Source organism: Rhincodon typus, chromosome 36 (genome assembly GCF_021869965.1).
Source record: "Rhincodon typus isolate 14 chromosome 36, sRhiTyp1.1, whole genome shotgun sequence".
NCBI classification, from domain to species: domain Eukaryota; kingdom Metazoa; phylum Chordata; class Chondrichthyes; order Orectolobiformes; family Rhincodontidae; genus Rhincodon; species Rhincodon typus.
Window position 1 is genome coordinate 4,910,726 of NC_063367.1, and position 144,179 is coordinate 5,054,904.

At 42.8% G+C, this 144,179-nt stretch overlaps 2 protein-coding genes across 9 annotated transcripts in view; one reads left to right on the forward strand and one right to left on the reverse strand.

Moving 5' to 3' along the window:
- The first annotated feature begins 4,372 nt into the window (after window positions 1–4,372).
- LOC109919419 (cytoplasmic polyadenylation element-binding protein 1) lies at window positions 4,373–95,507 on the forward strand. Of its 7 annotated transcripts, none has more exons than XM_048617163.1 (12): window positions 4,373–4,505; window positions 7,645–7,828; window positions 58,950–59,138; window positions 79,953–80,173; window positions 84,847–85,093; window positions 86,330–86,443; window positions 90,402–90,506; window positions 91,172–91,308; window positions 91,808–92,006; window positions 93,487–93,581; window positions 93,667–93,747; window positions 93,862–95,507. In XM_048617163.1, the coding sequence occupies exons 1-12, from the start codon at window positions 4,491–4,493 to the stop codon at window positions 93,970–93,972; spliced, it is 1,698 nt and encodes a 565-aa protein (XP_048473120.1). In that variant the 5' UTR covers window positions 4,373–4,490; the 3' UTR covers window positions 93,973–95,507. The 7 variants fall into 7 exon arrangements, with proteins under 7 accessions (XP_048473120.1, XP_020375008.1, XP_048473119.1 ...); XM_048617162.1 differs by lacking the exon at window positions 4,373–4,505 and adding an exon at window positions 4,645–4,663; XM_020519421.2 differs by lacking the exon at window positions 4,373–4,505 and adding an exon at window positions 4,645–4,663 and having other exon boundaries at window positions 90,402–90,491.
- A 5,053-nt stretch (window positions 95,508–100,560) lies between these two features.
- sv2 (synaptic vesicle glycoprotein 2) overlaps window positions 100,561–144,179 on the reverse strand; it is a 59,003-nt gene continuing 15,384 nt past the window's right edge. The window contains exons 6-13 of one of the 2 annotated variants that reach the window (XM_048617257.1): window positions 118,806–118,886; window positions 118,630–118,668; window positions 112,134–112,223; window positions 109,868–109,956; window positions 109,092–109,231; window positions 105,885–105,980; window positions 104,515–104,674; window positions 100,561–103,425 (exon numbers count right to left, since the gene is read on the reverse strand). In XM_048617257.1, the coding sequence (XP_048473214.1) occupies window positions 103,242–103,425; window positions 104,515–104,674; window positions 105,885–105,980; window positions 109,092–109,231; window positions 109,868–109,956; window positions 112,134–112,223; window positions 118,630–118,668; window positions 118,806–118,886 (879 nt within the window). In that variant the 3' untranslated portion in view covers window positions 100,561–103,241. The remainder of the gene's footprint in view (window positions 103,426–104,514; window positions 104,675–105,884; window positions 105,981–109,091; window positions 109,232–109,867; window positions 109,957–112,133; window positions 112,224–118,629; window positions 118,669–118,805; window positions 118,887–144,179) is intronic. The other variant, XM_048617258.1, reaches the window with a different exon arrangement.

Here is a 144,179-nt window from a genome sequence, read left to right on the forward strand (position 1 = left end):
TTGGCAAAATTAATGAGTTGTGTGCCACAGGAGTCAGTGCTGGGGAACTCACATTTTAAAATTTATATAAATTACTTGGATGAAGGGACCAAAGGTATGGTGCTAAATTTGCTTTTGACACAGAAATAGGTGGGAAAGTAAATTGTGAAGATGACATAAATAAGCTACAAAAAATATAGTTCACAAAAATCTAGCAAGTGGAGTATGATGTGATGTAAAGTGAAATTGTCCATTTTGGCAGGACAAAGTAAAAACAAAGCATATTATCAAAATGGTGAGAGCATTTTATCTAAACACAGAACTCTGTAAGGCAGGGGAATCTGGGTGGCCTCATGGGTTTTGAGTCTTTGGAACTCTCTTCCTTAAAAGACAGTGGGAGAAGAGTCCTTGAATATTTTTAAGGCAGTGTGCTGGAACAGCAAGCAATTAGGAAAGGCAATAGAATGTTTATTTCGAGGACAACCAAATAGAAGTATGGAGGTTATACTTCAGTTGTACAGGAGATTGGTGAGACCATATCTGGAGTAGTGTATATAGTACTAATCTCCAAACTTAATGAGAATGTAAATGCATTGGAAGCAGTTCAGAGAAGATTTACCAGACTAATTGGATTCTCTTGTGAGGTAAGTTTGGACAAAAATATTGAGCTTTAAAGAGTAATGGGTAATTTGATTGAAATGTGCAAAAATCCTGAGGGGTCTTGACAGGGCGGATGTAGCTAAGAAGTTTCCTCTTATGGGATATAGAATTAAGGGTCACTATTTAAAAATAAGGCATTGCCCATTCAAAACAGAAATGAAATGAAATGATTTTCTTTTGGAGGGTTTTGAAACTTTGGAACTCTCTTCCTCAAAAGGCAGTGGAAGCAGAGTCCTTGAATATTTTTAAGGCAGAGGAAAAATGGATGTTTAATAAGCTAAGGAGTGAAAGGTTATCAGGGTTAGGTGCAAATGAGGAATAATCGGGTCAATCGTGATCTTATTGAATAATGGAACAGGCTTAAGGGGCTATATTGAGGCCAATTCCTTCCCTTGCCCTGAATTGAAAGGTTTCCTTGATTTTACTTCCAATTTCTAGCCTCCTCTTGCTTTTGCATAGTCCATCACGGATGGATCTTCTCTTCCTTGCCTCCTTTGTTACCATTTCTATGGTATAGGCTATCAATCAACATTCATTATAAAACTACTGACTCCTCCAAGTACTTCAACAAGATCTGGTCAATATCCTGGTTTGTGCTGACAAGTAGCAAGTCACATTCATGTCACACAAATAGCAGGCAATGACCATCACCAATAAGAGACAATCTGATAATCACCCCTTGACATTAAATGGTCTACCGTCACTCAATCCCCCATTATCAATATCCTTGGGGTTACCATTGACCAGAAATTCAACTGGACCTGCAATATAGACACAGTGGCTACAAGAGCAGGTCAGAGTTTAGAAATACTACAAAGAACAACTCACCTCCTGACACCTCAAAGACTGTCCACAATCTGCAAAGCACAAGTCATGGGTGTGACGGAATACTGTTTATTTGCTTGGATGGGTGTAGCTCCAACAACACTCTCCCAAAACAAAGCAGCCCCCGCTTGATTGGCACCACATCCACAAACATCCACTCTCTCCACCACCGATGCTCAGTAGCAATGGTGTGTACTGTGTACAAGATGCACTGCAGAAATTCACCAAAGATCCTTAGAAAGCACTTTCCAAACTCATGACCAGGCCATCTAGGACAAAGCAGCAGATATTTTGGAGAGGTGATGGCATGGTGGTATTATTGCTGGACTGTTATTCCAGAGATCCAGGTAATGTTCTGGGCACCTGGATTTGAATCCCATTATGGCAGATGGTGGAATCTGAATGCAAAAAAACTCTGGAATTAAGAGTCTAAAGATGACTATGAATCCATTTTCGATTGTTGGGAAAAGCCCATCTGGTTCACTAATGTCCTTTAGGGAAGGAAACTGCCATCCTTACCTGGTCTGGTCTACATGTGACTTCAGACGCACAGCAATGTGGCTGACTCCCAACTGCCCTCTGGGCATCCCCTCTAGGGATGGGCAATAAATGCAGTTCTATTCAGTGACATTCTCGTCCTATAAATGAATTTAAATAAAATACATGGGAACACCACCACCAGCAAGTTCCCTCCAAGCCTCACCGTCCTGACTTGGAAATATATCGCCATTCATTCACTGTCACTGGGTCAAAATCCTGGAATTCCCTCCTTAACAGCATTGTGAGACAACCCATAGCATGTGGACTGCAACGGTTCAAGAAGGCAGCTCACCACCACCTTTCCAAGGATAAACAGGGATGGTCAATAAATGCTGGCCAACCAACAACACCTATGTTGCATGAGTGAATTAATAATAAACTAAGCTTCCTCAAACACTGCTTCTTGTGAGGACTCATTCACTTAGTTCCTCCATCTTTCTTGCATCTATCCAAATGATTCAATCCTCTCAACCAGCGTTTCCAATATGCTTCTAGCATCCAGCCCATGTGGAAATGAAGAGTGCACTTGATGAAATACACACCACTACAAATAGCCTTGAGACCGAATACCCCAGTATTTTCAACCAGGCCAACATCAAGGCTGCGCTACCAACATTCCACCAACATAACTCCTATCCCACCAGAGGCCCAAACACCCTGGACCATTGCCACATAACTGTTAAAGACACCTATCACTCCATTCCCCGTCTGCATTTTGGTAAATCAGACCTTCTCCAGGCTTATAAGCAGTGACTGAAGCATGAGGATCCAGTACAGAAAGTCGTATAGTGCTGGTTTGAGGTAACGGACAAGCTCCTACATGACTGCTTGGAGTCAAGTGACTGGTCCATATTCAAGAAGTCAGCGGCTAAGCTAAATGAGTATGCCACTACCGTCAATTACTTCATCAGTAAATGTGTAGACGAATGCATGCCAAAGAAGTTAATCCGAGTGTTCCCCAACCAGAAACCATGGATGAACCGGGAGATCCACTCCCTACTCTAGTCCAGGTCTGAGGCGTTCAAGTCGAGTGACCCTGACCTATACAGGAAATCTAGGTACAATCGTTGCAAAGCCATCACAGACACCAAGAGACAATACCAGACTAAACTACAGTCCCAGACTAAACACACTAAGACACGGCAAGACTTCCATGAGATAACAGGCTGCAAAGCGAAGTCGAGTAGAAACACTGACAACAATGCATCCCTCCCTGATGAGCTCAATGTATTCTATGCTTGTTTTGAACAGAAGTTCGGTGAAATGATATCACCTGCCCCACCTGCCTTGGGTGGACCTGTACCCACAGTCACCATCCTCAACATCAGATTGGCCTTTTTGACAGTAATCCCAAGAAAAGAGACTTGGCCATGATGGAGTCCCCGGCCATGCACTCAGATCCTGCGCGGACCAGTTAGCAGGAGTTTTCACAGACATCTTTGACCTCTCCTTAATACAGTGAGGTTCCCACCTGCTTCAGTTCTGAGGAAGGGTCACCAGACCTGAAACATTAACTCTAATTTCTCTTCACAGATACTGCCAGATCTGCAGAGCATTTCCAGCAATTTATGTTTTTGTTTCCACAGTTCTTTTGGTTTTTATTTGTTAATGTTATCGTTGAGCCGTTACCTACCCATATCCAGTAGTTCTCATTGCTCCCAAGAAGCCTCTCTCCCTCCCTGTCCATCCCCTCCTCTCTCCACACTGCTCGCCCCTCCTACCATGCCCTTCTTCATCTTTTCCTCTCTCCCTCCCCCTCACCTCCACCCTCCTTGACCCCTCGACTCCTCCTCCTTCTCTCCATTTCTCCCTTGCCACCTTTTCCCATCCTCTCCCTCCTTCTCCCCTTCCACCCTCTCTTTCCCTCCCGCCCATCCACATTCACCTCCCCAATCTTCATCCCTCCTTTCCATCTTCTCCCTCCTCTCCAACTTTCCTGCCCCCATTCCCTCCTTCCATACCCCCTCACCCTCATCCCTTCCCTCCCCTCTTCCTATCCCTTCTCTCCCCTCCCTCACCCCCAGCTCCACATCTCTCCCTCCCTCCTCCCTCCATTCCCCTCCTCCCCCCCTCCCCCCATCCCTCCCCCCACACCTCTCGTCTCATCCCTCCCTACCACCTCTTCCCTTTTCTCCCCTCCCTTCCCCCTTCATTCCTCCCCACCCCCTCAGCCCTCCCCTCCGCCCCAGTGTCTGGGTTGTCTGGTTGAAGGTTGGGGGATGGAGCTGACAGTCTCAGGTGTTGTTAATGAGCATCAAGGGCCCGCGGCCCGGGGACACTCACTGGCCTGGCCCGGCCCGGCCCGCCCGCCCGACACTCCCATAAATACGGGAGGCCGGACATGCGTCCTTGTTGCAAAACGTCTTGATTTAAAAGAAAATTATTTCACACCCCCCCCCCCCCTTTCGTTGTGTTGGAGTTTGATTTTTTTTTGTGTTTCGGTTGTTGTGTTGGTGTCGAGCTGTGTTATCCGGGAAGGTGACTCCATGGCTTTCTCATTGGTAAGGAGCCCATTCCGGAGGGAGCTGTCTCTGACAGGGCAGGGAGGGTGGGGATAGACTGACTGCGCTGGGGGCTACTTCAGAGAAATCCTTGGAAACTGGGGACAGAAAACAAATCCGATTAAACTGCCATGTTTTCTCCTCCAACCCACTGCAGGGTAGTAACTGTGCATTTTGTTCCTTTCCAACTTTTTTTTTGTGGTTTATAATGTCGCATTTGCTTGCATGTTTGTTTTAAAAAAAATTGTTGCTTTTATTGCTTCCTTCTCTGTTCGTGAGTTGCTGTCTCGCGTGGTAGCTGCAGTCTTCGTTTTTTTTTCTGCATGAAGCAAAGCTGGCGATACTAAAATCCTCTTAATGTTTTGATTTAAAAATCGTTTGTTAATGTTTCCATAAACTGGCCTGTTCGCGTAATTTCTGTAGCTTATCTCTTCTGTCACGTAGCGCCTTGTTTTTATTTCCCCAATCTCCTAATGTTTCTTCCTTTATATCTGTGTGAAACTAAAGGACACAGTTTGACCCATGCGTTGTATTTTTTTTAAAGTATTAAGCGAATTCGTGTTATTTTCCACATCAAAATTTGGTACTACTCCCTCCAAACCTCCCCGTTATAAAAAAGGGCTGGGGGGTGAATCACTGCTTGTGCATTTTAAATTTCTTTGCAATGCATCGGACTTAAATGCACTAGTGAAGGGTTTTTGTTTTAACTCGGTATTTTGCTTAAATATCCGCAGGAAAAGAGAGGCGTGGTCGTTCATGGTGAAGAGCGGCTTAGAATTGCTTGTGTGCAACCCTTTTTTGATGCATGCAGTGAAAAGGACCCGTTTTTTCCAGCATTGTGACCGAGAAAGGTTGCAGCACTTAAGACGTTCCTCTATTCGGCTGCACGGTGCATCAGTCTGGCTTGACTTTGCCCGGGACTGCACGTGGAAGGGGTGGGGGGCGGGACGGGGCGGCGCGAGCGGCCGCACATGTGCGTTTGTTTACCAGCCCAGAGCGGACCCGTCCAAATCCCTTGGAGCAGGAGGGGTAACAGCAAGGTGTGGGGGTGGGGGATGGAATGGGAGAACGCACTGTTCTTAATGACAAGAGTTTCATACATCGCGGTATCGCTACCTGATCTCTCTGGAGACATTGCTTCGGACAAACGCGTACGGGGTCTTTTTCAAGCGACCGATGGCCTTGTGCCGACGTCCCTGCATCCGTTTCCCCCCCCTTCTGCGGTGGCTGGAAGAGCCACCCGTGCGGCGGGGGGGGGGGTGGGATCCTGGCGGCGCCGCGTCCCGATTGGCGGCGTTGCTGTGATTGACGGTCGGAGCAGCGAATCGGGCGTTGGCGGGTATTGGAGCGGGTGGGGGAGCGGTGTAGTCCGGCGGGTTCAGTTCAGTCGGGATTTGGGCGGCGGACGCTGAAGTGGGTTGTTGCTTGGAGGTGGTGTGATAGTGGGAGGGACCGTGTTAACGGCACAAGTGGGAGGGGGAAGAAAAGAGAAACAATAACAAAATAACTAGGTGACCTCGGATTGACGGTAACGGGAATGAACGGGGACGCAACAAAAACACGGTGGGGAGGGTATTGGGGGAAAGAGTTGCGAATATTAAGGGCTGATTCGCTCTCGCCCGGACAATGGAATATCAAGAGGGGTAACGGCCCGAAGTGGGGTCGGGAAGGTTTCGAGTCCCCTCGCGTCCCGTTGCGGGGTGGGGGGGCGTTGTCAGTGGGTGATGGGAATGAGTTGCCCGCCCCTCCCCTCCCCATTCTAGCCTCCGGCGCTAGTGCGCACGCGTACCTCCTAGAATCGGTCGATGTACGCAGGCGCGTTCCTTTGCTCGACAAGTAGCTTGACTGCACTCTTGGCCCCAACCTCGGGTTCGTTCCTGTCTCCCCAACCATGCCTTGTCAGAGTCAAGGCAACCCACTTCTATTGCTCATTCCCATTTATCCTTTCAAATCTTTGACTTCGTAACTGCCCCACTAACCCAGCCTTGCTGGTGGAGCTAGTGTAGCAGACTGGTTCAGGATGGCACTTTTCCTTTCCCTAAAGGATGTTGAGCCAGATAGATTTTGGATGTGTTGGTCACTTTCACAGATGAGGTCAATTCCAGGTGGCTATTGTTCAAATTTTAACAGCTCACAACACTTTTGCTGCTTTCATTTAATTCTTGCATCTATAAATGTAGATAGTAGGAACTGCTGATGCTGGAGAATCTGAGATAACAAGGTTTAGAGCTGGATGAACACAGCAGGTCGAGCAGGAAAGCTGAAATTTCTGAAGGGTCCAGACCCAAAACGTCAGCTTTCCTGCTCCTCTGATGCTGCTTGGCCTGCTGTGTTCATCCAGCTCTACACCTTGTTGTCTCTATAAATGTAGGTTATCTTGTACACTTTCTTTTATACTGGCAGTGTCTGTCCTCAGTTGACGGTGAGCTAATTTTTCTTGGATCTGCGGAGATTCATCTGGTGTAGGTCCATTCATAGTACAGTTGGGGAGTTTCTGAATTCTGACCCAGCAACAGTTAAAGGTATTGTCATTTCCAAGTCATGTTGAGGTATGTGTGCCCACACATGCTGGTGTTCCCATGCATGTACTGCCCTTGTCCCCTTTAGGTTGAGTTTTGAAAAGACCCTGAATCATGTATTCCCTCACTCTAGCACTTACATCCCACTGGTGCTTATGTTAAAAGTTTGGATAGAACACCTATGGAAAAACTGTCTCAATGCCTTCCCTCTCAATGTATTCATTTGCCAAGAGTATGCCATGTTTCTGCAAGTTAGGTTCTGGTGTATCCTTAAATGTGTTTTCTGACTTTATCACCAAGCTAAATGTCAGTATTCAGTGTTAGGTTTTCTGTTTTAAATTTTCTATCCTTGGAGTCCTTTTAATCATTGTCATTGGCTTGATGGCTAACTTTGTAGGTCAGATTAATGTCAACAGCACAAGTTTAATTACCATTCTGTGTGGTAAACTGCAGACCTTACTCTTTGCCCAGTCCCTGAGTGAATGGCAGTGGCAGACCACCACTGACAAAACTGCTGAGAAAGATGAAGACTAAACTGTCTGTGTGGAGTACCTACCTGCCTTTGGGGCAGATCACTTGTGGCATAGAACTGGTTATCATGGAAGCTTTTTTTTTTCCAGAACAACGAGAGTGGCCGAGGTCAAGATTGCTGGGATGTGCCCAGTTCTACGGAAAGCCCAGCCTTGTCTACCTGCAGGAATGCTGACATCTTCCGTAGAATAAACGCTATGTTAGACAACTCTTTGGATTTCACGGGCGTCTGCACTACTCCCATCACCAAGGGCCAAAGGGAGAATGTGGGAGGTAATGGATTTGATAGGAGAAGTAATGGTAGAAATTCTCTTAACCTGTGGTTCAGAAGTTGGCAGGGCTCTGTCATAATTTGGGCACATTTTTAATTGTAATTAAAATGTATTCTATCTTGATTGCCTTTATATCGTACAACATTCCTAAAGTGCTCTTATGGGAGGGTGAGCATAAGGAGTAGATCGCATGATTTGATACACAGCCTTGTAAAGGGATATGAAAACAGATTAGCAAATGCTTGATCAGAGACTTGAATCCTTATGGAGAGGTTAGGGGAAGAATTTCAAAGCTTGGAGCCAAAATAGCTGAGGGAACCAGTAATGGTGGTGGTCTTTCTTCGGTTTAAATAAATGTGTAAAAGCTTGAACTGGAGAAGTTGAAATTGAGGAATAGACTGGAGGTGGCTAGTTACTGGGAGGGATGAGGCCATAGAATTGCAATCAAAAGCAAAATCTTTAAGCAGTAATGTGTTAATGGCTACCAGAGTAACTATTCTGATGTTAAAAGAACATTTGGCCCATTTGACATTGATCCTTTCCAACTAGAATAATATCTATCTTTTTATGAATGCTGTTAACACTTCATCACTGACTTTATTTGAACGTATGCTGTGAATTAAAATTTATTCTTTTTGGTTTTGTCGTAATATCTTGGTTTGTGCTGACCCATTAATATTTAGCTTTGTAACCATCAGATTAACTACTTTTGTCTCTGAAGCAACAGATGGAATGTTGTCTACTTTTATAATGAAATGGAATAAATATTGAAGTGCTGATTAGACAATTCCTGTCCAGTACATTGGGAAAATTCTGACTCAAGATAGCTTAGCTTCAATATTAGTGCCTCTCCATAATCCCGATGTACCTGGATTTTTAATAAATTATTGCTAATAATTATTGATCAGGTGTACAATTTACCCACCCTTAAAGGGGACTTTCCCCTCAATAAGGTGTAATGTTCTAGTTTTATAAAATTTAGTGTGGACACAGGTCACTTGGCCCACTTAGTCCTCACTGACCTCTGAAAACCACCTCCCATCCAGACCCTTGTCCCAGTGCCTGTAATCCCACACTTCCCATGACCAATTCACCTAATGTTGAATGTTTAGACTATGGGAGGAAACTGGAGCACTCAGAGAACCTACACACAATGTACAAAAGCCACTCAGTTAGCTGTAGGTAGAATTGAACCCAGATGCCTGGTGCTGTGAGGCAGCAGTGCTAACCACTGAGTCACTGTCCTTTCCCTAAACTCTTTTTTTTTTTTTTTTTTTTTTTAAGCTTCGTTGTAAAATGAGTGAGCTAGCAATTGACACAAAACTTCATCTAATTTTGTGAAATGAACATGGCAGTAAGTGATTGAAAGATTAGTCTGTCAAAATTAATTCAGGTTTTTAAAAAAAAAAAAAAAAATTGACTAAAACCACAACAGTTCACAGAACACTGGGCAATATCTCCTGCGTTGCATCTCAATTCTGCATTCTATCTGGTTTCAAACACTAATTCCAGAAATAGGAGTAAAAATCACCTGTGAATCCTTTTCTGGAAAGACCAGAATTGTAATTAATGTATTATGTTCCTGTAACTGAAATCTAACTTACTGTCATGTTACTAATTTTTCTCTCCAAAAAGAGGGATTAATTTGGGAAATGAAACTTGCTGGAAGGGATAGTGAATCCAAATGAACTCTGTTAACTGGGTATTTAAAGAGGATGACAAAACTGAAGGCTCCAGATCTGAATGTTCTATTTCAAACATTACTGAATTGAGTAAAAGTCAAAATTAGTACTAATATATTCCCAGAATGGATGCTGGAAATCTCTCAAATGGTGCTGAAGAAAGCTAGCAGGTCTGGCAGTATCTATAATAGAGAAACATCAAATGTCAAATCTGGTGACCCTCCATTGGAATGGATGATAGCTGAGTAAAATTTAAGAACAGAAGGGGCTAGGCAAACAGATGGTGGCTAAGCCAAGAGAGATAACAGCTAGATGGGTTGCTAACAAAGTTAGTTGTGCTGGGGATGTGGGCAAAGGAGTGCAAAAAAGCATTCAGGATGCAGTGTGGATGTTCTTCATTTCAGATTGTGAAGGCTGTAAGGTGCCAAAGCAGTGTTCCAGTAGCTTGTGTTGAAACTTGTTGGTGTGCTGCCATGGACTGGAGGAAAATGTTGGCATGGGAACATGTCATGTTGAACCATCACTTTTAGTGATCAACCAGTCTCTTTAGTCTCCCCCAAAGAACTCGAATGCCCTTTCCCTGTTCTTCTCAGCACCTTCTTTTATATCTTATTTATAAATCACAATCTGGTAGCTATATTAGCTGAATCTTGAAGGGTATCAGCCATTTGAGGAATAACAGGAAAGTAGGAAACACTGGAAGGCTGTTATTGGTATTTGAAATAATAGAAGGATGACCCTGGAATCCATTTTGAGAAATGGCAAAGGCAAGGAATCACTTGGCGTAATGTATAGACCCACTTAAAGTAACCATGGCAGGTGGAGCATAAAGGAAGAAACTGTCAAAGGCACAAGGGAGGTTTTGATCTTAATATCTCTAAGTTTGGTGTGTGGTTAGGAGGGTGGTGGTGGTGGTTTTATAGAAATTTTCAGGATAGTTCGTTAGATTAGCATGTTCTGCAGTGGACCCAAGAGCTGGCTATTAACAAACCTGGTATTGTGCAATGAGATGGGATTAACAAATGATTAAGTGCATAAAGGTAGTGATCATAATTGAATTTCCCATTGAGTTTAAGGGAGAGGGGAGTGGTACAAAACCTTAATTAGGGTGTTAAATGACTGCATGCAAACAGTTGGTTAAATTAGGCTAAAGATGGATCAATAGAGATGAGGTAGCAGATGTTTTGAGAATATTTCAGAACACATGGAAATTCACTTTTTTGGAATATATACATTCCAGTGGCAAGTGTGGAAGATACCAGTAGTTGACCAGAACTTTGAGTCAGGAGCAGAGCTATATGTAATAGCCATCACTAAGGTGGTGATGCTGGATAGCTGAAAGACTTGGGGTGGGGAGTGGATAAATCACCTGCAGTAGACAGATTTTGGAGTTATGGAGGTGATCTTTCAGGAATGACTGGAAAATGGCTAATTCCTTTTCTTTCCTTGGAGAAGGAGGCAGAGGACTTGAGAAATTATTGGACATTTGGCCTGACCTCTAAGAATAAAGGCCTGTACTATTTTCTGAATGGGGACAGGCTTCAGAAACCTGAAGCACAAAGGGACTTGGGAGTCCTAGTTTAGGATTCTCAAGATTGCAAATGTAGGCTCACTTTACATTTGCCTTCCTTGCTGCCATGTTAGCATTCATTTTGAGAGGGCTAGATTACAAGAGTAGCATGTACTGCTGAGCCTAGATAAGGCACTAATCAAACCACATTCGGAATATTCTGAGCAGTTTTGGGGCCCATATAGAAGGAAGGATTTGCTGGCCTTGGAGGGCTACAGAGGACAATGAGGAGAACCTCCTAGAGATGAAGGGGCTTCTCCTAAGGAGCTGCTGAGGCCTGAGGCCTAATTTGAAACTTAGAATCCTGAGAAGATCTTTCCAACTCCTAGGAGGGATTAGGAATGAGTGCACTTTGAGTGAAAGGATTCCTCTTAACAGATCAAGGAATTTTGTCAGCCACCTATTGAATTTGTGGCAGTTAGCCTCCAAGCCCTCTGGCACTATGTCATGGAGTTTAAGACTGGTTCTTGATTAGTAGTGAGATCAAGAGTTAAAAGAACCCAAGAGAATGGGATTGAAAAACATTCTTCATGATAGAATGATGGAGCAGACTCGCTAGGCTGAATGGCCTAATTCTGCTCCTATAATCTTAGATCTTGTAACTAGAACTGTTAAGGTCAGTATTCATCTCCAAATTAAAGAAAAAGCTTGGTTTAAAAATGTGGCAGATTAGAAAACTGGACTGAATGTGAAAAACATCATGACAAAAAAGAATAAGGTCTAGCCAGAAATGAAAAATGATTGGTCCTGTTTCCTTCTATTTTTAAAGAAGACCTATGCACACTAATTCCCCTGCTTCACTTTATAAACAGCAATGAACAAGAGAGCATTGTTACTTCACACCAGCCTTCCATGTGGTAACAATGTTTTTGAAAGCAGCTGCAAATTAGATGGAAAAGCAGGCCTTAGAACCTATATTATGAGAGAAGCAGTACTGAATAAATCTCTGGAGCTTCAGGCTCATGTCCAAGTCCTGAAACTTCATCTTGGTCTTTGCTGTAAAAGTGACTAGTGAGATTGGTACATAGGTTTCAATTTTCCAAGCATCCCTTTTTTTGTGACACTTTGTGGAAAATGGTGAGTATGACTCCTTCATCCAAAATGGGATGTGTTAGGCCAGCAAACTCCAGATTTTTTTTTTTTTTTGTTGGAACAAATGTAAGAAGCTATTATTCAAGGAGTGATAACCGGCACTTTAGCTATAAAAACTTAGCCAATCTGGCAGAGTGGCATGTTTTTGTGAAAGGGGAAACTATCTTTGTCCAATCTGTTAGAGTTCTGTCAGGAGATAATGTGCTGTAGATAAGTTGAAATGGAATGTACTGAGATTTGCACAAGGCATTTAAGGTGCTGCAAAGTTTATGTAGAAAGCAAGAGCTTATGGTGGGTATAGGTTGGGGGTTGGTGTTAACATTGGCATTGATTGAAACAAATGGTGTTTAGCTTAGTCAGATGAAGTGCCTGGTGTGCCATAAAGATCAGTGCTAGGACCTCAACTGTTTATGATTTAATGGCCTGGATACAGGGTGTGGCTGGCAAACTTGCTGATGACTGAGATAGTAAGCTCCTTGTGTTCTCTTCACAACATTCCTAAGTGTTAGATCATGGACAAAAATCTGGCAAGTGAAGTAAACGTATGGAAATTTCCAAAATGGATCTGGATGAATGAAGGAGCATACCTAATGTGAGATTGCAGAGCTCCAAGATGCAGTAGGCCTAGGGTGTACTGGTGCACGAATCATGACCTAATATGCGAGTATATCAAGTAACTGGGAGACTAATAGAATGTCTTCACTTGCAAGAAGAATTTAATGTAAGACTAGTGGTAATGCTTCAGTGTCTCAGTTGGACAGCATCTGGAGTAGTGTATGCTGTATTGGTCATGTTTATTTTGTTCCAAAGCACTTGCATCCATCCTTAAATGATGTTCTGAGCTGTGCGGCTGCTTAGTCTGATTATGCAGACTCACTAACTTTCTCTTCTGGAAGCTGTTGCCTTGTAATATTACAACCCTTGCTGATTTCTTTTTTCTTTGTTGGAGGGGTCTGGAGCTATTCACTAAGTTGAAAACAACCTTTGGACTGAGCAGCATCTTCCTTTTGGACAAGGAACAAACAAGCTGGTTTTTTTAAGAGGCCAGGCCTGGATGTGTGCATGTGCACCACATTGGCCTGAGGCACAGCACACTGACACCTGCCTGTAGACTCTGGCTGGGCTTTTCTTTCATTTTTACACTAATGTTTTTGTGTAGGCCTGAAATAAACATGTTAATGGGTTAAACCATAAACATTTTGGCTTTGTTCAGCTGAAATTACTATAATTGTCTTTTGATCTGCAAATCCCAGTGTCTGACTCTTCATTCAAAGTTTGGTAGGAACCACTGCAGTCCCTTTGAGGGGCTGCAAAGATTGTAATCTTACTGTTTTGGAAAATATAGCCTTTTCTAGCTGTTTCTTTCTTTTTTGTTGTTTTCCCCTCAATACAGCTGTCTGTCTCTGTTGCAACAGCAAAGACCTCCATTATTTAGTGGCAGCAAAAATCAGGGAATGGAGCTGCTTCCAAAAGCTACAAGAGGATTGTCTAGAGCCTAACTTAGGATGGAAGGCTTATCTTGAGAAATGGCTGGACAGATGAGATTTGGGATTAAGGGTAACTTGATTGAAACATCTGAAATCCTGAAGGACCTTGACAGGATGGATATGAGTGTCTATTTTGGGTAAATCTCGATCAGGGCTTTTCTCTTTTAAAAAGTGAGGATATAGTTTGCTTGGCATTAAGAATTGTCTTCATAAATCATTGGAAGCAGAGACTATTGAATATTCTTGAACTTCTTGTAAGCAAGGAGTTGAAATAGTCAGGGATTGGTGTGAACATAGTTGAAGTTAGTCAGATCAACCATTATTTCATTGAAGGCTCAGCTAAATGACCTACTTCTGCTCCCAATTAAATTCATAAACTCAGGAATGTGAGGCATTTAACTGTTGGCTATTAAAATGTGCTGTGTCACAAGTTTCAGCAATCAGTCCTAGGTTTAGCAATAACTGAACGGACAAATTAGCTTCTTATGCAAAGATAGCATCTCAACCTCTGGCTCGGAGGCCCTGATTAAAGTTCCACCCACTTCAAGTTGGTCGAATTTTCTTGGACAGTCAATTGTCCAGTCTCAAGTTTAGGAGTGTTATGCATGTGGCAATCAGTCTGATTTTTGTCCTGCTCCCTGAAGGTGGTGGGGGAGGGTGGGTGAAATGTTGTAAACCTGGTGCTGAGGTGACTACTCCATGGTAGTGCTGGGTTTCCACAGACTCAAGTTTTTTTAGCTTTTGCATTCACATCTGGAACAGTGACTTGTGCTTACCGTTTTAAGAGCCAGGTTAAGGTCCAGTCAAAATTTTGGACAGTACAGAAACAGACCAATTGACATACTGAATCTCTTGCTGTTATGCTTAGTATCAGCTTTTCCCACTTTTTTCCATGAACTAGAAAACCAGTTATGCAGTTACCTAGCTTTCAGTTAAATGCAACTGATCTATTGCCTTCATCTTTCATTGTATTTTTGAATTGCCATACAATAATCAATGGACTGTAGCTTTTAATTTTGCATTTGATTCTTCAGCCTTGTGTCAACAGACATGAGGACTTGTACATTTTGGTACTGGCATAGTGCATTAGTACCTTGAGTTTACTTAGTGCTGAAATGAATTTGATTTGAAACAGCTAATTCTATTGCAACTTGGTGCTTCTTCTACTTTGAAGAATTTTGGCATTTGTTACCAATGACACTATTTCCATGCTACCTGGATTGTGCACCCTGTTCAGTGCTATTTGCTATGCTGGATAATTACTATTGAGTTTTGATATTCAAACAGCTCTAATTAGAGTTTGAGGCAGAGTAACATTTTAACTTCTAAACCTCTAACAATCTCAAGACCAATGTAGGTCTTGGAGTAAAGCATCTGAAATGTCACTTGCAGCTACTTCTGAAGAACCTTCTTGTCTTAAGGTTTCCAATTATGGACTTAAATGAACTTTGCAGCAATCTTAAGATTATTATACTTTTTAAAGCATCACATGAACAGCTGCTTGATCAACCATACTTGAACGGTTGTAGACGAGTCACAGGATTGTGTACTAATGTCACTGGGTGGTAACAAGTTAGTGTATGGACCAGTGACCAGCTGATGTTTTAAATGCCAGCAATTATGGTTTTTCTGTAACTGAACAGCTTTGGGGCTAGGAACAAAAATGGGGTGAGGTGCTTTGATCTCTGCAGTCAAAACTCTTTAAAACTGAAGGGGAGAGGTATCCTTTTTCAGTTGAGTTGACTTTTAAGTGAAGTTTGATCTATTGTCATGTGTCTGCAAATCACTAAGCAGTCAGAAAAGTGACTTGACCAGCACAAGGATCACCTTGGCAACCTGTGAAAGGAACCACTAAACTGCCTTCCAACTTTCACCCATAACTAATTTGTCCCTATTTGCCTGCCTACAAGGGGGTATGATTATAACTGTGTACTTGCAGCCAGTCTAGTTGTGTTTTTAGTACAGAAACCAGGGTAGGGTTGCTGCTTATCAGCCCTTGACTAAAGGCAATCTTGAGCATGTGCATATTAAAAGCAGCAGTCTTTGCACTTTTTGATTTTTGGTTTGCTTTGAGTCATGAGAACCTTGATGCAGTTTTTCTAAATGTCCTGTATTTGCATCTACTTGCAGTTATTTCAAAGGCCTCCACTGTTTCACAGATGCTGTCTCTGTACATTGAATCATGTCTGATTTAATAGGTTCAAAATGCTACCAATGTAATTGCTTCTTCAATAACATACTAACAATCTGAATACACCCATTTTGATTGTTAAAAGAGTTTGATATGAAAGAGTTGACTATCAGCTGGAATGTGGCAGGCTGCTGCTCATTCAAACCATGCCAGCTATGGGGAAATGCTAGAGGTAGAGAAACTGTAGGAAGAATTTTTTCCTTGTTTTGAACCAAGCTGAATTCTCAAATACTGGACTTGGCGATCAAAACCCATGCTGAAGAAAGTTAGGTCTGCCAATCCCTACAGAAAAGATTTACAGTTTAAGATTTGTAGCTCAGGTTGTGGATGAGTTTGGAGATGTGATCATGAGCTGATGGGTTTGGTTGCAAACACTTCATCACCTTGCTAGGTAACACTGTCAGTATGCCTCTGAAGCATCAGTGTTCTGTCCTGCTTGCTTATTTATATGCCTTCAGTCTGTTTGGTACCACTTGTTTCTCAGTGGTTTGTACACAGGGTCTAATTCAGTGTTGGCGTTTCAGTTAGAATACCAGGCTTCAAGGAATTCCCTGGCATGTCTGTTTGGCTTATGCAATTATGGCTGTTGTCACAATCTAATTTCTCTGTAGTGAGACAGGTGAGAATTGGTAGTGACTCTTGGTGGCTAGTTTGTGTTCATGTATCCATATTATCAGCTTCTAGTTTGGACTATGTAGTGTTTCTCTTGGTCTTTGCTTCATATTTTGTATGTTACACCAGTTTTGCTGGTTTTGAGTATAGGATCCTTTGTCAGTAGCTGTCATAGGGTGGTTGTTGATTTGTGGGCTACCCTGATACCTAGGGGTCTGAGTAGTCTTGTGGTCATCTCTGAAATGTCCTTGTTGTATGTTAGGGTGATTAGTGAGTATGGTTGTGTTGTCTTCCTGTTGTGGTTTGTCTCTGAAATAAGAGCAGATTGTGCTTTTTTTTTGTGTCCATTCCTTTTTGAAGGCTGTGTAGGTGCTCCTGTTCTGTCTTGTGTAGTTCTAGGTTGCTACAATGTGTTGTGGCTTGTTTAAATAGTGCCCTGATGCAGCTCTGTTTGTGGACGTTGGGGTGGTTGCTGGTGTAACTGAGTATCTGGTCTGTGTGGTCTTTCTATATACATTAGTCTGGAGTTCCCTGTTGCTCTTGCATTCTACCATGATGACCAGGAAAGGTGGTTCTGATGTTATCCTGGTGAGGATGTTTGGTCGGTTGCTTTTACTTCATGCATTTTGATAATCACTGTCAGCTACATATTGGGTCCAGTATTTGGGTTGTATAGTGGGGAGTGCTGTCCATTCTAACCTTTGCATTACTGCTTCTGCAACCAGTCCTGATATTGGGATCCCATTGGCTTTTTGTATATGCTGTTGAAGGTGAAGTGGGTTGAGGCACAGATCTAGTAGTTTCATGGTCTCTTTATTGATATTGGTGTCTGCCTACTTGACTGATCCAATAGTGTGGCAGTTATCCATCTTGGCTAGGTTGAGGTTACATCAAAGGATATCACTTCATCCTCTTCCATCCTGGTGTCCTTGGATGAGTGGATGGAGTAGTGAACGTTCTGATGGTAAGATTATAAAGGACATGACAGTAATCCTCAATAGATCCCAATACAATCAAAAGATCATGCACTACTTGCAGATACCAACACCTACCAACAGATGGCAATACACCAGATAGGCACAAAAACAAACTTGCTGAAAAAGCTCAGCAGCTCTGGCAGCATCTGAAGGAAAAAAGTCAACATTTTGGGTCTGGTGACCCTTCCTCAGAACTGATTATGACTACCCTGAAGAAATTGCACAACTGTCATAAGCAAGACATTACCAAAAGAGAAGCTAGAGGGATCCAACACCCCACTTGTATGGACTCCAAGGTACACAAACCAAGGTCCCCCTCCAATGCATAATGCATCCTCTGCTGCCTGGCGTGCTGTTCCTCCAGCTCACTTTGTGTAGCTATAGTGAAAAGATGAGTTTTGGACCAGCCTCTGCCCTTTTATTTAAGATTTTAATTTGACTTTTCCAGGCTGAGTACCATCTCGGCAACAAATTTAGCTTTAGTTACCTAATTCAGGGATCAACCTTGATCCCATGTCACTTACTGTAAAGTTAAACATTTAAAGCTATGCAATGTTCAAAATCGCTGGCAAATTTTCTTCGCAAAGTTTGTATCTTTATGCTTGGGTTGAATTGGATAGTTTGTCTAATGACTGTGCCATATTGTGTAAATGGCATCTGTACACTTATGCATTGAATGGACTAACTACTATCCTCCAAGACAAAGGTGCAAACTCTTGATCGCATAAGGCTGGGAGACAATGGTCTAAAGGCGCATTACTGCTAGACTTGTATTAATCTGGAGACCTCGGTGAGGTTCTAGGCAGCTGGATTTGAATCCTGCTATGGCAGGTAGAACTTGATCTAGAAATAAAGGGCTAATGACTCTAACTACAATTGACAGTTGATGTAATCTAGTTCAAGAATGTGAGCTATAGAAAACTGCCATCTTCCTCATTAGGCTTACATATTGTTCCAGACACACACTAATGTGGTTGATGCTTGGTAATTAGGGATGGGCAATAAATGTTGACATAGCTAGTGACACTCGTATATCTGACAAATGAGTATTTCCTACTGTTGAGGTAGTACCTCCTGCATAATCAACCCCTAATTCTAGATTTAACTGACGTGGGCATATGATAAACAAGCTGGCATGTGTATCCTGTCTAGAAGCTAGAATAAACTTGTCCCAAGTATTTTAGGGTGGCTAAATGCATTTGAAGTGCAATGTATTATAGAGCAAGCTTCCTTTGAACAGTAAGATGATTAAACAGATTTTTTGGTTAAGAGATGAATATTAGCTGGGGCATTCTCTGCAATTTAGTTTTAATTGCAATGAGCCCATGACTCACTGCCCAAAAAAAGTCTTCTGGTCCAGCAGTATTGCCTTAGATGGTATAGACTTTTATTTGCCTGAAGGATGGCATAAAACTATTCTTGGTCTTTGACAGCTGAGGGAAAGACCACTCAGTCAAGTTCACCCATACTGGAGCATCCTTTTTGTATCTCATTTGACATCTTCAGTTCTTGTCCAAGTATGTGAACTAAACAGTTCCTGGATTTTTGCTGCCTATAAGTGGACCTATTATGGCATGTACATCGCAAAACCTAAGGTATCTCTTTATCAAAAAAACAATCTGACATTTATCCTGTATCTTAAACTATAAAAGCCTTGTCTTCTTCAAGTGCAGACCCATGGGACTGTGAAGCTGTCCAGTTGGGCGCTAAATCAATAGATTTGTGAAGCATATGGGAAAGTAGCCTAAAAATCCTAGTAGGAATGATCTGATTGCAAATCTTGCAGCATTAAGTGAAGTGTCATTCATAATGAAGAGGCATCATAAACTAGAACTTGTAGACTTGCTAATAACAGTTGCAGGTATGTGAATGCTTGGTAGACCCACTGACATCTGGGATTCTCCTTAATGAGAAGGCCAGCAACTTGAAACATCAGAACCTTTTACCATTAACATTTTGGAGGGAAAATCTTTTCGTTGTTACTAGCTTTCTTTTGTATCTAGTGGACTTCTGTTCTGAATCTAAGTTGCTCAATTAGCCTGTGTAAAATTAACTTGCATTGGGTTGGGCTCCAGCAAGAACTGTTACCTGAATGCCACAACAATGCATGTAACAGACCCTGCATACCTCATTCAAGGTTTTAATGCCTGAAGGATTTTTCTAATGGTCTTGCATTATAGACTGGTCACCACCCCTTTCTAGGGTAAGTGCCAAAGGGAGTGCATGTGACTTAGTTGGTCAAAAGCAATCAAAGGTTGCTACCTGCTTGCAGCACTGGCTTGGTGGTCAGCATTGCTGCCTCTGCCACAGAACTGGGTTTGATTCTGCCCTCAGGTGACCTGTGCACATTCCACACAAACGTTCTCCGTGTGGGTTTCCTCCCACAGTCCAAAGATGTGCAGGTTAGGTGGATTAGATATGGGAAATGTGGGGTTACAGGGAATAGAATGGGGGTTGGGACTAGGTCAAATGCTCTTCAGAACATTGATTTTTAACTTAGTGGGCTTTTCTACACTGAACATCCAATAGCCTTTCTTCAAATCACTAGGGATTCTAAAGCTGTAGGTAACAAAGATACTGGTAATAAGTCTGCAAACTGCTAGAGCTTCTGAGCAGCTGGAATGCAGTCCAATTCACTATTCTTTGTAGAGAAGTCACCCTGAAGCTGATGTATGGCTTTCACGAGGAAGCAAAATTTTGGAATAGTACTGAGCAGCTACAGAAGTGTTGAAGCCATGGGTACATAAGTCATGATCTTGAATGACAGTTTGAGGAGCATCAGCCATGGCTAAATTTTGTATCCCAATACCAAAATCACTTGCAATTACACCTTCCTGTCCCTGACAATGGACCAGCTTAAATTTGTTATCAAGATCCACAGCTGAACTTTGCCTCAGAATTGAAGTGCCTCAGCCAATACTTGCTGCATATGTTGGCACTGGATCACATGTCTGCCAGCTTACACGTGCTATGTTAGCAACAGATTGCCCTTGTGCTGTCTCAGTACTAAGCAATTTGGATGCTAGGTATCTTAATGAATTATGTAACTACCACCATCATGATTCCTCTGACTGAAACAACTTGAGCAATGTGAGTTAGACCAATAGTGCTTTCCAGTCTGCAATATTCCAACTTCATCATTAATGGAGCAGAGAGTACAAGAGAAAAGGGGTTATTTTCTATCACAAGCTCTTGGCTAGAATATTGAGTACTGTTTTTGGGTGCCATGCTACAGTAAAGATATGAATGCATTGGAGAATACAGAAGCTCCCAAGAATGGCTCCAAGCCATGAGGTACAGTAGAAGGCTAAGTGGAAACTTGATGCAAGTTTTTGTAAAATACTCTTCCTGGGTAGATGGTGAGAAGGTGCTCTGAATAGTGCACAGAAACAGCAAATGCAAGCAGCATGTAGTTGAGATAGTAGGAACTGCAGATGCTGGAGAATCTGAGATAACAAGGTTTAGAGCTGGATGAACACAGCAGGCCAAGCAGCATCGGGGAGCAGGGAAGCTTTTGAAGGGTCCAGACCTGAAATGTCAGCTTTCCTGCTCCCCGATGCTGCTTGGCCTGCTGTGTTCATCCAGCTCTACACCTTTTTATCTCGCATGTAGTTGAGGACTGAATGCACTAGGTGGTTTGAGGACACATGGACCACTAGATGATTTCTATTTGAATATTTTTGTGCAGGGTTAGTTTTGGTGGGGAAACAAGTGGCAAATCTAAAATGGTCAGGACCAGTACTACAAGATGGGTCAAATGATCTTCTGCAATGGCTATTCAGAATTTCTTTGTGAAAGACACCATGATGGTGACCTCTCTCTAGTCTGACAAAATGCAGACCACTTTGCTTTATCACAAGATTTAATGTGCTATCAAATCAACAGGAAGTAAATGATGGATGTTGGAGCTCAAGTTGCATCTTTTATGCTAGGTTTTTCTGTTCAAACCTTTTTCAGTGGTTTAACTGCTTATTCTAAACAATGGAATCTGTGTGCCTTTATTCTCTTGTACTGGCATCTTGAGCTTCTAATATCTAACCAGATCATACTGCAAGCACCAAATTTAACAATTTTCCATGAGCTAAAAGGGCTGTATTTAGTCCTTTCACAGCTTTGGAATTTAGATTTCAAAGCAGGTGTTGCACTAAAATGTCTCTTCCAGTAATCCACATCGTTCTTCTGGAACAATTAAAGCAAACACTTTTTTATTGCTGAAGGAGCTCATTGCAGACTTGTAACTAGAAAGATGTTTTTACTATTAGGTTCATGACAAGTACAGTAACTTGATAATTTTAGCACTTAAGCAAATCTTAGGATTGAGCACTTAAGTCCAGCCTTCAAGAAATGAGTCACTTAGCTTTGGTTTGAAACTTTCTCCTAACTGGGAGAATTGGCTGGAAATCTTAAGATTATTAGTGACCAGTGTTTTGGCTTTGGATAAACAAATTGCTGGAAAAACTCAGCCTGGCAGCATCAATGGAGAGAAAGCAGTCAACTTTTTTTGTCCAGTGATTCCTCAGCTGATGGTAGCTTGAAAAAGTTGGAATTTATGCAGAAATTGGTGAGGGAGAACTAAACAATAGTGGAGCTAGAATGCAAAAGTTTGGGCAGACAAGTGGTTGAAGGTCAGCCTGGGAGAATGATTACTTGCAAATAGTCTGTTAGTGGCTGACTAGTCCAGGAGGTTGCAAAGTTCAAGTGGAAAGAGGTGTTGTCTGTTCCAGGTTGTGCTGAATTCTGGATTACTGCAGTAGTCCAGAGACAGATGTTTAATGTGGTGAACACAAGCACTGAGATGGCAGACAAATGGAAGCCTGATTTTGTTTGTTTAATGGTAAACAGATACTTGACAAAGTAGTCACCTAGTCTGCCCTTCAAAATGTGATATATTGGTATGTGATCTTCTGGGATCTGATTTTGTCCAATATTACATCAGTTGTAACAGTAAGCCAAAGTTACAGTTGATCCATTTCCCAAAATTTGAAACAGGTCAGATATTCAAGACATTTGTAGTATTTTGAATTTGGATCTGGCCTGATTACTAAGGTTTAAGCAACAGTGGATGGTGAAGCATACCTGAAACTAATTCTTCTAGAATAAAAAAAAATTTAAGTTTTATCTCTTGTCTGAATTGCTGAGTCACTTTGTAAAGTCATGAAAACCAGCCCCTGACAACAAGGTGCAGGGCTGGATGAACACAGCAGGCCAAGCAGCATCATAGGAGCAGAGAGGCTGACGTTTCGGGCCTAGACCCTTCATCAGAAAAGGGGGAGGGGAAGGGGGTTTTGAAATAAATAGGGAGAGAGTGGGAGGTGGATAGAAGAGGGATAGGTGGAGAGGAAACAAACAGGTCGAAGAGGCGGGGATGGGGCCAGGAAAGGTGAGTGTAGGTAGGGAGTTAGGAAGGGGATAGGTCAGTCCAGGGAGGACGGACAGGTCAAGGGGGCGGGATGAGGTTGGTCGGTAGGAGATGGAGGTGCGGCTTGAGGTGGGAGGAGGGGATAGGTGGGAGGAAGAACAGGTTAGGGAGGCAGGGACGAGCTGGACTGGTTTTGGGATGTGGTGGGGGGAGGGGAGATTTTGAAACTTGTGAAATCCACATTGATACCATTGGGCTGCAGGGTTCCCAAGCGGAATATGAGTTGCTGTTCCTGCAACCTTCGGGTGGCACTGCAGGAGGCCCAGGATGGACATGTCGTCTGAGGAATGGGAGGGGGAGTTGAAATGGTTCGTGACTGGGAGGTGCAGTTGTTTGTTGCGAACCGAGCGTAAGTGTTCTGCAAAGCGGTCCCCGAGTCTCCGCTTGGTTTCCCCGATGTAGAGGAAGCCACACCGGGTACAGCAGATGCAGTATACCACATTGGCAGATGTGCAGGTGAACATCTGCTTGATGTGGAAAGTCTTCTTGGGGCCTGGGATGGGGGTGAGGGTGGAGGTATGGGGGCAGGTGTAGCACTTCCTGCGGTTGCAGGGAAAAGTGCCGGGTGTGGTGGAGCTGGAGGGGAGTGTGGAGCGGACAAGGGAGTCAGAGAGAGTTACAAAACCAGCCCCTGTTGTAATTGGCACAACAAGGTACTGTTATGATTCCTGTAGAGACTAAAGAGAAGTTCAAGTCCCCTGTTTAATACATTGGGAAAAGTGTAAATCACAGGTAAAAGTCACTAAACAAGACTAAGTGAAGCAAACTTAAATATTGTCCAAAATAAGTCCCTGGAGAAACACTAGGTTTGGCAGCATCTGTGGAGAGACCAATAATGACCTTCAGAAGAACCAAGTACTTGCAGAAGACAATAACCTGCATGTTGTACACTTACAATGCAGCAAATGTTATGACACCATTCCTCCCAAAATACATTCTCTGGTATCTCAGCCTCTTGAATATACATTTGCTTGATTAGCTCTGCTTTTTTCCAGTTTGTTGTGTCTGGGACTGTACTAGCTCAAGTTCAAACTTCACTTTCTATTAGAAACCTCTTTTCTCTAATAGCTGGAACAAAATGTTCTGGAGAAACTTGGCAGTACCTGGAGAGAAAACAGTTGATGTTCAGACTCTAATATCACTACATTTTCAAAGTAACTGGTTTGCTGGTATGTGGCCTCTTGTGACAATTTTTTTGTTTTTGTTTTGCCTTCTGAACTTGTCTTAAACACAGCTTTCAACCCAAGCCTAAAATGTTTAGTTTCTCCAAGTTGAATGAATTTGTTCATCTGAATGAAACACCTGATAAGCCCCACATTTGAGATTTGGTTTCCTGTAACCAATGGTATGCAGTAACTAGAATGTTCCAAAGAATGTCACAGTCCACATCAATATTTTGATTCTCATAATACTTAAATTTCTAATCAAGCCATGACACTTCTCCTTTTGGTTTTTGTCCGCAGCTCCTCAGCCAAGCTAGGGTTCCTGCTGTTTCTGACTTGAGTCAGTGTTGAGGCTGAAAATACCTTGTAATGTAAATACCTTGGGTGGTAGGCAGCTTAATTGAATCCCCAAATCAGTCAACCTTGTTAAATATGACAGCGTAGAGCAGCAGTAATTTCAATTAAGCACTACACTTTTAGAGAAATGAAGAATAGAGCCTAGTTAAGGTCAGATGTGATTCTTACACACTGATCAAGTAGAAATCCTCCTTTTTGTTCAAGACTCAAACCTGCTGATAGAGGGTACAGCACTTAATTTAAGAGACCTGGTAAATCTAAAAATCAGTAACTTGCCCTCTTAAGTACCAATAAACACATGTTTTGGGTATAGGTGGCACAAATGCCCTGACACTCATTGGGGGAGACAAGCGCATACTCAGCTGGGAATCCATGTTTGTATTAAAATTTTGAACCTTGATGCTTCAGTGATCAAATTGGACTCTATGTGCTCACTACTGCCTCCATTTATTTGACTTTTTGTATGCACTGTTTTCAGAGCAATAGCACGTGACTTTCAGCACCTGCTAGATGAACTATTAGACTCTACTCGTGGCATTTTGTTAATGAAATTGTGCTCTATTAACAGGTTATTATTGATATTGCTGCAGCATCACTGCTCATAATGCAACTAGTGATTTTTTTTTTAGACCAACTCTTGGAAGCACCACTTTCTGTACACCTGGACAAGATTATCTTAATACCTGGATTTTGCATGCATTTAACCAGTGATTGACTCTACCTGGAATGTCTTGCTTTCTGATGAAATACCATGTTTCCTCCAATGAAGCTTTCAATAGTATAGTTACCAACAATTCATTCAACCCACATACAGAGTGAGACTACCTTTCAAGTACCACCTGATGTAATGAGATTAATGGAATCAATATTTCAGATCTCTTTGCTCTGCATGGAGTTTGGTTTGGCATCCAATGAGTAACTTGTTTACATTTGCAATCTTTGTACCAGCAAACTGCCATAATTCCCTCATACCAGGCTTTTCCTGCAGTTGAGACCTAAAACTCAGTATCATAATGCCTTTCTCTTCCTCCCAGTACTTAAATGCAAGTACTTTTGTTCCTCTGTTCTTAAAGATCTTTCAGAAACTTCAGCTTCTTGGCTGAACCTTTAGCTCTAAGAATGAAGCTGATCTTGCAACAAGTAATCTCTTTGAGATAACATCCATAGGATAGGAGCAGAATTGGGCCATTTTGGCCCATCAAATCCACTCTTTGGTCAAGGCTGATATGGTTCTCCACCCCATTCTCCTGCCTTATCTGCAAACTTTGATCCCCTTGCTTAAGAACTTTTTTCTTAAAGACAAAAATGACTTGGCTTCCCCAGCCTTCTGCAATGAGTGCCACAGACTTGCCATTCTCTGGCTCAGAATATTCCTCATGTCATATCTGAAGAGAATCCTTCACCTGAGGCTGTAGTCTCAGGGTGGAAACATCTCCACCCACACTATCCAGGCCACAGTAATCTGTAAGCTTGAGTGCCTGCCCACCTTCTTTGAGACCTCTGTTTCTACTCAGTTTACAATCACTCATTGTCAAGCCCATCATTGTCGAGATTCTATGCAGAAAGAGGCCATTTAGCTCATAAAGTCTGCACTGACCCTCAAGACCTTCCCACCCTGACTTAACCCCCACCCTATCTCCATAATACCACACTTTCCATGGCTAATCTACCTGGCCTGCATGTCCCTGGACATTACAGGGCAATTTTAGCATAGCCAATCAATCTAATGCCACTTTTTGGATTGTGGGATGAAATAAAGTAACCAGCAGAAACCCATTACTTAGAATGATATGCAAACCCCACATACCTCCCCATTTCTGAACTGTGTAGCCCTGAAACAACATCAGCTTTCCTGCTCCTCTGCTGCTTGGCCTGCAGTGTTCATCCAGCTCCACACCTTGTTATCTCTCTATACCTCTAGTGCTGAAGTAGCAATGCCAACCACTGTGCCACCATGCCACCTGGGATCATTTTTGTAAACCTCCCTGAGCCTGCTCCAATGCCAACCCATCCTTGTCAAGATAAGGGGCCCAGAACTGCTTGTTCCAAATGTGGTCTAACCAGGACCCTTTGGCCTCAGCAGAACATCCCTGCAGTTGTAATCTAGCCCTCAAAGAATGCTAACATGGCAGTGAGGAAGACAAATGCAAAGTGAACCTGCATTTTTAACATTGAGAATCCTGGACTAGGATTCCCAGTCCCTTATACTTCAGATTTCCAAAGCCTCATCCTATTAGAAAATAGCTTACACTTTGCTACTAAAGTGCTTGACCCAACACCTCTTGTTGGACTCTATTTGCCACTACTTTCCCACTCTCCTAACCTGGCCAAATCCTTCTCCAGCCTCTCTGCTTCCTTAACGCTACCTGTCTATCACTCCCCCACCTATTTGTCATCAAACTTGGCAACAATTACTTTTCCTTCATCCAGATCAGTAATGTGAATAGTTGTGGTCTCAATACTGACTCCTATGGAATTCTACTAGTCACTGGCTGCCATCCTGAAAAAGGTCCTTTTTTATCTGTATAGTCTTATGCCAGTACCCTGCCCCTAACACCATGGGCACTTAGAGCAACCCCCTGTGTGGTACCTTGTCAAAGGCCTAAAATTCCAAACTGATGTCCACTGGGCTCTCCTATGTTTAACTTGTTCAGTACCACTGAATTGTAACAAGTGCTTCCAAGTACTTGGCAGCCTATCCTTGAATGGACTCCATCTTACAAATGACTAAGGTCTGGCTAACTGGCTTCTAATTTCCAGTCTTCTGGGACACAACTCGTGATTCCTGAAAGATCACCAGGTGCCTGTACAATCTCTTCCCCTATAAAACACTGGGGTAAAATCCATCTACCTTGGGTGATTTATCCACCTTTTTAGATCTTTCAGCTTCTCCAGCATCACCACCTTAGTGACATCCACTACTCACTTCAGCCCCCAACTGTTTTGAAGTTCTAGTATACTACTGGTGTCTTCTCTGAAGACTGCAAAGTACTGATTCAGTTCCTCTGCTGTTTTTGTTCCCCTTTACTACTACTCCAGTCTCCTTTTCCAGTGGTCCGTTGCCCACTCCTACCTTGCTCAAGGCTTTTTTCACTATTTAAAGCCTCTTTCCCCACAAGTCCATGAGGCTAAAGTCTTAAACATGCTAAGATTAAGCAAATTCTTTCAGCTGTTTTCTTTCAATTTTTAAAATCTGATATGCAGGTATTAGAATGATAAATATTACAATTTGTGACCTCCATCTACAACATGTCCTAAGCTGCTCTTGTTCAGTAGTTTCAAAACTCTAACCTGGACTGTGCACAAAAATCAGTGTAGGCCCTAAGCCCTCTTAAAGTCTGGTCAGTCAGTAAAATCTAAGCTGCATTTCTCCACCTCCTGTAGTCTGGTGATGGTCAGTATAATTGAGATGATGTTCTTTACAGCCATGAGCGTGAGTCCTGAAGGCTCCATTACCTGCCTGCTTCCAGGATTAAGGACCTCTCCAGGCTGAAGAAAAACTTAGTGTTGGTATTAATGACACTGAAGGCAGAATGTCATTCCTAATCCTGAGAACTTGAACAGTTAACAGCTGGATTTAAAAAAAAAAAAAAAAAAAAAAAAAATTTCCCAAGTTAATTGCTTGTTATAACCTTAGCCATGGGCAAACTACTCCTAGGGTAAATCGCATCAGTTAAATGTATGGTTAAGATTGTGGGCAGAATAGCTTTCAATTCTTGGCACTGCCACTACCCTTAGAGTAGAAGGGAGCTGCTATAGTCAGGTGGGCTTCACTTGTGTATGGCATTTAGAGTAGGTGATCTGTCAGTTTACACAGCAAAGTATAGTTTGTATTGCAGGGCAGTCACTTGGCTAAAAACACCCAAACAAGACAGCAAGGGACAGTGTGTACAGAGAAACAGCAAAAGGTGTTGAAAATAAATCTAAATTCAGTCTACTTGAATTTGTGCATTTTGGTTCAGAAAACCACAGCACAAAGCAAGGATCATGGGCATGATCTTGCAGCTATTCTGCACATGATTACAAGGAGATCAGAGTTGGGACTAAGCATTCAGGAGTATGTGACTTTATCATTGGCAGGGAGGGTAGTGCAGTAGCTTTTAGTGTGGGATGGATTGAGCACATTGGCAATAAGTGGCCTTGGAACAGAAGGCATAGAATCAAACCAGGAACAAGAGTAGGCCACTTAGTCCTCGTCTTTAGTCATGGTTTTATTGAACCATGGAAGACTTGGTTTTAGCCTCAACTCAATGTCCCTGCTTATCCCAGTGATCTTTCATTCCTTTGGTAATTGAGAATCCATGTACCTCTATCTTTAAATATTTAAGACTCTCCAAAAGGCAGTGAATGCAGAAAGAATTGCAAAGACAACCCTAATGTTTCGTCATTGTCTTTAATGACAAGCTGTAATTTTTAAGGTACACCCCTGTTCAATATTCTCAAGAAAAAACAAACATCCTTGCCATATTCAACTTGCCAAGACCCCTCAGGATCTTGTATGTTTCAATCAAATCATCTTGACTCTTCATATCAGAGGTGCAGACCTAGACTGTCTAGCCTTGCCTCCAAGGCAATCTACTCATTCCAGGTATTAGTCTAATAAACCTTCTTTCCCTCTGAACTGCTTCCAATGCACTAACACTTTTTCCTTCTGTGAATATGGTGACTGGCAGCCCCTCAAGTGCCACTGACTCTCTTCCACTTCCTGGGTGAGTCTAAGTGGCTGTACAAGTCAGCTTCTGCAGACTCTACCACGCTTGGTAAAAGTGATCATGAGGGGGGGATAGGATACTGGTGTGGCAGCATGCTCCTTGTGCTGTTTTCAGTTGGCTTTCACTTTCCCAACAAAGTGTCTAGGTGTTTGACACCTTCCCAGATGCTCCATCTCCACTTTAGATTATCTTGAGTCTGGTGTCTGTGGGGATTCTGCACTCTACCTTGAGGGCATCTCTGATACACTCTGCCCACCTGGGGCTTGCCTGCTGTTTCAGAGCTGGGAGTAGAGCACCTGCATGGGGAGGCTTGTGTCCATAATGCAGATGTGCCCAGACCATTTGAGCAGATCCAAGGTGGTCAGTGCCTCAATATTGCAGGTGCTGGCCTGGTCAAGGGCACCTGGTGTTAGTGTCTGGCTTCCCAGTGGATTCTCAGGATCTTGGGCCGTCAGCATTAGTACCTCTGCACTGCATTGGTGTTTGCCATGGCTCTCCAATGTAGGAGATCGGGAACAACCATAGCTCTGCATACAGTGAGCTTGGTGTCAGATCTGATGTCCCACTATATTTTTTAGTTAGGCAGCTGAAGGCTGCACCAGCATACTGGATCTCTATCAATATCTGCTGGCTTGTGTCCAGTGGGACATTCCTGAGGTATTGGAAGTGGTCGGTGTTCCTTAGGTCCTCCCCATGGACCTTTCTTGATCAGGGTCTTGTTCAGCAATGCTGGGCCAAGTTGGTGGAAGACCTTCATCTTGCAGATGTTCAGGGTGAGCCCCATGCATTCCAGCCTCAAAGATGCAAACAGTGGTTCTGAGTTGCATGTACTCCAGTATCATCCACTTACTGCAGCTCAACGACATTGACACCAGTTGGGGTGATCTTGGGTTTTGCCTTGAAGGTGGCAGAAGTTGAATAATTTTCTGCAGATTCTAAGTTAGCTCCCCTCCAGGGAGCTAGTCATCACCCAACTTTTGATTATATCCCTGCTTGACACCAGTCGGGGCTGGAGTCATTTGGCATTACTGACCTCCTGTCCTTTTTATGGAGCAGGTGAGGGCTGATGACCAGACTTCATGGCACAGTTGATGCTTCATGATGCACAGGGAGATTTTCCTGTAGTTAAGTCCGACTTGTTTTCCTTTTTGGAAATGCTCGTGACTGGCATTCGAGATCTCCTGGGATGCTCTCCTTCCAGATAAGGTAAACAAGGGCATGTAGCTGTAGCAGAAGCTCTCTGCTGCTACTTCAGTGTGTTTACTGCATAATACTCCTGACAATTTTACTGATTCCCTGTAAAACTGAAGTATCAATCTCTTCTCCCAAATCTCCCCAAACAATAACATTCTACTAGCTTCTGAGTACTTGCGATACCATTATACTAATCTTCTGATTCATATAGGGTACACAGAGCTCTGCAATCTCTTGCCATTTAGAATTTTGTCAAAATGTCTTGCTTTCCCACACTTTGTTTGCTCAACCTATGTATATAATGCCATTGTGTAGGCTCCTTGCATTTCTTTCACAACTTTTGTCAGTCAGTAAACTTAGCTATGATACCTCTAGTCCCTCTTTTAAAACTCATTATGAAATAAATTGAGGCCCCAGCAGCATACTGTTCATGACATCCTGCCAGCCTGAAAAGACCCTCTTTGTAATCTGCTTCCTGTTTAGTCAGTCCATCAATGGAAATGTTACCCCTTATACAATGAGTCTTTTTCCAGTGACCTCTTGTAGTGCTTTATCAAATGCCTTCTGGAAAGTGAAGCAAAATACAATCCATGTGGGTTGAGCTAGATAATGGGAAGATGCAACTAGGAGTCCTTCTCCAATGATATCTAGAATATGTAATGTATTTGGATTTCCAGGAGCTATTTGATTGAAGTACTGCATGTTAGGCTGCTTATCCTAAAGAGCCCAGGGTGTTTGGTTGTGATATTAGCCATGATAGACTGGCTAAAAGGGACACTTTCAGCATGGCAACCTGTAACTTGGACTGATGCAAGAATCATTGGGTTGCAGTTATTTACAACATGTAACTTTAATAACTTGAGGGAAGTGCATGTACAAGAAATTTGCAGTTGCCCCAAAATTGAGTTGGGGGGGAAACTAGTGAGGATAACAAGTCTACAAGTGGATACAGACTAGTGAGATGAATAGACAAAAACTTGACAGATTGAACATGGCTGACTGAGTGGCCTCTATAAATTATGCAGGGCCTTTGTGTCCTCCCTTTTTATCTAAGGGAAGATGTATACACAAGGCAGTCCAGATTAGGGTCACTACGCTGATTCTGGGCATGAAGGAATAGAAGTGGCATAAACTGTGCCTAAACTCATCCTCACTTAGCAGAATGAGATGATCTCACCAAAACAGGAGATTCTTCTGTCCCCTGGCAGGGTGGATGTGGAAAGGCTCTCCCCCCATAGGGGAGAGATTAAGACTGGAGGGCATATTTCTGAATAAGTGGTTGTATTGAAGAACCTAAGTTTTCCTGCGGGTAGTGAATCAGAATTTTTGTCACAAGCCTGTGGAGGCTTGATCATTAAGTACATTCAAGGTTTGAGACCAACTTTAGTCAGTAAGAGAATCCACTGTTATGGAGGAAAGCAGTGGAGTTGAGGATTCAGACTTAATAGGAACAGAAATGGGCCATTTTGGCTTGCCTTGTCTGATTAACCTAATTTGCCACTTAGCTTTCATGTTCTCTTAATTGCCTTAACTACAAAAGTCCCCTGTAATGATTTGAATTTCACATTCAAGGACATGGGCACCTAGCTAGGGGTAACTTAACCTAGAATTAGTTGTATCTCTAGTCTAAACTTTCTCATTGTTTAGCTTGTTAGGGAGTCTTGCTATTAATTTTTGACCAGTTCCACCCCACTGTACTTGCAGTTTGAGCTAGTTCTATTCTTTATTATAGCATATTACATTTGAGAGACGACTAAACAGCTCACAGGTGAGCTCTTCAAATATTCCCATTCTCAGTGGGGACCCCAGCACCCGTCTGCAAGAGATGATGCAGAAGCATTTTCCAACTCTTCAGCCAGTGAATGGGTGATCCTTATTGGCCTCAAGAGGTCCTTCAGCATTTCACCAATCTTCAGCCAACTTAATTTCAAAATGGCTGAAGGCATTCAACATCTCAAGGCTATGGATCCTGCCAACAGTACTGAGGGGACCTGCTAGGTATGATGCTATGGTTGTGGTTTCTAGTTAACAAGTTGTATAAGATCATAGTTCTGCAGGATAGCTAACTAGGGCCCACCATGTTTAGCTGCTTCACAACTCACCTTTTTCCCCTGAGGCTGAAAGTGGGGATGTTTGCCACTAATGTCCTGGATGTTAAGATTTTTTTAGAAACCATGCAAATCCTATAAATGCTGCAGTTACAAAAGCAAATCAGGCTAGGCATCCTGCATTGAGTAATGTCCCAAAGCCTATCCATCCAAAAGATACATAATGTGGTGGAATACTCCCCACTTGCCTGAGTGCAGCCTCAAAAGTAAGAAACTTGACACTATCCAAGATAAAGCAGCCCACACTATTGGTGCAGGGAATGAATATGGTGCCATTGCTCAGTAGCAGTATATGTGGTCTACAAAATTGAGTGGATTGTAGTGTAGAAATTCACTATGCCTCATTAGACAGGATGTTCCAAACTATCAAATGCTGCCATCTATTAGACCTTGAAAGGCCAGCAGGTACATGGATTGCCACCTGCAAGTTCACCTTCAAGCTAGTTGTCATCCTGACTTGGCAATATATTTCTGTTCCTTTCAGGTGTCAAGTCCTGAAGTCTGTCCCTATCATCCTGGTGTATATCCTACATATTTAAAATAGACCCTATAAAATCATCCCTCTGGTTATTTCCGATCACTATATTCTTCAAAGGCTTGATGTCAAAAAAGATGCACTTTACCTTAGAGTTGAATGCACCATTTCTGAACTGCTAATGCAGTTTTGTTTCAACTAGACTAAAACTGTAGGTTACTCCAGCTGCGACTGTGACAAGGCTCTGTACAACTGCAGTAAAACTTATCCACTCATTCCATTTTCTTGCCCAATGCCAGTATTTAAGTCAATTTCTTTCTTTTGGCACCTTGTACACAAGTATTAAGTATTGGAATTTGTGCCACATGAGTTTGCTGATCTCAACAGTAATTAAAGGCCACTTTCAGCTGGAAGAATAGATCACTTTTCCCCCACACCTGCCCAGATTTTGCCTATATCCTTTATGGAAGTTCTAGTTCCCCTATAACTGTAGTTGTTTCAACATTATCAAAAAATTTGGCTCAACAAAATTGCAAGAGGTTGAAACCCAGTACTGATACTGGGGTACTCCTAGTTGCAGTTTAGTAATCAGGACCATTTATCCCCTACCTGATTTCTGTTGGGGCCATCCAATTACTTTAAAAATCTGGACTAAGATGTTTTCCCTGAAACCATGAACTTTAACCCTCTGTACATTTTTGGATTTCCAAAATTAGGATAAAAAGGACACCTCTGCAGGTTCCCACTTATCTAGCCTTTTATTTGAAAAGGCTGCCTCTAAAGGGGAAATTATCTTTTTCAGTAATCTCTTAAAACCTTGTTAATGTTGATCTCCATTCTGATCAAGTATCCTGCTATAATCTTGCTGCTGGATTGTGGTATCTTCCTGTTACAAATATTGGGCTCTGCGTAAATGTCCTGTTTCCTCTTTGTGAATAAAGGTGTTCTTAGCCATCTTCCATTTGATCTTCTAGAATCTAAAGAATTGAGATTCTATAGCTGATAAGATGTAGGCCATTTCATCCAGGGGCTTTGTGCCAGTCTTTAGGTGTAAATTTATCCATGTAGAATCCCTACAGTATGGAAACAGGCCCCTTCCCCAGTGAGTCCACACTGACCTTTGGCATCCCACCTAATCTACACATCCCTGAACACTCTGGGCAATCTAGCATTGCCAATCCACCTAGCCTGTGCATCTTTGGACTGGGAGGAAGCGGGAGCACTCAAACTCATGCAGACACTGGGAGAACGTGCAAACTCCAGGCACAGTTGCCAGAAGGTGGAATTGAGCCCAGGTTCCTGGTGCTGTGAGACAGCAGTGCTAACTACTGAACCATTTGCTCTGGTTTCTGTTCCTCCTCTTTCTCATTAGCTTGATTTTGTAGTATCTTCTGGAATTTTTTTCTAGTCTTCTACATTTGACCTGTTTTGACTGCCTTCAATGCCTCTGCCAATCTTTTAGCATCTTTCTCAAAGGTCTTGGCTGTTAAATAGTTCCTTGGGTTTAACTAACTTGCTTTTTCTTTTTTCCCCACTTCACTTGGCCAGCTGTACCTTTTTGTGCCCTAAATGTTTTATAGCCCACATCTGAATAAATCTTCTTTGGCATTGGTCTTTGTGGTGGAAGACACTATATAAAGATCCCGAAGACACTATATAAAGATCCCAAAGATACCAGACCAGCAGGATCCTGACGGGAAGAAGAAACTGTTTCAAGGCCTTGTCATTGAAGGACCATGTATTTCCCAGTCTAACAGGACTGACCAAAACAAGTTGCCAGGACCTGATGGCCTGTATCGAAGAGTTAAGTGGCTTCAGCAATAAAAGGCATTGGGGGAAATAATATTCCAAGCGTTTCAGCAGACTAAAAGCCCCTTCCACAATAAGAGGGAGGAAAACTAATAGTTATAGGCCAGTTAGAATAAATCTAGTTGGGGAAAATGCTTATGGTTCATTGAGGAAGACCTAAGATTTTCAGGAAAAACTGAATTCTCAGGACTTTTGTAAAAAGTTCTGGCCAGTTTGCTAGAGATTTTGCTGACATGAGCAGAGGACTCTTCTGGTGCAGTGGTAGCATCCCTATTTTTGAGCCAAGAGGTCTAGGTTTGGCTTATTACACACTTGAGCGGACTGGATTCGACGTTTACTTGGTTGGAAAATGTCTAACCAGCAGAGCTAATAAAGGGAATTGGTGCTAGAATGCTTCAGTAGTGGTAATATTATGTGCCTAGTGATCCAGAGTCCCAAGCTAATGCTCTGGCATGTGTTCATACCCCATTATAGCAAATATTGGAGCCTGTTTGTCAGGTTGTAGTACTGTTAGTCTCACTATGTAGAATAAGGGATGCAAACTTGTATTGAGTTCAGGGAGCTAGGTAATAGACGACATGCAGATAACTGTGGCTCAAGAGTTGGTGCAGGAGGCAGGGTTGCAGATTGACATCACTGGGACTCCTTCCAGGGAAGATGGGACCTGTGCATATGGGGAGGTCTGAACCAGCATATACCATCATCCTGTTGAGTTTAAAATTACACAGCAGGGGCCAAGAGCAAACTGTATCAGTTCAGTAGTGGCACAGCATTCATTTACCAGAAAGAATCCAGGCAGTAGGAGTTTTGACACGCATGTTGAGCTTCAAGGTAGTAAGGTGAGACTTGATCTGCTACTTTAATGCCAGGACTATAATAAGTAGGATGTTGAGTTCAGGGGGAAAAAACGCAAAGAACGGCATTATGCTGTAAGTTGAAAACAAATGCTTCCAACAACTTCCCAACACTAAGTCAGGCTCACAGGTCTACAATTCCCAGGCTTCTCCTTGCATCCCTTCATAAAAGCACAATATTAGCCACTCCAGGCACTTGGTACCTCACCAATGTTTATAGATGATACTAATTTCTTCAAGGGGCTCTACAATTTCCTCAACTTCCCACTAAGTCCTAGGATACACTAGATCAGGTCCTGGAGATTTTTTAAAAAAAAAGGATAAGACCTCCAGCACTAATTCCTCTAATTTGAACTGTTTTCAAAACATCAATATTTGCGTTCTATAGCCTCCAAATTCATGGTTTAAAAACTGATGTGAAATTTTCACTTATTTCTCCCATTTCAAGGTTCAACACAAAGACAACCCCTTTGATTGTTAAGGGGCCCTACGGTTTCTAGTTGTTGGCTTGTTCACTCTTAATGTACTTCTAGAATCTCTCTAGATGATTGTTAGCTTTATTTGCTGAGACTACCTCATATCCTCTTTGCCTTCCTGATCTCCCTCTTAATGCCCCAATACTATTTGTACTGTTGAAGAGATTCATTTGAACTCTGTTATTTATATCTAATGTTTTATTCTTGACTGGAACTTGTATCTTTATTCATCCATTTGTTTTCTGATCCAACCAGCCTTGTCTTTCATTTTAACAGGAACAGTTACTCTGAATTCTTGTAATGCTTTTGAAAGCCTCCCAGTCAGGCATCCCTTTATCTGCAAACAGTCTACTCCAAGCAACTTCAGAAAGCTGAATTCTCATAGCTTTAAAATTTGCCTTACTCCAATTAAAAACTTTTTCGATGGAAAGCTTATCCTCTTCCTTAACTATTTTAAAACAATTATTGTATCAACCCAAAGTGTTCCCCTCAGTCACTTGCTTTGTCTTATTACCCAAGAGAAGGTCAGGTTTTGCTCTCCAGAATTTTCTTGCATCTACTTAACTTCATTATTCAAGCCTTAACACTGGTCTGAGTCAATATTTAGAAAATTAATCTATTAAACCTTATTTGAGATCTCTCTACATTTGTTCCTTTCCTTCTGACTATTGAAGTCTATAGTACAATCCTATCAAGGTGATTGTTCCCTTTTTTATTTCTAACTTCAACCCATTTATTTTTCACTGGTTTTTCAGGAATATCTCCTGTAGTTGCAGTAGTAACACTTTTTAAATCAAAAATGCCACTCCCCTCTTTGCCTCCTTTTGTATCCTTGCTATAGCATCTGAAACCTGATCGCTTGAGCTGTCAGTCCTGTCCATCCCTCAGCCAAGTTTCTGTAGTAGCTAAATGTCCCAAACATGCTCTGCGTTCATTACCTTCTTAGACCCTTATGTTGAAATAAATGCAGTTTAATTGAGTTACTTTGTTCTGACTTGCTCTTGTCTTTTTCCAATTAACTTGTTCTCGGATTGAAAACAAGTCTATTTACACTCCTACCTAGGATTCTTGCACTAGCTGTGGTCTTCCTTAATATAACTAGCAAAGCTTCCTGCTAGGCTATTTGGTCCCTTTCCAGTACAGGTGAAACCTATACTTTTTGAACAGTTTCTTTTAGTCCCAGAAGAAATCCCAATGATCCAAGAACCTGCTCCCAGAACATTACACCATCTCTTCAGCCATTGATTTATCCTTTAATTCTTAACCTCATTTTGAGCTTGGTGCAAGAACTAAACCATGGATTAGTACTGAGGTTTTTAAATCTTCTACCTAATCTCTTGTATTCACACTCAAGCCTTAATCTTTTCCTTTAACTGTCATCCTTGCTAATGTGTACTATAACTTGTTTCACTCTCTCCTTAACAATATGCTTTAAATGTTTTGAGACTCCCTTACTTTCCTGGTGCCAGGATTAAATGTAAAATTCTATATTTGCATTCACTGCCACAATCTCCTGGTTGTGCCCTTGACAATAAACTCCCCAATAACAATTATTTTAAATTTTGGCAAACCTGATCTAATGGCAGCTTGGTGCCTAAGAGGTGACTGTCAGTTATTTTCACGAGACTATACTTTGCAACAGTATACAAGTATGTTTTTGAGGAATAGCCACGACTTCTGAATTACCTCAACTTTCCTGAGTCATCCATCTATCTGACCAACTGATCCTGCTGTGCAATCACCTCTAAATCTACTAGCTATCTAACCATCTCACTTGTATGCCCTCTGTCTTTAACGCTAAAAAGCAGCTTACAATATCATCTTGCGTTATAAATAACACTCTTGGGTAAAAGTAAGCATGCAAAAATAAACGTGTATAAATCTTGCTCAGTCAACCACTTGATTTGGTTCTTCAGCTAAGTCAGATTCCTGAAGTGGTCCAGCCGACAGCTTTCAATCTCTTCAAAAAAATTGTCCACAGCTGGCTACATGAAGGCCTGACCAAAAGCACTCAATGCAACTTTTTTAAAACAAACACTCTCTCTCCTTGTGATTTTAAGATCTCTTTAGCAAAGCTTTTTAAAATCTGATGCCTGGCACAATCGGCTATGATCTTGTTGAATGGTGGATAGACCTGAGGCACTGAATGGCCTATTGCTATTTATTTTTATGTACTTTCTTGAAATTGATACTTATTTGCAGGTGCAGTTGTACAGTTCTTGCAAGCTGTGGTTATATTGCCCAAATTGCAACTCTGCCTGTTTACCTTTTTATTGATATGCATGTCACCTTGTACCTCCATACAACTGACCCCAGCACCAGTTGATCACTAGCATAACACCCCACTTTCCCATGTCTTGTCAATCCTGCAAGAAATCACTCCAGTCTTTACTTCTACTCTCATTTACCATAGGCTAATCCAGAGATTCAAGTTTTAATCCCTAGGTTCTCATTCTCTGTAGAACACTTTTGGTCATTATGTACATATGTACACTACAACTGGGATATTCCCTCCCACTAAAAGTCCCTTTCCAGCCTGAACACAATTTTGAATGCTGACTGTGTACAGGCCCTCTTTTCTTCTAGAAACCCTTGGCGGCAGACAGCTACTTAGCCCCAAACTATACTAGTTCCTGCACTGCATTCCTATTTACTCCTATCCCCACTTGAACAGCTTCCTGTGCCATGGAAACTTTTTGCATATCCATCTTGCAGTTTCTGTTGTCACCCATACAAGCTACAAAATCACTTTGTATTCCCTCCTGTCATCTAGATGATGAAAGCTACATTTATACTAATATGGAAGTGTTTAGTTAGCTGCCACTGCATGTATTCATACACCCTGCCATCTTATGCCTTAATGGGTTCAGATGTTTCCCCAGTGCCTGTATGTTGAGTTGACCTTGTACAGATATATAAAATCATGGGATATACGCAAGTGAATAGCAGGTGCCCTTATCCCTAGGTGGAGAGTTTAAAACTAAGAAGCATAGTTTTTAAGGTGAGAGCAGAAAGATTTAAGTTGAGGCTAGTTTTATTGCACATGGTTTGTGCATGGAATGAACCTCCAGAGGAAGTGGTGGCTGCAACTACAGTTGCAATGTTTAAAAGACTTTTGGATAAGTACATGACTGGAAAAGGTGTGGAGTGATGAGGGCCAAACACAGGCAGGTTGGACAAGTTTAGGTTGTGATTAGTCAGCACAGACTGGTTGGCTAGAAGAGTTTGGTTCTGTGCTGTGACTCCAGAACAAGAAATTGCCTCTAGACAATGGATAGGTGAGAGCTATGAAGTACTGCAACACCAGAAAGAAATGTATGTCCAAATCAGAGTTGGTAAACCAACATAGTGAATGTAAACTGTTCTTTGATTGGAGACCAAAGACAAAGGTGGTCCAACTTTCAGGATAAGTGAAGGCTGTCATTGGATGCAATGCTGTAATTTTAACATGTGCCTGCAGACCATGTTCCAATTCTCCTGCAGTGAATTGAAGTGACTTGATAAACCTTGAAATTGCAAGCCTGCCTGCTCATGAAGCAATCGGCATTGTTAATAGCTTGATTTTTGTCTACTTCAGTTCTTATTTAGCAGATTATCTTAGTATTGACCTTTTTTAGACATGTTTGAGAATCTCAGTACACTTGAGAGAATTGGGACCAAGAACTTTAGATTACTGGTCTTGTAATCTAGTTATTACATGACTTGGAAACATGAAATTCAAATCCCATCCCACTTCCAAGGCTAGACTGGAATTAAAAACCATTAAGATGACTACTGAAGTACTATAACTGATCTGCTTTTTTTAACCTCCTGGAATCCATACTGAAGTGTGATTGAGACTTGATTGCTAGTCCATTTGAGGAGGTGGCTCACCACAAGAGGGCTACTTCATCAACCAGTAATACCCATATCCTGTGAGCTTAAACTCCAGATAGTCTTCAGTATCTCTAGCAGGGCAGTGTTTAGTGGCAAAAGGGAGTTAACCAACTTGTGACACTTCATATGAACACACTTACAAAATGAGCTCCTTTTCTTCCAAAGCAAGAACCCTGCTTTTCAAATTTTTGTACTACCATCAAACCAAAATACTGGTCTAATGAATGCATCCCTTCCAACCCAAGTCTGCAGCATCAGTGAGAAATTAAGTTTCCTTTAGGTAAGTTGTTTTTTAAACTTTTTTTGTCAGAGTAGCCCTTGGTTCATAAATAATCACTCTTCTTAAGATGGCAATAGATCACCCTTGTAAGAAGTGCAAAGGATGACAAATACTTGGCTTTGAAAATGAGATTTTTAATGCAATAAGAATACAGGAAAAAATGCTGCAGTTAATCTTCAGAGTAAAAATTACTAGAAATGATCAAGTTGGACAGTTGGGACAAATTTTTGAATTGATCAATGACCTTGGTCCGAAACCAGAAACTATTGCATGTTAAGGCAGGGAAATGGAGGGGAGGACTCAACAGTGGAGGGTTTGGAAGGCAGAAGCTTGTGGAGTGATGGGTTGTTGACAGTGCTGTCACTTGCTTTGAAATCACCTACTCCACTGAGTTTGAGGCTGCCAGGACTACTTGACTCCTGACCTCACTGCAGTCCTGCTCCAAGCATGGACACAAAGATGGAGTTCCAAAGGTGAGGTGAAATTGACTGCCTTTGACATCAAGGCAGCATTTGAAGGATAACCCAAATAAGATCCTTTTTTTCCCTAAAGTTCTCTTCGTCATTCCTTCCCTCTAACTTGAGGGAGTCTTGTGGTTTGTCTCGAAGAAATAATGGGACCTGGTTGAGTATAGCAATTGGTTGAGGAGTTTATCTAACTAATCTATTGGAAAAATCAAAGTCTAGCTGAGAAATTACTGAATGTTGTCAGAATTTCTTAAACCAGCATCTTGTGGCACTAACCAGAGGGAAGGCTACACTCAACTTGGTTTTGACCAGCTTAATTACTGATCAAGTGCCTGTGGGTAGCTGTGATCCTTGAATTTAGACTGATTTTTAAGAGGTTTAAGTGAGTTCAACACTTCTCAATTGCCCATGTTTAAATTTTGATCATGCTAGCAAAAGTGAACTGGGAACTTGTGTTTAAAAAGGTCAATGGAGATGTGGTGGCAAACATTTTTAAGGGGATTTTTTCACCACTTGAAGGATGTGGGCATTGCTGGCTGGGGAGCATTTATTGTCTCACCCTAGTTGCCCACAAAGGTGATGAATTACCTCCTTCAACCACTGCAGTCTGAGCTGTGGGTAGATCTGTGATGCCAGTAAGTATGGAATGTCAGAATTTTGATCTAGTGACAGTGAATGGTAATTAAATTTCTAACTCTGGCTGGTGACTGGTTCAGACAACTTGCTGGTAGTGTTCCCAAGGATTTGCTGACCTTGTCCTTCTTCTAGATGGAACTGGTTGTGGGTTTAAGATGCCTTGTTGAATTTCTGCAGTGCATCTTGTAGCTATTAAAGACTTGCTACTGAGCATTGGTGGTATTGGATGTAGTGCCAGCCAGGTGGGCTGCTTTGACCTAATGTCAAGCTTGAGACGTTGAAACTTTGCCTGGATAGGTAAATGGGGAATGTTTCATCAATCATGAATTGTGCCTTTGTAGATGGACAAGTTTGGTCATTCAGGAGGTGAGTTTCTCCATGCGGCATTCTTAGCCCTGGACCTGCTGTTGTAGCTATTTTATCTTGACCACAGTTGAGCTTCTGGTCAGTGGTAACTTCTAGGATGAGGTTGCTCACCAAGCTAGCTTATTTTCATTCAGACACTTGTGTCACCTAGCATGGTGACAAATCAGTGAGGCCTCTTACTGAGTATTAGCATTATAGGTTGAAAAGCATGTCTGTAAGAATTTGTCTGTTTGGATTGGGCTACTAGGGTTAACTTGTTCCCAGTTAAACTGATGGCCTTCATTGTCTGAGTGTACTGATATTAGGGAGAGTTCGTCATGCTGTTTTGCTGCTAGCTGATGTTCATGTATTCTGATGGCTAGTTTCTTTCCTGTTTGTCTGATGTAATGTTTGTGGCAGTCATTGTATAGTACTTTGTAAACCATATTGGTTCTGCATGTTGTGGCAATGGGTCTTCAATCCTTGTTTGTAGAGTGGCTGTGGGCTTGTGGGCCACCATGATTCTTAGTGGTTTTAGGATTCTTGTTGTCAGTTCCGATATGTTCTTGATGTAGGGCAGTTAGTGTACTGTCCTCCTGTTTTGTATTAGTAGGCATTTGCAGGCAAAGCTGTGGGGCTATCCGTTCATAGTGAGGATTTTATATGGGTGCTCTTCCTCTTGCCTGTGTAGTTCAGGGGTGTTGCAGTGTGCTGTGGCCTGTTTAAATAGTGTCCTAATGCAGCTTTGTGGGTGTTGGGTGGTTGCTGTGGAAGTTGAGAATTTGATCACTGGCTTGCTTTTCTACGTATGGAGGTTTGGCATTCCCTGTTGGCCATATGCTCAACTGACTTCCAGAAACAGGAAGTTGATTTCTTGTGACTTTGCAGGGGCCCCATTCCCACAACCAACATGGTCTACAAAACACCATGCAATGACTGTCTCAAACATTGCGTTGGACAGACAGGAAGGAAACTGGCCATCAGAATACATGACCATCACTGGCAGCAAAACATGACAAACTTTCAGTGTACACAGACAATGAAGGCATCAGTTTAACTGGGACAACGTAACCATAATAGCCCAAACCAAACGTGGGCACGGCATAGGAATTCCTAGAGATGTGCTTTTCAACCTATAATGCTAATCAACAAACAGAATTGGACCCCATATACAAACCCATACACAGATCAAAACTAGAAATGCCACTAATCATAATGGACCAGACAGTATAAATTCCAACAGAGTAGAACAGTGCTTCATCGGAGGCCTCGCTGTCATCTAGCAAGGTGACGAAGCATCGCAATGAAAACAAGCCAGCTCGGCAAGCAGGTTAACAACTCAACCACAACCCAAGCTACAGATCTTTGCTAAAACTTTAACTTGCAGGGTGTTAGTGGAATTTAGTAGTATAACTTGAATGTGAAGGGGTGGTTAGATTTTTTTTGTTTCACTGGAGATGATTGTATGGCATTTTGTGGCATGAAAGATATTTGCCCAAGCTGAAGAGATTCTAGCAGAATAGATACATTCCAATACACCAATAAGGAACAATTTTCCCTATCTATTCCACACTTGAATACCTTAATCAAATCTCCTCTCTCCTTGAAGGAGAGCAGTCCCAGCTTCAACTTCTGGGAGAAAATAGAACCAGGGGTCACTTTAAGACCAAGTCAGAGTTTTTAAATGGTTGAGCCTTTGAAAATTTGCCTTTCAAATATTCAGGGATTCTGCTTCCTCTGCCTGTCTTTGGAAATTTGTAGGTACCTTGGTAAGGAAGTAATAAATGTTACCAAGGGTAGGTGTGAATGTGGGATAAGTGTTGAGCTGTAGGAACACAGCAGACCAGGCAGCATTAGGAGCAGGAAGGTTGACGTTTGGGTCGGAACCCTTGAGAAATGGTGGGGAGAGGGCTGCCTAATGCTCCTGGCTTGCTGTGCTCCTCCAGCTCAACACTTATCTGACTCCAGCATCAGCAGTTCTTACTATCTCCCAGGTGTGAATGTAGTTTGGAGCTTAAGATCAGCCATGATCTAATTGAGAGGCAGCACAAACTTCTGTTTGTTCACATGTTCTCATCCCCAGAACTATTCTCTTCAAAGTGTACAGTTCTAGGTGTTACTCTGCCAGCAGAGGTCCAACCAGTATCTTGTGCAGTTTCAGCACATTAATGAAGTCCATGGAAGCCAAGGAAGGAAATCTTTCTGGAGAAAGGCTGAAACAATTGCCTCCAGCATAACAATCTGTCTGGCTCTTGAAGTGAACTTGGGGGCCTGGTGTTTGGAGGCCATGAAGGTTAATGATATGAAGCAGTCACTAACCTGTGCTTGAGGTTGGGCCTTGATCCATTGGAAGGTATTGCTTGTATATTCAAAGCACGTTGAGATTAGTTCACCAGATATCATTCCTGTCAGCACAATAATGGCATCTGGTGGGTTTATATTTAAATGTGCTAACTTGAAGCCTATCAATTTAAACCAGTTAATGAGAATATTGAAATATAGTAAAATCTCTACATCTAGAACAGGTGGGACTTTATCTCCCTCTTTCCCCAGGCCAGACATAAAGGCAGTGAACTACATGAGTCCTTACCAATTGTGTTAAGTCCAGCAATCCCCTATGATTTAGATTTTCTAATGAACCTTTTCAAAAATAATATTGTGCACTTCAGGTACAGGTGGAACTTGAACCTGTGCCTCCTAGCTCATGACACTACCACAAGCATCCCCTGGTACTATCTTGAATGTTCCCCCTTTGCCACAGCCAACAAAGATGACTGCTGTAAATCCTGTATGGGGAACTTGGCAGAAACCTCAGCTTTTCAGAAGTCAAAATTAGCAAGATGCTTGCTTGCGTATCTTATGATTTTGGAATGCTAACTTGTTAGCATTTGCCAGTGTCTCGATCCAATGTGGTAGAATTGCAAGTTTCATTGATATTTTAATGAAATTCCACTTTCCTGTCTGAGTTGGGTTATAGGCAAGCTTCTGCCTCTGCTTGTTTCATCTCCTCCTCTTCCCCACCTCTGACCAGAGGATGCTTCGTCACATGGCTTCAGTTCTGAGAAAAAAAACTGCTTCTTTAATCAGACATGGCAAGAGTTGCAGATGCTGGAGTCATGTGGAGCTGGAGGAACACAGCAGGCCAGGCAGCATTAGGAGTAGAAAAGTTGACGTTTTGGGTTGGGACCCTTCCTCAGAAATGGGGAAGGGAGCTGGGAAGTAGAGGAGGTGGGCCTAGGGAAGGTAGGTGGGATGGTGATAGTGGAGTGCAGGTAGGGAGTGGTGGGGATTCGTCAGTCTGCTAGGAGGAGTGGATAGGTGGGAGAAGATAGACAAGTTCCGTCAAGGTGATGGGGATGAGAGGGAAAGTTGGACATGGGATGAGGCTGGGGGAGATATTAAAGCTGTTGAATTCCCTAATTAGGCTATTGGGCTGTAGGCTCCCAAGGCAGAATAGAGGTACTGCTTCTCCAGTTTGTGGGTGGTGTCATTGTGACTCTGGAGGAGGCCCAGGATGGACATGTCACCCAGGGAATGGGAAGGGGTGTTTAAAATGGTTCATGACCAGATGGTGGTGTAGTTTGCTGCATTCGAAGCATAAATGCTCGACAAAAATGAGTCTCTGCTTCTCCAATTGTAGGGGAGGCCACATCAGGAGCAGTGGATGCAGTAGACAAAGTTGACAGATGTGCAGGTGAACCCCTGTCTGAAGGTTTGTTTTCCAACTTGCAGGTGAGCAGGGAGGTGTGGGGACAAGTGTAGCACTTCATGCAGTTGCAGGGAAAAGTGGCTAGTGTGGAATGGACAATGGAGTTGCAGAGCAGTCCCGACAAAAGGCAGATAGGTGGGGCAGGAAAGCATGCTTCCCTGCAACAGCAGGAAGACCTGCACACCCACCCATTTGGCAACTGGGTCTACTGCATCTGCTCCCATGTGGCTGCCTCTACATTGGTGAGACCATTCTGTAGAGCATTCATGTAGGTTATGATCTTTATTTGTAGGACCTGCTGTGTACAAATTGACTGTCCCTGTATTTCACTGGCTGCAAACTGCTCTGGGACATTGAGGTTGTGAAGTTCATGTTGTCTCTTTCCTCTGGAAGACTGGCGGGGGTGGGGAGAAAAAACAGCTTATGAATTGAATGGTGAGGATCTGGACTGCTTATATGATGGTGAATGAATCATCTGTCAAGTGATTTGGATAATCTATCTGGAGGGAACACTTTTTTCACACCACAGGGAAAAGATGCTGGAATGTCACTAGGCTAATTATTCTACCAGAGAACTGGTACAAATATGGATACTGAGCATTGACGCCCAAAATTAATAGCAACTCAAGTGAAAGTGTGTGAACTTTGACATATTTCTTGAAACTAGGAAATACTCCATGCATAAATTCCTTATGGAAGGGAAAGCTTGCAATTGGGCCACGTTTAAGCAGTGGATTCAGGACTAATAAATAACATTACTTTTCTTGAATAATTTGCATTTATTCAATTTTGGCATGTATCTGGCAATTGGATCCCAGCACTTGGTTTCCAAACTTTAAATTCTGGGACTGGCTTTAAATTCAGTAAAATATTCCAGTGTACCTCTTGAATATGGACATCATGCATGAATTTGAGAAGGGAGATAATGAAATGTTAGAATACAACTTTTTATCCTAAAAACAGAACTGCAGATGCTGTAAATAAAGAACAAAAAGTTGCTAGAAAAGCCCAGCAGGTCTGGCAGTATCTGAAGCAAAAAACAGTTAAAGTTTCAGGTCCAGGGAAAACGTCCATTTATAGGCAGAAAAATGGGGAGGGGGGTTGGGTAGGAGTAAAAGATAGGATAGAGCCTAAAGAGAAGAGCAGTTGGACAGTTGATGATCAGGCTGGGAGGGTGAACAGTTGTTAATGGGGACTGTTAGTGACTAACAACAAGGGGTGTAATGGCAGGCTTTGTGGTAAGAAGGCCTGCTGCCTGGGTTAGGGGCTGGGACACGGGAGAGTTTAGGCCCTAAAATTATTGAACTCCGTATTGAGTCCAGAGGGCTGTAGGGTCCCCAAGTGGAAAATGTGGTGGTGTTTTAGCTTTGAGCTTTGCTAGAACACTGCAGCAAGCCAGAGACTGACCTATTGGTCAGGGAACAGGGTGGTGTTGAAGTGGCAGGCAATAGGTAGTTGAGGGTTTTTTCCAAGCAGAATGTAGATGTTCTATGAAGCAGTCGCCAAGTCTACACTTTGTTTCCCCAATGTAGAAGAGATCACATTGTGAGCAGCGAATGCAGTAGACTAGATTCTTGGAAGTCTAGGTGAAGTGTTGCTTCACCTGGAAGGTATGTTTCATCCCTTGGATACTGGGGAGGGAGGAGGTAAATGTGCAGGTGTTGCACCTTTTGGTTACAGGGGGAGGTACTTTTGGGGGGGGTGGTTTTGGGGTTGAAGTGTGGATCAGGGTGTCCAGAAGGGAATGGTCCCTGTGGAAGGTAGACAAGGGAGGGGAATATCTGTTTTCATGTACTTAGCCTACTTAAGTTCTGGGGGTATGAAATAGTTGCTGTCCAATAAAAAGCTAAATAGTGTTTTTAAAAATTCATCCAGGGCGCGCTCAAGGTGCTGTTCTTTTTCTGTTAGGGGAGCAACCTTTCAGAATCTGAGATGCAACATGAGATTTAAAATTGATGAGATTTGAAGCCATGGCAGTTGAAGGGAGCACACTGGTTGTGCCATTGTATTTCTAACAGGTGTTTAAGGCAAAATGAAAAAATGGCTTTAATTATCACTTGCTTCCATAGCACAGGGGGAATTGATGAGATGGAAGCTGGGGATATTAATACTGAAGGCCAGAGGCTTAAACCAGTTTGAAGCAAACTGGAGAGGAGTGCCATAAATTTTGGTATTTATGCCCAAGTATTGAATCATGCAGTTAGCTCAGTTTATTACGTTAGCACAATGGAATTGTAGGAGCCAAATTGTATAAATCAAAAGTTGGCATTTAGACTCTTAAAATAGTTTGTACAGCTCAAACAGACCCATCAGTTCAACTCATCCATTCCAATCAGATATCCTAAATTAACTTGGTCCCATTTGGCCCATATCCCTCTAAACCCTTCCTAGTCGTGTACCCAGATTCCTCTTGTAATTGTGCCCACTGTGTGCAAGAACTCAGACAACTAACTTTTTAACTAACTTCCACAGATGCTGCCTGACCTGAGTTTGTTTGAAATGGGCAATTTAATCCCTTGACCTCTGGTGCAATGAGATTATTGATCTGCAACTTTACATCTACCTGTCATAACCCAACATAGCCCATAAGAACTAGGAGTAGGCCATCTGGCCCCTCAAGCCTGCCTTGTCATTTAACAAGATCATGGCTGATCTTTTTGAGACTCAGCTCCATTTACCCACTCCACTCACCATAACCCTTAATTCCTTGACTGTTCAAAAATTTATCTAGCTTTGCCTTAAACATTTCAGTGAGGTAGCTTCAACCGCTTCACTGGGCAGGGAATTCCACAGATTCTTAACCCTCTGGGTGAAGTTCCTCCTGACCTCAGTCCTACATCTGCTTCCCTTTATTTTGAGGCAATGCCCTCTGTCCTAGTTTCACCTGCTAGCAGAAACAACCTCCCTTATCTACTTCTTTCATAATCTTGTCTTTCTATAAGATCTCCCCTCATTCTTCTGAATTCCAATGAGTATAATCCCAGTCTACTCAGTCTCTCCTCATAATCCAACCCTCTCCACTCTGGAATCAACAGAGTGAATCTCCTCTGCACACCCTCCAGTGCTAGTAGGAGACTAAAACTGCACACAGTATGCCAGGTGTGCCTCACCAGGACCCTATACAGCTGCAGCATAGCCTCCCTGTTTTTAAACTCCATCCCTCGAGCAATGGCAGACAAAATTCCACTTGCCTTTTTAATTACCTGCTGCACCTGCTATCTTTTTAGCAATTCATGCACCAGGACACCCAAGTCCCTCTGCACAGCAGCATACTGCAATTTTTTACCATTTAAAACAGTCCATTTTGCTGTTATTCCTACCAAAATGAATGACCTCACACTTATCAAATTGTACTGCATCTGCCAGACCTTTGCCCACTCACTTAGACTATCTATATCACTCTGCAGACTTTGTCTTCTGCACACTTTGCTCTACCACTCACCTTAGTGTCATCTGCAAATTTTGACACCACACTTGGTCCCCAACTCCAAATCATCTATGTAAACAGTAAACAATTGCAGTCCCAACACTGATCCCTGAGGTGCACCATTAGCCACTGACCGCCAACCACAAAAACACCCATTTACCCCTACTCTTTGCTTTCTACTGATCAACCAATCCTCTATCCATGCTGATGCATTACCTGTAATACCATGCAACTTTATCTTTAGTAGCCTTTTGGTGTGGCACCTTGTCAAATGCCTTATCAAAATCCAGATACACCACATCCACAGTTCCCCATTGTCCACCATGCAAGTAATGTCCTCTAAGAATTCTACCAAATTAGTTAAACATGACCTACCCTTCATGAACCTATGCTGGGTGTTCCCAATGGGACAACTTGTATCCAGATGTCTTGCTATTTCTTCCTTGGTAGATTCAAGCATTTTCTCACTACCGAAGTTAAGCTAACTGGCCTATAGTTACCTGCTTTTTGTCTACTTCCTTTCTTAAACAGTGGTGTCACATTGGAAAACAGCCAATCTGCAGGAACCACCCCAGAGTCCAGTGAATTTTAGTAAATAATTACTAGTGCATTTGCTATTTTCCCCACCACCTCTTTTAGTACCCTGGGATGCATTTCATCAGAGCCAGGAGACTTGTCGACATTTAGCCCCACTAGCTTTCCCAGCGCAGCCTCCATAGTGGTGATAGTTTCTAGATAAAGGATATGGAATAAACAAGAATATTTGTCTGTTTGAAAATTGATTTGCCATTTGTGCAAGAGAATTTAACAACTTTGTTACTAATAGAACTCCTATATTTAGACTGAGTGATCATGGCACTGATGCTTGGGCTGAATTGTCAAAGCCCATCTAATTGGTGAACAAGACTTTTCTTAAATGGTCTCTGATTCATTCATTGGGTTGTATTTTAATCTCTCCCACTTCTATCCTTTAGCTAACTAAGGAGTGGATATGAGTCAGCTTGTGGTTCTGCTGATTCTGGCTCAATGTCATTCACCAATGTCAAAAATTGGCAAGCTTTCTGACTGCAGTGCTCCATTTTGGAGACCTAGGATGAAGATCATATGCAGTTTGGTACAGCTTTTTCTTTGCAAAAACCAAAAATGCTAGTTTGAATAAGTTATCCATAATGACTGACTGAATTCATGGCACTGAGTTACCAGAGTACCAGCTTTTCAGTAAAATGTGTTTTGCTGTTCACTTCAGACCCACTTCCTATTGTTTCAGTTATGAAGTGGCTCAGCATGTTCATCTCCAAGCTACTATTTATAAATCTTGAATTGGTGTTGACGGTTAAAATAAGCAACTGAAGATGGTCTCTCCTGAAATTCTGTCTGTTCTTTTGGAATTTGGAAGTTTCCAAATACCACTATTTCAGCTTACCTGGTGAAGCCTGATTTGTGATGGACTGTGACTAATTCTGATAGCTTGAATCCAAGTTGATTCCCACCACACACCACCCCCCCTGCTGGTGCCACCACCACTGCTACTCTTGGCCCATTTGTCTAACCCTTTTTTGCCTTCTTCACAAATGTCATCTCTGCAGAGCACTTTCTAATCTCCAGCGTCCTCATTTGCTTCTGTCAGACCATTTTGCAGAGATTTGAGTCGGTGGATAGGATTGAGGATCACTTTCAATTCTTGTTAACCAGTAGTTTGTTTATTTATAGACTATATTTCAGTTCATTACACAAGTCTGACTTTGTTCTAGGTAGCAAGTTTACACTAATGGTGTGACTGGAATTTTTCAGTGCATACCTCCTGTCAATCAAGTAGCTTAGTTACTGAAACAGAACTAAAATTAAAGTCGGACATAGCTATATGCAGTTACTTGCCACTTAAGTAGAAACTCTAAGCACTTTTTGGTAGATTCCCAGAGCACCTCTGCATCTGGGCTGTAAGAGGTAAAAGGCTTCTCAACACACAGTAGTACAGTAATTGTAATTTGGCGATGCAGGCATCTCCAATGTTTCAGATCTTCATCTGGATGTTGGAGGTTTCTGCTGTACCACATCCCTGACTGCTTGTAACCAGCTTTTGTTTAAATTCATATCTTTGCCTTTCTGTTGGGGAGTGAGAACATAACTTCACCTCCTAACCATTCTGCCTGCTGCTGAGTCATCTAGTCATGCTGTCAAAAGTGACTGCTCTACAGGTCTTGCAGAAACCCAGATTCTGTTTGCACATTTCAGGATATCTTCCATGTGTGTACCACAGATTTTATGAAGGGGATTTCCCAGATTGAAATTAAAACTGGGCATCCATAAGATACTGTGGGCCATGTTCTATTCAAATGCAATCTGAAACCTTGTGGTTCAGCATACCTGTTACCATCCAACTAGAGGATCAACCCTCATTTTCCATGAAGTATGTAGGGTGGCATGTTAAGAGCAGCACTATGCAAAACTAGCAGGACTACTTGCTTGCCAAACATTAAGTGATAGGGTTAAGTGCATAATCAACACAGCACAGGTGGCTCAGTGGTTAGCACTGCTGCCTCTCTGCACCAGGGACCCAGGTTAAATTCCACCCTGAGGTAACTGTCTGGAGTTTGCACACTGTCTGTGTGGGTTTCCTCCATGTGTTCCAGTTTTCCATAGTCCAAGATGTGCAAATTGGGTGAATTGGCCATGCTAAATTACCCCCTCGTGTCCAAAGCTGTGTAGGTTAGGTGTTAACCATGGGAAGTACAGGGATAGGGTGGGTGATGGGTCTAGGTGGGATGCTCTTTGAAGGACTGGTGTGGACTCATTAGGCTAAATAGCCTGTTTCCACACTGTAGGGATTCTATGAAAACATCAGATCTAAGCTCTGCAACTGTCAGTCAATAATAGGGACTGAGGGAGTGAAAATGGGTTGGATGTACTGAAAGCAGTACATGTCATGACAGGATGTGGGGCTGGGTAAAAGATGAGGGAGATTGTCAGGCTTAACTCTGACTTAAATAGAGTCCTGAAGGCAGCAAGGACCCCAAGTGAAAAGAGGTGCTGTTCCTTTAGCTTGTACTGAGCCTTGTTGGAGCAGTGTGGTAGACCCAAGACAAATGTTGGAATGGGAACAGTGCAGGAGGGGCAGGCAACTAGATGCTGTTTTTAACCTACAAATGTAGGTGTTCTGCAAAGCAGTCAACTACATCCTTCATCTCCCTAATGTGAAGAAAACCACACCGAGCAGTGAACACACTAGACTTGCTTGTGTCCCCCAAAAGAAGCCAAGATGGCATCTTCAGAACAAATGGAGCAGTGAGAATTGGGATGAGTAGTCACTTGGTGGCTTTGTAGTGGATAATGGTCAGGCCATCCCCTGAAATGAAAACAGATTGGATGAAGATGAGAGCAGGCCCTATGCTATGTCCCACCCATTTCCAACACTTTTCTGACTTTCCTTCCCCTTTCCTCCCTCCTACAACAGTAAGGTCATCAGCTTCTGCCTCCAAAGGATCATAAGTTGCTATTTCTACCACCTTCAGACACCACCCACCCTTGTCAGCGTTCTACAGGGGCTGCTACATCCAGGACACCATTCCTCCTCTACTGTTCAACAGAAGGGTCACCAGACCTGCAACATTAACTGATTTCTCTTCAGATGCTGAGCTTTTCCAGCAAGTTTTGTTTTGGTTTCACTGAATCTAGTCCTTTTTACTAATTGCTCACAAGGCAGTCTCCTTGACAGCAAAATGAAACAGACTGTGACTGCTTTGCAGAACACCTGCAGACTGTGTTAAAAATGACCCAAGCTGCCAGTGTTTCTCCTGAGCCTGTTCCAGTGCTCCAGCAAAGCTCCATGCGAGCTTTTTTGACTTCATCCAAAGTACAGTGAAAAGTTTGAATGCAGTACAGATCACAACGACAGCAAGGAATGCAAAGTAACAACTGCACAGGTGTACAAAAAGCAAGATCAACATTAGACTTGAAATTTGAAAAGCTTTTCTTGAACCTATCTGTATGTTAACTTTTTTGGTATCTTTTCCAACCTCTATCAGGCAGAATATAATGGGTGGCAGGTGTCTTTGGCTGCCTTTCTGCAACAGTGAAGTGTCAATTGATTCAATGGATGAAAGATTGGCTTGTGTAATGGTCTGGGCTAAGTTCACAGTTTTCTGTAGCTGCTTATGGTCCTGGGTACAGTGGTAGCCAAACCCCACTGCATCCACACAGATGCATCATAGAAAGCATTCCATTTTTAAAAAAAAAATTGAGGCTCCTTTATGGGCATGCCAAATTTCCATAGCCTCCTAAGGAGGAAAGGATTACTGTCTTGATTGTTGCATCAACATGGGTGGTCCAGGACAGATTGTAGGAGTGACAATCAAACTTGATGCTCTTGACCACTTCCACCTTGGCTCTAATGAGGTAGATGGGGCTTGTCAGTCCCTTTTTCCTGTACTGTCTTGTCTTTCTAATATCCAGCCTACAATGATGGTTTTAGTGAACTAGTAGATGGAGTTTGTATGAAATTTGGCCACATCTGAGTGTACAGTAGGGGATGAGTACACATCGTTGCTGGGTGCTGGTGTTGAGGATTATCATGGAGGTGCTGTTGCCTGTCTTCACTGTGGCCTGAGAGTCAGGAAGTAGAGAATGCAGTTGCAGAGCAGAGACCTGGGTCCTGGAGTTGGGACACTAATCACAAACAAACTGGTGTTTGAAGGCAGACTGTAGTCAGTACATAGATGTGGACACCTGTCAAGCTTCTAGAAGCTGGAGGAATGCTAATTCAGTCGCTAGCACTGCTGCCTTGCAGCACCAGGGACTTGGGTTCAACTTGGAATTTGCACATTGCACCCAGAGGAAACCCACACTGACTGACAAAGACAATGGTTTTCTGCTGCAGTCCAAAGATTCATAGGCTAGGTGGATTAGCCATGAGAAATGCAGGTTACAGGGTAGGGGGTTGAGATCTGGGTGGGATGCTCTTGAGGGTCATGTGGATGTGATTAGCCAAATGGCTTGCTCCCACACTAGAATGCTAAACTTTAAGAACAGCATATTGCTTTTCACTTGAACCTCTGAGCCCTGAAGGCTCTAAATGGAAAAGTCAACTTTTAGGACCTGAATGTCCTGCCAACTTTTTTTTTATGACCAGCCCCCAACAGTTCAGGTCTAGCCATGACATGGATTGCTTTTCAGCATAGCCAACCCACTTTCACCCTCTTACCCTCATCACCATTTCATCTTTCCTGGCTTACTAGCAGTACCCCCTTTTTGTCTGCATAGCTTCCCACCCCTCTGTTTCAAGTTGATTAGTGTAGAAAGATTTTTAAAAGGAGGGGTGCAGGAAGGTAGTATTTGAAGGTATCCATGTTAAGTTTTAATTTAATTGAAACTGACTACTTTGTCTGCTCTATTATTGCATTTCTCCCCACCCACACATGCAGTCACGGTTTGTATCTTGTTTGCTTTTGCCTTTGGCTGTAGTCTTATTTTGTCACTGACCAGTCACGCACAACATTGCCTGGCTCTTGTAGAAATGTTCCTCTTGAACACCATAACTATCCCTTGAAGTTCATCCTCTTGAGTATCAACAAACCTGAATAGTGATAAATACAGGCTACAGCAACAGGTCAGAGGCTAAGGATCCTGCTTTTGTGTAACCTCTCCTGACTCCTCCAAACATTATCCCCACTTAAAGCAGAAATCATGGGTGTAATGGAATATTCTCCATTTTGTCTGAGTGCAGCTACAACTATGTTTATTCAGGCTTGACACTATCCAGGACATGCCAGCTTGACTGGCACTACATCTGCAGTCATTTGTCCCTCTAACACCCATCCTCGGCAGGAAATGTGTACTGTCTTAAAAGGTACACCTGCAGAAGTTCACCAAGGCTCCTTAGCACCTCCAACTCACAGCTACTACCATCTAGATGGGAAAGGATGGCAGGTCAATGGAAACTTTCTTCCCCTGCACCAATCGCACACTTTCCTGTAATGTCTCACTTTCTTGTTTTGTTTTCCTAATCCGCAATCCCTCTAAGCTGCAGCTAAGATTCTCATCCCTGTTTAGTTGAAGCTTAAGTCTGCACTATTATAAATTATCTCCAGGGATAGCACGTTCAGGAATTTAATATTTTTTTCTTCAACTGTAAATGTCATTGGCTGAGCTAGTACTTGTCTTCCCTGGCCCCCTCTTTCAATCGCACTTGCACTGAACCTTGGTCTACCACTTGAAGATAGTTGACTCAACTATCTTTGAGTCTAGAATCAATGGAAGTGGCTAAAGCAGTTGGTCTTTTGAACCTTGGTATTGGCCAGCATTTTAACTAGATCTTCCTTTTCATTCTCTTGTGTCCAACATCTGCTCTAATTTCAGTGTAACATTTGCACTTTTAACCTCACCTTTTTGTAATCTCATGGCAAGGTGGATTGCAGTACTGTTATAAAGAGCAACTCAAATGCCAAATTTTTATTAATTTTGTCTGTCTAGCAAAACTGCAAGGGACCAATGCCATGACTGGTAGTGTCATGATTTCCCCAGGTTTTGTGCTCCTGTGCAGCATTCTGTACACTTCAGTACCTCCTGCTCCTCTTCTTCCTGCCTCCCCCAAAAGTAGCAATGTTGATTGGAGGGGAGAGTAGGAAAGACCTGAGTTGTCAGTTGATAGAGTAATCCAGATTGTGCTGATGGGGATTAAGCTGCAATTGTAATTTATACCCCATTTCTGATATGGGAGACTTAACTGATGCATCTTAATTATGAAACATGTAGGAAACATCCTGGAGGAAACCTTGAAGCTGAAGACAGCAAGTATATCTGAAGGGAACAAATGGTTTAAATTGAGGGTCACTGCTTTACAAGTGTTGTCAGAGGAAACCAGCTTCAGTGAAACGAGTACAAGGATTTAAACTTAAACTTGAACGTTGTTTTGTATCACAAATGTTTTAGCCAACTAAACTCCATCACCCCACTTTTTAGTGAAATGACTTCACTTAAAAGATGACTTGCAGTGAAGGAGAACCCTGCTCAGCAAGGTGAGCTTTAACTTCAGCTCCTGATTCCCTGCTGAATTCATGAAAGATCTGGATCTCAAACCTGGCTGTAAATGCTATTTGGGAATTGATCAATCTTGATACCAAATGACCACAAGACTAGTGCTCTAGTCACTTTTAGTGATTTTGCTACGGTAAAGTCATGATCTGGGTAACTTCATGATTCTAGGTTTAAAGCAGTTTTGCTTAACGGTACTTTTAACCCCCCCCTTGTTCTAATTTCCTATGCTACATGTTCCAGTTCTGTTTAGACTTAATTTTCAAGGTCTTTGAGCTGATGCATGGAAAACTGGTAAAGGCCATTGAACCACACAGGGCCATCAGGCATCAATTTCTTCAAACCAGAAATATGGCATCAGGTGAATTTGCCTATGGCAAGGAAGTTTGGAATTGAGTGATTTGTAGAAGTTGACATTTGAAGGAGACCATTCAATCCATTATGCTTGTTCCACTAAGTAGCTATCCATGCTAATCCTGCTTTCCAGTCTTGTGGGTTTTTTTAAGTGATGAGGGATGGAACAGTGGTCATAACTGATAATTTGGAGGCCCACGCCTTGAACTAAACAGGAAGTGTTCAAATGCTACCATGTTAGCTAAGTTCAAATTCATGGTATCTAATTGGTCTTTAATGTTGAGCATGAATGCATCAAAGTTCTTAAACATTAATAGCTTGTCTAGTCTACATGTGACACCAGACCCACATCAATAGAGTTGACTCTTAACTGCCCTCAAGGTTAAGGGCAGTTTTGAATGAACAACGAAAGCTTGCCTTACAAGTGGCCCAACTCCTCAGTGCAGAATCAAGGTTGTGGTGGGGGGGGGGGAGAGCAGGGGGAGTGAAATCCAAACTTCATGTTTTGAGGGTTTCTGCCTCCTTTCTTGGGATAGCAAGATCCAGATTTCCAGCATGTGTGCTCTGGGGGAATGTTTGTTTTTCCCCCCTTGAATCCCATCCAACCCCATAGCCTTAAATCTTGGATGTTTGTTTTTTTGTGCTGCAGTTCCTCCTATTCTGCCAAATACTCCAAAGCTTTTCCATTTAGCTTTTTAATGAAGGAAAGCATCCTATGTTCCTTGGCCACCTTAATTGATCTGTCCAGCATCTTGAAGAATCTGATTCTCACTCACTTCCTTTTTGTTCATTGCAGTAATCTCTCAAATTTTGGACTGTTCAGTTCAGAACAGCTGTTCTAAGAGAACCAAATTATTCAATTCGGTATAATCGGTTACCTCAGCAGTTCCTGGAGAGCTTGTATAGAAGTCTGAGTTGTTGGAACTCTGTTTTATGCCAGCAGATGCATTTGCATGATTTGTTACAATCTTAACAGTCTAAAGAAAAACCACTAATAGTGTAGTTTTGTCCATGGTGATAAACTCTCTCTTCTTTGCATATGCCTCCTGCCTCCTGCCAGCGTAGTAGTTACTAAGCAGTTCTTGGAAACAGTGGAAGTTGGTTCAATTGAGGCCTTCAAAAGGGTGTTGGGTTTGAATGGAAGTAGTGCATGGATATGGGACAGGTGGTAGGAGGCAGGAAGTTAGCACAAGTTAACTGTCACAAGCACCAAAGCTTGAGTGGCTCTTGTGGTTTTGTGTTTTTGTCCCCCGCTGCTTCCATTGTCTTGATTATAGCCTTTGCTCTTTTTAAAATGTATGTAGATGTTGTCTATAAAGAACATCTTCAGCCTTGTATGTTTCAGTGACAAGCTACATTAACCAACTACAAAAAGAACATAATCTGCCATGCTGGGTTTAATGTTACGATCTGACTTGCCCACAATTATCAGCTGGGACCATAACACTTTCCACTTCACAAGACACCAAGTCCTTTGTTCATTGCCTGTCCACCTCCCCCAGATGGCCTTCCTTGCACTTTTTCAATTCCATTTACTACTTCTGTCCACAACTAGTCCACTTATCTTCCTATGGGCTGCAACTTGTTGCTTTTAACCTGGCCAATTTTTGTATCACCTCTGAACTTGGTTATATAGACATGAATGTAGAGGCTAAGATAACAAGGTGTAGAGCTGGATGAACACAGCAGGCCGAGCAGGAAAGCTGACATTTTGCGTCACAACCCTTCTTCAGAACCTACTGTCAGTCCTGTAGAGGCCATCTTTTTTGCTTTTGTCAACTTTCTAGCTCACACTTTGGAGTCAGATATGCTATGTGGGCTTCAACTTTTGTCTTCCTCCTCCTGGGACTTACCTACTTTAAAAGGATACCAATCCTTAAATGTAAGTTTGTGCTACTGTCTGAGTATCTGACAAATACTGCGTGGTCAGAATTGCAGTCTGTTGTGGAGAGTAAAAAGGCAAATTCTACCAAGGTTTCTCTGCCTTTTGACCATTTATTTGTTGGTACACTTCATAGGTCTAAGTTAACTTTGAATAGCAGCTTATCCATTGTAAATTTGTCTATAATTTTTAAACACTTCAATCCTGAGCAAATGGACTCCAGTACAATTTCTTTTTATAACTAGCAGTTTGAAACCATGAAACATTCCTCTTTACTGAGTGTATTACATAAAAAGCATTCCTGATGGCTAGATTTTTGGAAATTTCCACAAATACTAGTTTAACTGCTCCAGGATACAGCTGGGTAAATTCATTTCCCACCTAATTTTGAGTGCTAGGATGTGCCCTTTTTGCCTCAAGGTGGCATCAGTATCTTGTATGTACGAGGTAATTGAGCAGAGTCATGTCAGACACCACTGCCACCACCATCACCCCCCCCACCCTAAGTTGAAGTAAACAGACTCTGCTAGCAGAATTATTTAGCTTGTTTTGCATTTGCTGATTCAGGGCTGTAGCCAGCAGTTGGAGGTAATCCAGGACCAAGTATTGAAGGGGAGGAGAATGTGATGGTGCATCTGTTAACAGTACAGTTGAAGCTGCTTGCTCACTGTCACCAGTGCTTCAAGCTAGTATTTATGCAATGGTTCTTCGAATACAAGATCGTAAAATTTTAAGGAATACTTTCATCTCTTGCATTTGAGAAGTGATGTAATTCACAGGAGTGAGTGCATCAGCAGTTCAGTCACATGCTGGACTAGTCACTGATGCAGCCCAAGATACATGGCAGATTTTTTTTCAGAGCACATTCACAGGTTAGAAGCTGGACAGATGGAATGCTACAAAGTGTTATCTTAAAACATTTTATAATCTCTTCCTTTACAGACTTGAACAAAATTGACACGGGAACAAGCAGCAGGATGCTGCTTCCCACGTCTGCACAGGATTCATCACGAGGCCTCCCAGATACTATGGACCTCTGCTTAGGCCTACAGTCTCTAAATCTGACAGGGTGGGACCGACCGTGGAGCACCCAGGACTCTGATACTGCAGTATCAAAGGCTAGTTCATCAGGTAGGTATGGTTTTTAATATTTCAACCAAGACATTTATGATGAAACCAGATTTGGATATAGTTTGGAGCAAATGATGATAGCATTGCTAATTCTTAATTGAAGTAAGGACTTGTGGCTTTCTTAAAATTGGTATAACCCTGCAGTATCTGGAATTAGTTGAATTTTGTTGTTTTGCTGCACATCACTGCATAAAACTTATCCCCTCTGACTAAACTAACCATTCAGATGTAAGAAATACTCTTGATTGCAAATCTGTTTTTCCAATCTGTAAACCAGCTCACTCCCTTAGTTGGCACACAGACTGACTTTGGCAAGCATTCCTGGTGATGCAAGCTTTTTTGAAACAATTGCATTTTCAAATGCACTGAATAAAATATGATCATGCAGCTACAATTTTTCTTTCCCTCTAAACCGATTCCGGTCTCAAGTCTACTTTTTATGAAGCTGCAGTCCTAACAATGCAGAGTTTACCTAAAATTTTAAACTGACCATAAAATGTGGGGTTTTGTGGGAATTGAGTTCATGACTTGTTCACATATTGAAAGGTATTTTGATTTATGACACTCCTTTCCCATGCAGGGTCTTCCACTCTTGGTGGTGATTGCAGTTCTACACCTACCACTAGAAGGCTAGGAATTTATGCCACTGTTAGCTGTCTGCCATTGACTTTTGTTTAAATTGCCTTGCCTTGACTTTGATATTATTACATTTTGGTTTTATCCAAAAGACAAAATTTTATCATGGTTTCTGTATAAATTCTTGCTTTACATGAATTGATTCAAAGTTGCAGTACAGATTGTGCTAACTCAAAGCCATTGTTACCAGGGATATGCAATTTAAATAAAACGTATAAATCAAGTTTTGAGCTCATGGTAGCTGAAGAGAACTCTGCTTTTTTAACGTATAGCTCTGAATTGTCAGCACTGATCCGTAGTGTCTGGATGTGTTCAATTACTAAGTATGTACTTTTATTTCAAGTGGAGATTTGGTGAAGGAGATGCTAGGGCTCTTTCTCTCCTCTTCCTTTCCCCAACCCCCTGCCACACTGCCAGTGTTCAATATTGCCACTTCAGCTGTAAGTGAAAACACTTAATCAGGTGGCTCTCAAGTTTACAATCAGAATTAACAGCATGTCCTAATCAGCCCTTTTTCCTATTTTAAGTAGTACATAGTGTTACAACACACAGCCATTCAGTCAGTGTCTACTAGCCCAAAATATACCATCCATCTGTTATAATCCCACTTTCAAGCACCTGGCCCATAGTCATGCAAGTTGCTGCTTGGTTATTGATCAGCTGTGTTATGGTCCTGTACTAGTTAAATACAAAGCAAAACAAATTTGCTTCCAATAAATTAATTGGATTGCACTGTAATGGAGGAATGTTCCAGCATATCAGTTTGATCTTGTTGGTGGAACAGAAATTTTCCTTTGTCAAGACAAATTTACCTCTGTCTAATAGGCCTAGGTAGCTTTTCTGCAGATCAGCAATTCAAAGCGTCATGCAAGGAGCATACAGGCAATAGCCCCTTATGCATGACAATATTAACCAGGGCAAGAAATGGGCCAACATTCCCAATGTAGGACTGCTATTGGATATACACTTGGCATTTTATGCAGCACAACTTATTTTTCAAGACACCAAGAACCCCCAGCATTCTCCAGAAAGAACCACTGGACAAAATTTCTTAATTTTGGTACAGTATTTAATCACCATTCAAACCTTATGAATATTTCAAAGCTAAATTTCACTTAACTAGTTGATACATAAATGCAGCTTGCATTGTAATATCCAACAAATTGAATCATATTGTCTTTCCAACTTGGTCTTTTTTCAGTTTAAACTCTCCCCAATAATTGTTTGAGCCCTAGTGTCTCCTTTGCCAGCAGACCTCATCGAAGTCCTGAAGATGACTACTGCTAATAAGCTGCATTTAACCCTTTGCTCATAACAGCACAATCTGATTTTTAACCCCTGTCTTTTTTCACTGTCGGCTGGTCTTTGGCATGTGAGCAGTGGCTGTCATCTGATCCACTTTGTCTTAAGTGTAGTATCCTTTTCTGACTGAATATAAATTGCATAAGGGTAACAGAACAGAGCAAGGGAATATGAAGAGCAACATTAAAGTTACAGCTTATGGGGTCTAAACAGTGGAGAAGAAGCTGTTCTTGAATCTGAATAAGTGTTGAAGCTTTTCTACTGCCTGATAGAGGTTAGAGATTATAATCAGGGTGGAAGGGGTCTCATGTTGCTGCCTTTTGGGTCCGCTAAGTATAGATGGAATCCATGATTGGAAAGTTAGCTTGTGTAATGGACTGGGCTGTGTTCACATCTATTATTTCTTCGGCCTGGGCAGAGCAGTTATCACGCGAAGCTCTAATGCATCTGGATAGAATGTTTTCTATGGTGTACCTATTAAAATTGATTGATTGTCTTTGTGGACATGCTGAATTTTTTTGTCCTTCAGCTCCTGAGGATGTAGAAGCACTGTGCTTTCTTGACTGTTGCATCAATATGGTTGGATAAGGACAGATTGTGACGAGCACCAAGGAACTTGATGCTGTTGACCATCTGCACCTTGGCTCCCTTGATATAGATAGGGCTGTGCCTTGCTTCCTGAAGTCAATGACCAGCTCTTGCTGATGTTGAGGGAGAGATTGTTGTCTTTGCACCATGCCACCAAACACTGTCTTTCCTGTATTCAGTCTATCACTTGTAGACCCAATCTCAAGCAAACAATAGTGGTGTTGTCAGTGAACTTGTAGTTGGAGTTAGGTCAAAATTTGGTCATAGTCATGTGTACAGGAAATATAATAAGGGATAGAGTATGCAGCCTTGTGGGGCACTGGTGTTTGAAGCAAGTCATGCAAGTGCTGTTGTGTATTCTTACTGTGGTCTATGGGTCAGGGAGTAGAGAAATAGAGCAGAGACCTAGGTCTTTGAGTTTGGAGATTACGGGGTTTAAATTGGTTGGAATTAGTCTTGACAACTGCTCTGCCTTCAATATGTAGGGACTTGATGCTGATATCCTTGTTATCCCTGGAACATCTGGCTGATCCTGGTAGGCCAGGAAGATGGCATCTATTTGTGGGCCTGTTGCAACAGTCGGTGAATTGCAAGAGATTAAGGCATATCAGGAGGCTAGAGTTGATGAGCCATGACTAACCTCTCAAAGTAGCACTTAATATTGAGGCCAGAGTCTAGGCTGCTAGTCATTTGAGGCAAGCTGCATGAGTTTTGCCCACTGGGGATGATGGCCTTGAAGCAGGTGGTGGACTTCACTTCATAGTAAGGAGAAGCTAAAGATGTCAGTAAATACTCAACTGGTACACAGGATGAGTGCACAACCAGCGACTCTAATCTGGGCTGGTCGCTTTCCATGGGTGTGTGCAAAAAGATGGACCTGTTGCCTGCAGTGGCGTCTGAGGGAACAGGTGCATCTGAGGCTGTCAGGACAAATGATACATTTTCTCTGATCTGTTTGAAAGGAGTGAAGAATGCATTGAGGCATCAGGGAGGGATGTATTTTTGTTTGCTATTCTATTCTGCTTTGCTTTGTGGCCTGTTTATGTTGGTCTTGCCACAAGCAGCAGGTGTCCATCTGGTTAATTTTGGTCTCTAGCTTTAGTCTAGTATTGCCTCTCAGCATTTTGAGTGGCCTTATGGAAGTTGTAACTTGGATTTCCTGTAAAGGTCAGGATTGTCGGACTTGGACCTCAGTAAGTAACAGATTCTGTTCATCCATGGCTTCCAGTTGGGGACTAGTTGGATTGACTTCTTTGCGCAGTCTTCTACATGCACACTTGCTAATGGAGTCTAACAGTAGTGGCATACTAGCTTAGGTTGGCTGCTGAGTTCTAGAATGTGGACTAGTCCACCAATTCTAAAGTAGTCCTAGAACTCTTCAGCTGCCTCAGACCAATACTGTATACTGTTTTCTGTACTAGGTCCTCATTTCAATCCCTCCTAAGCTGAGGGGGAGCACAGTGGTGTGGTGTGGCTTTTTGTTCTTCCCCTGCCCAAGTGCAACCAGTATAGGGAGTAGTAGGTATCTTTGTGTGGCAATGGTCAAGGATGTTCAGCCCTCTGGTGGGACAGAGTTGACAGCATTTTGGTAGTACACTCGGTTGGCTTGGTTGAAGTCGCTGGCTATAATGAATAAGGTGCCTGGATATTTCATCAAGTCTAGTCTGTAGTTGTGTACGCTTCAACTGTTCACTTAGTGCCTGTTCTTTTATGTAGATTGCTGTCAGGCTAGGAGGTGAACTTGTAATGACAGGTAGGGATGGCACTTCACTGTTAAATATTCTAGATCTGGGGAGCAGTAACTTGCCAGGACTGTGACTTCAGAGCACCAGGAGGTGTTGATTAGGAGGCAGACCCCACAGCCCCTTGCCTTGCCCAAAGATGCCATATAGTCCATGTGATGTATAAAGATTCCTTTTTAGGTTGTAACAGTCAGGTATAGCAGAAGTGAGCCATGTCTCAAACAGAGCATGCAGCAGTGTCTTTGTTCCCTCTGGAAAGGAAGTCTAGCTTTAAGTTCTAATGAAGCTTTAATTTGAGAGCTTGGCTTTTTATCATATGAATATCTGGTATTAGTCAAAAAGTTAGTGTTTTTAAAAAGCTGCAGTTTCTAGGTGTCTGTTCTGCTCATCCTCAGGAAATCCAGGTCACAAGGTCACTTTTTTGGAAAATTATTTCATAATCAAAACTGACCCTCTGTCAAACTACTACCCAGCACTTTGCTTAAAAAGCCAGCACAAATTACTGGTTGCTTCCACCACAAGGATTATTTCACAAGTTCATGTTGCATTTTGGATTTACTGCATCCCAACATAGAAAGTTGCTGACAACGATTCTATTCACATTATATAGTGAAATCTGTGATTAATGTAGTCAGAGGATATCCTTCTGCATTCTTGTACAGAAGGAGGCCAATTGTCTTTGGCACTAACCCAATCTCCTGTCTTTCCACATTGCTTTTATGCATTTTTGATTTGATTTTTTTAATGATTCAACACCCTCTTGAATGGCTCCATTGACCCTGCCTCCACACTGGTCAGTGCATTTCAACCTGGAACATTTTTTTGGACAGCTTTTGCTAAGCCTCCTTAGAGGGAAAACAGTCCCAGCTTCTCCAGCCTTTAATGAACTGAAGTGCCATCTGTAGAACAACTCTCAAACCTCAAACCTCAAACATCCTCTTCCCCAATGAGTTCACATCCTTCCTCTGACAGCCAAAACAGGACACTGATCTGGCTGAGATCTAGGAATCCACCTTCCCCCAAAAGAACACCTGATCTAGTCTGCACGGCCTTGATTAATGCAGCTCATAACATTGCACTTTATTAATAGTTCTCTGTACTTGATGTTTTTGTCGTAATGAGGTGTATGCATGTACAGTCAAGTCGCTCCCTGCTGACCTATACCACTCTAGAATAGTACACTGGTTTTGTTCTTTTGAACCAAAGTATATCACTACTTGCCCCTCCCTTTTTTCTCCACATTTGAACCTCATCTGTCAGGTTGGAGTGGCCACTCCAACCTTAAACTTTTACAATCCACTGCAGATGTTCACAATTTCCTAAATTGAAAAAGCAAGGGTCCCAATACTGATGCATGGGGAATTCCATAAACTACTTTCTCCAGCTTGAGAACCCGCTAACCATCACTTAGTACAAAATTTGGCTGTGGGGTAGGAAGCACTTTATTCCATATGTACTGAACATTTTGGCTTTTTTGAGATTTGATTTACTGAGTAAAAGCTCAAACTGCCCAGTGGTACTTTGGCAGAGCAGCTATTTGGCCTGTCTGTTCCTGCATCCCCTTACACTCCCATCACCTATAATGTGAATCTTAACTATTCTCCTTTTCACTTGCCCTTCTTTAAAATATGTATTTTTTTGTCTTGGAATTCTGAAGTCAAATTTAGCACTTAACAACATGCTTCAGTCAGGAATACTATTTTTGCACACCTAGCAATCCAGCTTTGATTTACAAAAATGAGCTATTAAGAATGACAGCTTGTTGAAGATGTATGATTCTTTCCAGAGTTTAATCCTTTCTTCCTCTTGTTTTAAATATCCCAGATCAAGACAGCTCAATGTCATTTCCTTTCTAATGATTTTTAAGTGTGCTGGCAGTATTCCACACTTTGTCAATCTTGAGGTTATTTGCCATGGCTCTTCAGTTAGAGGCTTGAGCCATTTTTACCAGGATTTCATAACCTTCGCTATTCACTCTCTAAAGTAGATTGTATCACATCTTAATTCTAAGATCTGAATTGTCTGTTAGTGCATTCCTCTGCAAATATACTCTTTTTTTTTTATGCAGGGTTTTGGTAAAAATCTATAGACTCTTCAGTTAAAAGTTTTGACTAGGCTGTGGCCAAGGGCTCAATTACCCAATGCTTTTGAAGTCGAAGATTTGTAGCTCAGATTACAGATGAGGTTGTAGACTTGCTCGCTGAGCTAGCATGTTTGATTGCAGACTTTTCGTTGCCTTGCTAGGTAACATAGTCAGTGTCTCCAGTGAAGTGCTGGTGACCTGTCCAACTTGTTACTTGTATGCCTCTGTTTGCTGGAGTGGTTGACATTGCTTCTGGTTCTGTTTTTTCAGCGGTTTGTATATCAGATGCAGTTTGCCGTTCTGGTTGGAATGCCAGGCCTCCAGGAATATCCAACTATACAAACCACTGAAAAACAGAACCAGAAGCAATGCAAACTGAGGCATGTAAGTAACAAGTGGGACAGGACACCAGTGCTTCACCGGAGGCGCACTGACAGTTACCTAGCAAGGCGACAAAACATCTGCAATCAAACACTCTAGCTCGGCAAGCAAGTCTACAGCCTTACCCAATGCTCTTCAGCATTACTTGAAACGAATAATCCAAGTGTGCACCATGGTATAGATTTTGGCCTAATGTTTTGCAATGACCAGGTCAGGAGGAGTGAACAGATTTGATTCTTTCTCCTGGGCTGATTTTTTTAAGAGCTTGAGCTTTTGAGGGTTACTGTTACCCATTCAGTGTGAACCTTGTGTTTTGATGTCAAGAAATTAGCCAGTCACTTAGATTGCTTGAATTCATAACTTTTTTAATAGTTTTCTTTTATATAGTTTTACTCAAAGATATAACTTGCAACACCAAGCAAAATTCAAAAAATGGCAAGGAATAGAATTTTGCCTTTCATAAGCAAAATTGCATCATTATATGATCACGTTCCCAGAATCCATAGCACCAAGTTCAAGATGCTCTGTTTGAGCTCTGGAGACAGTGGTGTTGAGTTGTTGTCCTCCTTAAACCAACTCGTTTGTTTCTAGTTTATTGTGAATAAGATTTTTCAGGGAGGGGGTTTATGACTGTTCCCCATTAAGTCCCTTTTGGGAACTCCTGTGGTTCTTGGCGAGAGCAACATGCCCTGCCTCTAATACAGTCAAGATACATGATTACTGTCATGTGACTGGCTTTCAACTTGCAAGTCATGGTCCCAAATAAGGTATTGCAGTAATCCTATGAGGTAGTTAGATTCTCTCCTGCCCTGGCCAAGGTTGATACTTGTACTTGTGTTCTTTTGAGGCAGATTAGCATTTTTTTTAACTTCACTAATCTTCATAATACTAGTCTGACACTGGTAAATACTTATCTAAAAGTGTTCTTCTAGTTAGAAGTTACAAAGGTCTAGGAATGATTAAAGAATCTGCATGGCACAGCTTAATCAAGCAGTATCAAAATTGAAGAACTGTTTAGGCAACTTTTTTAATATGCCATTCTCCACCCCCACAAGTCAACCTACAAAATACTTGAGTATGGCAGATGGAGGTAAGATGGGTCTCCTTGTTTGGGAGCCTGTAACAAAAGGGATGTCACTTGGACCTGAGATGAGAAATTATTTTACTCTGCTCTGGGCTTTGGAAAATATCTACTGCAGTTGGCTGTGGAAGCAGAGTATATTTCTGATGGGCATTGATACATTTGATTACCAGTGGCAGACATGATTTATGGGAATGAGGTAAATAAAAAGCTCAAAGTACTTGATCAGCCATCAGTAAGCTGGATGGCCTACTTGTGTTTCTCTTCCAATCCTCAATTCTTCCAACTACTTTTAACTCTTAATTTGTGCTGCCTTATTACTTTGTCCCAGTTACTATTAACTTGCTTGGAATGGAACTAACTCCTCTGAATTTAATGCAAAAACTAAGGTTCTCATCAAGTATCAATGTAAGGTTGTAGCTGCTGTGAAGGCAGTCTTGGGCCTGACTTGTGAAAAGGTTAGATTTACTTGCCTATTCTAGACTGATCCTGCATGAACTCTTTAAGATTGTTTTACATGCTTACATCAGCAAGTACACTTTTTTCTTTTTAGAATGTTGTTGCTAGCACTTAGCTTTGTGATGAGCTATGGAGGATAAGGATAATCTTTAAGATCAATGGATCCTGCTGCTGAGTTTAACTAAAATCCAGCTGACAGGAATAGGTAACTCCTCCCATTCAGGCTACAGAACAGAGTTGGTTGATTTTTATTTCAACCATGGAATTGTTTGCAGGAGCCCCAGTTAATGACTTTTTTAAACCTCCAGAATCCTTCACTTTTTGTCTCTACCTTTATTCTTTTTGACTGTGGACAATTGCCAAAATGAGATTTTGGTGTTACTAGTAAGTCTGTCTTTTGGCTCTAATGTAATTCCTTTCTAAAATGTTTTCTATCAAGTAGGCAATGGGAACTAAGTTCCATGTTCCTCTATTGCACAGCTCAGCACAAGATGGGGCAAGTGGAGTTTTTGGACAAGTTTTTTTTTCAAAAGACTAGGTACAAGCATAATGCATTGGAACAAGCCAGTGAGGCATCGCTAATTGAATAGAATTATTGTGGTGATGCCTGTAATTGGTCAAAGGACCATGCGTAAACAATACTAAAACTAGTGTTTTTGGCAGTGCAGGAATGGATCCCGGTTGCTGAAACTGAGCTCTTTTGGGTGTGAAGCTTTTGATGTGGAGAACTCATGATTTTTGTAGGTTCAGCCTAACCATGGCAGGGGAGCAAGTGTTTTTGTAACTCTTTGCTTTATTTTTTTTAAAAAAAAAATGTCAGCCCATGACCACCAGGCCTTAGGGAGCAGTTATTGAAGGAACCTTGGTGAATGCGTGTGTTGCATACTTTTTGATATACATTGCTACTGAATGTGTCTGTGTCTCTGGTAGAGTTTTTTTTGTGTGGATGTGGTGCTTGTCATGCAGACCACATTTGTCCTGGATGGTGTCAAGCTTTGTTGGAGCTGCACCCATCCAGGCAAATGGAGTATTCTATCACTCCTGACTTGGACTTTGTAGATTGTGTGGCTGGACTTTGGGGAGTTGGAGGTGAATTGCTCACTGTAGTATTTTCTAACCTCTGACCTGCTCTTGTAGCCACCATATTAATATGGCAAAGTTAGTTTCTGGTCCTATTACATCCCCAGGATGTAAGGGGAGCTTCACTGGTTGTAATACCTCTCTCTTTTTTTGGATGTAATATGATTAGATTCTTTTAGAGATGCACACTTGCCTTTCATTTGAGTGGCCCAAATGTTATTTGGGGCTTTCATCCTAAGTCTGGATACTGTCCAGATCTTGCTACATTTGGACAAGACTGCTTTAGAATCTGAATTGCAGATGGTGCTGACCATGCAGTAATGAGCAAATACCCTCATTCCTGACGTTGTGATTATAGGGGTGGTAACTGACACAGCAAAGAATTGTTGGGCTCAAGGCACTCTAAAGAACTCTAAAGATGACCTTGAACTGAGATTAACTGGCCAACAACAATCATGTCAGGTATGGCTCCAACTAGTGGATAGTTTCCTCCCTGATTCCCATGACTCCAGTTTTTTTGCTGGGACTTCTTGAAGCCACACAATCAAATGTAGCCTTGATCGCTTGCCTCCCCTCTCGAGTTCAGTCTTTGTCCATGTTTTGAGCTAAGGCTGTAATGAAGTCAAGAGCTGAGTGGCCCTGGTGGAGCCCGAACAGGGTATCTGAGCAGGTGCAACTTGGTTGTAAAGTGTTCCTGTACCTGAGTAAATTTCCACATTGCAACAATTGCATCTTCCTGAGAACTCTACTGGAACAGCTTGGCTAGGGGTGTGGCACCATTCTTCAGTACTAAGCACTATGGCCAAAATGTCAGGACCCACAGTCTTTGAATTAGAGATGGCTAGAGGCATTAGATATGGTGAAGTCAATTAAATTTGGTTGAAGACTAGCATCTGTGGTGCTGGGGCCACTGCAAGAAGCCAAGTTGGGTAACTCACTTGGCAATTTTGGTTGAAGGCTGCTGCAAATGCTCAGCCTTCTGCACTGCTTTGCTGGGCTTCCCTTTTGTTTTCTTTTGAGGCTGAGGTTACTTGCAGACATTTGACTCCCATTATTTTAATTGTCCACTGCTATTTCATAATTGTAGCAGGATTACTGATCTCCAATCTGACCTGTTGATTTGTGGATCACTTAGTCATGTCAGTTGCATGCTGCTTTTTTGCACACAGGTAGCTTTGTGGTATAGCTCAAAGATTTAAGGGTTCATTTATGAAAGAACAACAGGCTATCTAGCCCCTCATCTGTTTTGCTGTTCAGTGAGATCATGGCTGATCTATGGTCTAGCTCTATATATACCTGCCTTTGGCACATCCCTAATACTTTTTTTGTTAAGCAAAAAAAGATGTCTGGTTGTAAAATTTAACTGATCAAGCATCTGCTTTTTGTAGAGGAGTTCCAAATACTTATCTACCTTGTGTGGAAGTGCTTCATAACATCTTTCCTAAATCTGGCCCCAATTTTTAGACTCCATCCCCTAGTTCTAGAATCTCCAACTAGTGGAAATAGTTATCTTTATCTACCAGTCTTGTTCTTGAAGACTTCAATCAGATCACCCCTTAATCTTAAATTCAGAAAATCAATCATTTGGAGTCTCTCTTCAAACCCTGAAGTCCAGGTATAATTTTGTAAACCTACATTGTACTTCCTCCAAGGCCAATTATATCTTGTGTGGTACCCTGTTCTGTTCACCAGTACTCCAAGTGGTATATATCATGGCTTATGATCTTATACTCAATCTTCTAGATTAGAAAAGCCAACATTTCACTAGTTTTGATTTTTCTGCATCTGTTTGTGGTGTCTTTAAAGAGCTATGCACCTGACTCCCCCAAGTCTATCTAGACATCCTCTGTATTTAAACTCGTACTGTGTAGAAAGTACCCTGATCCACCCTGTTTTGTTCTGAGGATATGTTGAAATCCCCATGCCACAATTTTGCTCATTGTTAGTCACACCAATATCCCTTGTAATTTTTATCTTACCATTGGCACTTTCTAAAATGCCTCCTAATTGTCATCAAATTTGGATATGACTTTATGGCATTATCCAAGTTAATAAATGAAGTATGCCTCTTGCTGTTTGCTCCTGCACTTTACTTGAAACAGGGTTGATTTGCCAGCTGACCTGGCAATAACCAAAGTGGGGATATGCTGAACCATGATTACTGATTGAATACAAATCTGCCAATAATCCACTGCCTCATGGATGCCCAGTTGAGTTACTAGCTTTATTTGAAGTTTTTGTCCCAATTTTAAGATATTAATGCTACAACATGGGATAGTACCTTCACTTGTGAAATTGTTTATCTCCAAGAACTGTTTTTAGTGACAACTTTGTCATGGGCAGACATGACATCAATCAATCTAGCTGCTGAAAACAATTCTTTATCTGGTCCCTGACCACTTGCCATAGACCCAATATACCTGCTATGACACCACAAGGATATTCAGTGTTCCATGACCAATTTCTCCACAACATGGATGCATGCTGAATGATCAGCTTGGCTGCATTTGATCAGTTTCCTTGCCTTTTTTGACCTGATGCTGAGATTTCATGGGTTCCAAATTCAACGAAGACTCCAAGGCACTTTGTTCTACTGTGCCATTATGTATATAGTGGGTCTGTCCTGCCAATGGGACAAGACATGACAATGATGTCTAGGGCATAGTCATCCTCAGACTTGTACTCTTTATAGATACTTGGGTGGTTACGTAGCTAGTCTATGGAACAGCTGTCCTAAGTTTAGCCAAAACCCCCATTGGTGCGGAGGACTCAAGTTCAACAGGGTTACACTTGTCATGGTTGTTTCTCATGCATCATGGTACAGTTTGTTCTTTTTCTTGACACTTTGTATCAAATGACTATACTACAAATTTGAGTGCTTGCTAGGCTAATTCAGGAGATAGCTAAAAGGCAACCACATTGAGATCTAGAATTGCATGTAGTCCAGACCAGATGAAGAATAGCATATTTAGTTCCTTTAAAAGCCATTAGTGAACGAAGTTAACCTGTTAGAACTCCATTTTAGTTGTTGTCTTAAGATTTTATGCATTGAAGTAATGCAGTTTGGAATTGACTTCATCTAGAGAAATTTGGATGTCTTCAAGAAGGTTGAGGACCTTGAAGTTCAGGATGATTGTGAATTAGATTGTTAAATCTGAACTGAATTGTTCAAGTGGGACAAGGTTTTAAAAATTCACTTGGAAGCTAAATAGTGTGAGTAGTCTCTAATAGAGAAGAAAACAGGAATCCGACAAAAAACAATTGGGTGTAGCTATGGAGAAGGTTGAAGTTGTACTTTTTTCAGTACAATTAATGATATCACCTGTCTTGCCTTGCAGATATAGCTCTCAACTTCAAAGATCCATGACCTCCATCTCAATCCTAAATGGCTGGTCAGTGTTAAGACTGCACTTCCCATTTTACCTTCATTTTGGTTCTAGATGTAAACCAGAGGTGTACATGCTAGAACATGTACAAGGGTGCTCCAGGTTCCTCTAACATAATCCCTCTCACCACTTAAATCCTCTTTTAAACTCCCAAAGTAGATGACTTGTATGGGGAAATGTTACATTTCTTCTGCAATTTTCTTGTCCTCTTATTTTATTCACCAAAATTCCTTTCCTTTTCAAACTCTACTCCTTGGGGTTTACTTTTTCCACTTAACTTTGTATCATGAACCTATTTCACACAGTGAATTTTAAATTTGCTAAGCTATAATTTTTATTCACTCATGGAACTGGGCATTGCTGGCCAGCCAGCATTTATTGTCTGTCCATAGTTGCTGTTGCAGTTGGTGAGCTGCTGCCTTGAACAACCCGCAGTCCACAATGCCCTTGGAAGGATGCCCAGGATTTTGACCTGGTGATATTGAAGGAATGGCAATATATTTCTAAGTCGGTATGGTGAGATGGATCACCTTGTCTTGCCACTTGGAAGTGGGTTGTAGGTTTAGAAGATGCTGCTACAATCTTTTTGAATTTGTCCCGTGCATCTTAGTGATAGCAAGTGTGTACTGACCATCAGTGGTGGAGGGAGTGGATGTGATTCCTTCAAGTCTGCTGCTAAGTCCTGAATTTTGTCAGGCTGCTTTTGTGGTGTTTGTAGCTGCAGCCACAGCCACCCAGGCAAATGGAATATTTCATCACGTGGCTGAATTGTTCCTTTTTGTGGATGTACAGGCTGAGGGGTATTTGTAGCCTTTGACTTGTTCTTACAGCCACTGTTTATATGGTAAGTCCATGGACAATGGTAACCCCTAAGATGATGGATTCAGTTGAACATCAAGGGGCAGTGGTTAGATTGGAGAATGGTCATTGCCAGGCAATGAGATGTGTGAATGTTACTTGCGACTTGTCAGCTCAAGCCTGGATATTGAACAGTTCCTGTTGCATTTCAACATGGACTGCTTCAATAAGTGCACCAGTACAAAACATTGTGCATTCTTTGAACATCTCCACTTCTGATCTTGTGATATACCTTGTGGTAACTGAAGCAGCTGAAGATGGTTGGCCCTAGTACAGTACCCTAAGGAACTGTCAGCTGTCCTGGAGCTGAGATTTTTTCCTATTCATTTGTGGGCTGGGAGTGTTGCTGGCTGGCAGGCACTTCTTACCCATCTCTAGTTGCCCTTTGAAGGTGGTCATGAGCTCCCTTCTTGAACTGCTGCAGTCTGCCTGCTGTGGGTTGACCCACAATGCTATTAGGGAGGGAATTCCAGGATTTTGACCCAGTGACAGTGAAGAATGGCAACACACTTCCAAGTCAGGATGGTGAGTGGCTTGGAGGGGAACTTGGAGGTGCTGGTGTTCCCATGTATCTGCTGCCCTTCCCCTTCTAGGTGGAAGTGGTCGTGGGTTTGGAAGGTGCTGTCTGAGGTTTTCAATTTCTGCAGAGCATCTTGCAGATAGTACACACTGCTGCTACTGAGCATCTGTGGTGGAGGGAGTGAATGCTTGTGGATGTAGTGCCAATCAAGCAGGCTGCTTTGTCCTGGATGGTGTCAAGCTTCTTGTGTTGTTGGGGCTGCACTCATTCAGGCAAGTGGGGAGTATTCCTGACTTACGCCTTGTATAAGATGGACAGGCTTTGAGGAGTCAGGAGGTGAGTTACTGGCTGCAGTATTCCTAGCTTCTGGCCTGCTCTTGTAGCCACTCTAATGTGGTGAGTCCAACTGAGTTTCTGGTTAATGGTAACCCCAGGATGTTAGTGGGAGATTCAATGATGGTGGCACCATTGAATGTTAAGGGATGGTGGTTAGACTGGTGTTTGTGTGGTGCAACTTCCATTTGCCACTTGTCAGCCCAAGCCTGGATATAGTCCATGTTCAAATGCAACAAGATCTGGACAGCTTCAGTATCTGAGGAGTCACAAATGGTGCTGAACGTTGTGCAGTCATCAGCAAACATTCCCACTTCTGACCTCATGATGGAGGGCAAGTCATTGAAGCATCTGAAGATGGTTGGGCCTAGGACACTACCCTGAGGAGCTCCTGCAGAGATGTCCCTGGAGCTGAGATGATTTGACTGCCAACAACCACGGCCACCTTCCTACATGTTAAGTATGACTCAAAGCTGTAGAGAGTTTGCCCCCTATATCCATTGATTCCAGTTTTTTGCTAGGGCTCCTTGATGCCACACTCAGTCAAATGTGGCCTTAATGTCAAGGGCTGTCACTCTCTCCTCCCCTCTGGAATTCAGCTCTTTTGACCATGTTTGAACCAAGGCTGTCATGAAGTCAGGAGCTGAGTGGCCCTGATGGAACCTCAACTGGGCATCACTGAGCAGGTGCTGCTTGTTAGCACTGTTGACCCCTCCATCACTTTTTTTGCTGATGATCAAGAGTAGACAAGTGGTAATTGACTGACTGGGTTGTATTTGTCCTGCTTTTTGAGTACAGGACATACTTTGGGCAATTTACCATATTGTCAGGTAGATACTAGTGCTGTAAATGTACTGGAACAGCCTGCCTAGGGGAGTGACAAGTTCTGGAGCACAAGTCTGCAGTAGTGTTGCTGAAATGTTGTCAGGGCCTGCAGCCTTTGGGGTATCCAGTGCCTCCAACTGTTTCTTGATATCACGAGTGAATCAAATTGGCTGAAGACTGGCATCTGTAATGCTGGGAACCACTAGAAGAAGTGGAGATGGATAATCCACTCGGCACTTCTGGCTGAAGACTGCTGTGAATGCTTCAGTCTTATCTTTTGCACTGATGTGCTGGGCTCTCTAGCATTGTGGTTGGGGATATTTGTGGGATACCTCCTCCAGTCAGTTGTTTGTGTCCACCACCATTCATGACTGGATGTGGTAGAACTTAGATCTGATCTGTTGGTTGTGGGATCGCTTAGCTCTGTCTATCTTTTGCTGCTTTTGGTGGATTCACTTTTTGGTTGATTCCCTAGCCTTGATGGTAATGGTTGAGTGGGGGAATATGCTGGGCCACAAAGTTAGATAGTGCTAGAGTACACTTCTGCTGTTGATGGCCCACAGCACCTCCATAGATCTAGCAACTCAAGACTGGGCATCTGTGAAGTCTTTCCCATTTAACATGGTGGTAGTGTCACACAACACGATGGGAGGTTGTTCTCAATGTGAAGGGGGGACTTCGTCTACACAAGGATGTGCGATGGTCACCCTCAATGATACTACTGTCCATGGACAGATGCAGCTGCACATGGCAGATTAGCAAGGATGAGGTCAAGTATGTTTTTCCCTCCTGGTTCCCTCACCACCAGCCACACCCAGTCTAGCAGCTTTTTTTTTGGGACCCAACCAGCTCAATCAGTAGTACTGCTGCTGAGCCACTCTGGACAATGAAATCCCCTACCCAGAGGCCATTTTGTGCCCTTGCCATCCTCTGCTTGCTCTAAGTGTTGCTCAACATTGAGTACTGATTCATCAGATAAGGGAGACTTCCTTGCCCATGTTTAACCTGAAGCCATGAGGCATCAGGGGGTCCAGAGTCGATGTTGAGGACTCCTAGAGCAGCACCCTCCTGACTGTATACCACTGCTGTCACCTCCTGTTGGGTCTGTCTTGGTGGTGGCACATGACCTATCCAAAGATAGTGATGGTGTCTAGGACATTGCTTGTAAGGTATGATTGAGTATGACTGTCAGGCTGTTGCTTAACTAGTCTGAGTCAGCTTTCCCAATTTTGTCACTAACTCCCAGATGCTAGTGAGGAGGACTTTGCAGGGTTGACAAGGCTGTTTCTGCTGTTTTTCTTTTCTGGTGCCTCAGTCAATGCCAGGTGATCTGTCTGTCTGGTTTTATTTCCTTGTGACTTTGTAGCGATTGGTACAGCTGCAGCTTGCTCGGCCACTTCAGTAGGCAGTTGAGTCAAGCACATTGCTGTGGGTCTGGAGTCACATGGTGGCAGAATTCCTCCTCAGAAGGACATTAGATGGGTTTTTCTGACAATTGGCAATGATTTCATGTGATCAGTAGATTCTTAATTCCAGGTATCTTGAATTTAAATTCCACCATCTGTGGTGAGATTTGAACCTGGGTCCCCAGAAATGGCCTGTTTCTGGATTAATAATTATTTAGAGATGATACCACTAGGCCATTGCCTACTCCATAATGATGGCTGGCCTCCAACTACAGCTGTTTTCCTCTGTACTAGGTGTGACTCCACCCAGCAGAGTTTGCCTCCTGATTCCCATTGAATCCACTTTCTAGGGCTCCTTCATGCCCCACTTGTTCAAATGTACCCTTCATGCTAAGGATGGCATGGTGGCTCTGTGGTTAGCACAGTTGCCTCACAGCACCAGGACCTGGGTTTGATTCCACCCTAAGTTGACTGTGGGGAGTTTCCTCCCACAGTCCAAAGATGTGCAGGTTAAGTGGATTGGCCATGCTAAATTGCCCAGTGTGTTAGGGATGTGTAGATTAGGTGTGTTAGCCATGGGAAAATGCAGGGTCACAAGGTAGGGGGATGGGTCTGAGTGACATGCTCTGAAGGGTCAGTGTGGACTTGTTGGGCCAAATGGCCTGTTTCCATACTGCAGGGATTCTATGATTCTACATGACTCCTTCTTTCCATCTCTGGAATTGCTTTTGTCCATGCTTGAACCAGAGCTGTAATGAAGTCAGGAGCTGAGTGGCTGCTGCTTGAAAGAACGTCTCATCAGTGCTATTACTGATTGAGTAAACTCTGGCTGTAATTCACCAAATTGGATTTGTCCTACCTTTGTGACACACCTGGGCAGTTTTCCACTTTGGGTAGATTCTGGTATTGTAATCATGTACATGGAACAGCTTGGCTAGGGGTGTGGGAAGTTTTGGAGTACAAGTCTTCAAAGCTTAGATCTGGTCAGCAGTTTATGGGATTGCTTAGCTCTAGCACTTGTGCTGTTTTCAGGGCTCAGCCTTTTGTATGTCCAGGGCCTTGACCATTTCTTGGTGTCAGGTGGAGTGCATCAAATTCTCTAAGGCTGTCAGCTTCATAGATCCCAATCACTGGAGGAGATGGATCATCTATCTGGCATTTCTCACTAAAAATTGATTTTAGCCTTGCGTTGACAGATGTATTTGGCTCTTTACCATGAGGGTGAGGATATTTGTGGTGCCTCTGAGTTGTTTTATTGTCTGCCACCATTTATGACTGGCAGGACTGTAGAGCTTCGATCTGATCTGTTGGTTGTTGAATCAGTTAACACTGTCCATCATTGCTACTTGTGCTGTTTTGGTATGCAAGTAGTCCTGTTTTGGTAGTGTCACCAGGTTGATGCTTCACTTTAGGGTATGCCTGGAGCTGCTCCTGGCATGCTGTCCTGTGCTCTTTGGTAAACCAGGGTTGATCCCCTAGCTTGATGGTAATGGTTGAGTTGGAACATGCTAGGTCATCAAGTTGCAGATTGGAGTAAGATTGTGTGCTGTTCATGGTCCACAGCAGCTCATGGATGCCCAAAGTCTCATTTTTAACATGGTGATAGTGCCACAACATGGGGAGGGTATTTTCAGTGGAGTGAAAACTTGTCATGTGTACTTTTTAGACAAAAAGTGAACTTAAGTTCTCCCCCAACCACCACTGGTACTATGTATGACTTCTGTCACTGATGTAAGAAAGTAACACTAACAACAGTTCCTCATTCAGTTAATGGCTCCTGAGCTTGAGGAAAGCTGATGATAATTTGAAAATGCTGCTGGAACACCAGGAAACTGAAGATGACCTACACACTGGGAGACTGCCACAATGTGCCAAGATGGCAACCACCTCTTCAGGTGCCTGGGTACAGCTGTGGACCTGGATGTCAGCCCAGCACCTGCTCACCAGGAGACCCCAGGCTGGGGTAGAGCCATGGCTGTCTCTTCCTGATGTTGCTACAGCTGGAGGCCTCCATCACCCGCTGCCCTCCAGACCCAAAAGAAGATAAAAATCAAAGAGCTTAGCTGTCTATTCTGCCACCATCTTTGTGATGGCAGAACTTTGACTACAAGGACTGTGGTGGGCACTTAGTGATACTGTCTTGGACACGTGTATCTGCAGCTGGCATATTGGTAAGGATGAGGTCAAGTATATTTTGCCACTTGGCTTCCACTACCTGCTACTGACTCAGTCTAGCAGCGATGCTTATTAGGACCAGACCAGCTGGATCAGTAATGCTGCTGCTAAACCACTCTTGGTGGACATTGAAATCTCGGCAGTAGTCAACATTGACTCTGAACCCCATGAAGTCTCATGGTTTCAGGTAAAATTGGGCAAGGAGATCTCCTGATTACTGTTCCAGCCTCCCTCATCAGCTGAGTCAGTACTTCATGTTCAGCATGAAGCACTGAGGGTGGCAAGGGTACAAGACATGCTACCACCTCTGGGTCTGTTTATAGACCAGATCAGAACCCCTCTATTTTAAGGTAGCCCAGACCCAACTTCACTTAAAGTTGAATGAAAAGTACCTGTTCCAGCTGCACTGCATCTGGTCAAACTACTTGACATTAAGCAAAATACAATTTATTTAAACATGGTTATTAAAAATACATAAAGAATTTAGAATAATGTGACTTTTCTGTTCTCCAGTAGATAGTAACTATTACTAATGAACTGTTGTAGTATAGTTATTACATATAGCACTTTGGGGTGAATGGGATTAAAGGTTACGGGGAGAAAGCAGGATTAGGCTATTGAGTTGCCCGATTTGGCCATGATCATGAATGGCAGAGCAGACTTGAAGGGCCAAATGGCACCTGCTCATATCTTTGTTTCTGTCCCATAAATGTACCCCTTGGCAAAAAGAAAATTCGGACAGATTCTCTCTCCTCCAATTCAGGAGGGGAAAAACATCAAGAGAAAGTGGAGTAGCAGCTAGGAGATGTTCACTGAAGCTAAGAAACCAAAGCCCAGAGATCCTCATCTGAGCTGGCCACACCCATTCAGGCTGTTAAACAAAACACCAAGGCCTCCCAAACTCTGTACTCAAGTGCTCTTACCTAGCCAGCTCAACGCATTGCTCTTAAAGAAACCATGACAAAAAAACCTCTTAAAGCTACAGTATAGTCACACCTGCCAATGGCACAATCCCCCCCCAGGGATGGGAATGGTGTCTAGAACACTATCTGTAAGGTATGATTCCATGGTTGACAGGCTGTTTGCTTCACTGGTTTGTCTGCCAATTTTGGCACTAGCCCCCAGCTGTTAATAAGGAGGACTCGCAGCCTCAACAGGGATGCTTTTTGCTGTTATCATTTCCAGCACCTAGGTTAATACCAAATGAGGGCTGTCTAGTTTTATTTCCAGACTAACAATTGATACAACCATTGTAACAGCTTGCTAGGCCATTTCATAGGGCAGTTAAGTCAGCCATGTTGCTGTGGCTGAGTCGCAAGTAGCCAGACCAAGTGGGAATGCTAGATCTGTTTTTGTGACAGCTGAAAATAGTTCCATGGTCACTAGTTGAATCTTGATTCCCATTTTTTTAATTCCATATCCACCATCCGTCATGCTGGGATTCAAACGTGGGTCCACAGAGCATTAGCGTGAGTTTCTAGATTAAGTCTGATAACATCACCAAAGCCAATGCCTGTCCATGTTTGTTCATTCCCAAATCCCAATACAGCATCCACTGGTTTTCCCTCCAACTATTGCTGTAATAGGCTGAAGAAGTTTTGGAATTTAGATAGTGGCAGACCACTTTGGTTTTGAAGATTGATTGGTTTTTTTTTTTTTTTTTTTAAAAAGGTGATGGTCAATCTTGAAGAGGTAATGGAGTACAGTTAGATTGAAGATAAGTTGTTAGTATGGATGTGGTCTTAAGTTGCTCAAACAGAACACTTGTAAACAAAGTCACAGTGAACTTGGAAGGTCAGCTGGAGGCCAAGCTGACCTGCAGGTGTCTCGGGGGTTGGGGGAGACTTATGAAATTAGTCGGGAAAGAAATCTCTGCTCGTGAGCTTTTTGGCAAGTTTGAGGTTTCTGAATTTTTGAGTTAAAATCAATACATCTGTACTGACTTGCCCCCACTTGCAGTTTTAGGCTTGCTCGCTAACCCTTTGGGTGCTCAGCTGACTAGATCAGCAGTCGGGTTTCCATCACTGGATCCCATAGGATCAAATTATGCTGACCAAATTGCATCATCCTTGCCAAAGCGTATGGACAGCCGTTCAATGTTGGACTCTCGATCAAGCAGCCCATCTGACTCTGATACAAGTGGCATCAGCTCTGGCTCTGATCCCCTTTCAGAATTAATGGTAAGCTATTTCTTCAAATTCAGTATCTGGCAGCTATATATTTTATATTCTGTTTTAAGTAGTGTAAAGATTGCAAATTCTAGCCAATACCAATCCTTGACTCTCTACTATTTCCTTGTTTGACTTTCTCCTAGTTTTGTACTGTCAGCAACTTTGATTATCCTCTGTTTTTGCCAAACTGGTTTAGAGATGACCAGTTGAGTGAGCAAGGTAGTAAGAACAAATTGAATTTAAAATTTACCACTCTTCCAGAAGAAGGAAGAACACAAAATTGAGGAAAATGTTGTTTGGGGAATTTTGTATGCATTTAACATGCAAGTGCAACAAGTAATTCAAAAGTATAATGTTCACATGGACTTCAAGCCCTTTACAATGCAAGTAAGGTATTCTTGCTGCAATAATAGGGCTTTTGAGATGAAGCATGGGTGGGTGAGTAGGTTGGACCTACTTGCATGTGATCTCATTGAAACTATTTTTGACGTTGTTGAAAGCAATATCTTTTCCCCCAACTAGAGTACCTAGATGTAGGGGGTCATAGTTTCAGAATGTGATATCAATTGTTTAAACAGATGTGAAACTTCAAAACCTGACAGTTGTGAACCTTTGGAATTCCTTCTCCCCAGTGTATTTTACCCAAGTCCATAAAGATAATTTGAAGAAATCTTTGAGCAGTGTAACAAGCTAATGGTATAAAGTTCTTGCTTTTTGGTCAAAGTTAGTCTTTAGGTATGGTCTTGAATGGCAGATAAGCTTGGTTGAACATGTAGAATTGTTACACTGTAACAAGGTTTTCTGGTCCATTGTGGTCTACTCCTGCTTCTCAGTTCTTGACAAACCAACTAAATAGAATTTGATTACTTGGCTTTTTCCAATGCCACCAATTTGCCTATATTATAGCATGTTAAAAAAAAAATTGAGGGGATAATGATCCTTCAGTCCCAAAACTACTTATCCATGTACTTCTGACAGCTGGTTGTACAAAAAAGTAGATTTTTATCTAAGGTTTGGTCTAGTGACATTAACTGAAATCTATGGCTTAATTTCATGTTCGGTGGGGAGGAGAGAAATAGCTGCTTTTTTTCAATGTTCTAATTCATTCACCCTCAAGAATTTCTTCTACAAGAGAAGCTAGTTTGGTGTATCTGGTAAGCAACCACAGTTTGTGTTTCTAAGATCCTCTCTTGGCAGTTAAGTTAGTAAAATATATTCAATATTTTGTACAAGTCAATGAAAGCTTATAAGCACATTAGGGATGGTAGAACACATGATGGCTCCTGGATGCCAGTTTGACTTGTGGAAAACCTCTGCAGTAACTATTTTAATTCAAGGGAGAAAAGTGTTCTGGCTCATGGGGAAACTGACACCAGTACTAGAGAAATGCTACTCGATGTATACTTTTTGGGCTGATTTTCCACATTAAATGTGCTGGGACCAATGTTCTTGCAAGGCTTGTAATCAAAGTTCAAGACTTTTAAAACTAAATATTTAAAGGATAAGGGATCAAAATTTTGCAGTGATAAATCAGTAGCAATGAACAATAAAGGTGTGAAGGGGAATAATAGACTGTGACAGGAAGTGATACTGAATCCATGGAACACCAGCAATTACAAAAAGGAAAAAATCAAACTAAAGACTCCATGCATAATCTAGTAGAAGCAACTGAACTGAACAGATTAATACTAATTACAAACTAATAGCCACATCTTTAATGTCATCTGTAATGAGAATAGGACAGAGTATAGAAAGAGTCAGGAATCTAACAAAGCACAGCAGATAATGGGACAACTGAAGGGGGCAGTAACACAACTTTGAGGGTGTTGCACTTAAATGTGCACAGTATGCAAAAGCTAAATGACCTTGTAGCACATTTCAAAATGTGCTACAATCAGATGCAAGGGGATCAGGGCTAGAACTTGATATCCAAGGATGCATGTCCCTTCGCAAGGACAGGCAGCAGGTGTGGGGTACCATCTTGGAAACAAAATTTTTAAATCCGTAATGAGAAGTGATATAGGTTTGGAAGGCATAGAATGTGGGTAGAGTTGAGGTACTACATGGAGGTGGGGGTGGGTAGAAGAGAAGACTCCCTGATGGGAGTTGTGGATGGGCCTCCTAGCCGAAATCGCGATCATGGGGCAAAAACTAAATCCAAAATGAAGAAAGCAAGAAAGGTTCTAATGCAATAACCATGGGGACTTCAGTTTGCAGATGGACTAGGAAAATCAGAATGGTAGTGGATTCCAAGAAAAGGAATTTATGGGTTTTCTGGAGCATTTTTTTGGTAGTCTATTTAGGGAATAAGCAACTGGATTTGGTGATGTATAATGAGGCAGACTTCCTCGGGGAGCTTAAGGTGGAGGAGCTATCCAGGGGGTAGTGACCATATGATAAAATTCACCCTGCAGTTTGAGAGGGAGTAGATTGAATCAGACATGAGGGAGCCCAGAGGCGCTTTAAGCCTAGCAGGGAAGACAATCAGGAGGCAATGGCAGGAGTTCCTGGGAGTAATTCATGAGGCACTGCAGAAATTTTTCTCCAGGAAAGATAAACATACCAAGGGGAGAATGAGACAGACTGATGAAAGTCAGACAGCATAAAAGCAAAAAGCATACAATGTGGTGAGGTTTGGGAAGTCTTTTAAAAGCCAGCAGAAGACAACTTTTTAAAATAAACAAGCAGGGAGCAGATGGAGTGAAGGTAAGCTACCTAGTAATAAAGTTGCAAGAGTTTTTAACGTATAACAGCGAGGCAGGAGTGGACATTGGACTGCTGGACAGTGAGGCTGGTGAAGTGGTAATGGGGAACAAAAATGAAGGAACTGAATAGGTATTTTGCATCAGCCATCTTAAAAGGCACACCAGTAGCATCTTGGAACTTCCTGAGTCAGGAGGCAAAGGAAGTGCAGTAGCTATTACTGAGAAGGTGCTAGGGAAGCTAAAACTTCAGATGGATAAGCCATTCCAGACTGGATGGACTACATCCCAGGATTCTGAAGGAGAGCGGAGGAGATTTTGTGGTGGTATTGGTGATCTTTCAGGAATCACTGGAGACCAGGATGATCCCCGAGGACTGGGAATATGCCTAATCTAACACCTGAGAGGAAAGCAGAGAATTGGAAATTTATAGGCCAGTTACCTTACCTCCAGTTGTTAAGATTGAGTCCATTAGTAAGGATGCAATAGCAGACTACTTGGATGTGCAGGGTAAAATAGGGCTGAATCACCACTTTTTTGCCAAGGGAAACCTATTAGAATTTTTGAGGTAACCAGCATGATGGCCCTGGTTAGCATTTGCTGCCTCCCCACTAGGGATTCAGGTTCAATTCCACCCTTGGGCAATTGCCCATCTGTGCAGGGTTTGCATACTCCCTGTTCCTGCATTGGCTTCCTCCACAGTCCAAAGATGGGCACACCTAGGTGGATTGGCCATAGTTTCCACAGATATGCAAGCCAAATGGATATGCCATGGGAAATGCAGGGTTAGAGTGGGGTAGGGGTTCTCAGTGGGATGTTCTTTGGAGGGTCAGTGTGAACTCGATGGATTCTGTTTCTAGACAAAGCAGAGCCAGTTGATGAGATGTATTTGGATTTCCAAAAATCCTTTAGGGTGCCATATAGGAGGCTGCTAAGGAAGTGGCAAATAGTGTAATGTGGGGAAAATACCCTAATTTTGGCAAGAATGTAAGTAATCTCAATTTAGACTACAGAACTCTGGGATTCAGAGTTCTGGGTGTCCTTGTGCATGGAGTTTCAAAATACACTGCAGAAATTCAGGCTCCTTGCACAGCATCTTCCAACCTACATTTTCTGCCTTCTATCTAGAAGGTCAAGGGCAGCACTAAATGGAAATACCGCAGACTGCAGGTTCTCCTTCCAAACCACTTGCCATCCTGACTTGGAAATGTATCACCCATTCCTTCAGTGCTGTTTGACTGGATCAAAATACTGGAATTCCCAATGACATTGCAGTGGTTCAAGGAGGCAGTTCACCACCACTTTCCCAGGCAACTAAGGACTAGCAATGTATGTGGGCCAGCCACCATCACCCACCCCACCCTCTGATCAGTTCTGACATTGTAAGTTAGGCTGAGATTGGAGGACAGAATTAGACCCTCAAAGCTAAGAATTACTTGAGATTCGGGAGGAATTAAGAACCTAACCTAATGAAGATATTCGTGAAGTGTTTTTGGATTGTGTAAGAAGTATTCTGTGGCTTTAAAGTACAAGTTGCTGATGAGGATAAGTCACTTAAGCTTTTTTGGTGTTATTACAGTAAATATTTTGTCACTCCTGAATTTTGACTTGGAATTCAAACAGACTTCTAAATTATTAGCTAGTATGTTATCTCTTGTCAATACTCCACACTTTATGAGAGCCTGCATTTCTGTAGACCCTCTGCTGCTACAGATGAACTTTCCACTTGGTGGGAAAGACTGGTATTCTTTTTGGTAACTAAGATTTTTGACTTGAACCTTTCCTGCTCTTGGTAGGATATTGTGACTTTTTACTTTCAAATATTTTTGTGTGCTTTTTCAGGTCATAAGCCAATAGACGAAGGATTTCATTAGCTGTAATAAGTATTTGACTTGGTTAGATAAATTAACTTTAGTAACTTTTTGAACCTTATTTGACTCTTGCATTTCTGACCATTGTTTCTGTAAATGGTTTTTTTAGTCAAGCCTTCGCATTTCTCCTCCAATTTCCTTTTTGCCCATGGGTGGAGTAGGCAGGGATCCGCTGAAACGTATTGGCATGAGCCCTCGACTGGATCAAGAACAGGCTTCTGTGACCAATCCTGTGAGCCCTAACCCTTTCAAAAGATGGTCGGCAAATTCTGGGTGGGCAAATTGGGATCTTTTAGAGAGTCCAGAAGATCCTTTTTCGATTGAAAAGGAGGCCCGATTGCATAGACAAGCTGCAGGTAAAATTTATGTCAAGTTGGTCTAGATACTACCACTTAAGATTGGGTAGTTGGTTTGTTTCTGCCTTTACATGTATGTGTAAACTGACACCAGGGTGCCAGTTCCTGGTGGTGGTATTTCCCCCTCCCTTCCATTTTTACCAAGTAAATCTGTTGTATCTGGACTTATTTAGGAATCTGTTTTGGCTTGCTGTCTGAAAGCTCCAAGCCTTGTGCTTGAGCTTTGTTAATCCAGTTCCTCTCTTGTAACTTCACTTAAATGTAGGACAGACTGATGGGGAAAATACTTATTTTCTGCTGGGCTGGGATATCCCTTTTCTCAGGACAGTCCATAAAGATAGGCATTTGTAAATGTGCTTTTTGATTTTAAAAGTGCCATCCTGTGAATAATCACTCATTTGATCCACAGCATGCTAAGCACTTGTTTCCTAATGAAGAAAATATTTTGCAGGAACAAAAGTTGCTGGAAAAGCTCAGCAGGTCTGGCAGCATCTGTGGAGGAGAAAACTGAGTTAATGTTTCGGGTTCAGTGACCCTTAGGACCCGACGCGTTAACTCAGTTTTCTCCTCCACAGATGCTGCCAGACCTGCTGAGCTTTTCCAGCAACTTTGTATTTGTTCCTGATTTACAGTATCTGCAGTTCTTTTTGGTTTTTAAAATATTTTGCAGAGCAATTTTAATTTGACCATTTTTGAATCCTAACTTTGTTTTTGCTTGAGTACAAATTTAAACTAATATACTTAAAGATCCAGTGTTTAAAATTCTAATGACTTATTTAAAAGTTGCTGTCAAAATGAATACAGTAGATACTAACTAATTTTAGACTTCAGTTAATCATCAGGTTTGGAGTTTTTAGTTGAAGCATTATGCTATTTCCTTTACTAACAGGATGCCTCCCATTAATTGTTTTATCTATTTCCTGGTGGTGGCTTGTTGCTAGCTTGTCCACTTCACCAGTAATACTATACTGTTTATTTTAAAAAAAATAAATAAATAAATAAAAATAAAATAATTGTGGAGTGTTTTGCTACCAGGTGATTTAGACTCTGCTGTTAAACTCCCTATTCTCTTTCATCAAATTATCTTTATAGTTGGAGGGAGGTCAAATGCCATATTTTGTAAATGGGTTCAAACTCTGAATCTGTTTGACTACAAATACCAATCCGTAAAGTCTTGTCTTTGTAACACAGCTGCAAACTTTAATGCTGGTGAATATTCACTTTTTTCTCTTGAAGCAATGAGTGAAGCCACATTTACATGGAGGGGCCAGCTACCACCCCGGAATTACAAGAACCCAATATATTCCTGCAAAGTGTTCTTGGGTGGTGTACCCTGGGATATTACTGAAGGTAAATCTTGCCTTGCTAAGATTGCTGAATTGGAAGGAAGAGCTGCTAGTATTGTGGGTAATTGCAACTGCATTATGGTATAGGTTTGTTATAAAACTGGAACCTTAACATTCTATAACTTGCTAGCTTATTACCATATTTAAGTATGGTAATGGTTGGGATGAATTTGTTTTGCGATTAGTAGTCTTACAGCACGGAACACAGACCCTTTTTGGCCCATATCCCCCTCTAACCTTCCTATTTATGTACCCATCCAGATGCCTTTTAAATGTTGTAATTGTACCTGCCTCCTCCACTTCCTCTGGCAGCTCATTTCATATACTCCACCCTCTGAAACACTTGACCCTCAGGTCCTTTTGTAACTCTTTCCCCTCCCACCTTAAACCTATGCCTTTTTTAGTTTTGGACTTCCCTGCCCTAGGGAAAACGCCTTGGCTAATCACACTTATCCATGCCCGTCATGATTTTATAAACCTCCTAAGGTCATCCCTCAGCCCCCAACACTGGAAGGGGGAGGGAGGAAAAGAGAAGAGCAAGTGTCCCAGCCTGTTCAGCTTCTCAACTTTCTAGCCTCCATAACCTCATTTTTAAATTTTTTTTGTACGCTCTCCTGTTTAATAATGTCCTTCCTATAACAGGTAACCAGAATTGTACCAGTACTCCAAAGGTGGCCTTTCCAATGTCTTGGACAGCTGTAAAATGATGTCCCAACTCCTTTACTTTATGCTCTGAAGGCAAGTGCAAGTTAAATGCTGCCTTCACACCCTGTCTACCTGTGATGCAACTTTAAAAGAACTATGCACCTAAACCTTGGGTCTCTGTTTGACATTTCCCATGGTCCTAATCTTGTATGACCAAATACAATACCTTGCATTTAGTCAAATTAAACACCATCTGCCACTGCCTAGCCCACTGCCCCAGTCAATCAAGATTCTGTTGCGCTCTTGTATGGCAGACAGTGAAGACTGTGTTAGCTACCACCAATTTGTCATCCTCAAACTTCCTAATCATACTTGCTAAGTTCTCATGCAAAGTCATTTTATAAATGACAAACCGTAGTGGACCCAGCACCGATCCCTGTGGAACTCTGCTGGTCCCGGGTCTCCAGTCTGAAACTACTTTCCACCACCATTGTCTCCTGTCAAGCCTATATGATCTAACTTTACTGACCAGTTGACCATGTAGAACCTTGTCAAGGCTTTACTAAAGTAAACAACATGTGCCACTTTGCCTTCACCTTTTTCAAAAATTACTCTAGTTTAAGACTACTTCCCATGCTAACTATCCTAAGCAGTCCTTGTCTCTATGTAAATTGTGTCTCAGTCCCTTCCAACAAATTACCTGCTATTGTCAGGCTCGCCAATCTGTAGTTTCCAGGCTTCCTTGTAGCCTTAAAGGCACACCTATAGCTATAGTCCTCTGGCACGTCACCTGTGACCTGGAGATGAACATCTGCTAGGGGCCCACCAGTTTCTTGCCTAGCTTCCCTGGGATACACTTGATCAAATCCTGGAGATTTATCCACCTTTTTTAATGTGGACTGTTTTCAAGACATTAGTATTTATTTCCACACATTCCCTAGCCTCCATGTCGTCGTCCACAGTAAATACTGACGTGAAATAGTCACTTAGTATTTCTCCTATGAGTACTTCAAGGAGATCACGTTAAAATATCCACATTGAAGGTACTTTTTTAAATCAACCTTGCTATGGTGTAAGTGGTTTCCTCTGCAATATCAGGCTACTTTAGTGCTAGCTTGTTCCATGACCAGGTACTGCTAAATTTCTTGTCCATGTTCACTTGGTTTGACACCTTTTTTAATCTCTTTCTAAAACCATTAAAACCAACCAACATAGATCAATTAAATGCTGCTTTTTTTTTCTATTTTGCTTGCACCAAATGCAATTGGAATTTTCCCACTTTTTGTGCTGGCTGGTTTGTTTTTAGGCTATTAGCTAATGTCCATATTTCCTTTTTTAGAATTTTTAAAATAATTCTTGAACAGAAGAATATGTGCTGCAAAGTTGAAAATCTGTTTAAGCCATTTTAAATTGAAGTTAAGGCCACATACTCTAATTTGAGGTGATATTGAAAATACATTCTGAAGTCCATGTCTAATCTGATTTTTCTATTGTTGTCATAATTTGTAGCACTGCATTTTGAAATTGATAATGGCTTTTGTTTTCTTACTGTGTACACCATTTCACTTCCTGCCTAAAGCTTCTAATGGTTTTCAATTGCAGTCTCACCTATTGAGGATCAAATGTCAAGACCTAACCCCACCCCTGCCAGGTAGATTTTCGTAGAACCTCGAACATAGAACAGTACAGCACAGTACAGGCCCTTTGGCCCACGATGTTGGGCCGAACTTTTACCCTAAAGCGAAGGTCTATCTAACCTCCACCCTACCTTTATACTATCATCTATATGCCTATCTAATAGCTGCTTAAATGCCCCTGATGAGGCTGACTCCACTACCCTGTCCAGCAATGCATTTCATGCCCCAACCACTGAGTAAAGAACCTACCTCTGATGTCTCCCCTATATCTACCTCCACTCACTTTAAAACTATGCCCCCTCGTAATAGCTACTTCCACCCTAGGAAAAAGTCTCTGGCTGTCCACTATCTATACCTCTGATCGTTTTGTACACCTCTATCAAGTCACCTCTCATCCTTCATCTCTCTAAAGAGAAAAACCCTAGCGCTCTCCACCTTTTCCTTGTAAGACCTTCCTCCCCCCCCCCCATTCCAGGTGACATCCTGGTAAAGCTCCTCTGCACCTTTCCAACACTTCCACATCTTTCCTGTAATGCGGTGACCAGAACTGGACACAATACTCCAGATGAGGCCAAACCAGGGTTTTGTATAGCTGGAGCATAACTTCATGGCTCTTGAACTCAATCTCTCTATTAATGAAAGCTAACGCACCATACGCCTTCTTAATAACTCTAGCCACCTGGGTGGCAGCTTTCAGGGACCTGTGGACATGAACCCCAAGATCCCTCTGCTCCTCCACACTGCTAACAATCTTTCCGTTCACCCTGTATTCTGATTTCAAGTTTGTCCTTCCGAAATGAATCACCTCACTTTTCAGGGTTAAATTCCATCTGCCACTTCTCAGCCCAGCTCTGCATTCTCTCATGTCCCTTTGTAACCTAGAACAGCCCTCTGCACTATCCATAACGTGACCCACCTTCGTTTCCTCAACAGTTGTCTTTCAAATCAGCTTTCGAACACTGTCCTCTCACTGGTCCAGTCCAGGGCATACAACTGTGCAGGGGCTTGGACAGAAGTGACTTCGTTCGTTCGTTCTAAAGTTTCTGAAGGCCTTTTCTATGTAACAGCTAATGGATTGGTCTGTTCCTATGAATAAATGCTTGAACTGTGTAACAGAATGTCTCTGTCTGTCTGCCAGCCAAATGTTTTGGGCACTGATATCCATTTTGACTTTTTTGAGGTTGCAACTTGGGGAAAGCTCCAAGTTTAATGAATCATTGTTTCCCTTGCAAAGATTGTAACTACATTCCATTCACTGATTCTGGAACGGTATAAGGATAACATCTCCTCCTCACTTAAACTGTTCTTCTTTTCTGCTCTTTTGCAGTCCCCTCAGGCAGCTACCTGCCTGACTTCAAATTGGCTGCATGGTTTGAACAGTGGCAGATATCTTGCACATACTGTAAATTGAAAATGCAGGCTACTTTCTGTATAATTGTTTTTGGCTAAATCAAAGTCTGTCTCAGGCCATAATTTTAAACCTGAGGATATTACTTTACTTTCCAGCCGAAGTTGGTGTTGGTATTTTGGATAGACTTCTGTTGTTCTCTTTGCTTTGCTTTGAGCACCTGAGGAGCTGCTTTTCTTGATGGCTTAAGTGCAAAGTGGGTTTCTCAGGACATTTTATAGCAGGTGAAACTACACAAAGTGAGTGATATTCTTTATTTCTTTCCTCCCTAGTTGGACTGATAAATACTTTCAGGGTATTTGGCTCACTGAGTGTGGAATGGCCGGGTAAGGATGGCAAGCACCCTCGATGCCCACCCAAAGGTAATATGCCAAAAGGTAATGAGAGCTGAGACATGGTAGGACACTTTACCTGTTCTGACTGTCACATTCACCCAAGGTTGAGGGTCAGAGCACTGGTATGCATGCAGCTACAACCGATACCAAGTCATGTTGGATAGCGGGTAAGGGTGTGTACATTACACTGATTTTAATGACCAAGTTGCCTTCATGGTAAAGGCTGGTGTTCTTTTTTTAATGGTACTCCCTGTTACACTAACAGATGGTGTGTGTGTTTGATTGCCAAACCATACTAGGTTAATGTTGACCAATTGATATTTTAATCCGTCACTTATAGCTGCCTTCAGTTTGGCTCCCTACTTTTTTAAAAAAAAAACAATGAGTTTTTAAAACATTAGTTTAGCTTGCATGAAAATATTTGGGCTTCACTGTAAAACTTCAATCTAACTTGCATTTTATTTGGTTGTAAGTGCTCTTAGAGCTCTTGCCTATTCACAAAACAGGATTGCTTCAAACAAGCACAATCTGTTCATGTCACAACCTGATTTCAATAGAAATCCAAACTTTTGCAGCCATTTTATCCATCTTTTGTCATTTGAGGGTGATATGGAAATAGGCACTCTTGTCCTTAGCTTTACCACTAAAGATAGAAAAATGGTTAGAACTTCTTTCTGTACAAGAGTTGATTTGTGTTTTATTGTTAGGTTATGTCTACTTGGTTTTTGAATCTGAGAAGTCTGTGCGTGCATTACTACAATCCTGCACACATGATCTTATGAGTACTGATGGTGCAAGTGAATATTATTTCAAGATGTCAAGTCGCAGGATGCGTTGCAAAGAGGTATTATTCATGAAGCTTTGTTCAAAAGACCACTGTCAACTTTCCCTCCAATCCTGTTAATGACACTTTTTCATTTAGCAAAACCAGTTTGATATCAAACTTGTGAAATTGGATTTGACCCCCAATCATTTTGAATACACAGATTCTGAATACATGGGTATAAGCAAAGTAAATGGTAGGCTTAGTTTTGGGTGGTAATGTTAATTGTAGACTTTAGTGCTACTTTTTTTACTGTTCAGATGATGCCTAATTTTTGAGATAAAAGGGTGCTGATATTAAATTGTAATACAGCCTTCCTCACTTGTTCTCTTCAAGCTTCTAACACGAGTGCTCTCCCCCTTCCCCCTCCCCCCCAAGACATAGTATTCGGAGTTTTTTTTAGTACCACTTTAAATTTGAAATGGCTGCAGTATTGCATCATCATAGTAATAAGGAGATTGTTTAAAATGTTTCTCAACTTCAATACTTAAATCACTTTTTTTTTTTTTTTTTTAAAAAGGTACAGGTGATACCTTGGGTCCTTTCGGATAGCAACTTTGTCCGTAGCCCATCCCAGCGCCTGGACCCAAGTAAAACCGTGTTTGTTGGAGCACTGCATGGGATGTTGAATGCAGAAGCTTTGGCAGCAATCATGAATGACTTATTTGGTGGAGTAGTATATGCTGGTATTGATACTGACAAGCACAAGTATCCAATTGGTATGCTCCTTCTGTACTGAATATTCCCTGTATTTTTGCTCTAGTGTTCTTGGTTTGTAATTTGACCCCCTTCATTTAAGTCATTATATTGCTAAAACATAGCTACTTGATCTAGTAAAGATGGGTGACTTTTTGTGTGACAACATATTGTTTACCACTTGCTTGTAAGCAGTGTACCATGTGTTTAGTTACATAGGAAACTGCTACCATTTCTTAGTCTGTGCTTTCTTTGGACCACAGTTAAAGAGTTTTTCAAAGCGTGTGCGAAGGCTGTCTTAATGTTGTCCTTTTAAAATCACTGCATTCAGTCCTGCTGATAGAAGTTGAAAGTTATAAAAATTGTGCTTTCTTCAGGTTGGGCAGCATCTATGGACAAAAATTAAAGTTCCAGCTGGCCAGCTTTCTGACTATAAAGCTCCCTTGAAAGAAAATGTTAACTTTTACCTGTCCTCATGCTGCCTGACCTGCTTGTGTTTTTGGCCTCTGCAGTAATTTCAGGTTAAAACTGCTTTTGTATCTAGATAGCTTGCATTGAAATAAACTGAGCATTAGCAGGGAATGAAGCAAAAAGCATTCGGTTGGCCTGTTAGAACTACAAACTTTGCTATTTTTACTTGCAAGGTGTTGGCCACAGTTAGCACATTCCACTTGCTGTATCAGGTATGAATTTTGTAATGATTAGTAGTACTACTTTGGCTGTCCCAAGAGCAATATTAACAAGTTGTTCACTAATGCGTTTTTTGGTTAAGGGGAATTGGCAGCAAATTGAATCAATTGTTTCCTTGAGTCTCTGGTCTGAATGTAAACATTGTTGCTTTGTAACTCCTTGATGTGTAGTCCTTTCTGTGAAGAACCCTATCCTAATCTAGTTGAGACCAGGATTCTGTTTGTAGATTAACAGTTTTGGATTCATTTTCTGTATGTAATTCAAAAGTCAAAGATGACTTTTAGCACTTAAGTTGCTATCCTTACTGAACATGAATATTGATTCATTTTTAATATCCTAGCTTCAGCAGTGTTCATGTTAGCAGTACCAGTGTAAGGGTTGCAATTAGAGCTTTGGGGGAAGATGGAATTATAACATGGCAGCCAGCAATAATCCAAATGAACCATTCCAACTGACAATTCAACCTGGATATGCTTATTAGTTCTTGTGCTTTTTGTTAGAGCTTATTAGAGCATAGGATAGAATCTATTGGGACTTGAGTGTTTGAAAACTCTTATAATAGCATGGACTTTTTTGTATCATTTAACTCCAGCCTGAAGGGTTGAGCTGTTTTGTATTATCCATTTCATGAGTCTGTTCAGCTCATCCCTTCAAGTAGGTCCATTTCAAACTCTGCACTTAGACAGAACAAAAATGCCCATTCCTGGAAAAATGTGGTGTGAAATGCTGTACACAGCTGAAATTAGCATTGGAAACTTCAAGTTAGATGGTAATAATGGCTAATTGAATCTTTGACGTGTTTTGTGTTTTTAGGCTCTGGTCGAGTCACTTTTAACAACCAGCGCAGTTACCTGAATGCTGTTGGAGCAGCCTTTGTAGAGATCAAGACTCCAAAATTCACTAAAAAAGTAAGCCCTGAGTTCTGAAGACTTTGCTTTATACCGAAAGCAAACATCTGACTTACTGCAAGTCTTTTTATTCCTTGTTTTAAAGGTGCAGATTGATCCCTACCTGGAGGACTCCATGTGCCAGGCATGCAGTGCTCAGCCAGGACCGTTCTTCTGTAGAGATCCAGTGAGTTTCTTTTAGGTTTGGAAACATTATGGATAATTAATTCCCAGATAACTTAGTCTTTTAGGCCACATGGTGTAATTTCTCTAACTAGTTAACTTGTCTTGCTTCCTACAGGTTTGCTTCAAATATTTCTGTCGTTCATGCTGGCAGTGGCAGCATTCCCTTGAAGTTCTTCGCCACCACCGTCCATTGATGCGTAACCAAAAGAACCGCGACTCCAGCTAAAAAGCACAGCAAATGTGGTTTCGGTTTCAGTCGAGTGATTGAGCTGGGAAAAGGCTCAGACTGGGAACAGCGATTATGGACTGAAGTTCACTCCTGCACTTGCTATTTGCTGTTTTAATATTCACAATCGCACTATGCACAGTGAATTCCATGGGGTATCGGGGACCACCACAGCAGTTCCCAGACAAAAGTTCTGCACCGAGGTGATAGAGCCAGGTCTTGAAGGTGTTGAAGCAAGTGGCTTCACATTTAGATTTTTAGGCTTTTTTACATTCCTTGCATTTTGACAATGTTGCAAGTTCATTACCTTTCCACTAGCAGTTGCCATACAGTGCCTTTAAATTTTTTTTCCCCATCAGGACTGCAGATACTGGTGAATATTCAGCCGGTTTTTTACTTAACTCAAGGCAGTGGAGTGCTTTATTTAGCAATCAAATTCAATATTTTACGCTCAGTTTTTACAGATACGACTGCCTTTTTAAGGCTTCATTTTTTTGACCAGTTTTTTTTACACTGTTTAAAGGTTTTAGTCAAACACAACAGTGACACTCTCCTGGTGGCTTTTAACATTTTTGTGTCTGGGGCTGCTATTATGGACCCTGGGTCATTGTTGTAAATCAAGATGTTTGCAACCATTGGTGTGGATTTACGGATTAGAAACTGGACTGAATAACGACATTCGAGCTGCTGTACATAGTTAAGATGTTCTTTGCACTTTTTAATTTGCACTATGGGTAGGTAGAGGTTTTTAATCACCATTCTCACTGATGATGTGGTTTTCTTTTTGTACTTGAGCAGAAGGGGTTTCATGGCCAGGCCAGGCTGAGTATCCGGTTTAGGCCCCTTACAAGCAGTTGCTCATTTACTGTTTAAAGGATGAGAAACTATTGCTGAGGCTAGCTGAGCAGCTGCTTGGGTCTCTAAGTTACTTGAGGTTTTTACTCTTGTGGTTTTTGATCTGAAGCTGTGTGCCAAAGAACCAGTGTCCTTAACTTTTTTTTCTTTTGCTGAGCTGTTGCCTTGCTGCTCGCCCAGCTGCTGTTGAACATTAAGTCAGGTCTCTACCTCACTGTTGTGGTATGCAGGTGTAACTGCAATTACCTGAAGTTGTGGAGTAAGCTGTTAAATGTTGGGCACACAAACCCTGTTGAGGCAGAAACTACAGTGTTAAATATGTCTAATATGTACCAGTATAGTACAAAAAGTTTCTCAACTGCTTCTAAACCAGAGGCATAAGAGCCTATATTGTACATAATGGCCAAACGTCCCAATGATCCATCTGCTGATGTATTGCTGAACTTGCAGTGACTAAATTGTAGCAATCCTTCAGTGTGGTCATGACCAATGACTGGAGTATACTGGCCATTGACATCCAGACTTGCTGTAAGTAAAGGCCCAAATGGAATAAAACCCATGATGTTCACAGTATACTACGTTGTGGAGTGATTTTTATTTTGTTCACATCCTGTGATTCAAATTGCTATTAGTGTATTATTGGTAAAACGAACTAAATAAATTGAGTGGTTTCTAAATGATCACGTAGTGCTTTTTTTCAATTTTGTTTTCAATTCCAGTTTTTATATTTGCATCATTTCAATTTCCAATCTGGGTGGTTATTCACATTGTAGGACTGAATAAAAAGTTCTTAAAGGAAAAGAATGTCTAACTTGTGAATTGTCTTATTTTGCTTTACTAATGTCTACTTGGATCTGTCACTGGACAGTCTTCTGATTTGAGTTACAAATTACAACTGAAATTAGTACTCTTCCTATATAATTAAATGATTTCTGCATTTTGGCTTCAAGTGCTTTCTAACTTAAATTTAATTTCACAGCTTACATTCTAATGTAAGCTGGCTGTTCTGTAGATGCTCACTTGAGGATTTTACAGTAGATGAGGTTTCAGTCTGCTGTTCTTGCTAGGTCAATAAAATCACCATAATGCACAACAGTTGAAGTATTGAATATTAAAGTGTGAACCTGACACTTGAATGGTCTGCTGCAGATAAGAGGGAGTAATGGGAATTGAGCAGCTCCTACAGGTGATTAAACATTCCCAGTTTAACTTAGTGTAAGCATCATCCCAAATATTGCAGAACCTCTCCATGTTAGATTATTGAATTATGTAGTCTCAGTCATGATTAGATGTTTGAAGGAGATGTTTTTCCCTATAAAATTCTGTTGTAGTTGGTGTCCAGGCATTTTAGTACTACTGCACCAGTGAGTGGTATTGGTTAAGTGAGCCACATCTCTGCCTTACAGAGATAATGACAGCAGACAGCAGACTTCACACTGAACATCAACTCTTTGGCATTTGTTACTGGCCCCCTTTTTTTGAATGTGCAGCATAAAGCAAAATGCCAGAATTGGCAGTGACTGGGTCCTCTTTAAGCTTTCACTCGTAAAGTATTTATTAAAATGCTGACATTGAAGGTCTGATCTGCTTGCATGTGACTGAGGGAAGGTTGCTGCTGTCTATGGATCTTCCACAGCTTTGAGTTTGTATTGATTTTTGACCACTTGACTATATATTCCTGTCAGGTGTCTGCTATTGATTTCCTCTTGGCATTGTTGCCATGACAGATCACTAACTTTTTTTAACTGAGGCTTTTTGGTGTCATGCTGCTTTAGATATCAGCCCGTTTATTTTCCCATTGGCATCAGTGCTCCATTGCTGCATATTTATTTCCTCTTCAAAAAGCTATAGTTAGTCTAATATCTCTAGCTACAATTCTATGTTGAAACAGTAGTTATAAAGGAGGAGTCAATTAGTTCAGTTAGTCATTATCATATAAACAGGCCTTTCAGCCCACCATGTCTGTGCCAACCAAACTACACTAATCCCATTTACCTGTGTACTAAATCCATAGCCGACTATGCAGTGGCATTTTAAGTGCTCATCCAGATGCTTAAATGTTGCAAGAATGCCTACCTCTACCATTTGTCAAGCAGCACGTTGTGTATTTCTGCCTCCTAGGTGAATTTTTTTTTCGCAGATCTCCTTTAAACCACTTTTTTTTTAAAATTGTGCCCTCTGGTCTTGGTCATATCTATCATGGTGGGGTGATGTCAAAACTCTCAATCTACCCACTGTGTATCGTGTATCTCAGATCTCTTTCTCCCCCACCCCCCCTCCCCCTCCATAAAGTAGTAACAAGGCTTCCTTGGCCCTATATTAGATTATAGGGAGAAAGCAAGAGAATGGGTTTGAGAAACAGCAGTCACGATCAAATGGTGGAGCAGCCTAATTCTAATTTTGTTCCTATATCTTTGCAGTCTAAATTCTAACTAACTTCTTCCTAATGAAGGTAACCATCCTGTATGCTGCTTTTGCTACTCTGGATACCTCTGACAGCTTCAGGCATCTGTGGACTTTGTATACTGAAGTACTTTGTTGGGTCCCTAGGGTCTACTGAGGACCCATGTTAACAAATAAGTGGTTCTCTTTAATAGATGTGTAATATGATTCTGAAAATTTGAGGTGAAGCATTTACCTCTACCATTGCTCAGCCCAACTTAACAGCTAACCCATATCCAACTATAGCCAGAGACCACACATCCTGCTGTTGTCAACACTAATTTGTCATCTGCAAACCTAATTATACCTTCATATTCAAGTGGTTCATATACGTAACTAACAGTAGGGTTCACAGCATTGTACAGGCTTCCAATCTCAACTCTACAAACAACCTTTAACATCTTATTTGCAAGCCAATTTTAGATTATTTGTTTGGCAATAATGCTGGCCAGGCAGTGACACCCACATCCCACAAATTTTAAAAAAAAAAAAAAAAAAAAAATTGCCATGGATCCTCTAGGCTCTTACCTTTTTGAACTGGCCTTTCATGTGGGACCTTGTTAAAGGCCTCTTACTGAAACCACTGTAAACCATATCAATTTAGACAGGATTTCTGCTAACACTTCCCTGATCAATCACCCCCTCTTCCAAATGTTTAATCCTGTTCCTCCATTTCCTTCCCCCTCCTGCCTTCCCCCCAAACCAAAACTTCCTTACCAGTAATTTCCTGGCCTAGCCCTGCTGCTCTAGAACAAAGGAACCATATTAGTGATCCTCTAGTCATCTGGCACTTCACCTGTGGCCAGTGACCTATTAAATATCTCTGCCAGGGCCCTATCAGTCTCTTCCTTTTGTTTCTCATAGCAGCCTGAGATACATCTCATCAGGCCCTGGGTATTAATGCATCTTTTTAAAGTTTTTGAGAAGACGAGGTCATCCGTGACCCAAGCTACAAATGTTCTCAAACAACAGCTTGGTGGGCAAGTCTGTAACCTTTAATGCTCCTTTTACAACCACTAAAACACCTTTTCAATCCTGTTCTAAACCTCACCACCCCAATTGAAATCCCTGGCTACAAATGTCTTGTCTATTTTAAGACCTCACCCATGTCTTCTGGCTTCATGCACCAATTGCTCCTTTTTGGCCTAATAATAGGCCCAGTTTCTCCCTGGAAGTCCTGTTTCATTTTTTTTTAATCCTACCTTTATTCATGGTCCCTGTTTATCTTCCCCCTGCCTTAATTTCTTTCTTAAGCAACCCCTTACACTTGAATTTTTCCCAATGCATGGTACCTAATCTTTTTTTGATAGCCCCTTGCTCTCTCTTCCTCCTCTCCTCCCTGTTTGCGCATATGCATGCACACCCTCCTTGCCTTGCTACCTGACCTTTACTTTTACAGGAACGTGTTACCCCTTATCTGTTACTATCTTACTAAAAGACTCTCATTTTGCTTGCAAGTAGTTGCTGCCAGACTGCTTGGTTTCCAGATGTTCAATGATATTGAATTGACCACCTTCTCTTCCCTACCCCCAATTTAGACACTTGCGCACTATCCTCATCCCTTTCCATAATAAAGGTCACTCTCAATGTTTGCTCACTGCCTCTTCAGTACATAATTGGCTTTGTTCCCTTAGGATTGGGTCTAGCACAGTCCCATTTCTCAGGATTGTCTGCACACTAGCACAAGACAGTCTTCTGGATGCATTTTTAAAATTCCACCCTAGCACACTAATATCATTCCAGTTTAATATTAGAATAGTTGAGATCCCCTACTACAATAACCCTATTCCCCTTGACCCTTGACTTGCCTATGTATCTGCTCCTCTATCTCCCTCTGTGTTAGGAGACCTGCCAAATTAGTTTAAACCTCCAACAGCACAAGCAAACATCCCAGCAAGGATGTTGGGCCCCTGCTGGTTCAGGTGTAACCTATCCAGTTGACTGGTCTGCTAGGCAGAGTAACACTAACCACATGGGGTTAACATCTCCCCTTGTTTTGAGATGTGATGACTTGCAGATTAAACAATTGTCAGTTGTGTCTCTAATGAGACAGCAGCCCTACAGTGACTTTACTGACAAATCTTCTTGCTTAAAACTTCAATGTCAGCGTTTTAGCATAGTACTTTGGGAGTGGAAGTTTGTAGAATTGTATGCAATTTTATATACTTCAGATAAAACATATCCTATAGCTAGTGTGTTTACTGGTAGATGTCCTGAAATCCAGTATTGACATAGTCACAAACATTCTGGACAGGGGTTATTCTAAAAGTTGTTTCTTGTATATAAGTAAATTATACATTTTTGAAATTGGTAGGCACAGCATGAGGCTACCACCTCTGCAGAGCAGTGGTTTGTGCACTCCGGGAAAATGTCAGCCTCCTGCTTTCAGGCTTCTTGTTGCTATTCCTGAGTCAGTAGAATGGTATTTTCCTTGTCCCCTTGATTGCAAGTGTCTGCTAAAGGCTAGTAAATAACCCTCTGCATGAGGTTAAAAGTTACCTTTTAAAGTAATGAACAATGAAAGCTGACCATCCTGATATCTTGGTTCCTGGTCCTCTAGTCATGGTTGGAAAGCTAAGTGTGACTGAGATGGGTGAAATACCAGGCCCTAAAAGCATGTTAAAGTGCTTAGCTGTATAAGGCAGCTTCCTTCTAGATTGTAGATGAAGGGGCGAGACAGCAGAATACTGCCATCACAAGCTGCTGAGATCACCACGCTAGGCTAACTGCCCATTTAGGATCCATTAAATATACTTGCTGTCCACAATTTTCCTGTCTAGAACTAATCTCAAGTGTATTAAAGATCAAGTACTCTTGTAGACTTTGTTTCTACTGACAATAAATGTTCTAAGGGTCATTGTTTCACAGGCTTAACTAGAAATGTTACTGGCACAGTTCAAAATGCACTATGGCAATTGAGGTTTTAAAAAGCTAAAATTGGGAAATATTAATCTGTGAAATAACCATGTCCTTTTAGGTAAGGATTCCTGGTGACTTGTACCACTACAATGTGATTTGTCACCTGGCTGCCCTCTGAACTGGTTCAGTAAGCAACTCCCATTTTTATCAACCACTGGGAGAGTTGCTGGGATTCCAGCAGTTCAATGAGGCTTAATTTTTAATTGACCCTGGAGACAGACATACATCTCTATGGTCACATCCTGAAGTGGACTTGAACTTGCATCACATGACCTCTTGTCCTTTACAGGGTAATGAGGGTTAGATCATTTGCTGATCAGTCCATAATCACTCTTCTGATTCTCTTTTATACACACAAATCTGAGAAAAGGATTGGGAGGAAGATTTTTATTCTTGGAATGTTGCAAATTCTAGAGTCAGACAAAATCAAGGTAGATTAAGCAAAAAGGTAAGAATTAAGGCACTGTTTCTTTCACTTTGCAGTTAATGACAATATATTTGGACACAATACCATTCTCATTTTTTTTTGAGTAAAACATGTTTGAAAAGTTCAAGGAAAGCATTAGTTGCTTATTGTGTGTGATAGATTCTTCAACACAGAAATACCAGGGTTGATTATTATTAGAATCAGGATCTGTTTTTTTTAAACTAAACCAAATACCAAGTCTAAATAAACAACAGTCTCATAGCAGCACTATTTCTATGAACGACTACCTTTTTTAAAAACTCTGATCAGCTTTAGTCTTCTAGTGAATGCTTTGCACAATGACATTCAACTAGATTTAGTAGTAATCGATTGTAGTACAATCCTGCATTTGAAGTAAAATGTGCTCTTTCCCTTGTTCAAAGGAAATCACTTCCTGTTTTATTATATATTTATGGCACGTAGCCTTTCAGCACTGATCCCTTCAAAAGCCCCTTTGCCAATTTCTCCCCTTCTATGGCAATTTAGAACTGTGGGCACAATTTTAAAAAGGCCTTTCCAACTTGAAACCAGGATGGTGTTTCTTCTGAGAGGTGTTGATTGCTGAGGGGAGAATTAGACAGCTTGTTGGCTTACCAGAGAATCAAGGGGTTTGGGGTGCAGGTTAGAAAGTAGAGTTGATCCTATAACTCGGTTGGCCACAGTCTTACTGATTTAACAGAACAGGTTGAGGTACCAAGTGGCCTATCCTGGGTTGCACCCTCCCTTCAGCAGGAAGCACTAGGTTGAGATTCTAAGTATAACAACCCTGGTTTGGTATCCTGTGAATATTTCAACATTTATGCAAGTGCATTTTCCCTCTTGAAAATATGGTACTTGACACTATGATGATGCTGTGGCTTTGAGAAATTGAAGAAGAGGTGGCGAGCAGTCCATAATAACGTAAACAGCTTGAGCCCTTGAGGTTTTTTAAAAGTTGGAACAGTAGAAGCAGCCTGGATAGGTATGGCCAAGCCTCCTAGACCAGGATTTCTTTTTTTTTAAGCGTTTAGATTTGGCAGAAGCTGCTGCTGTCTTGAAGTGGAACCTATTTCTTCCCCCACTGCCGGTTATAGCTAGAAGCTGAGATTTCTCTTCCTACTGTGGGCTTTGCATGTGAGAAAATCTGTTTTCTGAATTTGCCTTTGTCAAGGGTGCTTATGGGATGTTATTATATTGGAACCATTAATTAGTAATAGTTACTGATTATTCTAAGTTCTTCCTTCTTTCGCTGTGTTAATTATAGTGTTTGAATAAATTAATTTGCTTAATGTTGTAGTTTGACCAGTCGAATTGCATCTGGAACACTGCTTTACATTTGCCTTTAATATAAGAAAAAGTTAGGGTCTAGGCTAACAAAATATTTTTGAGATCTGGTCTGGTCCATAACAGGCACTATATGCAGTACTTTTCAATTAACATCTATTAAAGGTGCATTTATAAAGACATCGAACAAAACAGCCACAAGATATTGGTCACTAAGGTTTTGGAGTAGTTGGTCAGGTGACCATAATTCTTTTTAATCAAACTGGACAGGTTATTACCCATCTGCAGGGCAGGTAGATTTGAAATGGATTGTCTGGCCTAGAGGTAGGGATACTACCTCAAGTTAAATGACCAAAAGCCTGGTCCCAGGTTTTCTTTTTAATGGATTCCTTTTAAAGGATAGGAGAGATTGCAGCTGTCAGTAATCGAGCAAATGAAGTAGGGACACTCATGGGATGCAGAGAGATCAGAAAGGAGGGATTGGAAAACTAATTCTAAACTTGGCTGCTGCTTAAACAATGCCTTAGTAGCTCAGCAATCCAGGAATTGTTAGCAATAGATAATGCAAATTGAGCAATCCAGCAGAGCTTTAGAAATAAGACTGCCTTGTGTCACAACTCTCCATTAGTGTGTCTATGTATCATTGTGCAAATTTATGATTATCACTTTATTGCTCAATATTAACGATATTCAATTTCGGTATTTGCCCCTTTTGAAACTGAACTGCTAAGCCATTTGGACTCTGTAAACATGTAAATATTGCACAGTGGGGCTAGCCTTGTTAGTGAGATGAATGATGTCTAAACAAAGGGTTCATGATTGCTCCTGTTTCAGGAAATTTGATTCTTTAGCCAGACTAACACTTTTCAAAAGTAACAGATACACTTTTTTGTCTTTATTCCCTATCTCGTCACTGTTACTAAATGAGACATGAACCGTCCTGCTTATGGTGGGAGGTCAACAGTAGAACAAAGTACAAACCTAGGAAGGAGTGATCAAAGTTTCGTGATCTGAACCTGAAACTTAAGTTTTGAAAACACAACCTGCCTGGCATTTACTTCCAAGCAGGGCTTTTTGAGTATCCGTAGAAGATCCCTTATTTTAAGGTGCATGCAAAAACATCATATTGCCACGTTTGTCAAGTCTACAATTTGTTTCCATTCAAAATGTTGGTCTTCCTTTGCAGTTACCCTTCATGAAAATGGCCATATTCCCTCTTTGAGCATATTGCATCTCATTCCGGCATGTTCACTAGCAAAGGACTAATTGGAGCAGATGGGTAAAGGCACCAATGATGAATGTTCCAGTAACTTCAACTCTCTTCTCAACTCAATTCAATGTGCTTAGTGTTTGGCAATTTGAAACATGCCAGACTGCCGGTGAAAAGTACTGCTGCGACCAGAAGGATGGTCACAGCGCAGTTCATGTCAACCAGCAGGCCAAAAACCAGGTTTGCCAAAATAGAGGCAATACGGCTGACACCAGTGAAAACTCCAAGTGCAGATGACCTGTTGAGAGACAATTTTTTAGTTTTTAGTACCTTTACTTGGAGAGTTTTTTTCTAAATTTTTAAACAAACTTTTCAGCTGTATAGTTCTACTTTGAAACCTGACCAACTTGAAACTCTAAACCAAAATTTCAAGTGTAATTATAGCAGAGTTAGTACATTGTCAAAGAAACAAATGGCCTCCTTCTGTGCTATAATACTTCATTCAGTCTTGTATAAATAGGTTAATATTTGGTGGCAAGGGCACTGAGATATTTAACATCCTGTCTATAAACTTGTCATATATAGTTCTATTTACTAATAATAAGGCTATCGTGAATGCCAAGAATATAAGCAAGGATAGGAGCTATGGAAAATGGTTGCAATGTACAACCAGGAAAGTTGGTTCATGTTGGGCTTTCAGAGGAGATACAAAAATTTACTTTTAGTCTGGATTAAAATCATAGAAAAATACAAACGTTTAAATCTAAGAACTTCTTTATGGAAAGTGTAATGAAGTATTTTTCAACCTGGCAGGCTATTTTAAAGAATCTGGGACCTTCAAAAACAATTTATTACTAGCACACGAATGAAAATGTCTCTTCAATCCTTCAAACTAGGTTGTACTTGTGCTCAACGGTTCATATCTGCCCTAAACTAAAACTTGATTTTCCATGATAATACTGTCTTCCACCAGTTACCAGTCATGTAATCTTCCCTCCCAGATGTTCAATAATCTCCTATCAATTGATATTTAAGAGTAAAGAATTATGAGGCGAAGATGAAGATCAGAACAGGCCCAAGAAACTAAATAGGAAGAGCTCATAACTTAAGTCCAGAACATAATGCCCATCAATGTGCAATCACCATGAGACAAGCTCTCTTTTGATTTCAAATGCGACTCATCCTAATACATGAATTTAACTAGGAATGTATCAGTAGGTTTCTGATAAAAAAAACTGTCCCAGTTCAATGGTTCTCTAAATACTTGAAATTACTGAAGCAGTCACTTTCTATTTCATCTCTATAATGAACAACAGACAAATGTTTGAGGAGGTGGAATAATAAGGAGCAGACTCCCTCTTGATTTTTAAAATTGTAACTTACTTACCGTAGGTGAGTGGGGTACAGTTCTAAGCCAATGACATCAAGTGAGTTCCAGGCAACGACCGAGATGGCACTGAACACACAGGACACTATCAAGCTCTGTGTTTTGGTCTTCACTTCCCAAATGAAAAATGCACAGATTCCTGAGAGAAATAGACTTGCACCTAATGTCAGATCATAAGGAAATAATCACCACCCAACTTGCCAAGTTAACTAGTCATCCACTCTTCAAATCATAGTCTATAACATCACTGCAATATTACTGGTTGTGTTGTACAAGACCACTAGTAATGTAAAAGCTGTTAACTAACAATTTAATTGGCTGTTTTTCATGATGCACGATGGGAACAGGTACACGCAGCAAACACTGTCCTGTGAAAGAATTAATCTGCTAACCTTTTTCTTCCCTATCCTGTCCATTTAACCTCTAAGAGTGCAAAGATCATCAAAGAGGGAAGGATATTACTCCCTGGTTCGTCTCTTCAAGACTGTGCTGATACTTACAATGAAGTTCCTCTTTTGGACTAGTACTGCTGATGATCTTGCTCACTTTGCGCACTTCCTCTAGCCTTTTAGTCAATTGTCCAGTGGAAGTATATATGAACGGGGGGGCGGGGGGGGGTGCGGTGGAGTAGTTCAGGAATTGTCTGACCATCCAGTCCCTATTAAACCAATCCATCCATTCCTTGACTAAACCCCAAGTAGGAAGTTCTGTTCCATGAGGGCTGTGGGGTTTTGAATTCCAATGGAATGAAGTGTATAACAAACTAAAACATTACCTAGGGTGGGCACCCACATTCCCGCAGTAGGTTCAGGAAACAGTGTGGGACCCTGGCTATTTGCTCACTTCCTTCTGAGGCACTAATTCTGGTACTAAGTTCCAAGTCTGTCGCTAGCCCCATTTTTCAATCGCCATCATAATAGCAAGGTCAACTCTTGCAGTTCTTAGCCTACTAATCACAAGATGAGTGGAGGAGAAAGTTGCTTCTAATAGAAGTAAGTAGACCAGATCAGATAAGGACAGCAGATTTGGCTGCATCTGTGGAGAGAAAGCAGCGTTGATATTTTGAGTCTAGTGACTTTTTCTTCAGACTTCCCTCCAAAGCAGATTTCTTAGAGGACATGAGTGAACCAGATAGCTTTTCTGATACAACAATCTGGTAGTTTTCTGGGCAAAGTTTGCGAAACAACAGTGACTGCATTACATATGTGATTCACCGGCCATGGTAATATGCCAGGAATGTGGAAGGTGCTAAACCAGAGCAGATATTCTTTATGGACACTTAATACTACTCTGAATTATAAACAGTTCCTCACACTGGGCTATCTCTCTGTTCCATTTGCCTTCTGAAGTTCTTCCTGGTTGGTACTCACAGAGTAGAAATTTGCCTCCGAGTAGATCCATCAGTAAGATACTGAAGATATTACCAGGGAGATTGGCAGCAGCAATTATAAAACCTTCTTTGTACACTGCAAAACAAAAGAAACAAATCACTTTTAAAAATCAAACCAGAATGAAGCAGGGGAAGAGAGTATGTGCAAGTGATCAAAATTAACAGCACAGCTCCATATGTAAAAGATCCTGAGGATGGCATTTTTTTAAAAAATGCTGGTTATTCCAAAGGTTGTGTGAGTAAATGCATTACATGTGACAGGGACTAATGCATAAAGGAACAAGACATCAATCAGCCCCACAAAGAATACATACTATTTGGTTAGAGCATGGTGGAACAGTAACGGACAAACTGGTAAGGTGGTGGGAATATCCTGCTCAAGACCAAAGGCGGCAGCCATCTCCGATAGGTCCCAGTGGAGGCAAAGCACAACAGCAAAGGACTGTGTGGCAACTTGAGCATTGCACATACCCACCTCTTCAAATACCATCAGCCTCGCCTGCGGCAGGGACTGTGGAGTCACCTCACAACCCCTAACTCTTGAGTTAGGGAATGTCATCCTCATATTGAGGGTCTGCCTTAGAATGAGGAGGGGTAAAAGAGAAGTGTAAATAGCAGTGTAGACCAAAGTCTCCAATAATTACGTAGTACCATGGAAGTGACCCTGTTCTTCCACTTTTGCCTTCTATCCACTGATCTTGCGTTACCCATAGTCAGGCTGGGTGGCAGAAGCGCTATGAGGCACACAAGAGTTTCAGGGAATGACAGTCAGCTGATTTCTTACAGAGGTGACTCAAAAAAAAAATAAGGAGGAACGTAATGAAAAAGAAACTGAGATAGTTTGAATGAACGGTGTCTATTTGCTTCAGTTGACAAAGTTGTTATTTCTCACTAGGAAAAACCTGATCCTTCCCAAAGGCCTCAGGAGCTGACTCTAATACTCCATGAAACATTTACAACACAAAAACCCTACCCAAGCTCAGTTATTATCTGAGATAACAAGGTGTAGAGCTGGATGAACACAGCAGGCCAACCAGCATCAGAGGAGCAGGAAAGCTGACGTTTCGGGCCTAAACCCTTCTTCAGAAATGGGGGTAACTTCTTCAAGGTAGGCATCCTTAGAAGAGGCTTCGCAGTGGGGTTAAAATGGTTTCAGAGATAGTAGGAACTGCAGATGCTGGAGAATCTGAGATAACAAGGTGTAGAGCTGGATGAACACAGCAGGCCAAGCAGCAGAGGAGCAGGAAAGCTAACGTTTCGGGCCTAGACCCTTCTTCAGAAATGGGTTATTACCTGGACAGCCAACAGGAAGGGATAAGGAGGATGAAAAGTATGGAGTGTAAATATAAACTGCAAGACAAATTCCTGATAAATATCTGAAGCGAGGAGGGTATGAAAGTTTCTTGACTGATCTGAGTCCTGACAGTCTGAGTCAGAGTGGTGATGTTAGCTATACAATGCAACTGATGCCTGATATAACCTAAACATCGGAATTACGAGATAGATAAAGGCCAAAGGTCCATCTTGCTCACCACATCCAATCACTGTCATAACTGATACTGCAAGAGTGGGATTGTTGACTAATGTATCTATCAATCAGTCTACAATAGGATCAGGCACAACATAAGGAGAATCCCAGTGAAAAGCTTTGGGAATTGTAGGATTCGAAGTCACTTACTGCTCCCATGAGACACTTACTTTGTCATGTCTCAAATTACTTAGTAGGTTGATTCCAGGTAAGGGGAAACTTTCTTGAGGAGAGGTTGAGTAGGTTTTCTTGTATTCATTGGACAGTCAATCTTATTGAAACATGAGATTCTTAGGGAACTTACAATAGTTGCGAAAAAGTTGTTTCTCCTTGCAAGAGGTTCTAGGACCAGAGGTCAAATTCTCAGAGTAAGGGATCGCCCAGTTAGGACAGAGGAGTAATTTCTTCTTTGAGAGGGTGGTGAATCTGTTGAATTTCTTATTGTAGAGCATTGTCAAAACTGTGTCATTAGTAGTCCATCTATCTCAGCCCTGAATATATTTAAATCATAAGTGAATCAAGGGTTTTGAGGATAAGGCAGGTATGTGGAGTCAAGGATGATCAGATTAGTCGTGATGACTCAATGGACCAAGTGTTCTATTTCTGCCCCTACATTTTGTGGTCGTTTACTTGTCAAATTGGATCCCAGCAAACGAGTGAGACAAAAGAACAGATGACCTTTCTTTGTGGATGAGTTTATTGACTAGCCAGTCTTACAGCTCCTTCCACACATCAGTGCTGCAGGTGCTGCCCACACATATGTGCTCAGACAGTTAACAGACACCAGCTGTTTCTTCTTGAATTTAAATAAAAATATTAACAAATTTTACAAAGTGCTTAAACAGGCATTAACAATAGTGTCCCAAAAGAGGGTTCTTGTGGCACAGTGGTAAAGTTCCTACCTTTCAGTCAGACTCAGGTCCAAGTCCCACTGCTCCAGGGGAGTGTAATAACATCTCTGAACAAGTTAGTTAGAAAATAGTGTGCATTGCAGGAACAGATTGTGAAATAGTAATCATACTATTGCAGATATGTCATTAGGTCTGACCTCTGCAGTGAAGATACAGCATGAGGGAAGAGCCATTCAAGGACAAGACAGCACAATCCACAGGGAGAGTTTACTGGGAACATATGTTTTCCACTGTTAGAAGGTTTCTGATCCTCGATCGATGAACATGCGCAAAGCACGGTGAGAACTCCAACTCAGGAACTGCTAAAAGTCCCAAATGAATTTCTCAGTCCACAAGTGAATGGGATAGGTATGGAGGGGTATGGACAAAATGCAGGCAAATGGGATTAGTTTAATTGTGAAAACTGGTGGCATGGGCAAGTTGGGCCAAAAGGCCTGCTTCCATGCTGTAGACCTCTATGATTCTAGTTTCCCACATGTTTATTGTAAATTAACCCCTGGTTTATTCAAACTCTGTACGAGACACTGGGAGTAACCTTGTCTAATATTCAGCCAGAGATTATCTCAACTGAACTTGCACTATCTCAGAAATGAAAACTCAAAACACGAAAAGCTGAGTCACTCCCAGCTGAAATGGGTGGACAAATGAAATGAACTTTTTCTTTTAGTTGGAAAAGGATCAAATTTTTCCTCCCAATTGGCCTAGTTGCACACCAGAATGACAGAATCAGACTCAAGGTGACACTCACCCACTGTCTTCACTGGATAACAGGTGACATTCTCCACACTTTTTTCACCGGAGCTGTTCCAATTACTCGAGCATGCAGAACCACCTCCGGTCTCGATCCGTTTTAGAAGCTCGGGAAACCACATCCACAGACCATAATACCTGGAAGAGGTGGACAAGAGAAGACAGTGAACTAGTGACCCAGATGTCAACATTAACAGACTTGGATTTATATATGACGTAACTATCATGACGTAACTTTACGGTCAAGGAAGCACTTCATGAAGCGTAGTTACTATTACAATCTAGGAAATGTGTCAGCCAACCTGTATGCAGCAAACTCCCATAAACAGCAATGTGAAAATGAGCAGGTCATTGCTTCAGCGATGATGGTTCAGATGAAAATATCACCCAGGACATTGCCAACAATGCACCTGCTCTTCGAGGAATTTATATTAAGAGGCCATTTGACAGATTGTTGGTATCTCAGAGAATCAACGATGTGGGGAGTGGGCAGGTAGAGGAGCTGAATGACCTCTTTGCCTCCATGCTCCTCAAGGCATCCCGACAGTACATGCACACATAGGCATCAGGCAGGGTGAAGGTCAATATTGGTAACCGATGCTTTACCAGATAACAGCCTGACCACATAAACTGTTTAATCTCACCAACCTGGGGATGGCCCAAGGAAACCACATCCACAGACCTGGCCCCCAGCGTAAATGGACAGCTTTTGAAATGGATAGCAGGAAACTCACAGCCCAGTTTGCTAAGGGGTCTGGTGTCAGACCAACTCACCCAAATGAGATGCTGAAGAAGATGATGGAGAGAGTAATCGATGTGGTGCGCAGTTTTTCGGCAAGAATCTTCCTGATGGGATCCAATCCCTGAAAATAAGAACAGGACTGTTAACACCACCTTCCAGTCTGTGCTGATGCCATCCACAAGCTTCAGGAAGTAGATGTTTTACCTAAAACAAGAGGAACCCGGGCTCGATTCCACCCTTAAGCAACTGTCTTGTGTGGAGTTTGCACATTCTCCCCATGTTCGCGTGGGTTTCCTCGAGTGCTCCAGTTTCCTCCCAAAGTCCAAAGATATGCAAGTTAGGGTGGATTGGCCGTGCTAAATTGCCCATAGTATCCAGGTATGTGCTAGTTAGGTGGATTAGCCGTGGGAAATGCAGGGTTACAGGGATAGGGTCTGGGTGGGATGCTCTTTGGAGAGCTAGTGTGACCCAATGGGCCGAATGGCCTGGGATTTTATGATTCTATGAAGAGGCAATTAACAGACAGGAAGGAGTGAATACTGATAGTGAAATGTAGGGCTGAAGAGATGTGCTGTGGATCCCCCCCACCCCCTCAGTACCATAAGGTCTTCTCCTCTATATTTTCACACCGATTCTTTCGTCAGCTTTACATCCGTGATCTCTAGATATCCACTTGCCAGGTGAAACTGGTTCTCCCTTCTTGCTCTTTCAAAATCCCTTAACAAGTCATTAGGTCTCTCCTTCACATTCTCTGCTATAAGAGTAATTCTAGCTTCTCCTGTCCCTCCATATATCTGAAGTTAATCAGCCCTGACAAACCTCCTCACCACCCTCTCCACATCATTCCTGAAGGTAGAATGTGCAGATTTGGACATAATACTCCAGCTAAGGCCAAGCTAGAGATTTTCTCAAAGTATGGTCTAAACCCCTTGCTCTAGTATTCACTATCATATGAACAAAGCCTAGGATCTCACATACTTTCCCAGCTACACTGTCAACTTGCCCAGCTACCTTCAGCCCCACATCCCTCTGCAATTTCTGCTTCAACTGCTGCTTCTGTCAGAGTATCTGCTGTGATGGCGCCACCCTCATTCATTTAGTGCCATCCTGGTTCATCCGTTTTGGGACATTATTATCTCACTATAGCCCTCCACATTGCAGTCTAGAATAGATCTCTACGGGACTATCTGGTTGCTGTCCATGATCCTGGTTGATTCTCTCTGGGAAATTATATTCCCACTTGCCCAAATTAAATTACGTATTGGGTAGCTGTATATTTCAGCAACTGGTCCACGACTGCAACTATTCTATTCATTATTTACGTTACCCAGTTTTGTATCTTCCACAGACATTCTAATTTACCCAACTGCAGGTCATTTATACACAAGGAAAACAACAGTCTCTGGGAGAGCCCATTGCACCACGTCCCTCCGGTCTGGACAACATTTGATCACCACTGAACGAGAGAATCCTTAGTGTGAAAGCAGGCCATTCTGTTCATCAAGTCCACACTGATCCTCTGAAGAACATCCCACCCAGATCCACTCCCCTACCTTATCCCTGTAACCCTAAATTCCCATGGCTAACCCACCTATTCTGCACATCCCTGAACACTGTGGGCAATTTAGCACGGCCAATCCACCCAACCTGCACATCGTTGGACTGTGGGAGGAAACCAGAGCACCCAGAGGAAACCCACACAGACACAGGGAGAATGTGCAAACTCCACACAGTCGCCTGAGGCTGGAATCGAACCTGGGTCCCTGGCGCTGTGAGGCAGCAGTGCTAACCACTGAGCCAACATGCCGCCCTATCTCCTACCTCTTAACCAACTGCACACCTGAACTGTCTGTATCCCCCAAATTGCATGACTTCCCACATAAATCTGTTATCCAGGATATCTGATCAAATTCTTTTTGGAAGACCTTGTTACGAACAACATCTATTGCTCTATGTCCACCAATCCTCTCTTTTTCTTCAAATGACTCCATCACCAGTTTTCCTTTCACAAATCTATGCTGCAGAGATCTTATTAACCCATCCCTCTACAATTAAGAATTAATTTTTTCCTTGACAATTGTCTCTTTAAGTTTTCCTGATATTCTGGCCAACATTTAAGGTTCAACCGACATAACTAATATAAATGATCAGGTCATTATCATGTTGCTGTTTGTGGGAGATTGCTGTGCACAAACTGGGTGCAGCATCACAACGACTATACTAAGAACATGAAAGGCATGGTCAAAATGCATTTTTTTTTCTTCCAACAACTGAAAAACAGCAGCTTGGAAACTGTACCTTTATTATCTGCTGCTTAAACCAATCGGTACGACTTTCATAAACCCTTGCATTGCTTCTCTCAAGAGGAGGAATCACCAGCCGCTGAACCTGGGAATCAACAAAAAATGCTGATAGAAGCCGAGAAATAGACAACTTCTGACAGTTGAAATGAACCAGGAAATACAAACAACCCAAATGACAAAAACAGGAGTGGATTGGGGGCAAGGGGGGGGCTAGTGGGGAGACAGAGAGGTAGGGAGAGGGGGCAGAAACATCAGAGAGCAGGAGAATGAGAAAGCAAGACAGAACAGCAGGAGGACAGCCAGAAAAAGGGCACCACAGAGAACAAGAGAGAGGAGGAGAAAAAGAGAGCAGGAGAGAAACAGCAGGGGTGTGTGAGTGAGAGAGAGAGAGAGAGCGCGAGCACGTGTAGGCATGAGAGAGAGAGAGAGAGAGAGAGAGAGAGAGAGAGAGCAGGGATATGAGAGATAGTAGGAATAAGAGAGGGGGGACAGAGAGAAGCATCAGAGAGAGAGAGACAGAGGGGAGGGTCAGAGAGCAGCAGAACGAGAAGGCAAGACAGAACAGGAGTGAGACAGCTAGAGAAAGACAGCCATAGAGAACAAGGGAGGGAAAGGGAAAGCAGCAGCATGTGTGTGAGAAAGAAAGAAACAGAATGAGAAAGTGAGAGGGGGAGCATGTAAAAGTGCACACAACAAAGATAGCACATTTGTGCATAAAAGTAAGGGCAAAAGTACAATTGAAAGAAAGAGGATATGAACACAAGTGAGAGTATATCCTAGTGCAATGATCTGCACAATTTTGGGAGAACCTCTCTGCTCGTACTTCAATCCCTCACTATGAAGGTCAACTTACAACTTACCTTCCTGATTGTTTGCTGCTCCTGCAGTGGAAGGACAACCAAATCATTCTAAACACCAACTTTTAATAGTTTTTCACCATTTAAAATTCTGCTTTTCTATGCTTCCCATCAGAGTGAATAATTTAAGATTCCTCCTCATTTTACTCCATTCGCCATCTTCTTGCTCACTTACTGAATTTAGCCAGATCCCTCTAGGTCTATTTCATAGCTGACCTTCCCACCAAAGTTTATAATATCAGTAAACTTGGATACATTGGGACCCAAATCCATTAGCTAAGTCATTAGATTGTAATAATCATCAGATCAAAAGATTGTGAATAACAAGGTTCAGCAATGATCATTGTGACATCCATGAGACAGAATCAAAGGCTGTCCTTTGACATTTGCTCAGAGTCGAGAGTTTCTGCCATGAGTCTCATGATAGAACAGGCCAATTCTCAACATGCAGATCTTGGGTACACAGGGTATGATGTCCCACAAGATACCGAGATTCAGAGTGTAGCGCTTCCCCCCTTTTGTTTCCTTCTACCTCATAGAATCATAGAATCCATACAGCGTGGAAACAGGCCCTTCGGCCCAACAAGTCCACGCTGACCCTCAGAGCATCCTACCCAGATCCATCCCCCTATAACCCACCTAATCTACACATCCCTGAACACTATGGGGCAATTTAGCATGGCCAATCCACCTAGCCTACATATCTTTGGACTGTGGGAGGAAACCGGAGCACCTGGAGGAAACCCATGCAGACATGGGGAGAACGTGCAAACTCCATACAGACAGTCACCCGAGGATAGAATCGAACCTGGGTCCCTGGTGCTGTGAGCAGCAGTGCTAACCACTGAGGCTTTTGGACTCGAAGCATAACACAGCTTGTTATCAACTTGAACAACTGGTAGCAAACTGCTCCCAGTCACGATCTCAATGCTGCTGCCGTTGGAGGGCTCCAGAGTGTTTTGGTAGCATTTCTTTGCCGTTTGAAAGTTGACAGAACAGGACTGAATTGAGGAGATGTTTTCCTGCCACCTGGACACAGGGTCCAGTCAATCAAAGCATGTGGCAGAGGCACTAACGATGGATTTTCTCCAGCACACTGTGTCACTGATACACAGTCCAAGTCTCAGTACAGTGCAGGAGTGTGGTGATGACAACTGCTGTGTACATTTGGACTTCTGTTGACTTGCTGTGGTCCTCGTTGTCAAACACTCACTGCTTTACTTTGTAAGGTGGCTGAACTGAGGGGGAGGTGGTGTAGCTAATCCGCTGTCAGATCCCCATGGTGGCCCTTCACAAGAGGTAGCTTTCAAGATGTGGGAAGTGCTCAAAATATTACAGGGTCTCTCCATCAATATATTAGATGGGAGGAAGAATATTAGGCCGACAACAGATGGATAGGGCTTTCGCTTTGGCAACGTTTAAGAACAGGCCGAGTTCTGATATGGAGAACTGAAGAGATGCAAGTGATTTACAAATCAGATGTTGAATGCACAATAACACTACAAATAGGAGATCATGGGGATCTGTAGTGATTGGTTTGGGCACAGAGGTGATTGATGTAAAAGAGATTTCCATCAATATTGACAGCAGAAGGCAGTTGATCTTTTCTGTGATGAACAGCCACTGTCAAGTAGAAAGTGTAAATTGTAAGGGGGCTATTACACAGCCTGGCTTGACAACAGTCAAGATTGTGAAGAGGTCTTTTCAGATTTCACTTGCAGCCATATCATCATCAAGTGGGCGCAGGATTGTGAAGAAGTTTCTGGATCTATGGAGTCAAATGCTTTGGTCATGTCGATGAATTTAACAAACAGTACATGGTGCTGTCCTCGCCATTTTTCATGGATTTGTCTGGCAACAAAAGACAGCAAAGGAGGCTTCTCTGGAAGGTCTATGGCCACGCAGTTTCTGGGAGGTTTCCCTCAGCCTCAAGAAGTGAGTGATACAGAAAAAATAGCGTCAGGATTTTCCCTGGTCTAGGAGAGGGACGTGCCTTGATAGTTTACATATCTTGATTGATCTCCTTTCATGACGATAATTACAATGGATCCATTCCTGAAGTTAGGCAGCTGCATCTTAACCTGCCAAATCTGCAGGGCGAGTGCACAGGGGTCTTAGTCTGAGCATTATCTCAGGAGCTGTGCAAAGCTCAGCTGGAATACCACTGGGGCTGAAATGTTGTTCATCCTTTTGACTGCTTGTTGCAGTTTTACTGTCAGTGGTGGCTCACCAATTGATTCTAGCACTGAGCACTGCGGAATAGCAAGACAGTATCAGCCACCACATTGGATTTACAGTTGACAGGTTGTGGAAAAGGTTACTCCTGTGTTGACGGATAAGATCATCATCCTTAAGAGATGTACAAATGTATGAACAAAGAAGATTTTGTTCCATTTGACTTCAGCCCTGGTTCCCACCACATCCTTCATCTGCCAGAACTGTCTCTGGACATCGGTCTTGAGCTGCCTTGTTGACTTATCCCCACAGGTGGATCTGCCAGGCCAGGAAAACTGCTCCTTTCAGTCAAGAAATTGTATCATTTTCATTGAACCAATCCTAGTGACAACAACGTTCAAATTTTGGACTGGGCTTACAAGTCTCATATAGTTGACTTTCTTTGATCTCACTGTTCTGGAATAGAGGTGAATGTGCCAATTTTTTTTTATGATTGCCTGGTGGTTGCACTTGGAACTCCTCTCTTCAGTAAGGTCATGTTAGGCCTAAGACATTGATTATCTTCCTTTAGACCTTCGTGCTAAAATGGATCCCCATCACCAAACGAACAAGTTGATAATCTGTCATACAGGCGTCGACAACTATTGGATCAAGGGATATACATCTCACTTCAGTCTTTGACCTGAACAATGCTATAATCTTTAAATTCAAACTTTTTCATCTTGCACTTATCAGGACAGGTGCAAAAAAACAAATTTCAAAGGGAACAACAATTTATACTGCATGAGAAAAAGATGCTGATTGGTTGGCAAGTCGATTTGATTGGTTGAGGTGTGGTCTTGGAAATGCAGTATTGAACTGCGTGCCGTTTGTTTAATTCAAAAAGGCACAATACCTGGACACTTCTGAGAAACTGGTCAAAATAGTTGTTTCATTTGGTTACTCTGCAACAGCAACACGGGCGCTACATTCCAGTAACAGGATGCTGCTGTCAAGCAAAGAAGATATTCTGACCACTATATAAATGAGGAATGTGATATGTAGGTTCCAGTGCCGGTGTGACGCCAACTATGTAATGGCATTTGTCCAAATGGATAATATCAAACAGCACTTCCCTTTGGCTATTTACAAGTGGCAAAGAACTGACTGTATTTAACCAGTCTATGCTAGCAAATCTCAGAGGAGAACAGCCAACATTAGATGTGATTTCACATTGAACAGCATTTACTGAACAATCCTGACTATGCTAAGAGTTACACTAACAACCAACTTACAATTACCATTCTGGTTCATTTATATTTGTTAGAAGCTATATGTATTCGTGCAAGGGGCCTGTCATGTGCAGGACAAAGAAGCATGTCCACGCACTATGTCTTTTTTGAATTAAAACAAGTCTGGCAGAGGAGTTTTCTGGTGGAATTACGATGACAATGTCATGACCAATCAGGAGTCAACTTGCCAACACTCAGCACCCTTTCCCAAACAGTATAAACTGCCGTCCCCTTTGAAATCTGGCATTCATGCGTCTGTCCTGACGAGTGCAAGACACAGCACTCCAATAGCATGTCTTGTTTTGCAGCAATTTGATCTCATGTATGATCCAGGATGGCTCCACACGGTTTTGCATTAACCTTTTTGTCTGAAGACAGTGTTTGTTATAATGAGATCACACTAAGTGCAATTTGTAAGCAGCAGATCGTCATTCCCACTCTGTTTGTTCCAGCGATTTCACTCCAGACACTGGAGTCACAATCAACCCTGGCATTAGAATCTCCCAGAAGAATGAGTCTTATCCCCTTTCCTTGGGATGAATGTAAGGCCTTCAAGGTCAACATGGAACTTTTCCACAACATCTTCATCAGTTCAAGTGTGGCATACCCATTACAGCAGAACTGGAAGTGAAGTGTCTTTCATTTACACATTTGGGGAATTCTGATCCTATTCCATTGGCAAAACAACCTTTGTGGATAGGAGAGTCATTGACAGTCGTTCCTTTCTAGCGGTTCTCTCCCCCAGCTTATCCTCTCCAACAAGGCAGGTCTCACTGACAGCATCAATATTAATTTACAATCTCAGCAGGTCACATGATATGACTGCAGATTTTTGAACTGTCTCTTCTGAGGTCACTCATATATGTTCTGACATCGCAAGTTGTAAAATTTAAAGTTTTCTTCCTTTAACTATAAAGTTGATGCTGCCACAGCCAGGAAGAAGTGGAACCGTGGGGAAGTGGTGGCATAGTCACAATGTCACTGGATCAGTAATCTAGAACCCCAGGTTAATGTTCTGGGGTCTTGAGATCAAAGCCGACATGCTAAATGTGAAATTTGAACTCAATGAAGATTGAGCATTATGGAGACCATGATTATTAGATTGTCTTAAAAGCCCATCTGCTTCACAAATATAAAAAGAAATCTGCCATCCTTACCCAGTCTGACTTCATATAAGTTCAGATCCACATGAATGTAGTTGTCCTCTGGACAATTACGGATAGGCAATAAAAGCTGGCCTGGCCTGTGACATCCACATGCCACAAATTAATTTTTAAAGTTTTTTTTAAGACTGTTTTTCTAGCCTATTTCCTATTTTAGGTGAGCAGTGGGCATCCTGAAGACGATTGCTCAGTTACTAGCCCAAAGACCTCCACCCCAACCCAAGTGACCAATGATCGCTGTATATCTGTCGCATGTGTGCAGGTCCTTGGCCAAGGACCCCCAGTTTCATAATTCTGTCCCTGTTGCCAATTCCCCATCATCGCAGGATGTGGTAATGTGCCCTGTTAGAAGCATGCACATGGTTTTACTTAACAGGAGGATCATGAGTGCTGTCATTGTTCACACAATCCTGAGGTGATGGGATGGTGGTTGGGTTTTAGTGACATGTTGAAATATGATGACCAGGAGCACCTTATCCTGGCAGCCTTATCCACCTCGCAACTGAAAAGACACATAGTTTTCCTTCACGTTGTCTGTCTCTAGGTTCATTTTTGACCGCACCCTCACACTACTGCCTGGCCTTGCTGCTATGTGCCAGGCCTTTCAGGACCAAGGGATGGGAAAACTATCGGGTTCATTGGCACACACAAGATTTTTCCACCATGCCAAGAAGACTAGCCATTGGGACAGGCTCGCAACAGTCTACTAATCAGAAAATGATGCATGTATTCACTGCTTTCTGTCCGTATTAGCCCAAACCCATGAGTCCTAATTCTGTTCGACAACTTTTTGTGTGGTTATCTGAAAAATGCCTTTTGAAAACCCAAACGTAATGCATCCACGGCACATAACCTGCTACCCTCAAAGAGCTCAAACAGATTTCTCAAACGCACTTTCCCTTTAACAGTGGAGTTTCCACAAATCGGGATACACGGCACAACTAGGAATTTCTTTCGTTAATGCCTGAAGATTTCCGGGTTCTCTGGTGCAACTGGAAACGAAGCTTCAGGCGTTTAGAGCTTACCCTTGTCAAGACATCAGAATCCTGTAGAGTCATTAACATCTAAGCAGAAGGTAAAAATAGCAATGGAAAGAGAAAGAGAGAAAGAGATGCGCAATTAATGCAGAGGAAGGAGCAGTATTAAAGTTAATTAAGTGCAGAAAGTAGAGAAAAGATAGCAAGAACTGCTGCTCACTTACTGAAAATGAACGAGCTGTCCCACGGTGATTCCAGTAAAACATGCGCTGGAAAACTTGGACAGCATTGACCTCCCGACCAGCCTGGAGAGGGAAAATAAAGCACGGGTTTAGGAGATTCAAGTCGTCAATTATCCTGATAACCCTCCTCCACCTCGAAATCCCTGCCATCTGCTACAACTCCCCAACAGTCAAAAGTTCAGCAGCAATATCCAACGCAATTGTGGTAGGCACTAAACCTCTATGCAAATAGTACATCTAACATAAACTATATGTTACTCAGTATGCTACCAAAGCGGTGTTTAGATAAAACCTGACCCTGAGCAAGGAAGGGCATATTAGGGAAGGTGACTCAAACCTGTTTAAAGAGGTAATCTTTAAGGAACCTCTTGAAATGAGGAAAAATTGAGAGGGAAAGATGCTGAGAATGTGGGGGAGATTTCAAGGCATGGCAAAAATAGCTAAAGCCATGATCAGCAACAATGCAACAACAAAAATTGAGGAACATGCAGGAAGCAAGACTCGGAAGACAGCAATGAGGGTGGGTTTTTGACACATTTCTTTGTGTATGTGTACGCACGTGTGTGTGTGTGTGTGTGTGTGTGTAAAGCAGAAGGAGTTTAGTTGGGCAACCGTGCATCTTAGGCAATGATGTATCATTATCAAGTCAAATCTCACTGCAGCAAACATCAGCACAGCATCCTCGAGACATTGCAGCAAGTAAACAGACTGCAATTCAACAGAACGAAGCTGGAGCAGGGGAAGGTTGTACACCAGGAACAAGAATTAGCCGGTCAAAGGGCAACAATGTATCCTACCACAATGGTGACCACACGGTAACATTTTGTAAGGATTAGGCTCACAGCTTTTATTAAACGGTGTGAAGGATACAATTGCTCCAAAGAACAGTACTTTCATTGCTTTGTGTCCATCCTTGTGCTTGATCATGTGATCACCATGTTCTAATGAAAGAGGAGGTCCTGGACAGTGTTGCTGAACAAAAAGACCTTAGAGTGCAGGTACACAGTTCCTCGAAAGTAGAAACAATCGTGCAGAAGGCGTTTGGTACACTTGCCTTTAATGGTCAGTGCTTTGAGTACAGGAGTTGGGAGGTCATGTTGCGACTATAAAGGACCTTGGTTAGGCAACAATTGGAACACTGCATGTAATTCTGGTTTCCCTGCTATAGGAAGGATGTTGTGAAACTTCAAAAAGAGTTCAGAAAAGATTTACAAGGATGTTGCCAGGGTTGGAGGGTTTGAGCTGTAGGGAGAGGCTGAATAGACTGGGGCTATTTTCTCTAGAGTGTTGGAGACTGAGGGGTGACCTTACAGAGGTTTATAAAATCATGAGGAGCATGCATAGACTAAATCGGCAAGGCCTTCTTCCCTGGGATGGGGGAGTCCAAAACTAGAGGGCAGAGGTTTAAGATGAGAGGGAAATGATTTAAAAAGGACCTAAGGGGCAACTTTTTCACGCAGAGGGTGGTGCATTTATGAAATTAGCTGTCACAGGAAGTGATGGACGCTGGTACAATTACACATTTAAAAGACATCTGGATGGGTAGATGAATAGGGAGGATTGAGGGATATGGACTAAATACTGGCAAACGGGACTAGATTTACTTAGGCTATCTGGTTGACACAGACAAGTTGGACTGAAGGGTGTGTTTCCATGTTGTATATCTCTATGACTCTAAGAACAACCAGAAACCTTTACTCCTGTTTACTTCACTCCCTGACCTGAATGCTTCCAGATTTGCCAATTTTAGAATGCACATGAATAGCGATTAGAGAGTCTGTAATCCATCTTCAACCCCATGGGAACTCCAGCAATATCTGTAGCAGACTGACTTGGCAAAGACATTTCCAATGAATATGGGGACTCCCTATATATAGGCCTTGGTCAACGTTTCTCCTCATACAGGTATTCTCTTGGGAGCGGGAATCTCCAGAGTCAGTCCGCTATAAGACATAAGTTCATCATGTGAAAGAATACTTCCTATGTGCCTGGATGAGTGCAGCTCCGACAATACTCAAGTAATTTGTACCATCTGGATCAAAGCAGTTCACTTCATCAGCACCCTCTCCTCCAGCTTCAGCATTTGCTCTCTCTGCCGGTTTGAGATGGCAGCAGACTGCCAAGGATTCTTCAACAGCACCCAACAAACCTACAACCTCTCCCACCGCAAAGGACAAAGGCACGGAGTTTACAGGAACACCATCACCTTCCAAAGTCACAAACCATTGGACTTCAGCGAATCTCAACTGCTTCATCATTGCTGGCATTGTCACTACCTTCATCACAAAGACTGCGACAGTTCCCCAGCATCTTCTCAAGGACCTTTAGGAATGGTCAATAAATACTGGCATTGCAGTGACATCCATATTCCAAACATAATTTTACACAGCATCTACAATGTAATCAAAAATAGACGCCAATCTTGTATGGTCATATGATGGCAGATGGCCAAAACCTTGCACAAAGTTAAAGGGTCACATTTCAAGCAAAGATCATCTTTAAGGGGAGAACACGTAGTAGAGAGTTAGAGGTAGGGCAGGAATTCAAGAGCCTGGGGCCGAAGCAGCTGAAGGCACAGCCGTTAACTGTGGAACCATTAAAATGTGAAATCTTCCTGAGGCTAGAATTAGAGAAGCACAGCTATCTCAGAGCGTTATGGAGCTAGAGATAGGGACACGTGAGGCCATTGGGCAGATTTGAAAACAAAGTTGAGAATTTTGAAATTGAGGCCATGATTTAAAGAAAGGATGTGCGTTTGTATAGCGCTTCTCTCAACCACCTGACAGCTCAAAATACATTACAGCCAATGAGGTCCTTTTGAAGTGTGGTCACTATAGGAAACAAAGTAATTTGCAGACAGCTACTCCCAAAATAACAAATGTGATAATGAACAGATTATTCAGTCTTTCTGACATTGGTCAAAACACAGGGATAACTCCCTTGATCTTCTTCAAAATAGTGCATTGAGTCCTTTTACATCTTCATGAAAAGGCAAATGGGTTCTCAGTTTGACACGTCATTGAAAAGACATCATCTCGGACACTGAGGGAGTCTGCTGACTGTAGTAATACCCTTAATTTTTTGTGCTCAAGTCCTGCAGTGCTGCTTGAACCCAGATCTTTGTGAATCAGAGACAAGAGTCCTACCAACTGAACAGCTTCACCAGGAATCAACATTAATCATCACACACACTAGTGGTGGGTGAATGGGACTTCATGCAAGTAGGACACAGGTGGCAGTGTTTTGGCTTATCTTAATTTTACAGAGGGTAGAATGTGGGAGGCCAGTCAAGAGTGTGTTGAAATAGTCAAGTTTAGAGGCAAGGTTACAGCAGTACATGAGCTGAGACAGGGACGAAGTCAGATATCAAGATGGAAACAGCAGCATTAGTGCTAACACTGATGCATAGTCAGGAGTTCATTTGGGGTCAAGTATGAGACTAAGCTGTGAACAATCTGAGTGTTGGGGGAATAAGGGGAGTTGGAAGCCAGGGAATTTCCATGAATTAATTTTTTAGAAGTTCATAGATTAAATACAACAAGACAGCTACTGAGGTCTCAATGTCATTCTTGTCACTGAATTTCCTGCTTCAGCTCATCAAGTGCAGTAACATGAAGTCTTGGAAGAGGAGAAAGGCCAAGGTGGAAGCAGATCTCTCCTGACTGCAATACATTTGCGCCATTTAGCCAAGCTCCTCCAATGATTTCGACTTTCCACAGTGCAGACAGCACCAATCCTCTGCACTAGTCTGGAAAAACCTAGAGACATAAACGTTCATTACTAAGGTGACAATCATGGAGTGCTTTCCCAGGGCTTTGGCTGGATTTGACTCAACTCAGCTATCTCCTTACTGCTGAAGCAAAGCTTTTGCTACAGTCATCCCATAAACGAGTTCAGAGGTGTCTGCTCTAGTTGATGGATGTGACTGGAACAGCAGTGGTGACAATTGGCCACCTTCCAAAAGTCAGAGTGCTCAATCAATAACATTGGAAAGGCACAACATAGAAGGGTGGAAATAAATTTCTGTGCAGTTCCAAAAAGTACAGAAACATATCGAACTCTTGGCAATTTGTTAGGGCATTCCGAAGCCAGTGGCTACACATTACAGCAGAACAATTCTCATAAATAGAATGAATAGGATACAGGAAAGCAATCCAGCCATCGCTAGAGTGATTCATGTTGACTGCTCTGAGGGATTTCTAAAATAAGTTAATTTGTCTGCCTAGTCTGAGACACTTCTCTACAATTTCTGTTCCATATTTTCAATTTGAAACCTTTTGTTGAGAACGCTTCCTTCATTAGGGATCAGGGTACAATAACAAACGTCCCGAAGGCATTTTGGAAAGATAGGACACTGAATGAAAACATTGCAGCTCTAGTTGTGGCTCAGTGAGTCGCATTCTTGCCTCTGAGTCAAAAGATTGTCACATTCATCAACTAGAGCAGACCCCTCTTCTCGTCTATGGGTTGACTCTTGCAAAAGCCTTGCTTCAGCAGTAAGGACATAGCTGAGTTGTGCCATATCCAGCCAAACTCCACAGAAAGCACTCAGTGGTAGTCACCTTAGCAACGAACGTTTATGTCTCTGACTTTTGCCAGACTAGTGCAGAGGATCGGTGCTGTCTACACTGTGGAAAGCCCAAATCATTGGAGGAGCTCGGCTGAATGGTGCAGTCAGGAGAAATCTACTCCCACCATGGCCTTCCTCCTTTTCCAACACTCTGTGTTACTGCACTTACTGAGCCGAACTAGGAGAACCAGTGACAATAATGACATTGCGGCCTCAGTGGATGTCATTTTGCATTTAATCTGTGAACTAAAAAATTAATTCATGGAAATTCCCTGGCTTCCAACTCCCCCTATCCCCCAATACTTAAATTGTTCACAGCTTAATGACCCCAAAACGAACTCCTGACTATGCATCAGTGTTAGCACTAATGCTGCTATTTCCACTTTGATATCGGACTTTGTCCTTGTCTTAGTTCATATGCTACTGTGATCTTGCCTCCAAACATGACTACTTCTATACATTCTTGACTGGCCTCCCAGATTCTACCCTCTGAAAAATTGAGATCAGCCAAAATACCACTGACTGTGTTCCATTTCAAAGATGTAAGCATTAAGTTTAAGTGGCATTAAACTCAGGTTCCATCTGTACTCTTAGATGGGTATAAAAAATAATTATTCTGAAGAACAGGGTAGTTATCTACCCAGCTAGTTCCTTATGTGCTATTCATCATAGAATCACTGAAGCCCTACAGTGTGGAAAGAGGCCATTCAGCTCATCAAGTCTGCACTGACCCTCTGAAGAGCATCCCACCCAGACTCATCCCCGTCCCACCCTATCCTTGTAACCGCATGTTTTCGATGGTTATTCCACCTAACCTGCACACCACAGGGTGATTTACCATGGTCAATCCACCTGAACTGCACATCTTTGGACTGTGGGAGGAAATGCATGCAGATACTGGGAGAACGTGCAAACAGCGCACAGACAGGCACCAAAGAGTGGTATCAAACCCAGATCCCTGGCATTGTGAAGCAGCAGTGCTAACCACTGAGCCACCATGCCACCCCAACCAATGTGCAACATTCATCATGCAACCAACATCAATCACAGATTTTATGGTAGCTACTGTTTGTGGGAGCTTGCTTTACACAAATTGCTTATGGGATTTCCAACATTCCAACAGGGACTATTCTTCAACATTGTTTAATTAGCTGCAAATACTTGAAAGGTGCTATACAAATGCAAATTCTTTTTCTGCATTCAGGAATTAAGACAGGCAATACACCCACAATATAATTTCACCTTAATGCAGCCACCATGCCAAGTGGAGGAGAAGGACCACCCCCACACCTAATGGACACAATGAGCAGCTCTGACTGACCCATTACGTGTCACTGTGCGATATCACACTATCACAGGAAGCAACTGCTAGTTTACACTTTTCAGATTTAAAAAAAAAACTTGAAAGTAAATATTTGGAGGTCTGTAGTGGACCATCTGGAGACATGGAGCAATCCAAATTATTTTGAGGTACCCCATGAGCATGGATCTCAGACATGGAGATCCATATATCTAGTATCCAATGTTCCTGCAGTTGATTAGCAGAGGGAATGAAACAAAAAGGATCCTACTCTAGTGACTCTCCTCAATCCAGACTCAATCCAATGTCCCTACTTCTGGGCCAGAAAACCCAGGTTCAAGTCCCACCTGCTCGGAGGTGCAACAAAACATGAAAAAAAAGAGTGTGATTAAAATAGCTACATAAAACCATCATTCAACTACATATCGAATGGACAGTTGGTCATGTTAATCTATGGTCAGTCCTGAACCCTCATGAAGGATAGACTGGCCTTTGGTACAGAATAACTAAAATGGTTAATAAGGGAGATAGAGATAAACTATTGGAGGAATCCAGAAAATTGGCCAAATGTGTCCCTTTGCTCACCCCAGGCCCCAATCCACACCTCCCCAAGAGCTACATTTCAAAACAGATTGCTGAGCTGAGTTGTTGGCATTGAGATTGCATGACATGGAACCAAGATGAGTAAACTGAGTTGAGATATTGGTTGATTGGATCAAACTGAATGATAGGACAAGCTGAAGGGGCTGAATGGCCTGTCCCATTCCGATGTTCTGATGAGACAGCACTAATCTGCAGTTTCAGTGAAAACGTGGGGAAACGATGGTGTGAATTTGAGAAAAGAAATTCTGATAATCAACAAAATGCTAAACAGAAAGTTGATTTTTTAAAATCTAGTCTGATGTTCAAACCTGGATTGCAGCAAATCGCATTCCAGACATCTGCGACCGCCTCCAAACGTATAAATAGTCCTGGAACTCTGCACTCCTCCAGCCTGCCCCCTTATGAATCCTTTGCTTTCTATGTTCACTGTAATCTTGGCCTCAAGCTCTGGAATTCTTTCCAAACCTCTCTTTCCCCCTTTAAGATGCTAACCTCTTTAACTGAGCGGTAATCAGAAACGCTGATTTCTCCTCTGGCTTTGAGAGTCATTCTTTTGGTCTGAGAACACACCTGTAAGCACCAGGGCCCATTTTACTACCATAAACGTACTGGTTAAAGGCAGGTTGTTCCCTTTATCTGCACCAACATAATTATTTTTATTTCAAAAATATGCTTTATTCATAAATAATCTTCATATATGAGTCACGAGAGCAGTTTGGTTCTGTGTAGTTTTTGCATATAGAGAACAAACAAACATTGGAGTTTGACTCTCCTGACAATTCCAAAAACCCAAAGGTATGCAACACATTCTTCACATGAGAGGGTCCAATAACGAACAGACTCCCATTGCACTTTGGCAGAAAGACCTTACACGGTGATCTTTCCCTACCTCGCCCTGGCGGCAGGTGCCCCAAGCTTTATTGCGTCCCTCAGCACATAGTCCTAGACTTTGGAATGCGCCAGTTTGCAACACTCAATCAGGATCAACTCCTTGCACTGGAAGACCAAGAGGTTTCAGGCAGCCTAAAGAGCATTTTTCACTGACTTGATAGCGCTCTACACGCAGTCGATGTTTGTCTCGGTGTGCGTCCTGGGGTACAGACTGTAGAGCAGAGAGACCTGCGTCACAGAGCAGCTCTGGACAAACCTTGGCTAAAACCACTGCATCTTTCTCCAGAGATGAACACAGCAGGCCAATCAGCATCAGAGGAGCAGGAAAGCTGACGTTTCGGGCCTAGACCCTTCTTCAGAAATGGGGGAGAGGAAGGGGATTCTGAAATAAATAGGGAGAGAGGGGGAGGCGGATAGAAGATGGATAAAGGAGAAGATAGGTGCAGAGGAGACAGACAGGTCAAAGAAGCAGGGATGCAGCCAGTAAAGGTGAGTGTAGGTGGAGACGTAGGGAGGGGATAGGTCAGTCCAGGGAGGACGGACAGGTCAAGGAGGCAGGATGAGGCTGGTAGGTAGGAGATGGGGGTGGGGCTTGAGGTGGGAGGAGTGGATAGGTGGGAGGAAGGACAGGTTAGCGAGGCGGGGACAAGCTGGGCTGGTTTTGGGATGCAGTCGGGGGAGGGGAGATTTTGAAGCTTGTGAAGTCCACATTGATACCATTGGGCTGCAGGGTTCCCAAGCAAAATATGAGATGCTGTTACTGCAACCTTCGGGTGGCATCGTTGAGGCACTGCAGGAGGCCCAGGACAGACATGACGTCCAAGGAGTGGGAGGGGGAGTTGAAATGGTTCGCGACTGGGAGGTGTAGTTGTTTGTTGCGAGCCAAGCGTAGATGTTCCGCAAAACGGTCCCCAAGCCTCCGCTTGGTTTCCCCGATGTAGAGCAGGCCACATCTGGAACAGCGGATACAGTATACCACATTAGCAGATGTGCAGGTCAACATCTGCTTGATGTGGAAGGTCTTCTTGGGGCCTGGGATAGGGGCGAGGGGGGAGGTGTAGGGGCAGGTGTAGCAATTCCTGCGGATGCAGGGAAAAGTGCCAGGGGTGGTGGGGCTGGAGGGGAGTGTGGAGCCGACAAGGGAGTCACGCAGAGAGTGGTCCCTCCGGAAAACAGATACGGGTGGGGAGGGAAAAATGTCTTTGGTGGTGGAAGTGTCGGAGGATGATGCGTTGGATCCGGAGATTGGTAGGGTGGTACGTGAGGTCGCAGGGGATTCTGTTTTGGTTGTTATTACGGGGAGGGGATGTGAGGGATGAGTTGCGGGAAATGCGAGAGACACGGTCGAGGGCGTTCTTAACCACTGAGGGGGGGAAGTTGCGGTCCTTGAAAAACAAGGACATCTGAGATGTTCGGGAGTCGAATGCCTCATCCTGGGAGCAGATGCGGCGGAGGCGAAGGAATTGGGAATAGGGGATGGCATTTTTGCAGGAAGGTGGGTGAGAGGAGATGTATTCTAGGTAGCTGTGGGAGTCGAGTCGGTAGTCTTGAAATGTATATCAGCTTCCAGGTAGTTGCCAGAGGTGTCCAGGAAGGAGAGAGAGGTATCAGAGATGGTCCAGGTGAACTTAAGGTTGGGGTGGAAGGTGTTGGTGAAGTGGATGAACTGTTCGAGCTCCTCGTAGGAGCACGAGGCGGCGCCGATACAGTCATCGATGTAACGGAGGAAGAGGTGGGGGATAGGGCCAGTGTAGCTTTGGAAGAGGGATTGTTCCACGTATCCTACAAAGAGGCAGGCATAGCTTGGGCCCATGCGGGTACCCATGGCCACCCCCTTTGTCTGTAGGAAGTGGGAGGAATTGAAGGAGAAGTTGTTAAGGGTGAGGACGAGTTCAGCTAAGCGGATAAGGGTGTCAGTGGAGGGGAAGAAGCGGAGGGCCTTTAGGCCATCTGCATGGGGAATGCAAGTGTACAGGGAAAGGACGTCCATGGTAAAGATGAGGTGCTGGGGACCGGGGAATTGGAAGTTTTGGAGGAGGTGGAGGGCATGGGTGGTGTCACGGACATAGGTGGGGAGTTGCTGGACCAAGGGGGAGAAAATGGAGTCAAGATAAGTAGAGATAAGTTTGGTGGGGCAGGAGCAGGCGGAGACAATGGGTCGACCAGGGCATTCAGGTTTGTGGATTTTGGGAAGGAGATAGAAGCGGGCAGTGCGAGGTTGGGGAACGATGAGGTTGGAGGCCGTGGGTGGGAGGTCACCTGAGGTGATGAGGTTGTGGATGGTTTGGGAGATGATGTTTTGGTGGTCAGGGGTGGGGTCATGATCAAGAGGGCGGTAGGAGGAGGTGTCAGAGAGCTGGCGTCTGGCCTCGGCGATGTAGAGGTAAGTGCGCCATACCACAACTGTACCTCCCTTGTCCGCGGGTTTTATGGTGAGATTGGGATTGGAGCAGAGGGAATGGAGGACTGCACGTTCTGTGGGGGAGAGGTTGGAGTGGGTGAGAGGGGTGGAGAGGTTGAGGCGATTGATGTCTCAACAGCAGTTGGAGATGAAGAGGTCGAGAGAGGGTAGGAGGCCTTGGGGTGTGTTGGAGGTGGGAGAAGGGGTCAGTAGGGGAAGGGTTAGGCTCACGATTAAAGAAGTAAGCGCGGAGGCGGCGGCGGAAATACTGTATTCGATGTTTGGGCGGAGGGGGATAAAGGTGAGCCCTTTACTGAGGACTGACCATTCATCCTCAGTAAGGGGGAGAACCACAACGCTGCCACCTGAAGGTCGCAGGAACAGCACCTCATATTTCGCTTGGGAACCCTGCCGCCCAATGGTATCAATGTGGACTTCACAAGCTTCAAAATCTCCCCTCCCCCAACCACATCCCAAAACCAGCCCAGCTTGTCCCCGCTTCCCTAACCTGTCCTTCCTCCCACCTATCCCCTCCTACCACCTCAAGACCCACCCCCATCTCCTACCTACTAGCCTCATCCCGCCCCCTTGACCTGTCTGTCCTCCCTGGACTGACCTATCTCACTTTACTGGCTCCACACCCACCTCTTTGACCTGTCTGTCTCTTCTCCACCTATCTTCTCCTTTATCCATTTTCTATCCGCCTACCCCTCACTCCCTATTTATTTCAGAACCCCCTTCCCCTCCCCCATTTCCGAAGAAGGGTCTAGGTCCGAAACGTCAGCTTTCCTGCTCCTCTGATGCTGCTTGGCCTGCTGTGTTCATCCAGCTCTACACCTTGTTATCTCGGATTCTCCAGCATCTGCAGTTCCTACTATCTTTCTCCAGACTTCCTTTGCAAAGGCACATTCCAGCAGATGTGTGACCGTCTTTACACCACCAGACCCCCTCCACCCCTTGACCCTGCCACTCACCCAGCTGCTTTGAGGGCAGCATGCAGTGGCACAGAGACCAGGCATGCATAAAGGATCTGACGGGTAGTGCTCTTCTCACTTCCAGTCAAGTTGTGCGTTGCTGTTTGTTGGTGATGATCTGCAAATGACTTTGAAAGTCTGCTCAGGGAACAACCCGAATTTGTGCCATCATAATGCCACAATATTGCAACAGGAACAACGAATGTTTTCACAGGGAGAAGACAGGGAACGAAGGTGTTAATAGGAACAATTCACTTGTTAAAATGGTTGACTTTGAACAAAGGGAGGATTTGACAAGATAGCATGGGCTTGTCAAATATTCATGAGTCAGGAATGACTCATCGCACTCTATGTGAAAAGTGCCGAATTCATGGCAAAAGCAGCCAACTGAATAATATTTATTCTGATCACTCAAATTTATATTTTTAGCTTACAAATGTCAAACATTGATCCTTCATAGTGCAAACTTGGCTTTTCCTACCAGAGATTGTAAATTATACTTTTATAATTTGGATGTACCTTGAAATTTTGAGCGCAGCACTCTAATAAAACAAACAGACTATAATTAAGTAAGCAAAGCTATTAGCAAGAATTAAGTCATATAGATCGCACAGTTGGCTGGCAGTACAACAGATATTAGCCATCTGGATTGCACATCATTGGTCAAATCCATCATCTGTTGGTAAAGAGACTGAAACAAAGTCTTGCTGACATTCCGGTATTGCATGAAGGGAGTGCGGCACTGTCTGAGATGCTGTCAATTCAGGGAGAATCTGATCTGAGATCCTGTCTGCCTCTCAGCTGGACATAAAATAAACCTCACCTTTTCGAAGCTGAGGGAGGTGGGGGTTTCCCGGTGCCCTGGTCAATATTTATTCCTCAATCTATAGCACAAACAAACAGTCACTGTCATCCTGCTGTTTATGGGAGCTTGCAGCATGAATATTAACTGCAACACTTTCTACATTATAATAGTGACTACATTTGTACTTCAGTGTCTGTAAAGAATGAGATGGCTGGTCATTGTGAAAAATGCCAAATCAATGCAAGTTTCATTTTCATGTCACATTATATTTGAGACAGCTTGCAGCTCCTAGTTGGCCACTGTATTTTCTACATTACAACACCAATTTTGCTTCAAAACATGGTCTTCATTGTTTAGGGATGAGGTACTGCAATTTGCTTCATAAATGCAAGGCTCTCTTTCCTTTCACAATTGCCAAAAATCACGTAAAGGTACCAACTTGTCCAATCCTGAAGAAGAGTAATACCTGAAACATTGACTGCTCCTTTCCTCCAGATGCTGCCTGGTTAGCTGTGTTCTTCCAGTTGTCTACCTGCGATAGTGTTAGCATCTGCAGTTTCTTTTTGTTTCTAACCCTTTGTTCAAGTTCCAGACGTTTGGGACACTTCTCTTCCACTGTTTACTTTATTACCTACAGAGTCCATGCTAGAAAGTGCCCTGAATAATGAACTGAGAAAGTAAATGGCGAGGTAGTTCTTGGTGATTGCTGCTATTCTGTGCACCCCAGCTAATCTTGAAAGAATGATTGAGTGAACTGATGAGGAGTAAAGGCATTACCTCTTTTCCCAGATTAATTAGCGAAAGGAACATATTTATATCACACCTTCCAATAACTTCAGGACATGCTGAAGTACTTTACATAGAGTAGTATAACATATATAGCACAGAGACAGGCCATTCAGCCCAACCAGTTCATGCTGGTATTTATGGTCCTCTTGAGCCTTCTTCCATCTTTCCTCATTGAAATCTATGATCATAAACCTCTACTCCCTTCTCCCTCAAATGTCATCTAGCTTCTACTTCAATGTATCTACACTATTCACTTCAACTGCTCCTTGTGATAGAGTGTTTCCCACTCTTACTAATCTTCAGGTAAGGAACTTTCTTCTGAATTCTCTATTGTAATTCTTGGTGATGGTCTTATATTGTTGGCCTCTAGTTATGCTCTTCCCCAAAGGAGAACAATCCTCTATGCTTCCACTCTTTCTAAATCTTTAGAACAAAGAAAATTACAGCACAGGTACAGGCCCTTCGGCCCTCCAAGCCTGCACCAACATGCTGCTCATCACAACTAAAACCCCCTAACTCTTCCGGGGACTGAATCCCTCTATTCCCATCCTATTCATGCATTTGTCAAGACACCCTTTAAAATTCACTATAGTATCCGCTTCCACTACCTCCCCCGGCAGTGAGTTCCAGGCACCCACCACCCTCTGTGCAAAAAACCTGCCTCGCACCTTAAACCTATGGCCCCTAGTAACTGACTCTTCCACCCTGGGAAAAAGCTTCTGACTGTCCACTCTGTCCATGCCCTTCATAATCTTGTAGACTTCTATCAGGTTGCCCCTCAACCTCCGTCATTCCAGTGAGAACAACCCAAGTTTCTCCAAACTCTCCACATAGCTAATGCCCTCCATACCAGGCAACATCCTGGTAAATCCATTCTGTACCCTCTCCAAAGCCACCACATCCTTCTGGTAGTATGGCGACCAGAATTGAACACAATATTCCAAATGCGGCCTAACTAAGGTTCTATAAAGCTGTTCTATACCTGTCAATTTTTAAACTCAATGCCCCAGCTGATGAAGGCAAACATTCCATATGCTTTGTTGACTACCTTCTCCACCCGCGTTGCCACTTTCATTAACTTGTGTACTTGTACACCCAGATCCCTCTGCCTTTCAGTACTCTTAAGGGTTCTGCAATTTACTGTATATTTTCCATCTGAATTAGAACTTCCAAAATGCATTACCTCACATTTTTCCAGATTAAACTCCATCTGCCATCTCTCTGCCCAAATCACCAACCGATCTCTATCCAGCTGTATCCTTTGACAGTCCTCATCACTATCCACAATTCCACCAACCTGTGTGTCATTGGCAAACTTACTAATCAGACCATTTACATTTTCCTCCAAATCATTTATATATATTACAAATAGCAAAGGTCCCAACACTGATCCTTGAGGAATGCCACTAGTCACAGCCCTCCATTCAGAAACGCATCCTTCCACTACTACCCTCTGTCTTCTATGACCGAGCCAGTTTTTTATCCATCTTGCAAGCTCACCTCTGATCTTATGTATCAGTCTGCCATGATGGACCTTGTCAAAGGTCTTACTGAAGTCCATGTAAACAACATCCGCTGCCCAACCCTCATTGATCGTCTTTGTCATTTCCTCAAAAAACTCAACCAAGTTAGTGAGACATGACCTCCCCTTCAAAAAACCATGTTGCCTCTCACTGATTTCCAAGTGGGAGTAAATCCTGTCTCGAAGAATCTTCTCCAATAACTTCCCTACTACTGATGTAAGGCTCACCGGCCTGTAATTAGCTGGATTATCCTTGCTACCCTTCTTAAACAAAGGAATAACATTGGCTATTCTCCAATCCTCCAGGACCTCCCATGTAGCCACCAAGGATATAAAGATTTCCCTCAAGGCCCCAGCAATTTCCTCCTTTGGACCTTATTAGGTCACCCTTCGGCCATGTTTTTGCAAATCAAAACAGGCCAAGTCTGTCAATCCTTGCCTGAGACACATATCCATGTATTTTTGGTATCAGTCTTGTAAGTCTTCACTGTATCCATTCTAGTGCTTCTATATCTTTTTTGTAAAACAGCAGTCATAAACATATGCACTACTGTATGTGTGGACTAAACTAAGGCCAGATACAACTGTGGCTCAACTTCCCTACTTTTTAATTGTATCCTTCAAGAAAAATAGCCCAGTGTGTGGTTTGGGTGTTTTATTTACAGAACTTGAGGTATAGTTTTAGTGATCAGTGTAGTTGCACCAAGACCCTTCATGCTTTGATTCAACCTAATCCCACAGCTGCCAAATAATAAGTGATCACCGTGTTCCTCCTATCAAAATCTACATGCTGAACAGCTGATGAACTACTTTTGAAGTATATTTTTTAAAAAATAATTCACACAACATGGGTGCTGTTAACTAAGCCAGGATTTATTGCCCATTAACTGCCCTTGAGAAGGTGCTGCTGAGCTTCCTTCATGAACTGCTGCAGTCCATGATCTGTACGGACACCCACAATGCTATAAGGGAAGGAATTCCAGATTTTGACCCAGTGACACTGAAGGAACAGCAATATGTATCCAAAGCAAAATGGCTTGGAGGGCTATGCCTCCAATGTATCTGCTGCCCTTGTCCTTATAGATAGTAGTGGTTTCAAGTTTGAAGTGTGTTGCACAAAGAATCTTGCTGAATTTTTGCACTGCATCGTGTACACACTTCGGCGACTATGTGTCAGGTCACTGTTGTAATATAGGAAATGCAGTAGTTAGCTTGTTCTATGCAAATTATCACAAACAGCAATGGAAGAATGAACAATAATCTTTTTATTAGTTGGACCCTTGGATGACTGTCTGTGTGGACTTTGCACATTCTCTCTGTATCTGTGTTGGTTTCCACCAGGTACTCTGGTTTCCTCCCATAGTCCAAAGATGTGCAGGCTAGGTAGGTTAGCCATGGGAAATGCAGAGTTAAAGGGATAGAGTGGGTTTGGGTAGGATGTTCTTTGGAGAGTTGGTGCGGATTTGATGGACCGAATGGCCTGCTTCCACACTGTAGGGATTCTAAGATTCTATGAAATTGGCTAGCACATAAAATAATTCCTTTGCTCTTCAAACAATGTTGTGAGATCTTCACCACCTACATGAGAGGACAGCAAGACCTCAGTTTAATGTCTTAGCAACACATTGGAGTGTCAGCCTGGATTTCATGCTCAAGACTCTGAGGTGGGACTGGAACCTACTAACTTCCTACACAGGTGAGAAGCACAGGTAGCAACCAACAATGTTGAATGACCAGGATTTATTGCCTTGCCTTACTATAATATGACACTCTTCCAGAGCTATCTTAATTGTCTATTGTTCAAATTGATTTCTCCACTATTGTTGTACCATTTCTTTCTTCTCCAATGAACATTGTCCCTCAGGATTGAGGATCACTTGCTCCCACTTCGACTTGATGAATTCTAACATGGCTGATGAATCTAATTCGTGATCTGCCACATGCTGGACAGGTAGTGCTTGATGGATTGGCTAGAAGGGTTTTCTAGAGGTAGATAGAAATACATTCTGCTAGGGCTTTTTTTTTTCAAAAGTGTCTTTGAGGGCTGTGGATAGGAATTTTGTTTGGTGGAGTTGGACTGCACTGATTACTGGAAACACAGGTGAGCTAATGTATCAAAGGCTCAAATGCCAGGTGCAGCAACACACGAAGATGCTCGATCTGGCGAAGGCCCACAAAAGGTCACCTTCTAAAAACCATGTACTCACAGGAGAAACAAACAGAGTTCATTTCAAGGAAATATTTGCTTCTCGAAAATAAACAGATAATGGTAACTTTATATGTGCAGAAACAGGACAGGACATCAATTTCTTCACTGTCATTGGATCAAAATACCAGAATCACTTTCCCATCAGCACTCTGGGTGCACCTGTACCACATGGACTACAGCGCACTAGCACCTTCTCAAGGGGCAATTACGAACAGGCAACAAATGCTGGCCCAGCCAGCCATGCCCACATCCAATGAATGAATGAATTAGACTCCTGCCACTCTACACATTGCTCATTGTCCACTCTGGGCAAAAATCAAAATCCCGTAGGTGCTGGACTTCTGAAACAAGAACAAAAACAAAACTGCAAACTCAGCAGGCCAGGCAGCATCCGTGGAGCTAAACGGATTTAATATTTCAGGTCGATGACCTTTCATCAGGAGTCTGGTTGAAATGTTACTTCTATTGAGGCTACCCAGCCCAAGTTTTGTGTCTCAATTGATAAGAGAGCTGGAGAATGCTGAATTGTCTCTGCATAGGAAGGTATAGAGCCATTGGGGCTCTCAAGCCTATTCCATCATTCTAAATTGCAACCAGTCAGTTCCTCAAATCAATTTTATCGATTTATTCTGGATTCCTTACTGAACCAAAACTATCAATCCCAGTTCTGCAACCTCCAATAGTAACCCCTTACATCCACAACCTTTTAGGGAAACTTTTAAACTTTAAGCAATAAGGATCATTCCTTATTTCATTATACCAATGGCAGCTTCCCAATTGCCCTCAATTACAAAACAAAATGCATAGAAGTAACTTGCTACGGACTGTAGCTTGGTTGCGTCAAAGGGGCAGAAGCCAGAGCTGTGGATGGGCTGAATGAGCACCATCTGCTGACTGAATATAAATAGCCACTCTTTGAAAATGAATTTGCTGTTCAATTTACATACAGACTAGACAGCATCCTGGAGGAGCTCTGCTGACTGCCACACCACTGCCACCCTATTCACGGATTACAAGCCCAGAAATATCAGCAGCTGTCATCTTTCCAGTTGCATTGAATACATAAAACACAAGTATCAATTCGCACTAATGCAGACTTCTGCAGCTTGGAAAACAAAGAACCACTAGCCAAGAATTTTGTGCTTGAATCAGGACTTCGATAATTATTTTTAAAACACCAATCACTTGCAAAATGAATTTGCAAATCATTGCGTCTCAGTCCATTTAATCATTCAGCTAATCAATTTCAAAAAGAAGTGAAAATACTTAAAGACATACAGTTACTGTTCAGTAGATTTCTTTACTGGGCTCCTAACCTCTGGCAGCAGTTTGACTATATTCACTGCACTTCAAAACAAAATTAACTGTTGGTGCAGTTACTCATCCAAGGAGGTCACTAGTCAGCATCCCATTTTGATTTGCTGATGGAAAGTGGGTCACAGCTTGACATGGCAATATGTCAATGCTAATGCCTCCCCTTCTTGGAGCTAACCCAATGGTAATTTGGTAATTTCTTCTAAAGTTTGATTTAGGTTTTAGATTTAGATTTTATTATCACATATACTCAAGTACAGGAGTACAGTGAAAAGTGTATAACGGCGTCAACTTAGGTACCTAGGTACAAAACAAAACTTAGGTACAAAGTAGTAAGATAAACAACAGATAAGAAGTTAAGCATGATTTCATAGAATAAGTAGAAAAATTAAAAAGAACAGTGATAGTTAACATTAAAGTCTTTTGTAGTCTAAACTAGGAAAATAAAGGAATAAGTTAAAAGTTCAACAGTCTTTGATGAATCCTCCCCTTATCTTGCTCTCTAGTGACCTCAGCTGGTCTGTTCTCGACATCACAGATACTGCTGCTGAAACTGCCACCTCTCTGATCTCCCCCGGTGCCTCGGGTACATGCCAGGGCCAGAACCACTCGCACGCTGAGCCAAGACACTGCCACGAGCCGAGTGATTGCCCAACGTACCACCAAAAGACCATGCTGAGGCCCATCACGAACCGCTGAGAGACCAGATCTAAATCTGAATCTATAAGTTAAACCAATGGTAATTTCTTCCAAAGTTTGGAGGTGATAACAACCCTTTCGTTCCCTGAAACCTGTATGGCCAGAGTCACTGGGTCATGTTTAGGTGCCCATCTTCCACAAAACCCCATTTGTAAAAGAAATATGTACGACAATGCACTTGGAGATCAACACATTACCAAATAAAAATTCTCCATTTTAGACCTTAGTGAGGCCTTGGGTCAAAAATGATGACCAGTTTTGCTCCCTCATGTGGTGATGGGATAGAAGCTGCAACATGAGAGTGCGCAAGGTCAACTGGTAGTTTAAAATACCTCACCGAGAGGTTGGAACTGTAAGTACTGGAATATGGTATGGACCGGGGTGATTTGATCAAGGCTTGTCAAACAATAGACTAGACTGGATTCATGTAAACAACTTAGCAGATTAGGGAGGATCAAAAGTCAAAGTTTATAAGCTATACAAGGGCAGGACAAGGCCTGTTGATTGACAGTTCTACTTAAAGAGAATAGTGAAGCAGGCTAACAGCATGTAAATGAATCCTGGTTTGCTGTAAAATTCTCAGAGGGGGAAAGAAAGATGGACCTGGCCTTGGCTGAGTGGGGATCAGCTCATTCAAGAAGCAAATATACTATTAAAAATGTCAGATTCAATGCGGTCTCTTAAATTAGTTGTAATCACTCAAAAATGTTGGTGAAGAATTTTCCACATTTGTTTCCTCCTGACAACCGTGAGTTTTCACGTGATTTTCACCTCTTGTTGGATGTTACTTGTCTCTGGGATCAATAAAACATGTATTAGATACATGAGGTGCCACACTTGTATGGAAAAGATTACATAGACTCTGTTACACTGTCCTGTCTAACATTTTGTACATTTTAGTTGTTAAAACTGTATTCAAATCCTACGGAAAGATATTTGGAGAAAATTGCTTATTGTGAAGAGTTATAAATGAAATGAGTTTGCCAATTCTCAAACCATTTCTTTATATTTGATTATGGAATAAAATGGGAAAAGGACTATGGAAGGAGTTCCATCACTTTTAGAAACAAGTTAGTGGAACTCATTGTGAGTTGTGTTTACACTGTTACTTTGCAAACAAACAGTGAGGGAGAAGAGATAAGACACTATGGCACTCGGGTACATGAGTTGTCCAGCAAATCTATGGCACTGGGCTACATGATTTGTCCAGCAACAGGATACTGGGTGGTTTGTGCAATTGTGACCAGTTATGGATGCCAAAAAGCCATCAGCCTGATGACAATTCTCTGAATGGCTCCTGTGCAAGTGAATAGCTTGAGTGTTTAAGATGGGAGAGGGGGAGGCATGCCTCTGGACAGCTAAAGAAATAGGTTCCGTCTCTTGCACCAGTCTAAACAAAGCCAGTTATTCTCTCTCACTAGTTGCTTTAAGGTTTGCCTTCAACCAATAACCCAAAAGACTTTATAATTGGAGCACCAATCACCTTCCAATTCCTGCAAAGAAATGAAAAAACCTGAAGAAAGAAATTATGGAACAGAAAGTCCTAGGAAGCAAAGGGACCATCTTATTAACTCCTTTGGACTGGTGCTATTATACTGTGATTCTGCATTGCTTTCCTCGACCATAATACCAATATTTTTGGATAGAGATAGTAGAAACTGCCGATGCTGGAGAATCTGAGATAACAAGGTGTACAGCTGGATGAACACAGCAGGTCAAGCAGCATCAGAGGAACAGGAAAGCTGATGTTTCGGGTCGAGACCCTTCTTCAGAAATGGGGGAGGGGAAGGGGATTCTGAAATAAATAGGGAGAGAGGGGGAGGCGGATAGAAGATGGATAAAGGAGAGGATAGGTGGACAGGAGACTGACAGGTCAAAGAGGCGGGGTTGGAGCCAGTAAAGGTGATTGTAGGTGGGGAGTTAGGGAGGGGATAGGTCGGTCCAGGGAGGACAGACAAGTCAAGGAGGTGGGATGAGGCTAGTGGGTAGGAGATAGGGGTGGGAGGAATGGTTAGGGAGGCAGGGACGAGCTGGGCTGGTTTTGGGATGCGGTTAGGGGAGGGGAGATTTTGAAGCTTGTGAAGTCCACATTGATACACTTGGGCCGCAGGGTTCCCAAGCGAAATATGAGCTGCTGTTCCTGCAGCCTTCGGGTGGCATCATTGTGGCAATGCAGGAGGCCCAGGATGGACATGTCGTCCAAGGAGTGGGAGGTGTAGTTGAAATGGTTCGCGACTGGGAGGTGTAGTTGTTTGGTGCGAACCGAGCGTAGGTGTTCCACAAAGTGGTCCCCAAGCCTCCGCTTGGTTTCCCCGATGTACAGGAGGCCACAATGGGAACAGCGAATACAGTACATTAGCAGAGGTGCAGGTGAACATCTGTTTGATGTGGAAGGTCTTCATAGGGCCTAGGATGGGGATGAGGTGTAGGGGCAGGTGTAGCACTTGCTGCGGTTGCAGGGAAAAGTGCCGGGGGTGGTGGGGCTGGTGGGGAGTATGGAGAAGACAAGGGAGTCACGGAGAGAGTGGTCCCTCTGGAAAGCAGATAAGGGTAGGGAGGGAAAAATGTCTTTGGTAGTGGGGTCAGATTGCAGATGGCGGAAGTGTCGGAGGATGATGCATTGGATCCGGAGGTTGGTGGGGTGGTATGTGAGGACGAGGGGGGTTCTGTTTTGGTTGTTATCGTGTGGAGGGGGTGTGAGGGATGAGTTGCGGGAAATGCGAGAGACAAGGTTGAGGGCATTTTCGACCACTGTGGAGGGGAAGTTGCGGTCCTTGAAAAACGAGGACATCTGGGATGTCCCGGAGTGGAATGCCTCATCTCGGGAGCAGATGCGGCAGAGGCGAAGGAATTGGGAATAGGGTATGGCCTGTTTGCAGGAAGGTGGGTGAGAGGAGGTGTATTCTAGGTAGCTATGGGAGTCGGCAGGCTTGAAATGGATATCGGTTTCCAGGTGGATGCCAGAGATGGAGACAGAGGTGTCCAGGAAGGAGAGAGAGGTATCAGAGATGGTCCAACTTAAGGTTGGGGTGGAAGGTGTCAGTGAAGTGGATGAACTGTTCGAGCTCCTCGTGGGAGCACGAGGCGGCGCTGATACAGTCATCGATGTAACGGAGGAAGAGGTGGGGGATAGGGCCAGTGTAGCTTTGGAAAAGGGATTGTTCCACGTATCCTACAAAAAGGCAGGCATAGCTTGGGCCCATGCGGGTACCCATGGCCGCCCCCTTTGTCTGTAGGAAGTGGGAGGAATTGAAGGAGAAGTTGTTAAGGGTGAGGACGAGTTCAGCTAAGCAGATGAGGATGTCAGTGGAGGGGAACTGGTCGGGCCTGCGGGACAGGAAGAAGCAGAGGGCCTTTAGGCCATCTGCGTGGAGAATGCAAGTGTATAGGGACTGGACGTCCATGGTAAAGATGAGGTGTTGGGGACCAGGGAATTGGAAGTTTTGGAGGAGGTGGAGGGCATGGGTCGTGTCATGGACATAGGTGGGGAGTTCCTGGACCAAGGGGGAGAAAATGGAGTCGAGATAAGTGGAGATGAGTTCGGTGGGGCAGGAGCAGGCGGAGACAATGGGTCGAACAGGGCAGTCAGGTTTGTGGATTTTGGGAAGGAGATAGAAACGGGCCGTGCGGGTTGGGGAACGATGAGGTTGGAGGCTGTGGGTGGGAGGTCACCTGAAGTGATGAAGTTGTGGATGGTTTGGGAGATGATGTTTTGGTGGTCGGGGGTGGGGTCATGATCAAGGAGGCGGTAGGAGGAGGTGTCAGAGAGCTGGCGCCTGGCCTCGGCGATGCAAAGGTCAGTTCGCCATACTACAACTGCGCCTCCCTTGTCTGCGGGTTTTATGGTGAGGTTGGGATTGGAGCAGAGGGCTGCATGTTCTGTGGGTGAGAGGTTGGAGTGGGTGAGAGGGGTGGAGAGGTTGAGGCAACGATGTCGCAACGGTAGTTGGAGATGAAGAGGTCGAGGGAGGGTAGGAGGCCAATTTGGCCCCAACCGCGACGACCGCTACATTCAGAACATTGAGATCCTTCAGAAGCGTTTCTCCCTGTGACTCCTGAAACACACACTCGCAGCAATGCGCCGGCATCTCCTGATACTACAATTAAGCCTACCCCAGCTCAGAGCCTCCATCTCCCAGACCTGCAAAGGACCTCTCCTGTTTTTTATTCTTCGCAGGATCCACAACCTGAACTCACAATTCTACTCGGCTTTATTGGACACTAAAAACCGAAAGTACATTAAACTTACTGGTGCCTGCCTCCCTACCCAGGACCTTCCCCACCATGTGCCCGCTGCTATTGGCCATGTGGCCACCTTCGGAGCACCCACGAATGACGCCACTTCCAGTACAGCAAACGCCATCGACGCCGCTGCTGATGCCGCCGCCTCTGTTTCCGAGGCTGACACCACAGACATCGATGAGGCCGCTGCCACCAACATCCAGGATTTACCAGCCTACGCCACTCCGCCCACCGCTGACACCGACGTCGCTCTGCCCACCACTTCCACAGCCAGCAGCTCCAGAGGAGACAATAGCACCCACCCCTGCCGGGTCTTCACCATCCCCCCAGACCTCCCCCTTACTGAGGAAGAACGATCAGTCCTCAGTAAAGGGCTCACCTTTGTCCCCCTCCACCCAAACATCAAATACAACTCATGCTTGGGCGTTGAACAGTTTTTCCGCCGCCTCCGCCTCCACGCTTACTTCTTTAACCGTGAACCTAACCCTCCTCCTACTGACCCCTTCTCCCGCCTCCAACACACCCCCTCCTCCTGGACACCACCCCAAGGCCTCCTACCCTCCCTCGACCTCCATCTCCAACTGCTGTTGCGACATCGATTGCCTCAAACTCTCCACCCCACTCACCCACTCCAACCTCTCCCCCACAGAACGTGTAGCCCTCCGCTCCAATCCCAACCTCACCATAAAACCCGCGGACAAGGGAGGCGCAGTTGTAGTATGGCCAACTGACCTTTGCATCGCCGAGGCCAGGCACCAGCTCTCTGACACCTCCTCCTACCGCCTCCTTGAACATGACCCCACCCCCGAACACCAAAACATCATCTCCCAAACCATCCACAACCTCATCACTTCAGGTGACCTCCCACCCACAGCCTCCAACCTCATCGTTCCCCAACCCCACACGGCCCGTTTCTATCTCCTTCCCAAAATCCACAAACCTGACTGCCCTGTTCGACCCATTGTCTCCACCTGCTCCTGCCCCACCGAACTCATCTCCACTTATCTCGACTCCATTTTCTCCCCCTTGGTCCAGGAACTCCCCGCCTACATCCACGACACCACCCACACCCTCCACCTCCTCCAAAACTTCCAATTCCCTGGTCCCCAACACCTCATCTTTACCATGGACGTCCAGTCCCTATACACTTGCATTCCCCATGCAGATGGCCTAAAGGCCCTCTGCTTCTTCCTGTCCCACAGGCCCGACCAGTTCCCCTCCACTGACATCCTCATCTGCTTAGCTGAACTCATCCTCACCCTTAACAACTTCTCCTTCAAACCCTCCCACTTCCTACAGACAAAGGGGGCGGCCATGGGTACCCGCATAGGCCCAAGCTATGCCTGCCTCTTTGTAGGATACGTGGAACAATCCCTCTTCCAAAGCTACACTGGCCCTATCCCCCACCTCTTCCTCCGTTACATCAATGACTGTATCGGCGCCGCCTCGTGCTCCCACAAGGAGCTCGAACAGTTCATCCACTTCACCAACACCTTCCACCTCAACCTTAAGTTCACCTGGACCATCTCTGATACCTCTCTCTCCTTCCTGGACACCTCTGTCTCCATCTCTGGCATCCACCTGGAAACCGATATCCATTTCAAGCCTACCAACTCCCACAGCTACCTAGAATACACCTCCTCTCACCCACCTTCCTGCAAACAGGCCATACCCTATTCCCAATTCCTTCGCCTCTGCCCCCGAGATGAGGCATTCCACTCCCAGACATCCCAGATGTCCTCGTTTTTCAAGGACCGCAACTTCCCCTCCACAGTGGTCGAAAACACCCTCGACCGTGTCTCTTGCATTTATCGCAACTCATCCCTCATACTCCCTCCACACGATAACAACCAAAACAGAATCCCCCTCGTCCTCACGTACCACCCCACCAACCTCCAGATCCAACGCATCATCCTCCGACACTTCCGCTATCTGCAAATTGACCCCACTATCAAAGACATTTTTCCCTCCCCACCCTTGTCTGCTTTCCGGAGGGACCACTCTCTCCGTGACTCCCTTGTCCGCTCCATACCCCCCACCAGCCCCCCCACCCCCGGCACTTTTCCCCGCAACCACAGCAAGTGCTACACCTGCCCCTACACCTCCCCCCTCACAGGCCCTAAGACGACCTTCCACATCAAACAGATGTTCACCTGCACATCTGCTTGATGTGGTATACTGTATCCGCTGTTCCCATTGTGGTCTCCTCTACATCGGGGAAACCAAGCGGAGGCTTGGGGACCGCTTTGTGGAACACCTACGCTTGGTTCGCAACAAACAACTACACCTCCCACTCCTTGGACGACATGTCCATCCTGGACCTCCTGCGTTGCCGCAATGATGCCACCCGAAGGCTGCAGTAACAGCACCTCATATTTCACTTGGGAACCCTGCAGCCCAAGGGTATCAATGTGGACTTCACAAGCTTCAAAATCTCCCCTCCCCCAACAGCCTTCCTGCTCCTCCGATGCTGGTTGACCTGCTGTGTTCATCCAGCTCTACACCTTGTTATCTCAGATTCTCCAGCATCTGCAGTTCCTACTATGTCTGGGGTTAAATGTTGTTTGGTCTTGGTTTTGTTTACCTGCGGCTAGAACTTATTTGTTTCTTCTGTGCTTTCTGTTAACCTGATTCTATCAGACATGTAAAATGTGAACTCTGATTGAATCATTATCTTTGTGATGACCCCAGGAATAGTAGGGCTCAAGTATCGGCACACAGCCCCAAGTCACGACACAGTCTATCAATTCAATCTGTTTTGGGGATAGGCCTGTATCACATATGTTCATGTCAATGTCAATGACAACAATTTCACAAATATTTCATTAACAGCCCACAGCTTGAGAAAAATGCCACAATGATGTTGTAGGGAGCTCTTTTGTTCTTAGGTCAGAATAATGGGAGCTTTAATGTATTCCCTGCTTGGTTGTGATTTAACCTAAAATGCATAACTCCAACCTGAAGCAAGAAAGATTTCATTGCTCGGTATCAAAAACCCCCCATCTTGGCCACAGTAAATATTAAGGGGAAATGATAA

Bases quoted from the DNA above. Each gene is read 5' to 3' on its own strand.
- LOC109919419 (XM_048617163.1), top strand. The intron at 80,174-84,846 runs GTAAGCTATTTC...TGGTTTTTTTAG, and splicing joins ATCCCCTTTCAGAATTAATG to TCAAGCCTTCGCATTTCTCC. The intron at 91,309-91,807 runs GTATTATTCATG...TTTTTTAAAAAG, and splicing joins GCAGGATGCGTTGCAAAGAG to GTACAGGTGATACCTTGGGT.